The following is a 144,179-nucleotide window of genomic DNA, read 5'->3' on the forward strand; positions in this document are numbered from 1 at the left end:
TGCGAATAAAACCCTAAAATTGCAATGAAAGATCATTTTCATGCTATATTAATCTGTTTTCACCCCTGTTTGTTTGTCTGTTTGTCTGTTTGTTTGTTTGTGAACAGGCTGTAGCTCACAATTTTTCATATGTCATCATGGCATTTTTAGTCAAGGTTCATATCCTAATAGGCAAGAACTGATTCAGTTTTCAAGTCAGGAAAAATCTTGGAAAATTGGGAAAAAAAAAAAAACCCTATGTTTAACACTGAATGAATTTTCAAAACTTCATAACACTGTCAAAAAAATATCAGATTTCTTTCATATTTGACGGCATTATGTAGAATGGTATCCTTTATGGACTGACAAAGTCTGATCCAGATCTGATCCAGATTACAGATTTTGGGGCCATTTAAATTTAGCATTGAAAGCCCCATTTAATGTGTATTTTACATTATATCTTAAAGCCCTTTTGTTCTATATTTTGTATTATATTTTAGTTCATGAAAAGCCACTTCTAGCAAGATTTTGACCTTGAAAAACTTTTCCAAGGTAAATATTTGTGGAATTGGAAACTAGTGTTGGCAGGGGTTTGCGCTCTACGAGTGCAATGCTGTAGTTTAATCTGTTAATACTTTTGTCAGTAAAGTCTCAGAAATTGTATGTCCATTGGAGTTTGACAAGTGTTTTGAGAAGTTCTAAAGTCATGTCATCAAAGGTTTTATTAAACACAACACAAATATATTCAATTCATAATGATGTAAGACAGAAAAATGGGAAAAAAGGTGAATTTTTGCTTGTTTGTTTCTCTATTCATTATCGAGATAACTGATAATTATTTTACTTTCAAATGAGCAATAATTTGTATCACTGAATCAGTTCTTCAATGTAGATGAAATTGGGGTGCAAAAGTCAGATTGCTTGTTAATAACCACAGACTGTGGTGATATTAGAGATTTGGCAACATGATGTTTTTGATTGCGGTCTTTAATGAAATAAGAGGGACTGGAAGCCTTCTTGACAGAGATTTGTTGGAGAACCTGTCAACAGTTCAATAAGGATTATCATTGAGTGGTTGAGTGCTAAACACAAAGTGTTCACGCATCATTGCAATGAATGTAAATTCTTATTTCAAAATAATTCTGAAATGTGTAAGAAGATTATGGGTTTTTTATTTATGTCATTTCTTCAGATGTGTAATACTTTACATGATGTAAAATAGCTTTGGAAATTGCTGAAATTAATATTTCAAGTGAAATGCAGAAATACAGGATGCAATAGGTGTAATGTGATGATAAAAGATCCCGTTCTCCCGGGCTGACTTCAGGTTGACTTCATGGTCGGCTTGTCTTGTTCCCAATTATACCACTGGAGTCCCGAGTCTGAAGTGCAGCAAGGTCTGCGAGTGCTTTTGCATTTCTTGAACACTGCTACACTGACTACGTTTACATGCTGTTAATATTCAGCTTAAGGTCAATATTCCGGTTTCTGAATCATTAGGAATAACCCGTTTACTTGCTTAAGCAGACACAGTTACTCCTGTATACATGGTCACTGATATCATTTGGAATATCCCCATCTAAACAGCGACACATGGACAACGTCCAAACGCACAGAGAACGTCATGACGCAAATATGCATCATTTCAGTTTCTTCTTCCTCTTTCTACCGTCAATAAAATACATTATATTCATGTCTTTCACGATACTAATGAAGTATTCGGTTTCCTCCTCGCTCCAAAAGTGTGGTGCTGTGCTGCCGCGTCTGGATTTCGCCATACTTTACCTCTGCTTCTGTGGTGTCCGTTGGGTTGCACACGCCACATACAAGTCTTTGCCGTACTCAAAAGACCAAGATTCCTTGCGGATAGGACATGCACAGAACACAAAATAATGTTCCTTTCTATGGGGATATTCCGATGCGCGTTTATATGACCTGATATTCGGGTTAGAAAAGGAGTAACCCAGGGGTCATATTCGGGTTTTTAAAAACCGGAATATGAGCATATTCAGGTTTTTGCGGGTGTTTACATGGCCGAGCGCAACCGGGTTATTGCTAATGTTCCAGTTATGAAAGGGTTATTGGCTGCATGTAAACGTAGTCACTGTTGCGGCAGTGATTTTGTGCTTTGCCTTACTGCACCATTTCCAAAGACCTGCAGGACCAGCAACCCAAGGGACCAACGCACTGTAGGACTACAGACCTGTAATCGCCATAGCTTTTGTGTTGTCAGTGTGAAATTATATTTCTGTCACATAGGCATGGTTAAATTCATTCATTCATTCACAATAGCACAATAAATCATTTGCTCACAAACAAACTCAACAGACTCATTTTTGAGCCAGCTATATGTTATCTAGCCAAGCTAGCATGGAGTTACTGCGGTGACTGAGGTACGCTAGCCTGCTAGCTATTCAGTCTGTACCTAGTTCATAGTAAACAGTTATGTGAAGGTAATGTATTTGTGTATTTTACACCTGACTGCAATGCTGATCTACAGTTGGGGCAGAATCAGTAAAACCTTGATAACTTGGTATTGAACACACATTTAATTTTTGGCCTTGTTTACATTTGGTGGTCAAGACAACTTGTGACTATTTGCCAGTGGATTGGCAATCTGAACTTGATAGCAAAATATTTGCGTGGTTTACTAAAGGGGGAAAGTTTCCCTCCTGGGAGCACTCTAGGGAAATACTCAGATTGTAACTAAATTCTTTGAAATCAGTTGAATTTTGGTCTGAAATGCAAATATGACAATGCTGTGATGACCCAGAGTGAGTTTAACCTTTTTATTTATTCATCATTTTCATATAAAACCTGTTATTTCTGAGATAATTTCATGATTTTGATGCGAGAGTGTCACCAAGTGGTTGTGTTCGAGGAACAAAATGAGACAAACAAGCAGAAGATGGAGAATTGTAACAGTTTGTATTTGTGCTCTGCTCACATGCCAAGAAATATCAATGGGGGAGGCATGTGCCTGAAGACTGACATGGAGGTCACAAAGGTCAAAGGTCAAACATCCCCACCCCTCAAACACAGGGAAGTTTCTGCCAGTGCTTGTTAAAAATTACAAATGAAAATAAAAATCAAAGCAAATGAAAACAGCTTATTCATAGAAAACTATGTACAACCAAGAGCCGTAAACAAAACATCACTTTGTGTTTTTGTCACTAAAAGGTCGTCACACGACCTTTGATCCCTTCTGTACAGCGTGATTCATGACAACAGTATAAATTCATCAGTTTAGGTTTATCCTGCCAAATGAAAGGGGAATTAGACCACAGCAGCCTGGGAGTCGTTATGTGGTCACTGGAATGACGTGTCCCCCACCGCCGCACCTTCCCGTGGTACTGACAGTACCATGTTCACAAGTACTGCATCCTACAAGTTCCAAAATAAAGACAGCAAGTGTCTACACATGTACTTCAAACCATTCATGAAGAATATTCCATTCCAGAAGAAGAAAAATAGATACAAGTCAGGATTCTCAGTGTATTTTCCTGAAAAGTAGAACCAACATTCTACTGTTTCTATGACCCACCATCAAATCCAAGTTTGTTACATCTCAGTCATTTTTAAATTCATTTATTTTTTTATATTTTTTTATTTTTTCATTTCATTACACCCAAGGCAGAATCAAAGTTACTAAAACTTAAGACTTTTACAGTTACAGTGACAAAAACAGTTTCAGAGACCCACAATTTAAATTGGACTGCAAAATAAAACATTTTAAAAGAAAAAGAAACAACCTTTTTTCTAGTTTTGCAAAATGCCCAGGCATTCTCCGATATTACAAATACTGGTATACTTTTACAGTAAACAAGAAAAATGTAATATATATATTCATATATATATTTATATATATATATATACTAAAACCCCGTCACCAAAAAAAAAGGGAAAATAAAATCATTATACACATAGCCATTATGGCATTCAGAGAAACTTTAGAAGCAAACCTGGAAAAAAAATGCTTGTTTAAAACACACAAACGCACAAATATTATTTTACCCTTGTACTTGTTTAAATACTGTAAACTTATTTTAAGACAGAGTGCACTAAATTCATTTTATTTCTTATTTTTAATTTATGCTTTCCTGATTTTTATCCAGTCTCTTCCTTGACTATTGTGTCAATTTTTCTATTGAGGGACAAACTTGTGTCCTTATGAGTGAGGAATTTGATATATATCTATATATAGGTTTGTGCCTTTATATGTACATATGCATACATATATACACACGCAGACACATCAGTATTGTGCTGGGTAAACCTAAATTCAGCATTGTTTCAATTTAAAGAATTCTGTTTGAAAATCACATTACAGGTTAAAGTTAAAATAATTTTACACATTTTCTTCTTGTTCAATTTGATGCTTCATAAAAAGTGTTGTCTGAGACAATAAATAGGAAGATCATTATTCAAGGCACACTCGCGTCAAATTGAACGGCAGTCCCAAAGAACAATTTTTCAGATTTATAGTGCCAGTGTTGGGAAAGCCGAGCCTAACATCCCTGGGCACTTCACTGTGAGGGGATCCCAAGCTGGTTGAGAGCCTTTAGTTAGTATTACTGTGTCCAGCTCTGTGCGTGTCATAAAGTGCTGGTCGGTCAGTAAGTGCTGCAAAGTTTCCGTTTACCTTGACAGTATTCAAATCACATCTGATTTTATTTAAAAATAACAATAATTCAGTTTGACTGTGAATGTGGGTAGAACTGAAGAACAACTGAGGTTATGATATTCAAAAATAACAAAGAGGGCATGAAGCAAAGCAAGGCATGCTGGTCTTGCAGTTTATTTTCCCATTTCAGCGCACAGATACTGTATATTATTTCTCATCTACACTTTATTGTCCTCCAGCTAATGGCACGGTCACACTCCCTAATGTTTTTCCTAGCAGTATGTGTGGAACTGGAAGGGTGGTGATGTAGTGACTTCTTGCGGGACTAGCTGCAGCTATTGGTTTAGCAGTTTGGAGGTAACCATCATCCAGGAAATTTCACACTACAACTGTAATGTTGGATTATGTAGCAAACTCGCCAACTGGGTAGCACCATGACAGTACCTGATGAACACATGTACAAATATTTGCTTGTAAACAAACTCATTTTTGAGGGAGCTTCATGCTAACTAGCCAAACTAGAATGGCGAGTCATTGTATTCACTGGGCTAGAAGAGCTAGCTGCTTGCTACCCAGAAAATAAGTTGGCAGTTATGTGAAAAGAATGTATTTGTAGACTCACAGAAATATTTAACCCTAACTTTTTTATGTAATTTTATTACATGACAAATTCCCATTTACTTTTTTTTTATATAATTTTAATACAAACCTACCAAATAAACCTTACATGATGCATATTCATTACTGTAATAAATCCTATTCATTTGAAATGCATAATCCCCAGCTTTATATATTTAGTATTAATAAAATATAATTACTCTAAATCAATAATAATGACAGTATTTCTTTAAAATACATAAAGTATATTGTTTGAATTGCATAATAATTATGTTACCTATAAAAGATAAATGGCATCGGTAACATAACGGTAACATAACGGTAATTCAAACAATATACTTTATGTATTTTAAATAAATACTGTCATTATTATTGATTTAGAGTAATTATATTTTATTAATACTAAATACATAAAGCTGAGGATTATGCATTTCAAATAAATAGGATTTATTACAGTGATGAATATGCATCATGTAAGGTTTATTTGGTAAGTTTGTATTAAAATTATCTAAAAAAAAAAAAGTAAATGGGAATTTGTCATGTAATAAAATTACATAAATCTTAAAAGTTAGGGTTAAATATTTCTGTGAGTGTACAAACCAGTCCTGTCTTACAACTGACTGTGAGGCATTTTGGTTTTGCAATGTTTTATGTGGTTTATGACATCGACACAGCTAATATGATACTTGCTACCATTTTGGACCGCTTACTTCCGTCACTTGAAAGGTCAGTCGTAGCAGGACAAGTTCCGACTGGGCATGGATTTGAATTTTGTTTGTCAATGATCACAAAGGTTGATCTCCATGTCAGCTATTTATGCAGATTGATTAAACAGACATGGAAAAATCCCCAAGGGCATCCACACGTGGCGCAACAGTCAAGCAAAATTAACTGAATTTTGCTTTGATTTTTTTTAAGACCAAAACGGAAGTGTGACTGCAGTGTCCTATCTTAGAGGAGACTTCATGAATCAGATTAATTTCCTACATTTGTAGAAAGACTTTAATGATACGTTGAACTTATATTGTAATATGTTTTAGCACAGAATTTTTTTCTTTTTTTTTTTTTTTACAGTTAATTGATTTTTTATTTAATTTCATTTATATAGCGCCAAATCACAACTGAGTTGCCTCAAGGCGCTTCACACAAGTAAGGTCTAATCTTACCAACCCCCAGAATAACAGTGGTAAGGAAAAACTCCCTCTGAGGAAGAAACCTCAAGCAGAACAGACTCAAAGGGGTGACCCTCTGCTTGGGCCAGTTGATAAGATACATAATCTGTGAATTCAAATTTCTGGTTAAATCTGGTGTATATGCACATACATCTAACCTTCTTTAAGCTTATTAATGCAATACAACTTAGATTAGAAAGATTGACTTCTAATATTTGTGGTCATTTTAAAAGTAAACCAGGGAACCGAGGGCAGCAGAGGATGCTGGGATGAATGGAATGGTATTTGTTTCAATCCATGATGTCATGGGAATTTTTTTAAATAGTTTATATGTAACAAAATGAATGGATAAAAAGCAGTAAAGCGCACCCTGAGATGTCCCTGTGCTCATGTTCTGTTTTGTTCTTCCACATATCTATGCATGCACCTCTTACATGGCTTCATGTTCAATTTAATCTTGTTAAATAATAATGCTGAGATCATATGGCTTCATGCAAACTATAAAATATGAATGTAGGGTGTAATAAGGTTAAAGATAAAAGTGGAAAGCAGACGGATGGTCGTTGTAGCATTGTCAGGGTTTCCTACTACAGTCAGCTGCCAAATTCGGAATTGATTTTGTCTGACTGGTCACGATCTTCTCAGGAGCAGACAGCATTTATCAACCTTGGGATCTTATTTGATTTCAGATTTAGTGACAAATATGACACTCAGTGCTACATATCCAATTATATCAACATGTTTTAGAGTCAGTTCATGCTACAATGCCAAAGGATTGTTGTTCGCATATCGTCATCACACAAAATAGACTAATTCTAGCATTCTCAGGAACACCACTTTCAAATTGAAGATTGAATTCTGCTTCTCTTCAAGAAATCACACATTTAGCTTAAATATACAATTTCCTACAAGCAGCGGCCAAAGAAAAATTACTTAAAACCAATTTTTGTCTCTCAGGATACCGTGGGTTTCTAAAAAAAAAGAGAGAGAGAGAAAGATTGAAACAAATGCCTAAACAAAAATGTACCTGCACATGCCAAAATACAAAATCCAATAAATACAGAAATTATTGCACAGTTAAAGGCTCCACATATGTTATAACTCAACTGACTGATTGTTTAAAAAGGAACACCAAATGAGGCAGTTTAGACAGCTTCAAATGGAGTTAAGATCTGTTTTCACTTTTTTTTCAATTGGCAGATTCTTAGGCAAAAAACACAAAAGTACCTCAAAATTAACATTTCAGAAAAAGAGTATCCAGCTACCCCATTTTATTTATTTTTTAAAGTCAAAGAAAGTTTGGTGCAGAGTACAGAAATAAGGAACCTGGATTAGGCTCTCTCTGCTTGCTCAATTTTGACCTCATTGGTCATCAAATGTTCTCCATGCCACTTTTTCATATGTTTCTCCAGAGTGCTGTACACACTGAAGGGCATTTGGCAAATGTCACAACGGTAGACCTCCTTACCAAGCTGGCCATGTGTCTTCATGTGACGTGTGAGCTTGGAGCTCTGGGCACAGGCATAGTTACACAGTTCACACTTGTAAGGCCTCTCACCAGTGTGACTGCGCCGGTGCACCGTCAGGTTGCTACAGTTCTTGAACACCTTGCCACAAAATTCACAGGTGTCACACCTTCTGCTGTCCTTGGAGCTTGGTCGACCTGGACCGGGGCCTCCGCCAAGGTGAGGTGTGCTGCCACCACTAGCGGTGCCACTGCGGCCTGATAGGCCACCATCCAGCAAATCACCTGGAGGCGTTGAGAACCGCAGGCTGCCATTCTCTGATGAGTGCTCAGAGGAGGTGGCAAAGGGTGATTGTCTGGAGTCAGTGAAGCCTAAGAAAGGGTCTTTGATGAAATGGCGTGAGGCTGCATAGCCTACCAGCCACTGGGAATAGACGTTCTCAGAGGGGATATGGGGTGTTGGGGGAATGTCCAAGTCCTTTTCAATCTTGATCCTCTTGTTTGAGTTGGAGAGGCTAGGGCTGGTGATAGGAGTGGGCTTGCGGGGGAACAGGCCTGAGAAAGAGTCACCGGATCCACAGTTCCGGCCATTAATGGTTGTCCTCTCTTCCTGTGGGTGGTGGTCAATCTCCACTGAGTCCTCATCCCCAGCATCTCGCTGTCTATCCAAGCTCCTCTTGGAGAAGGGTATCCTTTTACGATTGTCAACTATTAAATTATTGAATTGCTGTATAGAGTTGAGTCCCCCACTTTCCACCATCTTGTCAATAGCAAGGGATGGCTTCTCCTCTGACGGAGGTTTAGAACCATTTTCTCGATTCCGGTAGAACTCAGATTCCATGCTAAAGTTGGATTCTGGTCGACTTTCATTCTCAAGCTCTTCCTCCTCTTCCTCCTCTTCTTCATCCTCATTGCCTTCACCCTGGAAGTCCCCATCACGATTCTTCATGCCTTCACCTGCCACGTCACTGGTGCCTGGCTCTGGAGAGCTTGTGGCAGAGAGTCCATCATCTGAGCGTCCTGTCAGGGATCCAGCCTTGTGCATGTGGGTCTTCATGTGCCGCTTCAGCTTGCTTGCCTGGGAACAGGCATGGTCACACAGCTGGCACTTGTATGGTTTTTCTCCAGTATGGCTGCGCCTATGCACCACCAAGTTGCTCTGAAACTTGAATGTCTTACCACAGAACTCACAGGACTTGATCTTGTTCTGTGTTTGGGGAGGAGTGGTGCTGTTTGGGGGCATTGGTGGTAATGGAGGGGTGTTCAAAAAAGGTGATTTTGGTCCTGGTTGGAAAGGATTGGCATTTAGTAGTCGATGCATAGGGTTGGCCCTGCTGGGTGACAATGGTGGTGTGGTGTTATTGGTATTCCCTGCTAATTCACGTAATCGCCTGGAGAAGTCCATGGACTGGGACTCCATAGCCATGGGTGTTAGCCGCATCACCCTCTCAAAGGCACTGGGGTGCTGGGAGATGAGGCCCATTTCCTCTGCACTGAGGCGTTCCAGCCGATGGGGATCCAGGTGGTGGCGGGGAGGTGGACTGACAAACGGAGGTGTGTTTGGGAGACGGTTCTCCACAAAACCTGGAGGAGGCTCCCGTAGCAGAGGGGCTGTCATTCTTAGGAGGTGGAAGGGATTGTTGTCCCCCAGAAAGCTGGTAAGGGAGGACTGTGGGATAGAGTCATTGCCCATGGGTGGAGGCATCGTGATACGAGGGGTGAGGGCTGTACTGGAGGGGTTGGACTCCAGGTAAATGCGAATGCCATGAGTGTTCTGGGCATGTTGCAGCAGGAACCAGGCACTGGGGAAGGGCTGCTTACATGTGGTACATATATAGCTGGAAGGCTCATCTCTGCCACCTGCAACACAGAGAAAGGAAAAAAATCTCTTTTAAGTAATACAGTGATTATGCATGACACTTCGGTCACTTTTATCCAAATTGCTCTTTTAGTTATGAAGCATAAACTTATCTGAAAGACAGTAAGATTCTATTTTTGATGATTGCCTTTTTACAATCCCACAGGACTGACCTCCCACTGGACCTATTCCTACAAAGTGACTTTCTGAATACATGCTGCTTAATTATTAGTTTGCATCTTTTTTCTGGGCATGTATGACAATATTTGTATGTATACATGTATCATCTATATGCAGGGTGATAGAATTATTTAAAAACTCCAGGTTCCAAGATAACATGACTGAGACTGGAGGACAAAGAACTTCAAAAGTTACATAAGGAAGTATAATCAGAAACATGCAAGTAAAGTCTGAAGTCTTCTGGAGAATTTATATATATATATATATATATATATATATATATATATACGAGGTCTGTCCGTAAAGTATAGGTCCTTTTTATTTTTTTCAAAAACTATATGGATTTCATTCATATGTTTTTACATCAGACATGCTTGAACCCTCGTGCGCATGCGTGAGTTTTTCCACGCCTGTCGGTGACGTCATTCGCCTGTGAGCACTCCTTGTGGGAGGAGTCGTCCAGCCCCTCGTCGGAATTCCTTTGTCTGAGAAGTTGCTGAGAGACTGGCGCGTTGTTTGATCAAAATTTTTTCTAAACCTGTGAGACACATCGAAGTGGACACGGTTCGAAAAATTAAGCTGGTTTTCAGTGAAAATTTTAACGGCTGATGAGAGATTTTGAGGTGATTCTGTCGCTTTAAGGACTTTTCACGGTGCGAGACGTCGCTCAGCGCTCTCAGCCGCCGTCGTCAGCCTGTTCAACCTGAAAACCTCCACATTTCAGGCTCTATTGATCCAGGACGTCGTGAGAGAACAGAGAAGTTTCAGAAGAAGTCGGTTTCAGCATTTTATCCGGATATTCCACTGTTAAAGGAGATTTTTTTAATGAAAGACGTGTGGACGGGTCCGCGCGTCGGCTCGCAGCCGCCGCGATGCTCCGCCACAGGAAAAACACCTCCATTGGAAGCCTTAAGGACAAGTTGGAACATGTCCTGCTGTTAAACAATTTCTCATATGCTCACTCCACTGAAAGCCATCAAAAGCCACCTGGATTTTACAAATGGTTATCAACACGGAGGTGTTTTTCCTGTGCCGCCGCACCGCGTCGGCTGCGTACCGACGCGCGGACACGTCCACACGTCTTTCATTAAAAAAATCTCCTTTAACAGTGGAATATCCTGATAAAATGCTGAAACCGACTTCTTCTGAAACTTCTCTGTTCTCTCGCGACGTCCTGGATCAATAGAGCCTGAAATGTGGAGGTTTTCAGCTTGAACAGGCTGACGACGGCGGCTGAGAGCGCTGAGCGACGTCTCGCACCGTGAAAAGTCCTTAAAGCGACAGAATCACCTCAAAATCTCTCATCAGCCGTTAAAATTTTCACTGAAAACCAGCTTAATTTTTCGAACCGTGTCCACTTCGATGTGTCTCACAGGTTTAGAAAACATTTTGATCAAACAACGCGCCAGTCTCTCAGCAACTTCTCAGACAAAGGAATTCCGACGAGGGGCTGGACGACTCCTCCCACAAGGAGTGCTCACAGGCGAATGACGTCACTGACAGGCGTGGAAAAACTCACGCATGCGCACGAGGGTTCAAGCATGTCTGACGTAAAAACATATGAATGAAATCCATATAGTTTTTGAAAAAAATAAAAAGGACCGTTACTTTATTGACAGCCCTCGTATATATATATATATATATATATATATATATATATATATATATATATATATATATATATAAGAAGAATGAGAAATGACAAAGCAAATGAGAAAGACGACAACAAATATTGAGGAGTTAGAAATGTTGATTCCAGAGGTAGTAACATTTGGCATTATGAACACTCAAAAGAACAAAGCAGGACTGAAGCTGCAATTTTTTGTGTGTGTGTCGATGTCCAGCAGCAGTACCACTGCCTGTATTTGAAGATGTTTGAAAGTAATAATAGAAATAAGGGTGGGATGCAATTCATCAATCTCATGCATGTACAAAGTGACTCAACAATCATTAATTAAGCGCAGAAATTCCACTTTCCCACCCACAGCCATTGCAGACCGCTCCACTGATTATCGCCACTGCTCCAATGTTCACCTGCTCCAAAGAAATTGCTCCAAAAAGGAAAATAAATTGCACTGTATTTTAATTTTAGCTTTAACTGTAACCTGGCATTGAAATAAGACAAATGTTGTTATGGCTCTTGTTCATTCACACAGGCAGCACAAAGCAGAGGAACGATCTGAAGATTTTGTCATTTCAGCCCTGTCTCACTTTTTTTTTTTTTTTTGTGTTCCTGTCACAAAAATTTGACTGATTTCGTAACAGCGTTTTTTTTTAACTCACTATTACTAACCCTACTCCTACCCCAACCATAACCTTAACCATAACCTAACCCTACACCTTCCCACCACCCACCTTCACTTTTAATTTCCCGCAGCCATCACGGAATGAATTAGAATGAATTCGTGCTGCCATGACGAAAATGAGGCGCTTTTCATCACAATATCACGAACCAATAGATTAATGTATATTTCGTGCTGCTGAATCACGACTTGCCGTGAAACTGGGTTGGTCATTTTGACATCATACCGGCCACAGTAAATAATTAACACCTTCTCCTGGGCTTTCCATAACTGAAGAAGAGCGCACACATGGACAATATAAATACAATTTTTCGAAAGTCATTTCGATGAATGAAAAAATATATGACTGCTGCTGGCTAACAAGAAGTCACTTTATGCTGATTACTTTTGCTAAACTTTGGCAGAGCATGGTGACCCATTACAGGATCTGCATTACAAAAATAACAAAGGAAAGGGTTATGGTGATATTCTTAAGTTTATTTATTATAAAACATTCATCCTTACAGAAGGTTTGCATTTAGACCTTATCACCTGCAAGTGTGCCAATGTGTGCATGCCACATGACCACATGTCAAAAAAACACAAATTGAATGTGTACTGTTAAAAAATAATAATAATAAATCACACCAAAAAAATGGTAAAATAAGACACAGAGTTTGAAATAAAAGATTTGTAGCCGAAATGAAGCCCCACACACCCATGACCGCCCGCCCACAGCTCCACACAATTGGTTCAGTAATTCACTTGAGGAAAATGTCGAGGACTCGAATGAGGAAGGCGTCCAATTCCATACACTAATCTCTAATGTAATACATGAACCTTAAAACTACTTTAAAAGCGCCAAAGGAGGTAAAATTACATCCAGTAATAAGAAAACATGATAAATCTCATACATACACACACACACACACACACACACACACTCTCTCCTGTGACCCTTAACTGGAATAAGTGGGTCTACAAAATGAATGAATGTCATCAGCTCAATGGATGTTGGAGTGATGATGACTTAGGAGCAGGTCTGGTGTCAGCGAGCGAGATGGATGATTTCGGTATAGACATATACTAAACTAATGCAATCCCAGTGCATAAATCCACTGTAATCTAACCAAACTGACCAAAATAAACTCTTCAAATACAGCTTGCAGTGCAGTGGGACCCAGAGGTTTGTTTTTTTGTTTGTTTGTTTATTTGTTTGTTTTAATCTCCCAAATAAAAATAGCTAAGAATTGTAGGAGGTTTCTTTAGTCACAGTATTTATGAAGTATTGATGAATATACTTTATTATTATCACAGCCAAAAAATTCTGTTATACCCTATGGAATCATTTCTCTTTCCTTCGAGCAATTATTGGGAAAATACTAGAAAAAAATATTCCAAGGACCTTCTAAATTATGTATATTTCATGCAGATGCAGTTCATAATTGGTAAATGCTGTCATTGTGTTGACAGCATTGTGTTGTGTTTATATTAAAGTTACAGTATAATAATATGTTGTATAATTGGTTTGGTACATGGTTGGCATTAAGTCAAGGCACTAACATCACACCTAGCACTCCACTTCACTGAGCTATTTCATAATTCTCTCAGGCTCAGATCTGTGTGTCATATTATATATATATATATATATATATATATATATATATGCGTGTGTGTTAATATATCAAAATATATCGACGAGTGTTTATATATTGAAATATATCAATGAGTACCCAAATGTATGTACTCAGTCTGGAAAAAAGTGGTATTGGTGCATCCCTGATTTCAACCAAGAAAAAAAAGACACGTAAATAGAAATATTTATTACAAACACAACAGGAGATAATGTAACAATGACTGCAGTGTGTCTGTTAATTAGGATTTTTCAATGTGCCATAAACCTCATGATGAAATCTTTTTTTTTTTATTTAGCCATGTCAACATTTAAGTACATCCTCATTGACAATGTGATTTGTTATGTGTCGGACGCAGCTCGGAGAACCGACCAGCGTTTGAAGGACCCAGTATGAAATAAGCAGAGCACGGTACAAAGGCTAACTGAATTTAATACATAACAGTGATCATAATAATAATAAAAGGTGCGGTCTGGCGTGGTGCGCTCCCAGCAGCGCTAACGGTCCGGAGCCAGAAGCTGTTTCGGACCCAAGGACCCCGCCGACACCCCCCAGGTGGCCGCAACAACCGAGTCTGTGAAAGAAGGAACCATTATGTGAGTCCACACTCTACACACAGAACACTTAAAGGTGTACAAACAGCAAAACACTTCCTGGCTTGATTACTGATCAGCTTCCAACCTGCAGGCATGGAACATCCCGTTCACAAATCACCACCGCAGTGGAAGCTGATACATGACTAACATACAGCTCAATACAATAAGGTGTGAGGGACACCACATTTACTGACTGTATAACTGTTAGTCACAAAATCCAACGTACCTCAGGAAGTGTGCTGACGAGCGTGAGACCTCACCCTCTCCTCTTTCACAGACCGTGCATCAAACCTGGACATTCTCAGCGTCCGCTGCTGATGAGATGGCTCCCAAGACGACGATCTCACCCGTCTGGTCACAAGGTCGAGTCTCTGGCAAATGCACACTGTGCACTTCAGTCTTAAATGCCAACATACTCCAATCCCTCCAGATGCACCTCAGCTGTGAGTCCTGACGAGTCGCAGGTGATCAGGGTGAAGTCCTAACAGCCTCAGCAACACAGCCACTCAGTCCCAAATGCATGCCACCTGGGAGGAAACACAAAAGGCAAACAAACCAGCAGCCAGGCCCCCCCAGCCATACAACAGTGATTGCTTTAATGTAATCAGGACAGAGTAATTTCTAAAATATGAATTTGACTATTCTAGTGATTGTTAATGCTTTGAAATTATGCAAAATAGGGACGGGGCTTCTACCTGTGCTAGTGTCTTATTGACTGAACTTTGACTTCATGGACATGTTTAATGATTCATTCATTAATGAAGTGTTGCTTTCTGATTGTTTCACAGCCATCATAATCTAAAAATTTAATTGCACAGCCATGTCTCCACAAAATCCAGTAGAAAGGAGTTTGTATTCATGTAAACATGTAAACATAAGAGCGAGGGAGATGGTCAAGTGAGGTATGCAGTGAATCAGGGTCTGTGAGAGACAGAAATGGACTGAATCAGAGACATGAATCATTTAATGCTGATTTTTGCTCTGAAAGTCAAGTATAGATGTTATATAAAACTGACACTTCATCCTTCTCTTTCTGTCTCACTCAATATGTATGATCTTGAAGCTACATGCAGCTTGAAATTAGTTTGTCAATTTGTTTCATTTCCAAAGTCAAGGCTTGTTGACCTTCAAGGCCAATGCTGCTTGTCTGTCTCTTGCCAGTTGTTCAAAGAAGCAAACAGAGACTGTATACAGAGTTAAACCACGCCAACAAAAAGATTATTAGTTTACTGTTGTATTTACAGTGTGGTCTAACGGTACTCGGCATCACTTTGGTTGTGTACTGCAATGTCTGTTCTCATATACATCAGAGAGTGAGGGGTATGAGATATTTCATACACATCATTACTTGGGGTGTGCCAACATGATCTTTTGATCTGTAACAACTGGATACTGCCCAGAATTATTGGAAATTAAACAACAAAACAAAATCTGATCTGATCCACATCTTATGTTTTTACATCTGAGTTATGTTGTGTGCTGTGTATGCTTTCCTTTAGGGAAGTAGAATATTTATTTCACACGCTGAGTGATGTCTTGTTGGATAGCTATGTCAGAAAAGTACATCCAGACAAATGTGTTTTATAACAGATTAGGCATTTTAAGGGGAAAAATGTATCAGATTGGTTTTGGTATTCACAGGTACTGAAGGTTGCAGTATCACAGTACTGTAATGGATATGTAAAATATATTGTGCCATCCCAAATTGGTACCCAGAAAAATAAAATCAGGTTCACCCATGGTTTAATTTAAAAACAAAACTATTACAGTTTATCAAAATTAATGACAACTATATAATTTTTACAAAGTGAAAATATCACACATAACTTTTAAAGTAACGTACTAATTCTAAATGTTTGCATGTTAACCGACACACACGCCAAAAGGCATTATGGGAAATTATATTTTCTGAGATTTCGTCTGATCACTCACCACCCCACCCCCGGCCCCCGTCAAAATGCATAGAACAACACTGTAATCTACTGGATTGGAGTGTGAATAGCAACCTATATATTTGTGAATCTCAACTGTAGTTTTTCACTCAGAATGTCTCAATATTGTGTAACTGAGCAAAGCGATGAATGTGTGTGATCAGTGATCCACAAATGCTGACTGACTTCACAAACAGAAGTGTCAGTTTTGCAAAAACCTTTTTTACAAATAAAAATAAATATATTTACAAATACACAGGATTTAGTGATTTAGCCTTATTTGTAAAAACCAACACACAAGTTACAAATTGGAAATTTCTGTTTGTGAATCGCAAAACACGTGCGCAAATCAAGGACTATTTGTAGCTCATCCTCTGTGCATTTGCAGGTATTAATGAGACAAATTTAACTCCATAATAAAAAAAGGTAAAGTCATCAATCACACAAATTAGTTTATTAAACCGAAATCACAAAAAAGATGACAACAACCCAAACATTTCCAAAGATAAGATCTTCAGTGGTGTCTTGTACATTTCTTGTGAACCTAAGAGAAAATAATGTAATGTAAATGTACTGAAAGAGATACACACACACACACACACAACAGGTTCCTGCAATTCAAAAGGGACTTATTACCACCACGGCAAAACCATGCCGGATCAAGTGGAGAACACTAAGGGAGGAACTCCTACAGGGATTATACAGACACAAACACAGATAATGGTAATTGTGCTCTTGTTCTTGCTCTTCTATTTATTAAATGAAAGCTTGTAGTGTTGACCTACTACACCAATTTCAGATACCGGGGTAGAACATATGCTCCTGTAATTGTTTTGCTTACTTGTGTGCATGCTGTATTTTTTTTCTTTCCATTTAAAATCAAAGCATCCACACATACAGATCACTTCAGTGCCTGTTTAAAATTCATTTCAACAGTCTGCAACAAATTAAATGTAGCACATTAAAAAAAAACATAAAATTGGCACTCAAACTGGATACTGATTCTAATGCTCAAAGCCCATAAAGTTTGCAATGTTGGGAAAAGTGTTTATTCAATGTCATATAAAAATGTATTCTACAGTTACTGTTTGTGTCTCATTTTGCACACCTATTCAAAGATGTAACGGCTTCTATTCCTTCTTAGGTTGAACCAATGATTGTTAATTTATTAATTAACATATCTGAAATGAATAACTACAAACCAACATACAGACATGGATGAAAACATTGCCTCCTTGGCAGACAAGCAAATACATAAAATACATTTATCATTTGTTTGTGTGTGTGTGTGTGTGTGTGTGTGTGTGTGTGTGTGTGTGTGTGTGTGTGTGTGTGTGTGTGTGTGTGTGTGTGTGTGTGTGTGTATATATATATATATATATATATATATATATATATATATATATATATATATATATATATATATATATATATATATATATATATATATATATATATAATTGTTTATTGTTTATTCTTGTTCTTTCTTTTCTGTAACTTTTGTTTTATTTTTATTTTTTTGTAGTCATTTTGTAGTCTGTAAATGAGTGTTTGTTTGTTTTTACATTGGTGCCTAATAAATTCAAAAAATTCAAATATATATATGAAGAGTTCAGATGTAAAACCCGGTACGTATTTTTTTTTCAAATGGAGAAAAATGCAGTTTAAAATGGAGATTTAAAGGAAACCATATGCAGAAATGCACAGACTTTCATCAATAAAATGAAAACAGTTTGTTCAAATTCTTTCATATTTTGCACACTGATGGTCCCCTTGACAGCCAAGTACATGTTGGCCTCAACTAAAAATTTATGGTTTGGAGATACTGGGTTTTGCATCTGAACTCTTTATATATATATATATATATATATATATATATATATATATATATATATATATATATATATATATATATATATATATATATATATATATATATATATATATATATATATATATATATATATATATAGTGCATCTGGAAAGTATTCACTTTTTCCACAGTTTGTTACCTCACAGCCTTATTCAAAAATGAATGAAATTCATTTTTCAATAATTTGTTAATATATGTTACAATACGTATAGTATTTTTTTATTTTAAAAAAATGTGTGTGTTGTGTGAAACGATGCCATTATTTTTAGAAAATGAAGCATAATTTTGAGCAAATTCATATTCAGTAAATAATAATTAAATTTCTCCTAAATGTCAAGAATATTTGATGCTTAAACTCTTTTGACAGAACCCAACCCCATGTGTTAAAAAGGAGAGGCGAATTATAGCGGACAGCATGTACACACACACACACACACATATTTTCACTGTCGAATCTGAAGAAAGACCCAGCGACCCCTCACTTTCTGCGCTTGCTCGACCCATTTCATTATGAATAAAAAAGGAGGGATGGAAGATCATCCCTCCAGTAGGCAGGTGACTGATGTTCATTCCTACTCACAGGTGTACCCAAGAAAAAGTGACAGTTTGTGCACATTTGCTTCCCCTGACGTGTCATGTAGCTTTGGAAGCCGTGCAAGAATTTGAACTTGATTTTTCTTGTGCAGAATCGCTCCGTATGTGTAAGAAAACACCAAGCCCCACCCCTCAACCAAATCTCCCCCCTGGAGATACACTTGATTTAATTTTTCTTCAACCTTTAATAATAGTTGAAAACACACACAAAGCACAATATTCATGCAGAATGAACAGGGAACCCATGAGCATGCTATAGTTGTTGAAGGCCATGGGAGTGGTGCCCCCCAGTTTGGGAACCACTAGTTTATTGGGAGTGGGAATGTGTGTGTGCATGTGCATGTGCATGTGCATGCGCATGTGCACGTCGTCCCGGGGGAAGAGAGTCCAGCGCAGATGGCAAATAAAGTATTCAGCCTGAGGCGAGAGCACATTATGCTAATGCTAATGTCAGCTGTACTTTAATATATGACTCTATTTAATCACCCCATTATTTCCTATTTCCATATGAAAAAAAGAAAAAAAAACAGAGAGAGCGAGCGCGAGAGGGAGGCTCATCACTTTGTTTGGGAGTATGCAGACACACTCGTCAGCTCACTGTCGTTTCTGTCCTCTCTCTGTTTTCATCTCTCACATGCATACAGTACGTGATCTGACCTCTGACCCCCTGCGTGTTTTTACAGTAAATGCAGATGCATTCGTGTACATACACGGAGACGTCACCACATAGCTGCACATCACACAGAATTCCAAAAGTTGCTGACGTGCATTCCTACACTTCCCAACAGTGTACTGCTCCGGCGGCACTGACTCCGACTCTGACACAATGTGCTTTTGGTACTTGTTGTTTTTCTTGGATGCATTCCGTTCGTTTCTACAGATGAACGCAACCTGTGTTTCTTTGGTACCTGAATCTCTCAGCGTGTGCAGCGGTGCACAGCTTCTGCACATACGTGTGCTGGATGAAATCCAAAGTGAATGAAAGCAACATGAGATGACAAAGACTCCACAGTGCGCATGAATTCACGTGCACTTCACGCTCACTGGAACTACATAGTTTTATTACAGTATTTTTGTTTCACTGGAGAAACAAGAGCTCAGTTTGTACACCTTCTGTGGTATTGGTGTACATTAAATTCCAACACTGCCACCCAGTGGATAAGTTAAGCGCCTGACTCGAACAACCGGGTAACTGTCTCCTAATGTGAGATGTGCACAGTCACAGTGTGCACACTAGAGGTGGGCGGATCGATCCTAATATCAATAATATCGATACCAACACTGGTATTGATATTGAACGATCCTCCTGTAAAAAGATCGATACTTGAGCTTTTTCTCTCCCTCACGCACTGACTGCTGCGCACGCTGATTCATCAAATTCTACTCTCTGTCTGTAAGAGCAGCACTGCGCTGCTCACACAACACAGAGCAGCGCACCGTTTTATTGTGGTTTGTCAGCCCTCTACCTCAGGAGATTTTGTTTTAAGTTGTGTTGAGTGATTTTTTTTTTAAACAAAAATGTTGATTGTGATAATAAAGTATTTTGTTGTCACGTACAATGTTTGGCGAAATTCTATCCTAGGTCTTTTGGATCCTTTGGATCTATGAAGTTTAAATATGAAAAAGTATCGGTATCAGTATTGATATCGGCGATACTGGGCCTGTATTTACTTGGTATCGAATCAATACCAATATTCCCGGTATCGCCCACCTCTAGTGCACACGGAGGAGCGTTTAGCTGGGGAGGGTCTGTCAGCCTTACTCAGATCTACTACAGTCAACTGTAGCAACTAACACTCTGTCTAAAACTGCATGAAAATTCAGCAAGGTATGTCTTCTATAATATATTCCAATTCTAAGGTAGAACTCTACTAGTGTATACTAACACTGAAAAAAGAGAATGTTTGAACAAACTTAAAAAGTGATACAATTTGTAAAAACCTGAATGAATTAAGTTGTTTCAACATAGGTTTGTAAGTTAGAGTTGATTTAACTTTCAAAATTAAGTTCAAACAACTTAATTCATTCAGGTTTTTACAAGTTGTAACACTTTTAAGTTGGTTCAAACATGTTGTTTTTTCAGTGAAGGTATATCTAAGTATCTAAAAAAGGAAGAGTAGAATAGAAGAGTAGAATAGAGTAGAGTAGAGCCGCTTAAGTGCCTGGTCTTGAGAACCAGGGACGGTAGGTTGAAAAGCTTTTTTGTCCCATGGGAACTCTCCCTACCCACCCAAGCGGCTCAAGAAAATGGACATATCATAATAATATATCATAAGACATATCATAAGAAAATAGACATCATGTATATAAGTAATATTTACATAATAAGGGTAATAAACATATACAAGAAATACGGTTACTATATAATATTATAGGAGTTAGTTTTCTAAAACCTATATATTAATAAAAGAGAAGATTGTAGTATACGTATACTTAGTCTGTAGACTAGTAGTAAAATGAAATTATAGCTAGTAGGCTAAGATATAAATATGGTTATTTTATTATAGAAACAGAAGTTATGATGTAATATTTTTAGGTATCTATCTAAAGTAAACCCTGCTATGAAGACAAAATACATAATCTATATGCTATCAAATGGAAACCTCAAACTAGGTACTATATGTTGATATCTATTAAAGAACCCATAAACTGAAGAATCATTAAAAATCTACACCATGTAAAATAAAAATGTAAATAACAAAAATAAGCTAACTATAGTTACAAGAGCTACTGTTAAATTAGCCGTTAATAAGCCAACCGTACCTAGCTAGCTAATAAGATGAATATGAATGAACATGAATATATGCCATCAAATACAACTGCACTCAGAGTGCATGTGCGTTAACAAAGGTCACAGACACACAGCAAGTGATTGACACATCCAGTTGCATGATGCCACATCACTGTGCACCACAGCGGTGGCTGCCCTCATGTGGAGTTGACTATTTAAATGTGATTACAATGATTGGAAACCTCATCCCGCCATCATCCCCAGTTGGAAAATGTCTAAAGGCTGCAGACCCACTCCAAACCAAGGTAAAAACCCATGTCATGCCTGAGACTGAGCAAGTGGTGGTTCACTTCCACATATAAAACTAGGGGAGCTACAACCATTACCTTTGCACCCCCCCCCCCCCCCCCCCCCCAGGACTAAGCCAAACCAACTTTTTTAGGTTCCTTAGATGACCCCAAAACACAATCTGGATGTTCCCAAAAATAAAAACTGGCCTCAAGCCAGTTATCCAAGATGGCATCCAAGATGGCCACCCATGAATGAATTTAGTTTAGGCACAAAGTTTGTACCTAAACTAAATTCATTCATGGGTTTAAGATTCAAAATGACGTCCAAAATGGCCGCCATAGACCCACTGAATTTCGGACCATTACCGCCCACAATTGTAACGTGTTACACTCCCACCTGCACCCGCGTAAACCCGTGTTCTGTTTTGTTTCGCTGGCCTGTATATGTTTTGATGCACTTGGTCAGGAATATCACTCCTATTTCATTGTTTTCATTTAAAGACAGTTTCATAATTGATTTGTCATATATAGGTGCCATATATGACAAATTCCTGTATGGATCTTCATGCTGATTTGGGGCAAAATTTACACCGATGGCCTTCCTGATTGCACATCCAGATAGCTGTACAAGGAGAATGGGCACTGTGTGCGCGATGCTGTTGAATTGCATTGATGTCTTTTGCATCTGACAGATGTTTTTTTTCCAAGCTTAAATGCCAAACAGATCAGGGGACAGAGAAGCAGATGCATGTTTGAGTTCTGCTGGACATAAGCACTAGTGGTAGACACTAAGAACATGAAAAGTCGGAACATTAAGAAAATAATGTTATAACTGACCCTATAACATTTTAGAAAAAACCCTAAAAAGATAATTATATCAACAAAGTCACAAAATTACGCATATTATGTTGAAGGCATACCGTTCCAGTTTGCCAACATTGTACATAAAATGTTCTTGTAACATTTAATTAAATTGTTTCCCCCATTACACTGAAAGAACATCTATGGAATTGTGTGGAATGTTTCCAGTGAGCTGTAAATATAACATAAGCCATTATCACAATGAGGCAGAACAGGTAAAAAGCGACAACACAAAAATGACATCAGAAATCAAAAGAACCACAACACAACATTTAGCTAATGTTAGCTATTATATAACAGCTGAGTGGATCCTTGTCATTTGATTGGTGCTTTATATGTCACATGACATGGATTATTCGTCCCATTTATGTTGCATTGCATTTAGAGTGCAGTTTGGATCCATTTAGAGTACAAATTTGGTTCCATACGTTTGGTACCATTGCACTCTGCACACACACACACACAAACACACACACGCGCGCACACACGTGTGCACACATGCACGCATGCGCACACATGCTCGCACGTGCACATTTTGCACTGAGGATGTACACAGTTTTTTGTTTTAGTAGTACACCCGCGCACAAGCGCCGACCCGGTTGTGTGTGCGCGCGCGGAGGACGGCTCTACCGAGATGGCGATTTGATTGAGCTATCTGATGCTGCTAATTATTGTAACACACACACAAAATCCACTCCACTGTAAGCCATCTGGATGCATGAAGAACTGTTCAGATGAAAAGCTGATGTGATTTTTGGCTGGACTGAGGAACTACACAAAGTCTTTTTTATGGAAGTCCGAAGTTAGTGCACAGCATCACTGGACTACACATCACAATTTGGACTTTAGCAGCAGTGGAACACCAAAATGTAAGTCCCTTTTCTGTTGTTTAGAAAGTAATAAAATCTCAAATAACAAGGATCTATTTTAGCCATTATATAAAACAAATAATGAATGTTTTTACATTCTTTCAATGGAACGAATATTTAATTCGGTGAAAGCTGGAACATACCATTCAACTTTACCATTCACCTCATGAAATAGTCATACCATTGAACTCATAAACATTCATTATTTGTATATAAGACCACTTAAAATACCACTTAAAAGACCACTGAAAATATCTTATAAATAGACAATTGTTTGAGAAAACCATGAAACACGTGAAAACAAAACAATTGTTCGAGAAAACCATGAAACAGGTGAAAAGAAATAATTGTTCGAGAAACCCATGAAACAGGTGAAAAAAGTTAGAAAAAACCATAAAACATGAAAAAAAAATTGTTCGAGAAAACCATGAAACAAAATAATTGCTCGAGAAAACCACGAAACAGGTGAAAAGAAAAAACTGTTTGAGAAACCCATGAAACAGGTGAAAAAAAATTGTTCTTAAAAAAACTGTGAAAGACGTGAAAAACCTTTTTGAGAAAACCATGAAACATGTGAAAGCAAAATAACTGAAGAAACCATGAAACTCGTGAAAAAAATTGTTCGAGAAAACCATGAAACACATGATAACAAAACAGCTCTGAGAGAAAATGAAACATGTGAAGAAAACAAAGTCCTCTTGAATGATAATAAAGTAAACCTGTCCATGCAGTTCCTGCTCCCCAGCCATAAATCATCAGAGCAAGAGAAGGAATACTCAAGACAGACAAAAGACAATGGTTGGATGAGAGAAAAAGAGCGTTTACAACCATTATTGTACAAATACACTGTCTCTCTCTCTCTCGCACTCTCTGTGGTGTTTGACTATCACTGGAAGTGTGGTCTGGCCCTTTGCCCGTGTTTTGTTTGTCTCTCTTTCACTCGCTGTCCTCCAGTAGCAGCCATATGGAGGAGAAACATCCCAACAGAGACAATATGCAGTGACAAACACACTGGCATTCTTCCGTCTGTCCTTCCCTCTGTCCTTCCCGTTGTCCCCTCCTTGCTTCCATCCAGTGTTTCTCATTCCTGGTTTGATTTCACACCGTATAAAACTCTCATTACTGTCTATTTCTGGTTTTCACTATGATTCAATTTGCTATAATTACTGGGGCTGCTGCTAATAAAAAAAGGGGAAGAGGGAATGGCTAGAAAACTGGTGCGAAGGTCAACTGGCAGTTAGAGCCGTTCATTTTCATCTCAGTGGATTCATCTGGGGCGGCTAATGGCCCAATTTTCTCCCCCTCGCTCTTCAATAAATATTGTTGAAATTACAGGTTAAATAGCTAAATTAAATCACAGCTATTACAGATGAGCAAGGGACAAAGAGAGACAGAGAGAGAGAGACAGAGAGCGAGTCAAATATGTACAATTATGGAGGAAGTGCCAATTGATGCAAAGTGCGCGATTAATGTAGCGAGTGTCAGAGGAGCTCCATCGGATTATTGCGTCAAATTACTGCACATATCATTTTTTTTTCCCATCAGTGAAGAAGACAAACACAGAGAGTGGTCTGTGAAACTAAACCATCTTTAATCTTTAACTCCACCTACATGGGTGCTTGTGCTTTGAATTCTCAAGTTCTCTCTGACTCGTGCCTCGTTACGTCAGTGTGCTTCTTTAAGTGCCATCGCTTTGTAATCACAAAAATTATTTTCTCCACTTTTATCATCAGTATACTGTAATGTAGAGACGTCATGTAAAATAACATATTAGACAGCAAAGTTTACATTTTCAGTTTTACTACATGAGGCCAATATTACACACTGTGTATTGGCATATTTAAAATCCTGTTTGAATTTCAGAAGTAGTATTGCCACTTGTTGCATGATTGAATGGTTTTCTATGGGCCAATGGTGATCAAAGTTGTAGCTGCGCAGTTGCCAGTTCAACACTCAAGAGTGGAAGGATCAATTTGTGTCTGGGTCATAAACAAATATTTGACAGCATAAATATGATATGCACCATGAGTGTCAGCAAAAACTTTCTTTTTTTTCCATTGTGGAGCGATCTTTATTCAATAAACTGTTTGAGTTCCATTGGAGTGGTTACAACCCATGAAGTATTCCTAAAGTATTTGTAATGTGCATACCTCTTAATTAAACCAGGAGATGTCAGTTAAAATATTTGACTTTTATCAAGCAAAATGACTAAAACTTCCTTTAAAAAAAAAATAAATTATTTGACATACCAAGAAACATCACTCTATTTCAAGCAACAACAAAAGAACTTTTCATTAAAGTTTAACTTTAAACAACTAGTTAGCAATACACCATTTTATTACATTTTATGAAATTCTGCAGTACTACAATGCAAAATTTGTATTTGATATACCAAAAAAATGTCACTCTATTTCAAGTAACAACAAAAGAACTTTTCATTAAAGTTTAACATTAAACATCTAGTTAGCAATACACCATTTTATTTAATTTTATGAAATTCTGCAGTACTACAATGCAAAATTTGTATTTGATATACCAAGAAACATCACTCTATTTCAAGCAACAACAAAAGAACGTTTCATTAAAGTTTAACTTTAAACAACTAGTTAGCAATACACCATTTTATTTAATTTTATGAATTTCTGCAGTACTACAATGCAAAATTTGTATTTGATATACCAAGAAACATCACACTATTTCAAGCAACAACAAAAGAACGTTTCATTAAAGTTTAACTTTAAACAACTAGTTAGCAATACACCATTTTATTTAATTTTATGAAATTCTGCAGTACTACAATGCAAAATTTGTATTTGATATACCAAGAAACATCACTCTATTTCAAGCAACAACAAAATAACTTTTCATTAAAGTTTAACTTTAAACAACTAGTTAGCAATACACCATTTAATTATATGAAATTCTGCAGTACTACAATGCAAAATTTGTACAAGCATTTTGGCATAATTGTAGTTGTAGGACAATACTGGAGTCAATCCATTTACATAATTGTGCATTTATTGTTGGGTAGAGCCAATGGTAGCTAGCTAGCTAGCCTAATACAGTCATTAAAGTGCTCCATGTCGTTGTTAGCTATGTGTAATTTCATACAGGATTCATACTGTTGTAATCATAAGGTCATCACATCGCACCAAAAATGTTTATCAATTTGTTTGTTTGTTTATTTAAAATTATTTAAATTATTATTAAATTATAAATTATTATTATTTAAATTTATTTAAAATCTAATGAATTACTTCAGCTAAATGTGACTTTGGGGTATGTGCAAGTTTTTCTAGTTGCAACCAAGCCAGACGCTCCATTGGTCTCAGAAAAAGTTGGAGTTCCTTGACTGGCCGCTTAAGGCTGGCTCCAAAACAGAGCACATTCCCATAGGGGTCAATGTTAAAATGTCCAGCTTTAGAGCAGAAATAAACATGCTTACAGCATGGTAGAAAAAATGTTTTTTTGGTGTCTATTGCTTGTTTCGTCCACCATGTTAACTGTATGAGGGGTGAATTTTTAACTTCTAACTTCTTAGTTTAAGATGTTTTAATCCGCAAAGTTCTGTATAAGTGGGGGTGTGGTCACTTTGACTGACAGTGGCTCAGTTGAGTGTCTCCACATCTCAGAACACCAGTAACCTCAGAGGCCGTTGGCACCGAGCATTCACTGTTGTGGAGGCTGTGTCTGTTTTGTTTGAAGTATTTTTTAACAAACTTCTGGAATAATATGACTTGCTTTGTGGTGAAACGTCCTAATGGATTATCTAAGATGACCCTACTGCAATATTCACACTGAGTGAAATTATACTGGTATTGAATGCTGTATGTTAACAGCGCTAGCAATTTTAACAGCTATTGCTACCCTGATCACTTAAGCCCAGTTTACGCATGATTACTGAGAAAATAAGCAGCTCATAACTTTTAACGTCCACACCAAAGTAAATCATTAGGACAACCACCACACAGTCCCCAAGAAATCTGATTTAATAAACACCTGAACTGAGGTTACCGTGCACAGTAACCTCAGTTGAGTCCCGGTTGAGTCTTTGAGTGGAAATCACCTAAGCTAATATGTTAGCTTAGGTGATTCAGACTCAAAGATAAGGGAGTGTTCAGGCTCCTTTCATCACACACTGAGCCACTATTCTCCACCCATTTAAACATTAATGAATTCATTGTCATGTAACATAACAATGCAAGCAATCTACACATACAAAGAAATTGAACCACAGATGTCCATAAATTAAGTTATGTGTAATAATGTGAAATGACACAGGGAAAAGGTATTGAACACCTGAAGAAAGGAAGGTGCAAAAAGGCATGAAAACCCAAGACACCATCTGAAATCTATCAGTAATTTGAAAGCATTCCTGCCCCATGTCAGTGCAAATCAATGTCATCTGGTTCAGTCCCAACTGATGGTGTATTAAAAGGTGTTTCGGTACCAAGGCATTATACAAGAAGCATCTCATGATGGGTAAAAGGAAAGAGCTCTCTCAAGATCTTCACAACCTTATTGTTGCAAAACATACTGATGGCATTGGTAACAGAAAGATTTCTAAACTTCTGAATGTTCCAGTGAGCACTGCTGGGGCCATAATCTGGAAGTGGAAAGTGCATCATTTCATCATAAGTGAAAAGAATTATCAGAAGAGTTGCCAAGAGCCAAGGACCACTTGTGAAGAGCTTCAGAAAGGCCTGGAATTAGCAGGTACATTTGTTTCAAAGAAAACACTAAGGAATGCACTCCATCATGGCCTGTATACACGCTCACCACACAAGACTTCATTGCTGAAGAAAAAGCACGTTGAAGCTTGTTTAAAGTTTGCTGCACAACATTTAGACAAGCCTGTGAAATACTGGGAGAATATAGTCTGGTCAGATGAGTCTGGTCAGAATTGAGCTCTTTGGATGACATAACACACACCATGTTTGGAGGTCAAATGCTGCCGCATATCACCCCAAAAACACCATAACAACAGAGAAGTGTGGAGGTGGGAACATCTTGGTGTGGGGCTGTTTTTCAGCAGATGACATTAGCAAACACCATATTTGCAGAAAGGATGAAGTAAAAAATGTACCAAGACGTTCTTGATAAAAATCTGCTGCCATCTGCCATGATGATGAAGATGAAACCAGGGTGGACTTCAGAGCAAGACAATGAACCAAACACATAGTCAAGGAAACTCTGGTTTCAGAGAATGAAAATAAAGCAGCCAATCACCTGACTTGAATCCAATAAAAAAAAAAATATATATATATATATATATATATATATGGAAAGAACTAGAGGTCAGAGCTCACAGAAGAGGTCCAGGGAACTTTCAAGATTTGAAGATTTGAAGTTTCTCCATCCAGAGGCTTCTTTAAGCTTCAGTACCAACAAAGGCTTTTGTACAAAGTATTAACAATTTTTCAGTAAACATGTTCAATAATTTTCTCTGTGTCACATTATGGTGCATCCTTTTTTTTTTTAATTTTTGGAAATTTATTTAAAAACACTTAAAAAAACTAAGAAGTCACATGTATATAAATATTCACACCCATTACACAATACTTTGTTTTGATGCTCATTTGGCAGCAATTACAGCTTCAAGTCTTTTTCAATATGATGCCACAAGCTTGGCGCACCTATCTTTGGGCAGTTTTTGCCCATTCCTCTTTGCAGTACATGTTGGCCTCAACTAAAAATTTATGGTTTGGAGATACTGGGTTTTGCATCTGAGCTCCTCATATATATATATATATATATATATATATATATATATATATATATATATATATATATAAAATCTATGGTCAAATGCACCTTTAGAAATATATTTCCTGAGGAAAGTGGTGATATGTTCAATACTTATTTTACCTACTGTATACAGTCTATAGTTGCACTCATGATTCAAGAAAATTTTATTGTTATTTCATCCATGTACAAGTACACCATGAGATAAAACATTGTCCCTCCAGGACCAAGGTGCTGTGTAACATGTAAAAAAAAACCCAACCTAATTTCCATAAAAAAAAATACACAAGTTAAAACTACGTTTAAAAACACAAGAAACATTAGGGTTATTTAGGGTGCAGATTAAGTGTCAATTATGAAGAAACTTCTAATGTCACTCTTTTTCTGAATAACGTTTGTAAAATTTTGTGAGTTAAAAAGGTAAATAGAACCCTTTAACTGGGATGCACTGCAAATAAAATACAAGCTTATGTCACTTTTACCACACGAAGAGTTATTCTTACACCACACACAGCTAAAACCGTCACATGTTCTGCTTTTTCTGATTAAATCTTACTCTATGCTAAGGGGTTTGAGCGCTCTGAACACAGCTCCCTGCAGGTACAAGCGCTGATGAAGCACTGTGGCGTGAAGGCAGGACATGATTCAGTGAGAACGGCCGTGCTCTAATCCTAATCCTTTCTCTCATTCATCCCCCTGGTTACTGTAGTACTGTAGCCATCATCCAATGTCCCTCCACCTTGATCTCTCAATCAAGACGGCTTATGAACACCGTGCCGTACCGTGGCCCCACTACGTCCATCCAATCAAAAGTGGATTACAGCCTTGAGCCCATTTGCATAGAGGAAGAGGAGCAGTACAGGGTCTTGGTGTTCGGGGGCCGATGTCAGCGCTGAGGCATTTACATACAGAACAAAGCTGACACGAGCCAAGGGTACGCCATCTCCCCTCAGCCTTTTGTTGCGCTTGTAGAAAGTTCCTGACATTTTCTGCATTACTAAAACCGGCGGTGTCATTAGTAACAACACACACACACACAAATATACAGGATTCCACGTTACATAACTAATATCCTGTTTATCACTATCATAGCAAGGTAATAATTATATGCAAATTACAGCTGTTTTTTTGTGTGCGTACTTAAGTGTGTATTTGTGTCTCTAGCAGTCAATACTGCTGTGAACACTTCTATATAACTGCAAAATTAAGAGGTACAGTGCTGTGAAAAAGTGTTTGCCCCCTTGACCCTTTACATGAAAATTCAGTAAGGTATATCTTATATATTATATTCCAGTTCTAAAGTGGAACTATGCTAGTATACTAAGGTACTCGTATATCTAAATATCTAAAAAGGAAGAGTAAAATAGGAGAGTAGAAAAGAGTCGAGTAGAGCCACTTAGGTGCCTGGTCTTGAGAAACAGGGATGGTAGGTTAAAAAGCTTTTTTATCCCATGGGAACTCTCTCTACCCACCCAAGTGGCTCAAGAAAAAAGTATATATAATAATAAATAATAAGACATAAGAAAGATAAGACATCATATATATAACTTATATTTAAATATTAAGAGTACCGTATTTTCTGCACCATAAGGCACCTAAAAGCCTTAAATTTTCACAAAAATTGGCTGTGCGCCCTATAATCCGGTGCACCTTATGTGCGCACTGAATTCCAAAATCTGTAAAAACGACCAACGTTGTCTTTGTCCGTCGGAATATCGGACCATTTCCCACTGACACAAGGACGTAATACGTAAAGTACGTACGCTAGCAGCGTAGAGTACGTACCCTGGCAGCGATAAACCAATCGGACAACATTACATAATACGTAAAATACGTATGCTGGTAGCGTAGAGTACGTACGCTGCCAGCGATAAACCAATCAAAGAAGAGTCCGTGAGTCCGTGGTACGTACACTTACCCCGAAAATAGCGCCAGCGAAGAGACATGCTTAAGAGGCAAACTGCAGGCTATCAGTTACACGGTTGTTCATGGGAATAGAGCAGCTGCGAGAGGAAACAAGAAAATGAACTGCGCCAAGTTAAAAAGACCAAACGGAGTTTCCGCAGAAACAAAGCGAGGTGACCACAGCTAGAAGACCAGCTGTTCAATTCAGACACAGAAGATGAAGACTTCGATGGATTTGTGACAGAACCATAATAAAAAATAATGTGAGTACCATATTGTTAAATACCGGTAGTTCAAAGTTGTTAAAAAGTTCAAATAAACTCACCGTTTTGCTTCCGTGACCTCTTTTTTTTGTTTGTAGACTTTTAGCATGCGCCTTTTGTAAGGGTTAAGTACCTGCTAATTGACGCCACGCCTTATAATCCGGTGCGCCTTTTGTAAGGGTTAAGTACCCGCTAATTGAGGGCACACTTTATAATCCAGTGCGCCTTATGGTGCAGAAAATATGGTAATAAACAACATATACAATAAATATGGTACTATATAATATGCAGGAGTAGGTATTAAAATCTAAATATTAATACAGGAGAAGACTGTTGTATAGGCAATTTGGTATGTAGACTAGTAGTAAAATTAAATTATAGTTAGTAGGCTAAGCTATAAATGTGGTATTTTATTATAGAAACAGAAGCTATGATGTAATATGTACTGGTATCTATCTAAAGTAACTCTGCTAGCATACTATAGGAAAATAAAAAGCATAATCTATATGCTATCAAATGGAAACCTAAGAACTAAGGTAGTATATGTTGACATTTTTAAAAAGAACACATAAACTGATGAATCATTAAAAATCTACACCATGTAAAATAAAATTGGAAATAATGAAAATAAGCTAGTTATAGTTAGAAGAGCTAAATTAGCCGTCAATAAGCCAACCATACCTAGCAAGCTAACAAGATAAACAAAAATGGTAATTAGTGTATAAAGTATAATAGCGTAGTTAAATCTACAATAACGGTATTTAACAAATACATATAAAAATAAATGTGGACAAAAGTATGAATTAATGTGGGTTATCAAACAGAAAACCAATTATTTTGTAAGCTATGATAAGATAGATAAGCTAGAAAAGCTATCGTTAGCTGTTAGGTATAACTAATTGTACCCCACTCCTCCAGTATTTCCATGAATATAATAATATTAAAAAGGGGGGGCAAGAAAAAGTAAAGCGTGTTGAAATGGAGACATGATATATGTACGTAATAATATAATAATATAAGTACATGCTAGATTTTTATTAGGACATCAAAAAACAGAACAAAAATTCAGGCCTTGTATATTAGAATTCCTAAAATCATGCTCTTTAACTCACAGTGAAAGGTAATCGCTACGTCATGAATAAAAAAAACAAAAATCTAAAAGCCAAAATGATGGTGTGAATAAGTAAGTGCCCCCTTTAGTATAGCACATGTAAACCATCACTTTTATATACGGTTTTCTTCGGACAAGTCAGGGGATGGATACGTGAACATTCCCAAGACACTGACTATGTCTTGGACATTATTTACATGAATTATGAAGAAATACAAACAGTATAGCACTCCATGGTAAATCTGTGTGGAGTAGATAGTTCTCAAAAAGTGACTGTATAAGAAGGTGAAGAGTGAGGAAAGCCACCAAGACACCAGGACAACCCTGAAGAAGTTATAGACTTCGGTGGCTGTGATTGAAGTGATTGTGCGTAGTGCAAGTTTTGCATTTTGTATCACCACTCCTGCCTTCATAGTGGAGTTGCAGGGAATAATTTTCTTTCACCAAAACATCAAATCTATCTGTGCCTTCTGGCAAATTGTAGCTGAACTTTCAAGGTTTTTTTTTTTCTTTCTTTCTTTCTTTCTTTTTTTCATAGAAACCTTCTCTATACCACTTCATCATGAAGCTGTCTAACTGGTGATGCAACACTCAAAACCTGCACTTTCTTCATAATTCATGTAAATAATGTCCAAGACATAGTCAGTGTCTTGGGAATGTTCACGTCGCCATCCCCTGACTTGTCTGAAGAAAACTGTATATAAAAGTGATGCTTTACATGTGCTATACTAAAGGGGGAACTTACTTATTCACACCATCATTTTGGCTTTTAGATTTTTGTTTCTTTTCATTCATGATGTAACAACTACGTTTCACTGTGAGTTTAAAGAGCATGATTTTAGGAATTCTAATATACAAGGCCTGAATTTTTGTTCTGTTTTTTTGATGTCCTAATAAAAATCGAACATGTACTTATATTATTATATTATTACGTACTTATATCATGTCTCCATATACATTTCAACACGCTTTACTTTTTCTTGTTCCCCCCCTTTTAATATTATTATATTCATGGAAATACTGGAGGAGTGGGGTACAATTAGTTATACCTAACAGCTAACATTAGCTTATCTAGACAGCTGTAGCACCGTTTATTGTAGCTTACAAAATAATTGGTTCTTTTGTGTTTGATAACTCACATTAATTCATACTTTTGTCCACATTTATTTTTATATGTATTTGTTAATACCGTTATTGTATGTTTAACTACGCTATTATACTTTATACACTAATTACCGTTTTTGTTTATCTTGTTAGCTTAATAGGTACGGTTGGCTTATTAATGGCTAATCTAGCTCTTCTAACTATAACTAGCTTATTTTCGTTATTTACAGTTTTATTTTACATGGTGTAGATTTTTAATGATTCATCAGTTTATGTGTTCTTTTTAAAGATACAAGGCCTGAATTTTTGTTCTGATTTTTGATATCCTAATAAAAATCTAAGGTACAGGATTTCTATGTTTTTTCCTTTTTTTTTTTTGGATGTGGAGTTTTCATTTTCATGTCTGCCTCATCCTAATGAGATAATCTGACAAAGCAAAGCTGGTTTGGCGCCGACTTGACGGTATTCTTTGAGCAGTCTGTTACTTGTGAATGAAGTGGTTTGAGTGTGGGATTTTCACGTCATCCAACAGGCTTTTTAAACGGCTTTAAAGACTAAAATCACGACTGGACCACACACTAGCTTTAATTAAGTGTACACAAATGAAAATCTAACACTTTCTGCACGCCGAGGTTTTATCTGTTGCGTCCTAATGGTTGATGGTCTACAGCATTTCACAGCTCCTGAAGCTCAGGCAGACTAAAGTCCTTCTGGGGAAACTGAGTCATCTCTGGGCTCAACTCGCCACAGACGCTGTTGGCTAAAAACCAACAGGCAAACCCCAAACTCGTGCTGCTGCAAAGGCTGTTACTGTCAGCCAACATGTATATACGCAACAAAAATATAAACGCAACACTTTTGGTTTTGCTCCTATTTTGTATGAGATGAACTCAAAGATCTAAAACTTTTTCCACATACACAGTATCACCATTTCCCTCAAATATTGTTCACAAACCAGTCTAAATCTGTGATAGTGAGCACTTCTCCTTTGCTGAGATAATCCATCCCACCTCACAGGTGTGCCATATCAAGATGCTGATTAGACACCATGATTAGTGCACAGGTGTGCCTTAGACTGCCCACAATAAAAGGCCACTCTGAAAGGTGCAGTTTTATCACACAGCACAATGCCACAGATGTCGCAAGATTTGAGGGAGCGTGCATTGGCATGCTGACAGCAGGAATGTCAACCAGAGCTGTTGCTCGTGTATTGAATGTTCATTTCTCTACCATAAGCCGTCTCCAAAGGCGTTTCAGAGAATTTGGCAGTACATCCAACCAGCCTCACAACCGCAAACCACGTGTAACCACACCAGCCCAGGACCTCCACATCCAGCATGTTCACCTCCAAGATCGTCTGAGACCAGCCACTCGGACAGCTGCTGAAACAATCGGTTTGCATAATCAAAGAATTTCTGCACAAACTGTCAGAAACCGTCTCAGGGAAGCTCATCTGCATGCTCGTCGTCCTCATCGGGGTCTCGACCTGACTCCAGTTCGTTGTCGTAACCGACTTGAGTGGGCAAATGCTCACATTCGCTGGCATTTGGCACGTTGGAGAGTTGTTCTCTTCACGGATGAATCCCGGTTCACACTGTTCAGGGCAGATGGCAGACAGCGTGTGTGGTGTCGTGTGGGTGAGCGGTTTTCTGATGTCAATGTTGTGGATCGAGTGGCCCATGGTGGCGGTGGGGTTATGGTATTGGCAGGTGTCTGTTATGGACGAAGAACACAGGTGCATTTTATTGATGGCATTTTGAATGCACAGAGATACCGTGACGAGATCCTGAGGCCCATTGTTGTGCCATACATCCAAGAACATCACCTCATGTTGCAGCAGGATAATGCACGGCCCCATGTTGCAAGGATCTGTACACAATTCTTGGAAGCTGAAAATGTCCCAGTTCTTGCATGGCCGGCATACTCACCGGACATGTCACCCATTGAGCATGTTTGGGATGCTCTGGACCGGCGTATACGACAGCGTGTACCAGTTCCTGCCAATATCCAGCAACTTCGCACAGCCATTGAAGAGGAGTGGACCAACATATCACAGGCCACAATTGACAACCTGAACAACTCTATGCGAAGGAGATGTGTTGCACTGCATGAGGCAAATGGTGGTCACACAAGATACTGACTGGTATCCCCCCCCCAATAAAACAAAACTGCACCTTTCAGAGTGGCCTTTTATTGTGGGCAGTCTAAGGCACACCTGTGCACTAATCATGGTGTCTAATCAGCATCTTGATATGGCACACCTGTGAGGTGGGATGGATTATCTCAGCAAAGGAGAAGTGCTCACTATCACAGACTTAGACTGGTTTGTGAACAATATTTGGGGGAAATGGTGATACTGTGTATGTGGAAAAAGTTTTAGATCTTTGAATTCATCTCATACCAAATGGGAGCAAAACCAAAAGTGTTGCATTTATATTTTTGTTGAGTATAGTTGTGTTCAGTTTTTTATTATTATTATTATTATTATTTTACTGACTGAAGTGTTTTTTTAAAGATATATATTTCATATTTGTGATCTATTTAAAAAGTGGCTGAAAATATTATGGAATGAATACACATGTTCAAAAATGGTTTAATTGTTCTGGATTATATCATTTTTAGTTTTCAACAACTCTTTTATACACTGCATAGAGAATAGAGGAGTGCATGTTTGCCATTGGCCAAATTCAACTTCTGACACACCTGCCTTTTCCTTTATGTAAATTTATTAATTTATAAATTTTGAGTTATTTAAGGAAAAGAAAAAAAAAAAGGAAAAAATAGCATACAAGTAAGTGCTTGATGTCTAAGACCAAGAAGCCCCATTTGGAGAAGGAAATGTTAAATGGACTGCATTTAAATAGCGCTTTTCCATCTGCATCAGACACTCAAAGCACTTTACAGTTATGCCTCACATTCACCTATTCATACAGACACACTGATGTCAGGGTGCTGCCATGCAAGGCGCTCACTACACACCGGGACCGACTTGGGGGTTAAGGACCTTGGCCATGGGCTGGGGTTTGAAGTGAGGCTCCTCTGGTCTAAGCCCAATGCTTAACCACTAGACCATCACCTCCCAGAAGTATACAAAGAAGAAGAAAAACAGCAACAACAACAACTATGTCTGGTGTTGATGGTAGCATTCAAGCAGTATATGTGTGTGTGTGTGTGTGTGTGTGTGTGTGTGTGTGTGTGTGTGTGTGTGTGTGTGTGTGTGTGTGTGTGTGTGTGTGTGTGTGTGTGTGTGTGCTATATATGTATTATACACACACATACACAAGAAGTCCCTCTTGATCCCCCCTCACCATTTTAAGCATTTTTTAAATTTACCTCTCACATGTCTAGAAGCTCCTCGCCATTTCACAATGACATTTAGGTCCTTCAGACTTTTTTCATAAAATGGTTCTGGGGAGCATTAGCATGGCTAAAAACCTTCAGCTTCTGGGGAACTTTGCCCCCCAGACCCCCCCAACCTAGGCCCTCTTGACCACCCCCCCCCCCCTGCCATTTTTCTTTATTTGCCTATCACATGCCTGGAAGCTCCTCACCATCTCATGTCATTTAGGTCCTTCAGACTTTAAGTCCTTCGGCCTCACTCGATGTTCGGTATATTGTTTGAGGAAATTAGTGACATCAATTATTTTGAGTTCCGGTAGCTTGTTTGGGTTTACAGTTCAATCCATTCTCTATTTTATAATGTTTTTTTAGATATGTCTGAAAATTTAACAGTTTGTAATCCAAGTCAGATTTGACTCTGTCATCAGGTTTTACAGCAGTGTATTTATTATCTTTTGAGTGATGCTGGTAACCAATAAACAAAACAGCAAATAGATGTGGTCAAAAAGTAGCCAAAAAAGTACAGGGAAGAGGAAATTTACACCTGGATTTGCATTTGGATAACGGGTTCTCACTCTTATGATAACAAATATTTCTACCAGGTTTTGCATAAATAGGTTCCTTACTTTTTCTATTATCCTGCCAGCAGAGCAGAGTCTAGTTCACCGGATCATGCAGGTCATCCACCAGCTGAAGGATCTGGGAATTGAACACTGTTTGCTCCTCCTTGTGTGTCAAAGCATGGTCAGATGCAGTCCTGACATCCATTGATCCATTTTCTAAAGTCCCGGTCACACAGCACTAATGAAGGACAATGAAGCCTAAACCAAACAAGAAATTTGGACTTTCATTGACTTACGGAGGCATTATTGAACCTTCGTCCAGCTTCGTTCCTGCAGCTGACACTTTGTCAGTCTTTTCAATCAATCAATCAATCAATTTATTTATATAGCGCCAAATCACAACAAACAGTTGCCCCAAGGCGCTTTATATTGTAAGGCAAGGCCATACAATAATTATGTAAAACCCCAACGGTCAAAACGACCCCCTGTGAGCAAGCACTTGGCTACAGTGGGAAGGAAAAACTCCCTTTTAACAGGAAGAAACCTCCAGCAGAACCAGGCTCAGGGAGGGGCAGTCTTCTGCTGGGACTGGTTGGGGCTGAGGGAGAGAACCAGGAAAAAGACATGCTGTGGAGGGGAGCAGAGATCGATCACTAATGATTAAATGCAGAGTGGTGCATACAGAGCAAAAAGAGAAAGAAACAGTGCATCATGGGAACCCCCCAGCAGTCTACGTCTATAGCAGCATAACTAAGGGATGGTTCAGGGTCACCTGATCCAGCCCTAACTATAAGCTTTAGCAAAAAGGAAAGTTTTAAGCCTAATCTTAAAAGTAGAGAGGGTGTCTGTCTCCCTGATCTGAATTGGGAGCTGGTTCCACAGGAGAGGAGCCTGAAGGCTGAAGGCTCTGCCTCCCATTCTACTCTTACAAACCCTAGGAACTACAAGTAAGCCTGCAGTCTGAGAGCGAAGCGCTCTATTGGGGTGATATGGTACTACGAGGTCCCTAAGATAAGATGGGACCTGATTATTCAAAACCTTATAAGTAAGAAGAAGAATTTTAAATTCTATTCTAGAATTAACAGGAAGCCAATGAAGAGAGGCCAATATGGGTGAGATATGCTCTCTCCTTCTAGTCCCCGTCAGTACTCTAGCTGCAGCATTTTGAATTAACTGAAGGCTTTTCAGGGAACTTTTAGGACAACCTGATAATAATGAATTACAGTAGTCCAGCCTAGAGGAAATAAATGCATAAATTAGTTTTTCAGCATCACTCTGAGACAAGACCTTTCTGATTTTAGAGATATTGCGTAAATGCAAAAAAGCAGTCCTACATATTTGTTTAATATGCGCTTTGAATGACATATCCTGATCAAAAATGACTCCAAGATTTCTCACAGTATTACTAGAGGTCAGGGTAATGCCATCCAGAGTAAGGATCTGGTTAGACACCATGTTTCTAAGATTTGTGGGGCCAAGTACAATAACTTCAGTTTTATCTGAGTTTAAAAGCAGGAAATTAGAGGTCATCCATGTCTTTATGTCTGTAAGACAATCCTGCAGTTTAGCTAATTGGTGTGTGTCCTCTGGCTTCATGGATAGATAAAGCTGGGTATCATCTGCGTATTTAAGCAATACCATCTAATAATACTGCCTAAGGGAAGCATGTATAAAGTGAATAAAATTGGTCCTAGCACAGAACCTTGTGGAACTCCATAATTAACTTTAGTCTGTGAAGAAGATTCCCCATTTACATGAACAAATTGTAATCTATTAGACAAATATGATTCAAACCACCGCAGCGCAGTGCCTTTAATACCTATGGCATGCTCTAATCTCTGTAATAAAATTTTATGGTCAACAGTATCAAAAGCAGCACTGAGGTCCAACAGAACAAGCACAGAGACGAGTCCACTGTCCGAGGCCATAAGAAGATCATTTGTAACCTTCACTAATGCTGTTTCTGTACTATGATGAATTCTAAAACCTGACTGAAACTCTTCAAATAGACCATTCCTCTGCAGATGATCAGTTAGCTGTTTTACAACTACCCTTTCAAGAATTTTTGAGAGAAAAGGAAGGTTGGAGATTGGCCTATAATTAGCTAAGATAGCTGGGTCAAGTGATGGCTTTTTAAGTAATGGTTTAATTACTGCCACCTTAAAAGCCTGTGGTACATAGCCAACTAACAAAGATAGATTGATCATATTTAAGATCGAAGCATTAAATAATGGTAGGACTTCCTTGAGCAGCCTGGTAGGAATGGGGTCTAATAAACATGTTGATGGTTTGGATGAAGTAACTAATGAAAATAACTCAGACAGAACAATCGGAGAGAAAGAGTCTAACCAAATACCGGCATCACTGAAAGCAGCCAAAGATAACGATACGTCTTTGGGATGGTTATGAGTAATTTTTTCTCTAATAGTTAAAATTTTGTTAGCAAAGAAAGTCATGAAGTCATTACTAGTTAAAGTTAATGGAATACTCAGCTCAATAGAGCTCTGACTCTTTGTCAGCCTGGCTACAGTGCTGAAAAGAAACCTGGGGTTGTTCTTATTTTCTTCAATTAGTGATGAGTAGAAAGATGTCCTAGCTTTACGGAGGGCTTTTTTATAGAGCAACAGACTCTTTTTCCAGGCTAAGTGAAGATCTTCTAAATTAGTGAGACACCATTTCCTCTCCAACTTACGGGTTATCTGCTTTAAGCTGCGAGTTTGTGAGTTATACCACGGAGTCAGGCACTTCTGATTTAAAGCTCTCTTTTTCAGAGGAGCTACAGCATCCAAAGTTGTCTTCAATGAGGATGTAAAACTATTGATGAGATACTCTATCTCCCTTACAGAGTTTAGGTAGCTACTCTGCACTGTGTTGGTATATGGCATTAGAGAACATAAAGAAGGAATCATATCCTTAAACCTAGTTACAGCGCTTTCTGAAAGACTTCTAGTGTAATGAAACTTATTCCCCACTGCTGGGTAGTCCATCAGAGTAAATGTAAATGTTATTAAGAAATGATCAGACAGAAGGGAGTTTTCAGGGAATACTGTTAAGTCTTCTATTTCCATACCATAAGTCAGAACAAGATCTAAGATATGATTAAAGTGGTGGGTGGACTCATTTACTTTTTGAGCAAAGCCAATAGAGTCTAATAATAGATTAAATGCAGTGTTGAGGCTGTCATTCAAACGGTTGAAAAATCTGAATGAATACCAATGACAACCTCAGTTCGTCTGTATTTCATTTTACATTTGTTCTTCAATAGTGTTAAGGAAGTTTTATCAACTACTTTAACTAGTTACACGTTTCAACTGTTTGAGGCTGGCCTGTGTGCCTATATGTGCTTGTCTTCGGAAGTAGCCTTCGTCTATGGACAGTTCCCCATCGCTGATGCAGTGGACTCATCAAAGGTACTCATCAGGAGAAGTACTAACACAGATGTGTACAAGGAACAAAGAAGTGTACAAGGTACGGACACGCCGCAAGGACTCAGAATTTGTGTTCGGTTTAATACCCATTCATTCAATCATTACGCTTTGGGTCACGTCATTGTGAATACGAGGTCTGTTAGAAAACTATCCGACCTTTTTATTTTTTGCAAAAACTATATGGATTTGAATCATGTGCGATGGCATCAGCCAAGCTTGAACCTTCGTGCGCATGCGTGAGTTTTTTCACGCCTGCCGGTTGCGTCATTCGCCTGTGAGCAGGCTTTGAGTGAGCAGTGGCCCAGCCCCCCTCGTCGGATTTTTATTGTAAGGAAGATGTCTGAACGATTTGGAGCTTTGCTGCATCAAATTTTTCCAGAAACTGTGAGAGACAGCCAGGTGGAAAACATTCGGAAGATTTGGACGGCTTTCAGGGACAATTCTATGGGGATCACACAGATTAAGGAGTGTTACAACCGGTTTAAAGACGGCGCACAATGGCGGAGGGCACGCCACGCTCCGAGCGGCGATCAACAGGCTGAAACGACCAGATCATTTCCAAACTGAACGCTGTGTTGATCCAGGACGTCGTCTGACTACTACAGAAATGGCAGAAGAGGTGGACATACCACTTTTTCGGCACATTCCACTGTTACAGGAGTTTTTGTCATGGAAAGAGGAGCGGAGGAATTCACCACAGACCCGCTAATGGCGCGGGACAAAGGCACCTTCGTGTTTGTCTCACAGGACATGTTATAACATGCCCAGCACTTGCACCATTCGGAAGATTCAGACGGCTTTCGGTGGCTTTTCAGTCGTGTGACTATCCAAGAAATTGTGGACGAGCTGGACATGCCACAACATGTCCTGTGAGGCTTCATCACGGCGTTGCTTTTGTCCCGCGCCATTAGCGGCTCCGTGGCGAATTCCTCCGCTCCTCTTTCCATGACAAAAACTCCTGTAACAGTGGAATGTGCCGAAAAAGTGGTATGTCCACCTCTTCTGCCATTTCTGTAGTAGTCAGACGACGTCCCAGATCAACACAGCATTCAGTTTGGAAATGATCTGGTCGTTTCAGACTGTCGGAGCGCGGCTCAGAGCACAGCTCGGAGCGCGGCTCGGAGCGCAGCTCAGAGCGCGGCGCGCCCTCCACCATTGTGCGCTGTCTTTAAACCGGTTGTAACACTCCTTAATCTGTGTGATCCCCATAGAATCGTCCCTGAAAGCCTTCTGAATCTTCCGAATGGTTTCCACCTGGCTGTCTCTCACAGTTTCTGGAAAAATTTGATGCAGCAAAGCTCCAAATCGTTCAGACATTTTCTTCACAATAAAAATCCGATGAGGGGGCTGGACCACTGCTCACTCAAAGCGTGCTCACAGGCGAATGACGCAACCGACAGGCGTGAAAAAACTCACGCATGCGCACGAAGGTTCAAGCTTGGCCGATGCAAGCGCACATGATTCAAATCCATATAGTTTTTGCAAAAAATAAAAAGGTCGGATAGTTTTCTAACAGACCTCGTATTTTGTTTTGATTTCATTTAAAGTGTCAAGGTCTATGTTCACTTTGTTTTTCTTTTTGTTTTAAGTTCTGTTTGAGTTTGCATGATTCACAGGCTTTTTGGTGATGGTAAAAGTGCAAGATCTTTCAGCCACCTTTTCTTGATTTTTGACTTTTTGACTTTTTATCCTTTATCCTGTCCAGCTTTCGCCATGTACCATGTGACCTCGTGACTGTGGCATAATCAGCTTTTTCCAGTTAAGGGTTATGGGAAGGGGGCGCCGAGCCTATCACAGCAGCCACTGAGTGGGAGGCAGGATACATCCCGGATAAGCCCCCAATCAATTACAGGGCCTCTGACTAATTTAAAGTCAAACTCCACTGTGTAGCCTCAGTCGTTCTTAGCTCAAAAAATCTGTTGTTTCTACAGTAAATAACTGAGAGCTGTGGTTGCCAGAATATTTCTGTGAAAAATAAAGTTAAACCACAGAGATACTGTTACAGAACAACCTGTAATTTTTATGGCTAACAGCTGTTGTAATTTTCTAAATATTGACATTTTAAACCCACAAATCCAAGCGCTTTTTTATATTAAATTTACAATATACAGTTTAAGTGCAGTTGTTATTTCTTGTACACTGAATTACATTCAGTGAGATTTTATTGTGGTGCTCCCAATTTGCTCTGAGCTGCCACAGAAGGTTTGTCCATGGGATCCACATGTTGACGTGGAGAATATGGCTCAGACAGGCTTGAACCTGGGACATTTTACTTAGACTTTTACTGTTTGCACCACTATGCTGTTACACACTGAGAACTATTCTAAAAAAATATGTTAATATGGCTATATGACATGCAAATCAGTATAATTTTACTGTATTTGTACAATGTATTTATGAGCGGTTCTAAAAAAAAATCATGTCTGGGTAGAACTGAGTAGGCCATATATCAATAGGACGAGACAGATTCTGCAGGTCATTACATTTTCAGATTAATTACCACCATGTGATAGAATTGCGGTGCAAACAGTTACTGTGCTTGTTTCCCCAACAGTGCATCCCTGGCTCAACCCTGCCTGTATCCCATTTTCCTTTTAAGTGTTTTACAAGTTACAACGATTTCATAATGTAAAATTTACAGTATTTTCTGTGAAGATATTTACATGTGTTGTGCTATTTGTTACAGACTTATTCTGGCAATAACAATGGCATTTTCTTGTTTTTTTTCTACAGTGTAAGTAGAGGGGAGGTGATGGTCTAGTGGTTAAGGTGTTGGGCTTGAGACCAGGAGATCCTTGGTTCAAATCCCAGCCTGAGTGCAAAATCTCTCAGTGTCTTGGGCAAGGTATTTAATCCTCTATTGCTCCCGGTGTGTAGTGAGCGCCCTGTATGGCAGCACCTTCACATCGGAGTGAATGTGAGGCATTATTTGTAAAGCGCTTTGAGCGTCTGATGCAGATGGGAAATCGCTTTATAAATGCAGTCCATTTTAGAGGGTGAATTTTTATTGTTTTTGGCCATCACCATAGCAACACCAGGTTTTGACAAAGTGTCCCATTACAGCCTCGAGAAACTTGTAGCATGCAAATATCAGTTTGATTTCAGACTCATAAAGGCAGGTTTTTGCTCCCCTAGCCCTCATAAATTCTTTGACAAAGCACCAATATTTCTCGTGGGCTGATGTCGAATGTGGCCATTTTCAAAAATTTCAATGAAAATCTGCTGACACCTTCTTTTAGCAGCTTCTTTCCCTGCAGCATGTGTTGAACTTAAGCGTTACCCCGTCATCTCTACATGTTATCCAGACAACAACGGATTAGCGATGCGCAAGGTGTGTACATTGTGTTTGTGTGCACGTAACCCCACAGGGGAGGGGCTTTGGCGTTCTTATGACTTAGGTGATCGCAGACATGTTAGGATGCACGAAGATGCTAAAGGACAAGCAAAAACTGGACAAGGAGGAGGAGGTAAGAGGAGTAGAAGAGGTATTGTAAGTACATAGGTCAGAGACAAGGAGATCTGGTGCTCAGCAAACTCTCAGTGTGTGTGTCCCTGTCTTTGTGTCCTGTTAACAAATTAGAGGGATTACCAGAAGAGAGTGCCAGAGCACGCTGGCTAATCCCACACCCTGGCCCGCACCACTGCACCTGTGGAGAGTGAAAGCAGCAGGACGGGACCTTGTAGGGGTATCGATCCCTCGGAACACCAAAACACACACCCCAGTGGCAGTGTTCCCTTAATCTTGGAACACACCTGGTGGGCAGACTTGTGTTTGCTGACAATGGCACAGTGCAGACCGCGTTACATCACACAGACAAACGAGAACGTGATCAAGGCTGCAGCACACAATGAAGTCGGGCTGCTGTGATTATTTGCATTGATTTCTTTAATTCTGAATATAGTTTTTTGATTTCCAATACACTTCAAAGAGCAAATGTTATTCCACAGTGTGACAGTGTGACTTCTGTGTGCCTGCATGTGTGAAGTGATGTGAGATGTTTTTGGCTCCAATCATTGGTTGGCTCAACTTCCGTTTTTTTTAAATCACAGCCAAAAAGGTTGGTAAAAGTTGCCAAAGATTAACGGCTTGAAAAAGTGTGGTATTAAAAGTGTGCACAGAAATGCAGATATGGCTGATGGGCCATCAGAAAAAGCAAAACGACGACATGTACGGTTTAATCATGTTAATTATTTCAGTGGCTTCACCATAATCAGGTACATAATCAGACTACTTTTCAGAATGCAACAGCAACTTTGTTCCTGTTTGGTCCCGGCGCAACTCTGCAGGAACACCCACAAAACGAGCCAACATCAGAATCTATTCATCTATTTATCAACGAGAATAAATGATCCAAAACCTGTAGGTTAAAAATGTTCAGTCAGACTGAGAATTCTTCATTCGCTTCATTCAAACATTAAGAAGATGAACTCTGTTCAGTTTTTTTTTTTCCGTATTTATGAGTATTTCAAACGGTTTACACAATTCCTATAGTTTTCTTTTCAAATGCAAACCACTGAACAGGTTTCAGGTTTACTTTACTGACAATGTGTGACGAAGGCGTATAGCAGGTATAAAACCTCGCTCCCCAATGCCAAAAGACTTGGGCTTTAGCCTGCTGGTTAGAGTGCCTGCCTTCAATGATGGAGATTGTGAGTTCGTGTCTTGAACGGAGAGAAACACATACACACTGCAGAGGTTAAGAACACACACACAGAACTGTGTTCCACCAGCAGAACACAGAATAATTATCCACCAGTTTGCTTAAATACCATGGATGAAATAATAATTAAATGTCTGAAATAAGAGATTGTGATGTCCAACACAGAAGCTGATATATGCGTGGGGTATGCATGAAGGAATTTATTGCTAAAGAAAGTACAAAATAAACTAACTGCTTCAGTATGTCCGATGTATGCAATTAATGACTTTTCTTTAATTCTGTGTACAAGGAGGCGGCGTGCCTCTGTGCTACAGTCAACAAAAATATAAACGCAACACTTTTGGTTTTGCTCCCATTTTGTATGAGATGAACTCAAAGATCTAAAACTTTTTCCACATACACAATATCACCATTTCCCTCAAATATTGTTCACAAACCAGTCTAAATCTGTGATAGTGAGCACTTTGCTGAGATAATCCATCAAACCTCACAGGTGTGCCATATCAAGATGCTGATTAGACACCATGATTAGTGCACAGGTGTGCCTTAGACTGTCCACAATAAAAGGCCACTCTGAAAGGTGCAGTTTTGTTTTATTGGGGGGGGATACCAGTCAGTATCTGGTGTGACCACCATTTGCCTCATGCAGTGCAACACATCTCCTTCGCATAGAGTTGATCAGGTTGTCAATTGTGGCCTGTGGAATGTTGGTCCACTCCTCTTCAATGGCTGTGCGAAGTTGCTGGATATTGGCAGGAACTGGTACACGCTGTCGTATACGCCGGTCCAGAGCATCCCAAACATGCTCAATGGGTGACATGTCCGGTGAGTATGCCGGCCATGCAAGAACTGGGACATTTTCAGCTTCCAAGAATTGTGTACAGATCCTTGCAACATGGGGCCGTGCATTATCCTGCTGCAACATGAGGTGATGTTCTTGGATGTATGGCACAACAATGGGCCTCAGGATCTCGTCACGGTATCTCTGTGCATTCAAAATGCCATCAATAAAATGCACTTGTGTTCTTCGTCCATAACAGACGCCTGCCCATACCATAACCCCACCGCCACCATGGGCCACTCGATCCACAACACTGACATCAGAAAACCGCTCACCCACACGACGCCACACACGCTGTCTGCCATCTGCCCTGAACAGTGTGAACCGGGATTCATCCGTGAAGAGAACACCTCTCCAACGTGCCAAATGCCAGCGAATGTGAGCATTTGCCCACTCAAGTCGGTTACGACGACGGACTGGAGTCAGGTCGAGACCCCGATGAGGACGACGAGCATGCAGATGAGCTTCCCTGAGACGGTTTCTGACAGTTTGTGCAGAAATTCTTTGGTTATGCAAACCGATTGTTTCAGCAGCTGTCCGAGTGGCTGGTCTCAGACGATCTTGGAGGTGAACATGCTGGATGTGGAGGTCCTGGGCTGGTGTGGTTACACGTGGTCTGCGGTTGTAAGGCTGGTTGAATGTACTGCCAAATTCTCTGAAACGCCTTTGGAGACGGCTTATGGTAGAGAAATGAACATTCAATACACGAGCAACAGCTCTGGTTGACATTCCTGCTGTCAGCATGCCAATTGCACGCTCCCTCAAATCTTGTGACATCTGTGGCATTGTGCTGTGTGATAAAACTGCACCTTTCAGAGTGGCCTTTTATTGTGGGCAGTCTAAGGCACACCTGTGCACTAATCATGGTGTCTAATCAGCATCTTGATATGGCACACCTGTGAGGTGGGATGGATTATCTCAGCAAAGGAGAAGTGCTCACTATCACAGATTTAGACTGGTTTGTGAACAATATTTGAGGGAAATGGTGATATTGTGTATGTGGAAAAGTTTTAGATCTTTGAGTTCATCTCATACAAAATGGGAGCAAAACCAAAAGTGTTGCGTTTATATTTTTGTTGAGTGTACTTTGGTGTGTGATATGATGTTTACGCACATTTCAACATAGGAGAACCTTTAGTAAATCAAGCCCTTAAAGCTCTTCTCACTATGGATCAAGTCCAGGGTGAGATTTTTAAAGGCGGATGAAGAAGAAACCATAGCTGAAGCAGAATCAGCTGTTCAGTTCAGTTATTAAAACCGTCGGCAGTAATATGTTTGATAAATTGTGTATTTTTAATACAGGTTCTACTTTTGCATTTGCACTTAAACCTGTAGAAAAGGGGACAAAAACAATTTTAAAAAGAAAGAGGAGTGATTACAAGCTGTAAATTCATGGCCTTTGTGATTTGAGTTCTGAAGGAGGAGCTGAGTGAATCTTTCCAGCCCGTCGTCTTATTTCGCTGGCAGCAGAAGGCGATCGCAGCCTCGTTGGACTGAGATGCAGCAGATCCTCGGCATCCCGCATCCGGCACAGCTCTTCCGTGTTTTTGTCTTTTGACGTTCAGTCATTGACATCTTGTCAGGTGAAGCCTTGGCTTGGTCTTTGTAGCCACAATAGAAGACACTCTGCCATAAGCCTGATTTGACTGGTGCGCCGGTCCAACACATTTTTGGATCTCTGTCCCACTCGTTTGTCTGTGTCTCTCTGTTGCCTGTCCCCTCCAATTCCTCTCCCCCTTATGGAAAGCTCATCCAAACTGGAGAATGCCAAATGGGAGTCTCCTGGAACCCGTCGCACGCACACGCGCCAAAGTCCGATCCCACACCGTGATGCAGCGTCGCCCCTACTGTCTGAATAAGACATATTACAGCACGGGCTGACACCAGCATCATGAAGACATCTCTTTCTCTCTGTCTATCTATTCCTGCAGGCCTCTCTCGCTCCACCAGTGAACCAGATATATTTGAATGTATTCCCGGGTTTATGAATTCAACATCATGCCCTGTGATCAGCTTCACCTTTTCAACTTAGAGAGAAGCAGAGGTCTTTTCTTGTAAATGTCACCTTTAGCAGCAACTTGAATATCTTCTTCTGTAGAACGACAGCATGAAAGAAGTTCTATTTGAGTTAACTAGCTTCACCTGTGGGTGGCTGAGACAGCAGCAGAAAGAAGGAAGGATCTCTGCCGAGAGAAGGGACGTGCAAGACGAAAACGAAGGCGTGTCGCCTGGGGTCTGAGTGTTATGGTCAGACTCCACTTGTTTATACAGAAATGGCAGCGAGAAGAAGAAGCGAGGAAGGAGTCGAAGGGGGAGCAGGTCGAGGATGAGAGCAGATCCAGACCAGATGGAGGTTAGAGGAGGGCATGGATGGAGGGAGGGAAGCGAGGACAGGTCCGCACTGGAGGTCCTTATAAGGCCTGGATGAGTGCAGAGCCTCGGAAAGGCAGCAGCCACTGTGAAAATACAAACCTGAAAGCAGGGACACAGTGCACACTGACCCCACCTCCACTCACCTTATCACACACACACGCAAAGCCTGAAGGGAAAAAGTCTACATTTGATTTTATTCATAGTTCTGACTACGGCGATGAGCGTCAGAGATGACGAGTTTACATTCTTTAATGATGCAGGCTGCCGCGGCTCACACATATTAAAGCTACATGCACGTTCAACACCTCAAACTGCTGGCCCAAGGCCCAAATCTGGAGCGCAGGACAAATTATTAAAGGCCCCATGTGTTCAAAATTGACTGGTAAATCTGCCAGTATATACATTTATTTCTTCAACTATGCTCCGAGTTTAATGTTGGAGGGGCAACAAAATAAAATCAGGTGCAAATAACCTGACATTTTATTTTGTATGAAAAACTGAGCCCACTGTGCTCAAATATGCATGAACACATTTACGAACACACAAAGGACTGTGGCACGTGACAATACGGCAGCTGCAGCAGCCTTAGGAATGCAAAGGTTTGAGGAAATTTCAAGTTATTTTAACATAACTCACCTGATCTGGTTTATGTCAAATATATGTCAAAGATGGAATATACAATATTTATTCTAATAAACGCTCCGGGGCATGAAATTTCCATGAATGGGGGTGTTTACTGGCAATCATTTGCATACACGTGCATGTTTGCTGTACACAGTACGGCCGTGCAGGATTTCAACATTGTTGCATCTAACTTCATTGTTGAGGTCTAAGGTTCTAAAAACATTCTGGACTCACATGCCATTCCAACTCATTATAGAAACTTTGCACAATTTATTACCACCCTTGAAAAATGTCAGCTACCTATTTTATAAACACTACCCGATCTAGAGCCTGTGGATCCCCAAGGCGCTAGTAGTATTTTTGGATTTACAGTTTTTTGTTCCATCCCAACAGCTGAGGGTAGCAATCAAGAACCTATGACCACTCTGATGCAGTTAAAGGATTCTGTAACTGTGACTGGAAAAACTGCATTTTGTGCAAGTTTTGTCTGTTGCATCGCTAGTCACAACTATGTAGTGGAGTGGAACAAAGAAAGATTTTCGTACAAGAAAACAGTCCCCCATGTGCCTTCTGACAAACTGTTCCCGAAATGTAACTTCTTTTCTTTTTTTCTTTTTTTTTTCTTTTTTTAGAAGAGCATGCTCTGTGCCACTCCACCGTGAAGTTGTGGAACTGAAAAGAGGGTCTGCTGAACATCAGACTGTTGAAGCGTACCTAATAAAGTGGCCATGTGAGCGGACGGTGTTGCAGCGGTTAGTTAAGCTGTCCTCAGTTACAACCTGATCTATAGCTTGTTGAAACACGGTCAAGGATCCGACATCTCTGATGTGTTTTTCTGGTTGGGGTTTGGAAGAAATATTAACCTGCACATACTTTCATGCCTTCACAAGTCTCACCTCACCCCTACCACCCCCACTGTGTATGTACTCAATCTGTACAACTAGAGGTATTACTCTGTAGCTAAAAGAGATTGAAGAGGACGAGAAGAGAGGAGCGCCTACTGTCTCCTCACTAACTGCATGCAGGCCTGCTCCCTAACCACTCCAATCTGTTTTCATTTTCCAAACCTCATAACGACACACGCACAGCCTCCTAACCGAGAAATACTGCACTTAAGTTTCATTCGATTGTAACACCAGCTGGATCAATACAGTCAGAGTCAAAGTAATAATGCAAGTTTTTTTTTTTTACATCTTCTGCAGATGAGACTATGGTTCCATGTGGCAAAACCTGATGAAGAGAAGAATGTAACAAGATTATTGTGCACACAGTATCATGCTGCATCGTGCATGCACGTCCTGCGACAAGATGCAATCACATCCTGTAACAGTCTGCGTCCTGCAGCCACACGCTCTAACACGCTCACGTCACATGTTGCAACATAAACCGATCATGTCACATGTTAAATGCACGGCAACAAGTATGCACGTCCTGCAGCATGCTATGAAGATCTGCAGCCACTGTAGCTGCATGCTCTGCTAATCTCACATCAAGTTACATTCATCCATCTTTTACACCCGCTTACTCCAATTAAGGGTTACGGGGGGCTGGAGCCTATCCCAGCAGTCACAGGGCGTGAGGCGGGGTGCACCCTGGACAGGACACCAGTCTGTCACAGGGCCACATATAGACAGACGAATACATCCCGCATTGATCGCATCCCACTCCCCAGGTGGGATGCGATCCCACGACCTTCTTGCTGTGAGGTAACAGTGCTAACCACTAAGCCACCGTGCTGCCATCACGCTACAGCATAAACCAGTTATGTGGCATGTTAAACATGCTGCAACATGCATGCACATCCAGCAGCATCCTGGGACACACTGCGCCCTGCAGCCACACGCTCACGCTCATTTCACATGCTGCACAATAAACCAGTGGTGTCAAATCAGGATGTTTAAACTACAATATAGCTACGGTTACAGCCAGACTTAGCGATTCAACCAAACTACTCTCCTTGTCTCAGTATACATGCAGAGGGAATCGATTTACTGACCGACTCCGCTATGACAGGTGGCGCTGTACCTCTTTCAGCTATCTTGTGATGAACTATGGGTCAAATTGCCCTCTGGACTTTTTATTATTGGGATGTTTATTTCCAAGATCTCTATTTTGCATATATGACAATTCAAGATTCAAGATTCTTTTATTTGTCCCCAAGGGGAAATTAGTCTTGGACACACAGGCAGCCACATAAAATACACTAATCAAGTACAGACATGACAAGACAGACCAAGACAATATAATACAATCACAATGACACATTAGCGACCTGCTCTTTGGTTTGAATTCTTTAGTAAGTCCCTTCGGCTGCTCCCTTGTTTGCACTCGGGGTCACTACAGCAAATCCAAGGTGGATCTGCATGTTGTTTTACAGCGGATGCCCTTCCTGACGCAACTCCACATTACATGGAGAAATGTGGCAGGGGTTGGATTTGAACCCGAAACCTTCTGCACTGAAACCAAGCGCATTAACCACTTGGCCACCACCCCTGCTTGGTTTGAATTCTTTGTTGTACTTTATTTATTTGATTTTTGTTATTGTTAATATGCCCAAAGCAGATGGTCACCCCTCTGAAGCGGGTCTGCTTGTGGTTTCTTCCTCAAAAAAAAAAAAAAAAAAAAAAAAAGTGTCCAACTGAGTTTTTTTTCTTCCCACTGTTGCCTTGCCTATGTGCTTGCTTAGAGGAGTGGGTGAGGTCAGACCTTCCCCTTGTGAAGTGGCTTGAACGTATCACGACAATTTGGCACTATTTAAATAAACTGAACTGGATGGGATTGAGACAGTTCCAGTTAAACTATTAGATCACAGACAAACTCGCTGATGGCAAATTGTCAACAAACGCAAGATGGACAACACTGTTATACAAAAAAAAAACATTCATTATTTGTTTTATATAATGGTGAAACTAGATCCTATGATGCACTACAACATCCTCCAGCAAACTGAGACAACACCAATCTACAGCCCAGAAGATTAAGGAGGAGGAGAGCGTGCTGGACTGACAGATGAACGAGCAAAACAGGAAAGACCTCTCAGTTAAACCAGGACACAGTTATCTTCAAGGAAGAAAAAAAATGCTTTAGACCTCATAGTCAAATGTAAAAAGGAATATGAACAGAAAGTGGGCACAATGCACATGAGGAAAGAAAGCTTTTAATGCAACACTAGCTGGTTCTTCACCTGTACTTTATTTGCTCCAATTTGTGGTTCCTGCTCCACAAAACATCTCTGATCAAACTGAAAAAAACGTAATGGATTGTTTCTACTTTGGAAACATCTCTCACATGCTTTATTTTATTAAGAAGGCAACTTTTACTCCATTATTTATCTAATTTTTAAAACATTTGTGGATTTTTTTTGTTACATTGGGAAGACAAGCAGGGATTAAGTAGAGACAGGTCCATTAGTATTTGGACAGTGAGACAATATTTGTGATGTTGCCTCTGTACAACACTACAGTGAAGTTGAAATGAAACAATCAAGATGTGTTTGGAATGTTGACATTCAGCTTTAATTCAAGGAATTTCAAAAAATATAATATTAATCCAGATATAAGCACTGGCGCCAACAAGCCTCAGGGCCTACAGAGGACTTACTTCTACTCTCTTGTATTTAGTTTGCCCAGTTACTGCATCACAAGCACACTGTAATTAGGAAAGTCAGGTCAGAGGTTAGCAGTAAGCTTCAGTGGTTCCAAATGAGGCATACCCGGAAGAAGGCCAAGTTGCAGTTCCTTGACTGGCCACTTGAGGCTAGCTCTAAAAGTTTACAGGTTCCCAGGTTTAGAGCAGAAATAAACATGTAGACAGCCTGGTACAAAAAAACACTTTTGGTCTCTAAAGCTAATTTCCCTCTCCGTGATAGCGGTATGGGGCTGATTTTTTTTTCTAACACCTTAGTTTAAGACATTTTAAGGCACAAAATTATTGATAATTAGGGGTGTGACTGCTTTGAGTGACAGCTCATGTGTTGCCGCAGAGTTCCAGTATCTGTATCTGTTGTTCCTAGCTGCTGTGGAGGATGATGGTTTGAGCATTTTGGTTTGGTTTGGTTAATTATCCTGACAGATCATCTAAGATGTCTGTGCTGCAGTATTTGCATCAAGTGAAATTATTCTGTGATTTAATGTTGTATGCTAACAGTATTAGGACATCTTGCAGCTGCCCACACCAAAGCAAACCATTAGGAGAACCAGCACACAGTCCTCAAAAATATGATTTAATAAACACAAGAACAGAGGGTAGGGTTAGGGTTAGGGTTAGGGTTAGCCTGTTAGCTTAGCTTTCGGGTAACCCAAAGATGGGGGGGGGTCATATTCAGGCTTCATTCATCTCACCCATATCATACACTGTGTCACCCATCCTCTACGTCTTTATCCAACTACGGGTTTGTCAATAAGTAAGCAGCGTAAGTGCTATCAACATAGCAGCACTCAGAGCAACAAAACCCGTGGGTGTCGTCACACAGGGTTTGTCCCGTCAATAGTCAGAGACTTCTGACATGAAGCAGAAGGTTTGACCATATGACACCGGTTCTGGCATCCCTTCATTGGCCTGTGGTCTATTTGTGATCAGACTTTAAGGTGTTGTTGCTGGCCTACAATATTGTTCATGGACTGACACCTCCCTACCTGGCCGACCTGGTTGAGCCCTATGTACTGGCTCGGGTACTGCATTCACAGGGTGCTGGTCTACTATGTGTTCCTAGGGTGAATAAAAAGTCGGCGGTTTGCAGAGCATTTTCATACCATGCCCCAGCTCTGTCAAACGATCTGGCCACCCAGATCCGGCAATCAGACTCTGCATAGACTTTTAAAGCTAGTCTGAAGACACATTTCTTTTCTCTGTTTTATCACTAATATTTTATGTTACTGCATGTCTTCTTTTATTCTTTTAACTTATTTATGTTTTTATTCTATTATTGTGTTTTTAATCTTTTAATTCATTTTGTTCTGCTTTTTAAATGACGTTTTGTGAAGCGCCTTGAGGCAACCTTGTCGCGATTTGGCGCTATATAAATTGATAAATTTGATTTTGATTTGAGGTCATGATCGGCTGTTAGATGTTCTCTGCTCGTGTGAGGGATTCCACGTGTGTGATGATCGCCGCATCTCACTGCTGTAGTGAGGTGCAAAACAAACCACTACGGATGCACTGATCTGATTTCCCCTCGTTCGCAAGACTCCTCGTCGGCTTCAGGCTGCGCTGCGCTGGCTGCATGAGCTGGTTATACTTGCACTTTATCGCTGACCAATCGCAGCTGGGCAAAAGAGGAAAATGCTTTGGATGGCATGGCTTTTGTGAGTGTCTGCACGGGTGGTCGTAGTGTACCTGAGCTGGTGATGACATAATAATCTGCTGCAGGGCAGAGGGAGCGAAAACAATGGAACAACCCCCTGGTGATTAAGGAGCTTTTAGGACAGGAGAGAGAAAACACAGCGCCCGCCAAGCTGTAATTTCCTCCCAGGTATGCCTTTTATCTCAAAGCCTTCAAGTGGTGCCAAAGGCTTGGTTTGCCATCCTGCACTAAAATGGACCCAAAATTTAGTTGCGTGTAATGAATCCACAAAAAAAATGCGAGCATGCCAAAGTGAGTGTGCATGACATTTTTGGACTAAATGAAGCAAAAAGCACTGCAACCTAATATGCCTTTATGTAAGGACGGCGTGTTCTCTGTTTTAAATCAGACGCTTTTATTTTGAAACCCTCTCTCCGGCTGCCTCCATGCATGAAAGGGAGGAAGAAAGAAGAGCGAGGATTTGCCTGTTTCCAATCAGAGGGGCTGTTGTGCCAGTTTTTGGCTCTCCGCCAGCATTGTTTACTTGGACATCCCCCAACGTCGTTCTGAACAGCAAATTACCCCAGCGACAGGCAATTTTAGCCCATCCAACAGGTAGAAAAGATGTTTCCCACATGGGAAGACCCCTGAATCCATAGATGCATGCTGTAACAGCCTAAATAATGAAGCAGTTATAATTTAAATGCATTATTTGTTTTGGTGGGAAACGGGACACAGACTGCTTTCTCAGGAGAAAAACTACGCATGTTATTGATTTATTCACACATGGAAAAAAGAAACGGCAGCAGCCCAGTGCCTCTCCTCTGGCCCTCTTTTTGTTATCTGTGATGTTTGCCCAGAGAAATCAATAGAACAACTGTAGCTAGCAAGCTTTGTTTATCTTTTCCTCTAAGTGAATAATTCAGGGGTGTCAGTGGGGGTGAAGCGAAGCTTTGATACAAACGAAAGGGTTTGGTGTTAAAGGGGATCGCTATCCTCCTCTTATCCCTCGCTTCGTTCCAAAAACTCTTGAGGAGATGCGAAAAGCAGCCAAACATCTGCTTCTAGATGGAAGATTGTGGCTGTTTCACCACACAGCCACCAACAACGTCCCTCACACCGAACCCCGTCGCTGAACACGAGCTCTGAAGACAGCGCCATCTGCTAAGTGTTGTTTTCGGAGGAAAGCCAGTAAAAGCTGGTCAGGCCGCAGTGGAAGAAATGCTGCATGGTTCTAAGAGGTGGCAAAGCTGTCATTTGGGACTTCGTGGAGCCGCAAATGCTTTTTGAGTGGTAATATGAACATATAAATAGCAAATTTCAACTGAAAATCATCTATTGTTATTGGCAGAAGAGTACATGTGGAGCACAAAAACACTTTTTTGGTGTGCTTTAATTGACACAAGATCGTCCTGCAGTCAGAAACCTGTCAAAAGTACAACCCGAAGTAAGACCCTGACCGATATGGATTTTATTGGGAGCTGATACCGATAGAGAGTTAAAAAATTTATGATACTAATATACACAAAGCAATGTAACTGACGCTTGATGTTTTGCCATTTAAACTTTATTATGTAGTTGTCCATCTGGCTGTTCCCATTCGTTCAGGGTCGCCACAGCGGATACAGCCAGATCTGCACTGATATTTGGCATAACTTTTACACCAGATGCCCTTCCTGATACAACTCCAGTTTCACCTGGAGAAGCACACACAACCCCTGGTGTTCCAAAGAGGTCTCCCATCCAAGTACTAACCAGACACCACACTGCTTAGCTTCTGAGAGCTAAGGGGATCAGGCTGACACAGAGCAGACTGGCTACATAGCTTTATTATGAATAACTATAAATATAACCAACAAGTAATCTATTTTTGCCTTGCCTAGTTGGTGGCATATTTACTGCTTGTCTCTTGTCACTGTAAAACACCCACAGTGACTGAAAAGGAATGGCAGCTGATTGCTTTGCCTCTGTCTCTTGTAGCTAATGTGGCCAAAGGGTGAAAGGGTCCCAGCCATGCTTGACAGCATAGTAAACAATGTTGTGGGATCACTTCCCACCCTTTCTGTGTGGAGTTTGCATGTTCTCGTCGTATCTGCATAAGCCTCCTACCAGAATCAAAAAACATGTTGTGGAACATCTACCAGGGACAAAAGATAGGTGGCTATAATCTGGCTTGTTTACTTCACTGTATGGTGATGTACATGAATTTGCACTGTCCCTTCACAAAAAACATCTAACATCCATTCCTGCATTTCAGGCTTAGAACACATTTTCTAAAAAAAAGTTGTAATGGGGGAAATGTATTCTAAGTATAACGGTTAAATCATCACTTTTCCAGACAGATTTCTTGAGACAATAAGGGGATGAATACACAAACTTTTCCAAGTCAAAGAATATGTGTTGAACTTCATTTACATCTATCATTAAGAAATGCAAATACTAAGGTACTGTAGTGGAAATCTGTGTTAAGTCAGCAGTTATCAAAAACTGAGTGACCATGCTGGAAGGAGACTAGTGAGGGAACCAAGATCCATCTCACTTTACACCCAAAAAAACCAACATGGGTGCTGTTGGTTTTTATGTTACATGAACCTAAGTTTAACATGTAGCTTCTACCATATAAAATTAAGTTTTATGCGTGAACACATTCAAATCATGTAGTTTTAACATAACATGCAACAACTTAAAATCTAACTTGCTCAGTGAACATAATAAAATTATAGAACATATTTCCACCCAAGTAAAATGCATTAAGATAACCAGAAACAATTTTGCTGAGTGACCTAAATATTCATTTGTTGGGTCAACATGATGAATTTGCGTTACTGTTACTTCATTACCATGGTTCAGGTCAACTACATTTGTAAGGGTAAATGTAACAAAAAAAACAGTGTCACTTTGGCTGCTCGCTTGTTTACGCTTGGGGTCGCCACAGCAAATCCAAGGTGGATCTGCATAAATTGTGCTGATCCAACACAGCAGTTGACATGTAACTGTACCATTTTAAAAGTAGTTGTAGCTACCCTAATAAATTAAGTAACTCATAATTATATCAAACAGGTTTGAATGGCTCAAGGAAATAGTGCACTTGGTTTCAGTATGGAAGGTTCTTGGTTCAAACCCCACCTCTGCCACATTTCTCCAAGTAATGTGGAGTTGCATCAGGAAGGGCATCTGGTGTAAAACCTGTGCTAATTCAACATGCAGATCCTCCTCAGGTTTGCTGTGGTGACCCCGAGCACAAACAAGGGAGCAGCCAAAGAGACCCATTTTTTTTTTTTTTTTTGCCGTTACATTTACATTTAGCCTTTCAAGTAGTTGGCCTGAATCATGGTAATTGAGTAACAGTAACACAAATTCATCATGTTGACCCAAAAAAATTTACATTTACGTCTACATTTACCTTTACAAATCAAGTTGGCCTGAACCATGGTAATTAGGTAACAGTAACACAAATTCATCATATTGGCCCAACAAATTTAAAAAAGTTAACACATTTTATTTGGGTGGAAATACCTTACATAATTTTATTATGTTCACTGAGCAAGTTATTTTTTGAGTGTAGATTTCAACAATGTACATGCCATCTTAACAGGCATGACAGACAATGCTTTGATTGTTTTTAATTGTTATGCCCAAGACACACCCATGAATAATTTAGATGATAAATTCAACCCCTTTGGCCCTGCCACAGACTGGCTCCCTGTCTCATGCCCTATGGCTGCACCATTACCCCCACCCCACCCCGTGACCCTTAATTGGAGTAAGCAGGTATAGAAAATGGATAGATGGGTTCAACCCCTTTGTGTCCAGCATCCAATTTAGCACTGAGATTATAGCACAAATGCACTGGACTCACCCCAACTGGATTGCCAACATAAAGCCCAAAGTCTCCTATACTATCTTTTGCTTTGTTGGCTTAAAACAAATTTCAGTCATAATTTGTCTTTGTAGCATTGAAAATGGGAGATGTACTATTAATTTACTATATTTATATATATTTACTATGCAAGGGTGGTGGCCAAGTGGTTAATGCACTTGGTTTCAGTGCGTAAGGTTCCTGGTTCACGTCCCACTCCTGCCACATTTCTCCATGGAATGCGGAGTTGTGTCAGGAAGGGCATACGGCGTAAAACGTGCCAATTTAACATGCAGATCCACCTAGGATTTGCTGTGGCGACCCCGAGTGCAAACAAGGGGAGCAGCCGAAGGGACTTACTTTTTACTACTGTAGTAAGTCCCTTCGGCTGCTCCCTTGTTTGCACTCGGGGTCGCCACAGCAAATCCAAGGTGGATCTTTTACTACTAATTTATTATATTTCTTATTCACTGGACTGGAGCTTTAACATGAAGAAGTGTAATAAATGATTCTATGTTCCAAATGTTGACAAAAGGTACTAAAGTGTGAGGTTAAAAGAAGAAAAAAACATGGTACCGAATGCTGCAAGAAACTGTGATATTAAAACATTCACCGTTTCACTGACGTGGCACAAAACAGGAAGCCTTTAAATTGCTTTTGTATCTGAAGCTTTGATTGGACGTCAGCCATCCTTGTTGATTCTGTATGAGTGAAACCTGACCAGTGTGACTATGTTAAACTGGGGAGACTAAAACCCTCCTAAACAAGGGGATCAACATGTATTTGTCAGGCTAGGCCACCCTCGGCTGCATGCACGTATGCACAACAGCAGACCCACATACGTGCACCGCGCGGCAGCAAACACTTCCAGTGGATTCACTGCGGGTAAACCTCGGTGTCCCACCTTCACCACGGACACACAAAAGCCCTCAGTCCCTTGTAATTGAGGTTTAAATCCTTTCCTAACATCTTTCCATCCCTCACTCTTCACCAAACAAGGATTGCGCCGACACAGGGCCCCTAATCCTTCCCAGTTTAACCAAGTGAGAAATTAGCTTTTGTTAAGTGGTGATTTGGCCGGCGCTATACACCAACAACCCATTGTACAGGAGAGGGGCAGTCATGAGTCCCCCAACGCAGCAAAATACAGTGATAATCCCGTCCTGTCCACACGGCCAGGCAGGAGCTGCTGCAGGGGCAATATTGTCACGATATTTTTAGCAGAGTTTCTTTCTGTTGAAGTCACTTTCTCTGTCCAAAAAAGTTTGGAAGCATCAACATCAGCTCATCTAGGAAGCCGTACTGCACGTATTACCAATTTCTGAAGTGCTATTCGTACGTGTGTGTTTTACAGCATCTACAAGACTCCCACCCGTATCACCCATCCCTCACTTACAAAATCACATCTTGTTTGCAGAGTTGTAGCAAAAGCCGCCACTGTCAGGTTGATAGACGACACAAGGAACGGCTGCGGATTCAGATCCTCAAAGCCAGTGAGAAAAACCAGGATGTTCTGGTAGGAGGAGACAAGACAAAGCACAGCGTCGTTTCTGAGACTCAGCGGGGAGAAATCTGCCCCAAAAAATCCATGCTACTTGGTTTCAGTCCAAGTGAATTCAGAGAAGTCTGCAATTGTGGGGCGTTACGGTATAGCTGGAAGGCGAGAGATATTTTCAGTTTTATAAAAGGCAGGAGAGCAAAGAGCCGCTGGAGAGAGTTGGCGATGACCAGCGTGCCAAACATTTTTTTATGGTCATTCGCTGGCCAACTGACTGTCAAGTTTATTTCCCCACTGCGGAAGGAAGATACCACAGTTCTACTGAGCATGAAGCTACTTGCAGGGTGTCTGATATCTTTATGCAGCGCGCTGCAGCTCTTTGTCTTCTAATTCATACATGACAGATTGAAGCCAAAATCACATCACACAATGAAATTTAGTCAAAAGCATCTTAAGTGGCGTTGCTGTGGATTCTGCGTCTGTCTTTATAAAGGTTAGATTTAGTAATTGGTCACATTTCTGTCTGGTCTCTGGGTTATTCTGTCTGAGTTAATTGAGTTTTTCTTTTTGTCTCTTTCTTTAACCTTGTGAGGTAGTCTGTTTTTAATGAGAATTCACAATGTGCAATTCCAAAAGGTTTAGATAATTACAAAAGTCTGTAATTTGGTAATTACAGACTATTGAGTGGATCCACTTACACAGAAGAAGCAGTAGTAACTCCTGTCTAGGCCATTAGGTCCATCGGACCAGTGCTTTAAGTAAAGTTACTAATAGACACACACACACACACAAATCCCACCACTGAGGTGTAAACATCATGCCTCATGGGAAAATGTATACTTCAACTACAGATCTCCTGGACCACCTACTGTCACCACCTGAAATCCTTGAGCGATTCCACCAATGCTGCCTGAGGAGTGTCCTCCACATCAGGTGGTAAGACTACCGTACCATCATCAGCATCCTGGCTGAAGCCAAGTTCCAAAGCATAGAGTGTCTCATCGTCAAAAACCAGCTTCAAAGGGTGGGTTACATCGTTAAGAGGGATGACAGCTGACTCGCCAAGCAGATCTTCTACGACAATCTGATCTCAGGAAAATAGTCCGGGGAAGGTAGCAGAAGAACCTCCTGAACCACAACCTCAACAACTACTCCTTTGACTATAAGACCTGGGAAGAACAAACAAGTGACCAAGCCAGCTGGCGAGCAACTTGCTGACTCTGCATTGTGTTGTTTTGGTGTATCCTTTGGTTTACTTCTTGACTCTGCATTGTGTTGTTTTGGTGTATCCTTTGGTTTACTTCTTGACTCTGCATTGTGTTGTTTTGGTGTATCCTTTGGTTTACCTCTTGACTCTGCATTGTGTTGTTTTGGTGTATCCTTTGGTTTACTTCTTGACTCTGCATTGTGTTGTTATGACTCCACCCATTCACTCCCCTTGGGATGTGAACTCACGATCTCCGGCATGGGAGTTGGACTCTCTAACCAGAAGGCTAAAACCCAGGACTCTGCCTTGTGACCAGAGAAATCCTTTGAGCTGTTGGGAGTGAGGTTTACTAACTACATATACACAGCGACACCTGCTGGCCTCCATTACATAAACTCAGTTAAAATGAGTGAATGGAATACACTGGAAATACATCACCAACAATTAAATGCCCCAGAACTTTAAATGCACTCCAAGGAACTGAGTTGTTTTGACAACAATTCATTTTTGAGTTAGTTTAATTTATGGACATGAGTGATACACACACACACACACACACACACACATATATATATATTATTATTATTATTATTATTATTATTGTTATTATTATTATTGTTATTGTTGTTGTTGTTGTTGGCTGTAGTGGTGGTGGCCAAGCGGTGAAGTGCACGGATCTGCTGTGGTGACCCCGAGAGAAAACAAGGGAGAATCCAAAGGATGTATTATTATTATTATTATTATTATTATTATTATTATTATTATTATTATTATTATTATTATTATTATTATGTCCTATGCTCAGTCAGATTCTCACCTCAAGCATATCAGTCGAGTCTGGACCACAGTATCTTTCTACGCTTCTTCTGTCTATGGGTGCTTTGTTCTGCACCCATGTGCGATTGCAGTTTCCACACCTGCCCAGTACACGTGCACCACAGAGGGACCCGCACCACACATCCAAACAAATCAAAGTGTATACGCAGCGCAGAAAGAGATATTTATCCGTGTATTCTTGCCTGTAGATGTGATGTGCAGATATGAAAGATTGGACTCCTACCTTCCTTATGTTACTAAACCTCCCAGTGTCAGTGTGCAACAAGAACAACCCGCACTGTGCTCAGACTCACTCTGCAACACACACTGAAAACTTGCACTGAGAAAAGGAAACACAAACACTGATTACACTAGTACACAAGTTTTCATTGAGTAAAACTGCAGCATAAACACATGTGCACGTGGTTCAAATTTCCGCACACAAACAGATGCACCTTGAGCAGGAATCAGTGCATGCACACACACACACAGGGTGCAGCCTACATAATGTACAATGGCATTCAGAAGGAGCGCGGGGTGCAGCCTTTCCTGGTGGGGCCGCGTCCTAAATATCAGCAGCGGCGGGTCGGGATGAATGCACAGGGAAGTATAGCGTTGCCCCGCTTTGCATCCACCATTGTCACCCGAACAAAGCTTCCCAATCGTCCTCCTTCAGCCTTTCTCCTCTCTCTATTCATTTTCACGTTCTGCCTACCTGACAACAGCTCTTCGCTCACGGACACAATTGAAAACAAACTATATCTCGCACTTTGTCACCTGATCTGATTGTTGGCGGTCACAAAACCCAACAGGCTATAAGAAAGTCTCTCCCACTGGCAGAGGGATTATTCACAGAGGAACCTGCAGCATGTTTTAGTCACAGATTACATTTCTGAGCAGGCACGATGATACTAAATGCTGATGGCAGACCGGCTGCTTTAGAATTAAAGATTACTGATATTAAACCTTGAGTTCAATGTTTCATCGTCTTTGCCATAAATGTGTGCCTGCTTTAAGTAAGTGAGCGCTGCTTTAGATTGTTAGCTGTGAAGCCACATACAATTATCCAGCTCCTCCCAATGAGACACTTTGACATTTCGTCGCTCCGTGGATGCGAAGATTAGCTCGCAGCTCCAAAAACTACACGTTCCACATCAGCAGAAATGCATGTGCAAGTGTCGTGAATGTAAATAAAATTTCCTCGAGCCATAGCCACCATGATGGGAGAAAAACATTAAAAGGAAATTTTTACATCAGGCTGTTCGGAAAGCTGTTTACCCACACGTCGCTATGGAGACATCAAGGGGTACTTTTTACTTTGATGTATCAGCTGCACAGTACTCTCACACTTATGCATCATCTCCACAAGCTAATGAAACTTAATTATTGTTATTTCATCATATTTCCTTTCTATTTAAATCACACGTTATGTGAAATGTAGGAATTCCAGCCAGTTAAAGAGAAAGCGGTGAAGGACACCATCTACCATCTAGTGCTAAGCCCACATGGCATAGCATGTGTTATTTTAATTTTCACGCTCAGAGCCCATGTCCTGTACAGTAAATAAGGCATAGAATTGTGATATCTGTGCATTTGTCTTTAAGCAAGCTGTGTTTAGGCCCAATGCTGGACCATTGTTATTGCATAGAAAGCAATTGCACCATAGACCACCAAAAACCTGGACTAATATTAGGGGAGCTACAACTACTACCTTTGCACCCCCCCCACACCCACACCCACCCCCGCCGCCAGGACTAAACCGCCAGGAGATTCAATTGGAAGACCATTGCAGGTCACAGCAAACTCATTTGTGCCTAAACTAAATTCATTCATGGGTTTAAGATTCAAAATGGCCACCAATAGACCCTCATCATTGAATCTCTGTGATATTTAAGTTGTTTATATGTTGTTTAAAGGTGTTTTAGTGAAAAACCCAATTTTGGCAGCCATCTTGGATGCCATCTTGAATAACTGTCTTGAGGCCAGTTTAGGTAGTGGTCGTAGCTCCCCTAGTATAAAGTCGAGCACTGACCTGTTCTGGAATTTTTGTGGTGCAGAATTTAGATCCACCTTTATTTTTATTATACATTGTTTTAATTCATAGTTGGTCACTGTTTTGTGACCTGAAGAGTTTGGTAAACCCATTTCTAACACCAAAACATTTTGTCCTTATGAATAAAAATGTATATTCACTTAAGATTTGAAGAAATTATTAAAACATAATTCCTATTTTCACATTTATGGCCAAGTTATATATTATACACAGTGTTCTAGACAAATATATGTCTCAAACTCAGAAGGCTGAGTCTGTTCTGAACATTCTGATGTGCAACATATGGACATTATACAAAATTAAGTACCTTAAATCAAGAAAATGCCATTGGACCCTAGAGGGTTCAAAAAGATCCTGTTATCTTTAGCATTTCAAGGAATTTTCCATTTATTTATTTCTGTAACAGTCTCACCTTATCATGTCAGAAAAACTGAAAGGAAAACTAATTGTGACTGCTTTCGTCTCCGTGTGGTAATGATGTTTGTCAATTTTGTTGTCATGGCAACTTCTGAGTTTCTCTTCATTTTTTTTTTTTTTGCCTTTTTTTTTTCCATTGTTCCTGCCAAATTCTCCATAAAGCACCTGCAGTGCTATTGTCCCTGTGGTTGTGGCGTTGCAAATTTTTGTTTCATTGTGCTAATTTTATGAAAAATGAATAATTGGAATGAAGACAGGATACCATGTCATGTGCCCTTTCACCTTTAGGTACTTAGAGCAAGAAATGATTGACAGGTGATGTCGGAGAGATAGGAATCAGACAGAAATGCCTCATGATGTCTTTGCACTAAAAATGAGGAGAAAAGAAACTAAAGAATCCTGAAAATCTCCATCTACGGCTGCCTGTGACTGATGTCCATCCTGTTGAAAATGTCTTTGCCTTGGCCGAAGCACCGGTCTCTCCACGCTGTTAATCGCTTTAAGCGTTATTTCTGTCGGTGCATTTGAAAAATCAGACACCACCAAGAAAAACACATTTTTTCCCCCCCTATCCCTTTCACCGGGGCACTCCGTTTCACTACATTTGGTTCATCTCAGTAAAACAGCCATGACACATTTGTACATACATGCACAACTGTGTGCCAAAACCACAAGCAAAAGGCCAAAAAAAAAAACCATGAATAAATGCCTGAACTCTGGAGGGACCATGAAGAAACTCTCACTAAGTGGGTTTAGCAGGAGGTTTGTTAAACCTGATCGCCCCTGTGGGGAATTTAAATGAGCTCGTCCTTGAGGGAAAAGCTTTAAATAAATGGAAAGCTTCTAAAATCAACCTTTGCTCACTTAGATGCCATTTTCATCAAAGAAAAGCTGATTTTCCAAAGCTATTAAAAGCCAAACAGCAAAGTAGACGTCATGTCTCAGTAGCTGCTAAACCAAGTGGTTGTCAAAGTAGGGTCCAGGGACTTCCAAAGGCCCCTTATAGGAACCATTGGTATTGTGTTAATCATACAGCAGTAACTATGATCAAATGTGGAAAAAGAAGGCAAATAAATTTGTTCATATGAATAATGTTTCACAAATCCCAATGGAGTTAACAAAAAAGAAATAATGTTCTTAATATCGGCAAATTCTCATTTTTAGAAGACGAAACCAGCAGTGTTGATAATTTAGCCCAACCTATACAATAAGTGTGCAGACAAAAGCATTTTACTTTTTGACTTTCCTGGTTGCCATTAGATTTAATGCATTTTGAGATTATTAAAATGAAATTCCTGAAAATGGAAACAGTCTTGACGTTATTAACCCAGTACAGCTCATGTGATATCTACTTGTATAAGCGGGTTTTTGTAAGTGACACACGTTTATAGTTTTTGTGCAATTAAAACTGGAGCATGAGCTGTTTGGTTAGTGATGCCACTGCTGTGATCATTAGCCCGGTGTTTGCCAACAGACAGCGAAAAGTTGATTAAAGTCAACCAGTGCCAAGATCCGCCAGACTCGGCAGGAGCTAAGTTGACGTCAGACAGCCAACGCTGATGCTAATCGCCGATGTCCATCGTAGTCCCAGAAAAATTTCAACATGCTCAAAATCTTCGACGTTCATGCTAAAACCACTACAACCACTACATGACCTCTGCTAAAATACCTCCTTTCGGCTGTTCCCTTGTTTTTCCACTCAGGGTCACCAGAACACATCCAAAGTGGATCAGGATGTTGGTTTGGCACGTTTTACACCGGATGCCCTTCCTGATGCAACTCCATGTTACATGGAAGAATGTGGCAGTGGTGGGGTTTGAACCATGAACCTTCCACACTAACCACTTGGCCACCACCCCTGCCTGCTACAGTGCCGCTGCCAGTACGCTGTTATTGCTCTGGTTGCCTCCGCTGATCACGACAAACATGAGCGTTGCCCGACTGACATTGACGTAGTTCCTGTGCAGTCTGCCAGACCTCGGCACTGGTCAATGTTCATCAACTTTTCACTCTCCGTCAGCAAACGCCGGGCTAATCGTCAGCGTTTGAATGGAGTGAGCCTCCTCTGGCGTCAGCCTTCATGTCATAGTGTGAAAGCTCCCTTGAGAATGCTGAATCTAATTATGATTAAATGTGGTAGGTATGTTGGGCCTATGAATGTCACAAAGTGGTTTTATTGTGGTTGGGATCGGCCAAAGAACAAGGTCAGAGGTCAAAGTCATACTTGTGGTCCATTGCTAATGTTTTGTAAAATGGCTCATTTTATGGAAATGAGTTCAGATATTTAATTGTAAGTGGACTTGACTCTTTAAAAGCCCATGTAACATTTTCTCTACATAGCTGACACTGTGAAATGTGGGTTTGGCTTCACGGCTTTCTCATTATATTTGGTGGCATATTCACATGTTGCAAAAAAAATTTAAAATAAAAAGAATCAAGAAAAAAAAAGTGCTATTTTAAGCTTCAATGTAATGATGGTGGGAACTTGATTTCCAAAAAGAAATTATATACTATGATTGACTAGTAAGTCCCTTTGGCTGCTCCCTTGTTTGCAAATCCAAGGATGTATCTGCATGGTGAAATGGCAAAGGTTTTACACCAGATGACCTTCCTGACACAACTCCACGTCATATGGAGAAATGTGGCAGGGGTGGGAGATATATATATATATATATATATATATATATATATATATATATATATATATATATATATATATATATATATATATATATATATATATATATATATATATACACTATGATTGACTGATTGACTTCAGAAAGTTGATTCCGAAAGATGTCTTTTACTGAACGTTCCATTTGCGTGTTTTGAAAAAAGGTTGCCTGCGACGTAACGCATATAAAACTACTTATCGAGCTGAAACACAAAAACAGCCAGAACTGTGAGAAGCCAAAATAAAATACACATCTGCTGTTTGAAATGAAGAACTGAGCGTAAATAGTCTCACAAATGGCTGCAGGCCAGCGCTGTGTGGACGAGTGAGTGAGTGAGTGAGTGAGTGAGTGAGTGAGTGAGTGAGTGAGTGAGTGAGTGAGTGAGTGAGTGAGTGAGTGAGTGAGTGAGTGAGTGAGTGAGGTACAGAAGTAGGATGAGATTTTATCAAACATCCTCTCATCTCACTCTTGACAATTACAGGATAATTCATAAAACTTAAATACAGACACTGAAAAACAAACCACACCAATCTATTTATTCTGCACCCTCCTCACCTTCATCCTCTCTCTCTCTCTCTCTCTCTCTCTCTCTCACTCACACACACACATACACACACACACACCCTTGCCCACCAATCTCATCCCTGATGCCAGGACATCAATTTTCTCAAGTCGCCGAAAATTACCATGCATGAATGCAAAAAAGGCTGATCAGGAGTAATTAACACGGCTTCATATGCAAATTTTATTAATGCAGAACTACAAAGTCATTATGCAAATGAAAGTTTCGCAGAGCCTCTTGACAAATAGTCTCAGCTCCATGCAGCAGCCGGGCGGGTGACGAGCTCACTTTACACTGGAGGCGGGCCTTTTAGTCGAGTTAGCGGATTAGCACTGGTTAGCGCTGGTGGCTAGCTGCGCGTGCACGCATGCGTGCATGCACGCGCATCTGTAAACAGGCATGTGTGTGTGTGATTAGGGAAGTGGTTAATGGCTGCACGGCAGAGTAATGAACCTGAGATCCAGGGAATGGAGGCAATGGTATGAATATGCATGATGCTCACTGGCTTTGATGATTAAAGAAAATTTTAATATTTAAATGAGTGCATGCAAAGTGATTAACGTGTGAGAGAGAGAGAGAGAGAGAGAGAGAGAGAGAGGCAGAATGGGAGTCAGTACAGAGCGAGGCTACAAGGTGAAAATCACAAAAAGGACTTCTGAAATGTTAAGAAGAAGCTGCTTTTCATCTTTATGCGCCATTAATGGTGAAAGTCTCTCTTTCTTTCTCTCTCTCTCTCTCTCTCTCTCTCTCTCTCTCTCTCTCTATCATTGGCCCCCCAGTGCCATTTTGGTTGTTTTGCTCTCGCCGTCTGGTTTGTGTCCAGGACACTGAATTTACAGGAGAGCGAGGACGAGGGGGGGGCGCCACGCACAAGCGCACGCACACACACCAAACCAAAACTAGCCAGAAGCACACATGATCCAGATCGAGCAAGGTACAGAGACATGGAGAGAGAGAGAGAGAGAGAGAGAGAGAGAGAGAGAGAGAGAGAGAGTAATTACCACTTCAAAAAGGCCGGCGCACCATCTCAGGCCTCGGAGCTTTATTGAAATAACGGGTGAAAAAAACACAAGAACAAGCGTCGTAAACTGTTAAATCACAACACTTTTGTTTGTACTGTGGCATCTGGAAGATAAATAAGTGTATGCAAAATATTTTAGACATTCTACCCATTCACACAGATGGGTGAGAAATTAAAGGAAAAAGCAACAGAACGTGTGGAAAGGGCCACAAGGTGACTGTCTGACACATCGGTCCAAAATTTTCCCAAAGGTCAAGTTAAGATCTGGTGACTTCGAAAGCTGTAACATCTGATTCTCGTCATTTTCATTCTCGTTAAATGATTCTGCCACGTGACAAATGGGCGTTTGTGTTTCTTGTTTTTGCCCTTCATTTTTCTATATCTCTGTAAAAAAATGACTGAGTGACCAACGTGCTATTAAAACTTCAGCTGAATGATCTTGTTTATTGATTATCTTTATGATCTTGATTGTTAGTGATCTCTCTGAAGGAGGTCATGATTTTTCCTACTTTCTTTACATTTGCTGGAGCCACAAGTCAATAAAGAAACTATTAAATCTTGGGACAGATGTTGGATTTTTATGTCAACATTGTGAGAACTGTGAATCCCCAAAACGTGAATCAGCTGCAAATCGTGAATTATCCGCAAATCATTGCAAACTGTGAATACCGAATAAATATCGACCAAATCGTGAATATATATATATATATATATAGTACATACATACATACACATACATACATACATATATACATATACATTATAACATAGTTTTTGCGGCAAACCTTATCTCCGCAAAAATTATGTTGTATTTATGTATTTGTTTTTTTATTTTATACTACAGCCAATGAGGTGGTGGGGTGATCCGAGCAGCTCTCACTTCTGGTGTCAAGCGCCTGGCACTGCTGGGTGTGTCCCGCTCCAGGGACAGTATCAGGTGAGGAATGTGACTGGGACAGTCCACCTGTCAAATGTGAACGAAGCTGTCAAACTCACAGAGGACAGAAACGTCCCCCTCCAGTCAATGGTTCAATAATCTAGTTTCACTAGATTAACACTAGTTTCTGAGCTGGAAAAATAATATTGACCTGAACGAGCAGACGGCTGAGAAACGTAGGGACCGTATACAAAGTGCAAAAAAAAAAGACACCAGAAAAATATTCAATAAATTCAGGTGTGGTGTCACCAAATTTGCTGAACACATCAGTGGAGTCCTGCTAGATATACTACAGCACTCCGTTTGGAAAAATGTCTTTGTGAAAACTTTGGAGAATTTTTTATTGTTTAAATTTTCAATAGTGTCAATGTTATACGGTGTAGTGACACAAAAATTTCTGTATACATCAGTGAGGTCCTGCTGGTTATATTACAGCACTCAATTTGGAAAAATGTGCAAAAATTTAATTTTAGTGAATTAGTGAATTGTATTGCTCATTTTATGACTTATTTTAATGATAAAGAAAATCACTATATACGAGGTCTGTCCATAAAGTATCGTACCTTTTTTTTTTTTTAACTATATGGATTTGATTCATATGTTTTCACGTCAGACAAGCTTGAACCCTTGTGCGCATGCGTGAGTTTTTCCACGGCTGTCGGTGACGTCATTCGCCTGTGAGCACGCCTTGTGGAAGGAGTGGTCCCGCCCCGTCATCGGATTTTCATTGTCTGGAAATGGCAGAATGATTTGGGGTTTTTTTCCATCAGAATTTTTTCAGAAGCTGTTAGAGACTGGCGCCTGGAAACCATTCAAAAAATTTATCTGGCTTTCGGTGAAAATTTTACGGGCTTCACAGAGAATAAGGTCTGTTAGTACAGCTTTAAGGACCCCTTTAAGGACGCTCAGCGTGCCGCGCTCCAAGCTGCGACGACGCGGCACAAGCCACCGGACCATTTCTAAACGGATGGCTCTGTGGATACGAGACCGTCGTGTGCTCTTTCTCTGGTTATCACAAGAGCTGGACATCAGCCATTTTCCGGCAGATTTCACTTTTAACAAGAGATTTTGTCATGGAAAGCCGTGCGGAGGCTTCACGCGGCTTTGGAAGCGAGACAAAGGAACACCTCCGTTTCGGCGTGTCAGAGGACAAATTTGGACATGTCCAGCTCTCCACAATTTCACTGATACTTACTGGACTGGTAAGCATTGAAAGCCGAGACAGACATGTCCAAACTTGTCCTCTGACACGCAGAAACGCAGGTGTTCCTTTGTCTCGCTTCCAAAGCGAATCGGTCGTGACGCGCGAAGCCTCCGCACGGCTTACCATGACAAAATCTCTTGTTAAAAGTGAAATCTGCCGGAAAATGGCTGATGTCCAGCTCTTGTGATAACCAGAGAAAGAGCACACGACGGTCTCGTATCCACAGAGCCATCAGCTCAGAAATGGTCCGGTGGCTTGTGCCGCGTCGTCACAGCTCGGAGTGCAGTGCGCCGAGCATTCTTAAAGGGGTCCTTAAAGCTATACTAACAGACCTTATTCTCTGTGAAGCCCGTAAAATTTTCACCGAAAGCCAGATAAATTTTTCGAATGGTTTCCAGGTGCCAGTCTCTAACAGCTTCTGAAAAAATTCTGATGGAAAAAAACCCCAAATCATTCCGCCATTTCCAGACAATGAAAATCCAACGACGGGGCGGGACCACTCCTTCCACAAGGTGTGCTCACAGGCGAATGACGTCACCGACAGGTGTGGAAAAACTCACGCATGTGCACGAGGGTTCAAGCTTGTCTGACGTGAAAACATATGAATCAAATCCATATAGTTAAAAAAAATAAATAAAAAGGTACGATACTTTATGGACAGACCTCATATCTATACATTCATTCACTCGTATTTTACATAGTACCGTCCTGGGCTTTGACATAATATTAAGCATATGCCTCCACCAATAGGAGCACATCCTTCCGGTCTCCTTCAATAATGACTGTATTGTAAATCCTTCAGTCACACACATATTCTACAAGATGCACACACACACACACACAAATACGTACCGTGCATCCGGAAAGTATTCACTTTGTCCACATTTTGTTATGTTACAGCCCTATTCCAAAATGGAGAAAATTCATTTTTTCCTCAAAATTCTACACACAGTACCCAATAATGGCAATGTGTTTTTGTTGTTTTAGATTTTTGCAAATTTATTAAAAATAAAAAAACAACTAAGGAATCACGCGTACAAAAGTATTCACGGCCTTTGCCATACAGATCAATATTGAGGTTAGGTGCATCCTGTTTCCACTGATCATCCTTGAGATGTTTCTATGGCTTCATAGGAGTCCACGTGGGGAAAATTCCATTGATTGGACATGATTTAGTCCCACAGCTGATGGTGTATGTCAGAGCACAAACCAATCATGAAGTTAAGGAATTGTCTGTAGACCTCCGAGACAGGATTGTTTCAAGGAAGAAATCTGGAGAAGGGTCCAGAAACATTTCTGCTGCTTTGAAGGTCCCTATGAGCACAGTGGCCACCCATCTAAACTGAGCAATAAGGGGAGAAGGGCCTTAGTCAGGGAGGTGACCAAGAACCTGATGGTCACTCCGTCAGAGTTCCAGCATTCCTCTGTGGAGAGAGGAGAACCTTCCAGAAAGACAACCATCTCTGCAGCAATCCACCACACAGGCCTGTATGGTAGAGTGACCAGACGGAAGCCACTCCTTAGTAAAGGCACATGGCAGCCCACCTGGACTTCTGCCAAAGTACACCTGAAGGACTCTCAGACCATGAGAAACAAAATTCTCTGGTCTGATGAGACAGCTCTTTGGCATGAATGCCACGTGTCATATTTGGAGGAAACCAGGCACCATCCCTACAGTGAAGCATGGTGGTGGCAGCATCATGCTGTGGGGATGTTTTTCAGCACAAGGAAATGGGAGACTAGTCAGGAGTGAGGAAAAGATTCATGCAGCAACGTGCAGAGACATCCTGGATGAAAACCTGCTCCAGAGTGCTCTTGACCTCAGACTAGGGCGACAGTTCATCTTTCAGCAGGATAATGACCCTAAAGCCCTGGTCCCACCAAATAATGAAGGATGAATAATGAGCCACATCGTTTTTTTTTGTTGTTTTTTTTTTCTGTTTTGGTTTTTTTGGGGGGTTTTTTTGTTTTTTTTTGTTTTTTTTTTGCTACGAGAGGATTTATTCAACTATCGTGGAAGAATAGTGGCTCAGAGTGGCTCTTAGAGGCAGAATATTCGGTTAACGAAGTTCATCTCTGAGCATGGCGCTAATTTCAAGATTTTCAAAATTTAGCAACAACAGCATGGGGCAATTTGTGTACGGGTTACTATGAGGACTAACGAATATTATAGAGGCATGTTTGTGGTGCGGATGAGGCTGCTAAAAGCCCATTATCCGAGCGCCTGGCAGCTATGCAGGACCTGAGAGTCTATTTTTGGAGCGGCTGCCTTCTTGCAGACACAATTCCACCTGCTCTGTGCGCTGGATGCTGTATATAAAATAATTATTTTGTAGCAGATTAATCATTTTCTGTCAAACCTTGGACACTGAAAACACCTCTAATCGCTTCTGGAATCACAGAAGACCGTTTCTTCTGGATGCTTTTTCCACTCTTTCCCGCTCCATGCTTTTATAGCTTGGCAAAACAGTTGCATGTTCATTCCTAGCTGTAAAAGTATGCTTATGATAGATTTAATATCTTCTTCATGGATCAGATTGAGCTCCGCTGTGTGTGCGCACTGACGCAATGACTCGTGCTCAAAACAAGCATTTAGGCACAACGCCAGCTCACAAAAGAGTGTTTTTGCAGTCAGTAATGAATGATCACAAAGTTAAAAGTTGGATCACAGTGTCAAAGTGGCTGTGTGTTTAAAGCCGCGGAAGAAATAACACCAGTGATGCACGAGAAGGTGCGCAGAGCTGTCCAGGAACACAGAACGATAGCGTGCAAAAGAGCGAAGAAAGAAGAAATTTTTTTTTTTTTTTTTTTTGGAAGTGATCCACAGTTGCACACACTCAGTCAGTGCACTGCCTTTTTTGGACTGCGTTTAAAAAATGTGACATCTTGAATGGATGCTGTGAATTGAAAACCCACACTTTAAAGGAACCAAGTGTGGGAGGGCTGGAGGTTTGCACCAAACTCATGCCAAAATGTGCACCAACGTCACGTTTATCATGATGCTACATGGATTATACAGTAGTGTTCAGAATAATAGTAGTGCTATGTGACTAAAAAGATTAATCCAGGTTTTGAGTATATTTCTTATTGTTACATGGGAAACAAGGTACCAGTAGATTCAGTAGATTCTCACAAATCCAACAAGACCAAGCATTCATGATATGCACATTCTTAAGGCTATGAAATTGGGCTATTAGTAAAAAAAAAAGTAGAAAAGGGGGTGTTCATAATAATAGTAGTGTGGCATTCAGTCAGTGAGTTCGTCAATTTTGTGGAACAAACAGGTGTGAATCAGGTGTCCCCTATTTAAGGATGAAGCCAGCACCTGTTGAACATGCTTTTCTCTTTGAAAGCCTGAGGAAAATGGGACGTTCAAGAACATTGTTCGGAAGAACAGCGTAGTTTGATTAAAAAGTTGATTGGAGAGCAGAAAACTTATACGCAGGTGCAAAAAATTATAGGCTGTTCATCTACAATGATCTCCAATGCTTTAAAATGGACAAAAAATGCGCATGGAAGAAAACAGAAAACAACCATCAAAATGGATAGAAGAATAACCAGAATGGCAAAGGCTCACCCATTGATCAGCTCCAGGATGATCAAAGACAGTCTGGAGTTACCTGTAAGTGCTGTGACAGCTAGAAGACGCCTGTGTGAAGCTAATTTATTTGCAAGAATCCCCCCGAAAAGTCCCTCTGTTAAATAAAAGACATGTGCAGAAGAAGTTACAATTTGCCAAAGAACACATCAACTGGCCTAAAGAGAAATGGAGGAATATTTTGTGGACTGATGAGAGTAAAATTGTTCTTTTTGGGTCCAAGGGCCGCAGACAGTTTGTGAGACGACTCCCAAACTCTGAATTCAAGCCACACTTCACAGTGAAGACAGTGAAGCATGGTGGTGCAAGCATCATGATATGGGCATGTTTCTCCAACTATGGTGCTCGGCCTATATATCGCATACCAGGTATCATGGATCAGTCTGGATATGTCAAAATACTTGAAGAGGTCATGTTGCCTTATGCTGAAGAGGACATGCCCTTGAAATGGGTGTTTCAACAAGACAATGACGCCAAGCACACTAGTAAACCAGCAAAATCTTGGTTCCAAACCAACAAAATTAATGCCTCGCAGATGTGAAGAAATCATGAAAAAGAGTGGTTATACAATTAAATACTAGTTTAGTGATTCACAAGATTGCTAAAAAAGCAGTTTGAACATAATAGTTTTGAGTTTATAGTGTCAACAGCAGATGCTACTATTATTGTGAACACCCCCTTTTCTACTTTTTTTACTAATAGCCCAATTTCCTAGCCTTAAGAGTGTGCATATCATGAATGCTTGGTCTTGTTGGATTTGTGAGAATCTACTGAATCTACTGGTACCTTGTTTCCCATGTAACAATAAGAAATATACTCAAAACCTGGATTAATCTTTTTAGTCACATAGCACTACTATTATTCTGAACACTACTGTATGTAGCTTGACGTGGATCATATGCGGTGACATGAGCCACTCGAGGCTGGACGGGGCTCAGATGACAGGTCGGTCGTGGCTCACTTGAGGCTGATATCTGGCACATGCGAGGTACCGAGAGAAATAAAACCAGATTTTCTCTAATTAATTCACATTCAAATATTTCCAATAACCACACCAGATATTCATAGACACATGGTGTGAATTATTTGTAAAAACATTCACTGGTTTGATTTCTTCTTAACTAATCAATTAACAGATTAGTGTAGCTGCTATATTTAATTCTGCCAATTAATATTGATTGATCTGAAACATTTTGAAATAATCTAAACCATTTTATTTCAAAAGACAAAGAGCCTGATTTACAGAGATCCCAGATAGCTACAGTATGTAGACAGCAGTATGCTAATGAGGATTTTGCACATATTAATGGCTGTAAGTGCAAAATTAAATTAAATGAACCACTTGCAGGTGCATGTGCTTCCTCATGCACAAACATTGCCACATAACTGAACATGCTCACCCACTGGCAACTAAAAAAAATAAACAATCTACAATTTCAGATATTTATTATTGTTCCACCTATAGTATTTAAGCAAACTGGGGAATAATTGTGCTGCATTCTACCAGTGGAACACACACACACACACACACAGAGAGAGAGAGAGACAATGGTGCAAACAGAGCTGTGCTCTGTACATTCCAACGGCAGATCGCAGCATAATTATTCACCAGTTTGCTTAAATGTAGATGTAAGAATAATTAAATGTCTTCATTAGAGAGTGTTTGCTTTGTTTGTTTGTTGTGTGTTTTTTATTGATTAAGAATACATGTCTCCATCCACAAAGAGACAAGCACAAAGAAAACCACAAACTCTTTAAATATGTCCCAAGTTCACAATGAATTCCTTTTTATCATTATTATTATTCTGTGGACAAGGAGGCTGCGTCCTCTCTGCCACTGGAACGGCAGTCTGTCAAGCGCAATAAGTTAATGCCAAGATTTGAAACACGCAAAATACAGATGCTGTCAGCACCTGTTCAACACTAAATAGACAATACACACTATTTTGCACATCTGCAAGATGTAAACCTTAGTGCGCTCTGTTAGTAATTCACCATGCTGGGTTTTTGCAAGTGCTATGGTGTTTGTGCACGTTTTAACACGTGCAAACATTTACTAAACAAGTTAATCAGAGATAGCAGACTTCACCCAATTCACACAAGTAGTGTAATATAACAATTAACAAACCATTTTTATCAAATAATTTGTGAAACTATTTTTTTCTTTCATATATATACAACCCCTGGCAATAATTATGGAATCACCGGCCTCGGAGGATGTTCATTCAGTTTAATTTCGTAGAAAAAAAAGCAGATCACAGACATGACACAAAACTAAAGTCATTTCAAATGGCAACATTGTGGCTTTAAGAAACACTAGAAGAAATCAGGAAAAATAATTGTGGCAGTCAGTAACGATTACTTTTTTAGACCAAGCAGAGGGAAAAAAATATGGACTCACTCAATTCTGAGGAATAAATTATGGAATCACCCTGTAAATTTTCATCCCCAAAACTAACACCTGCATCAAATCAGATCTGCTCGTTAGTCTGCATCTAAAAAGGAGTGATCACACCTTGGAGAGCTGTTGCACCAAGTAGACTGACATGAATCATGGCTCCAACACAAGAGATGTCAATTGAAACAAAGGAGAGGATTATCAAACTCTTAAAAGAGGGTAAATCATCACGCAATGTTGCAAAAGATGTTGGTTGTTCACAGTCAGCTGTGTCTAAACTCTGGACCAAATACAAACAACATGGGAAGGTTGTTAAAGGCAAACATACTGTGTGATGTGTTGGAGCGTTCTTTTGTTTTTCATGATTCCATAATATATATATATATATATATATATATATATATATATATAATCAAAATATCAGTTGGGTTAGTGTCCTGGTCTTGAAGATCTGTTGGTCAGCTCATCAGTTACATTCCATTGCAAGTATTGTCAAGTGTGGAAGCACAAACACACACACACACACACACAGTAAGAGACACTAAAAATATTACTTCACTCCCACCTCTAGGATGGGGGTGGGGGGTGAAGTAATGAGGCCCAAAATGTCCAAATCGTCACATTTCTTAAAATGGATTAACTCAAACATGATCCTTTATTTATTTATTTTATTTATGTTTTTTGGACATTTCTATTTGTGATGATATATGACCCTCAGAGATTTGTCTGAAATTATTATTATTATTATTATTATTATTATTATTATTATTATTATTATTATTATTATTATTATTATTATTATAGGCCTGTGGCTTGATAGAAAAAAAAAACTAAATTTCTAGATCCTGAAACCAAAGGGGTTTTGTTTTGTTTTCGATCCTCTTGAAGGGACAAAGTCCACTGCCAATAATACCCCGTGAAGCTGCTGTGGGATGAGAAAGGTGTGAATCAGTGGTGCTTGGGTCAGTCCAAATTTTAAATTTTGTTTTGTGGGGGTGATGTATACCTCAATGCGCCCTCATTAGATACACTAAAATCTTTTTTAGCCCCCGTCAAAATCTTTTTTTATCCACCAGCGTTTGCACTTTCTTCGTCGACTCCGACTGTTTGGTGTATGTAGGAATATTATGCTGATTTTCTACAGAGCAACGATTGAGTCCGTGTTACGGTATGGTATTACTAGCTGGTTTTGTAATTTAACGGTTAAATCAAAAACTCAAATATTAAATCTGATTAAGACAGCTGGCAAAATCATGGGTATGGTGGTACCTGTAACTCCCCAAGAGTTGTTTGAACAGGCAGTTCTCAGATGTGCTGATAATATTTTAACAGATGAGTCTCATGTTCTGCACTCTGAATATACTTTACTTAACTCAGGAAGGAGGTACAGGGTTCCTCTTTGTAAATATAATCAATATAAATATTCATTTATTCCATTATCAGTGAAGCTCATAAATCAGCAGATAGTTCAGGGAAGATAGCTTAAGGGTATGTATTTCGGAATTTGCACAAAGAGTTAATAATGTTGTTATTTATATTTTATCCTTTGACTTACTGTGTTGTTTTTAGTGTATGGGTGCTATGTACTGGATGTGTTGTTGTGTAGCAGACTCTGTCCAAGGCAAATTTCTCCTTAGGGAGACAAATAAAGACACTTTGACTTTGACTTTGACTTAACTGTCAAGTAAAGATAATTAGTAGCTTTCAGCTGTGTTATCCCTTTTCCGACCGTTATTCCTTAAGTTTGTGATCCCGTGCACAGTGTTCTTCTTGATGAGTTTCATCGTTCACGTTGCTGTCTGTTTTGTACATCAGCCACTGTCTGTTCACTGATCTACGGATTTCAAGAAAATAATCCCCAATTATCTTTGTCATCTCAGCTAATTCTACACATAATGTGTTCATTGCAGTAAAAGCTAAAGTTGGTCTAAATGTGCACTCCATATGGTATTCACTGACTGCCAAAGATCTCAGATTGTGTTGATGTTGACTGCTTTCACATTACCAGGATGGAAATCACTGCCAGTCGAACAGTGTGGGCTATAAAACAATCCTGAAACATGTGCGTGCGCGTGTGTGTGTGTGTGTGTGTGTGTGTGTGTGTGTGTGTGTGTGTTATACACTGTAGGAATCAAGTATTCCTGTTCAAATTCACAATTATAAATTTAACATGAAGTTCCCATTAAAATCCATCGCAATGAAACTGGCCACTTATTGGCACAAAGAGATATTTCAAAAGAAACAACTAATTTTTTTAATAAGTCTGTTGTTGGACCCTGAAGAAAGTGGCCTTTCCAGATGCTGCAGAAAAGCCCCTTTCATTTAAGGACCTATAATTGTGTACTTTCCTTCCCACCCACAGACCTTCCACCAAAAAACAAATTCACATATCACATCCCCCCCAACCTGAATCTTTAAAAAAAAAGTCTATTTCAATAATTAATTATCAAAATAATTTACCTTTATATTTCTGACAATTGACTTATCGATTAATCAACTAATCAGCAGGAGCTCCAGTCTGACAGTCAGGTTACAACTGCGTGTGTGTGTGTGTGGGGGGGGGGGGGGGGTAATGTGTGTGTAAAATGAAAGTGATCTGGAAGAAAAAGTGAGGCAAACAGTGGGTGTGAATGAAGGAGATGAGACAGGTCGCACACACACACACACACACACACACACACACACTGTATTGTGCAGTTGTGTCATATTTGTCCAAAGTGTGTATTTTTGTCTACAAGCGGATAGAGTTTAATGTCTGAATTGTCAATGAGTTGGCACGTCACACTGCATCGTCACACTCTGACAAACACAAAACACAGTCCAGACTCCGCCCACAGGCAGTGACTGACAGGTACCTTTGGGTTTGTGACCAGAAAAGAACATTGTCCAAATCACTGCACTCTTTTTATAAAATGTAATTAACACTATTATTTTCAATATACTTGCAACTGTTAATTTTAGGGATTTAAGTAATAATGTTTCATTTGATTTAATTAATTTTAACTACAACATTGTTCTGCACTTAATTGACAATGTTATGTGGAAAATGTTGCCTTAACTTTATCATTTAAATTCAACATTTTATTTCTTAGAGTGTGGACTGCAACTGGGGAAGAGAAACTGAGTGGTTTTGTTTCTTTCTTTCTTTACTGGTTTATTTTGATGTGACGTGCACTGGTCAGGGTGGGAATGTTGCATTACTTGAACCAAAACACTAAATTGATTAATTGTCCTAAAAAAATAAACATCTGGACAACTAAGTCACCATAATAAATCATTTATCAAAAAAAGTTGATTGACTTATACAGCTTATCAAATGCAAGGATTTGTTTTGTTTCTGCTTTTTAAATTAATATTATAATTACTAACGAAATAAATAGTTTGGGGTTTTGAACTGCATACAAAAAAACATCACTTTGACTTGTTGTAAATCAGAAATGGCAATTTTTTTTACCCATTATGTTTAGAACAACATAAAACAACAGACAAATTAATCAAGAAGTAACACTGTTAGTTGCTGTGATTTAACCCCTTAACGCCTGAATTTATATAGCTGTATATAAAAAAAATGTTTTTGCCTTTAAGTAGATGGTAAATAATGTTGAGACTATTAATTACACTTTTGCACAAAAAATAAATATTAATTTTGGTATTTTGGTAATAATTTATGTTATAATGTTATAATAATAATAATAATGGTATGTTGCAAATTTGCAACAACAGGCATACTGGTCAATTTGGCATGTTGCATATTTGAGTCAAATATTGTAGTATATATGCGACAATAGGCATTAAGGGGTTAACTGCAAAATATGAGACATGAGACAGAAAAAGAGCAAAAACTGTTTATAAAACACTTTATATTTTTGAAGCATTACTGTGGAAGTGAATCTCGAATCAGACACAGACACAGATTACACTTCAACACGTCTGAACACTTTTCATTATAGATCCTGTTTCCGCTTCCAGGATTTGTTTGTTTTTTTTAATGGGTTTTTTAAAAATTTTTAAGTAAACATTTTTTTTTCAATTATGCGCTTAGTTTGTTTTGACTGTTTACATCATTTCAGTCCTCCACTAATTTAAATACTAAAAATTAAGTTTGAAATTTATGGAAGAAATTATATTTCTATAAATGTGTTTCACTTTAAAAAAAAAAAAACAGTGGCTGCCACAAAAATGATACATTTTTAAAACACTAAAATTTCTTATTTTTTTATTAAAAAGTTTAAAACAAAAACATGCCCATGCATTGACTCCAGTCCCTCCACACACTCCAATTCTGTCTGAAAACATCAAAATTTCACACAATTTACAATTTACAATTTCGCACGTGCACGCACGCACGCACACACGTGTATGAGCTCACATATTATGGATCCACAAATAGATCCACCCCAATACTTTTGTGAAAATTTATTTTACTTAAATCAAAATTTTAAAAAAGTTTTGGAAGATTTGTGCATTTCACAAATCACTCCCAACCTGAGTGTTTTAATTTATTTATTTAATTTTATTTGGAGGTGGGCGGGTGGAGACCTAACACTGTCTTAGGGTTTATTTCTTCCACATTTCTGGGTATCTAAAGTGATGAACTTTCAGTCATTCTGAAGAGAACATCCTGTGGTTCACTTTGCTTTAATTCTTCCGCTGAGCCCAATTTTATAAAGCGTCCACCAAAAAACTGTTCTCACAACTTCCTGCTAGTGGATCTGTCAGTCAAACCGGCTGATGAAAAGGGCGGCAATAAAAACAGCCACAAACATTTACACTTTTAGACGTGCGAGCATGAAAAGACTTTCTGCATGAGTACAAGTGTAAAATGCAGAGCTGAATCCACACAAACTGAAACAAAGCTCACTAATAAATAAATAAATAAATAAATAAATAAGCAAACCCAACTTTTAATTTAGTGGCAAAACAACAGGGCGTGATGCACTTATTTGTGTGAGTTCCACTTCACATGGCGAACAAACGGATGAGAAAACGCTCCAGAATGAAATGATACCTCATCCCGCTGGGACCAAATTACAACGCAGCACCGTCAGCGGTGTTCCGACATTCAGACTCCAGCATCACTTTTCCCTCACTCGCGCGCTCTCGCTCTCTTTTACACTTTTTTTCAGCAGGTAATGAAAAGTGTAAAATCTACAGATTTACAAAGAGAAAATTCTGCCTGTCATATTTCAGTCCCCCGGTGATAATGAGAGGGGTCGAGCACATTCTCTGCAAATTAAACTCGATTAATAAACCCCTCTGTCCTCTCCCTCCTGTTAATAAGGTGTAGTTGGACATATTTCATGTGGAAATTGTGAACTAGCGAGGGTAATTTTCAAACATAAAATGTTATTGCAGCAATATAGTTTACAGTCGCCGCAGTGCACGTCCAATTGAGCCGCTAATATGTTTTTGCTTTTAATATGAAAATTATTGCACATTCTGTTATGAAGAAATATTGTGCAATTACAATTTCCGAGCGTTCCGATGCTGCACATGTGGAGTTGATTTCGCAGGAGAGCTGCAGTCAGATATATTGTGAGCATTTAAATGCAGTCAAGGAAAATGCACATAAATATGAATAACGCTGCAGTAATAATATGGCCATTGCCAATCAATTAGCGCGCACGCCGGAGCGCACTGTTACTGTGGCTGCATTAGAGCCTCCTACAGTGTGCTAAATGTGAGCGCACAGACCGCAGCGGTGGGCGTCGGAGCTTCAGCAGGCTCCGCGCTGGAACAGCCTGGTAAAATATTGATGAAGTTGGGGCTCAAACACAGTGTTTTGCAGCTCCGGCCAAGCCGCAGACTGACACATTCAGAGGAGCAGTGTCCCGCTGAAACAGCGACACACAGTCGGGAGGAACGCTACCTGGGAGAGCGCTTCCTCACGTGGCAGCGGTCCAACCTCTCCATGTGAGCCTATAAGAGCCGGCAGTGGACTCAGCGGCTTCCATCCAATACGCTGTCTATAAATAACATTAAAGCAGGGAACACAGACTCCACAACGACCACAAATCAGCCATCTAAGAGCGTAATTTACAACAACAATTAGTAAACTGTTGATGAGTATGAGTCAGATTGTTAGAAGTTTTAATCTGAAGCACAGTGTGCTGATATGAGTGGGTGCATTCAACAATTATGACATTTTTCAAACTGGGACTGACAGGTAAAGGACATACAAACCGGATTTTGGTTTGCCACACAGTGAAATTCAAAACCAACACACTGACCCCACTGACGAGGAGGAACGTGGGTCTTTTTTTGTGCGTCACATCCGTACTGGTCCGACTGCTCATGTTGAAAATAATTTCTGTCTGTTCCTAAATTGACACTGATTTATTTATGATGGCGGGTACCAACAGCGACCACCATATGTGATTATATTTTTTACCTATTTATAATGAATGTAGTTATATTTCAGTCAAAAGCTGTGTGTGGTGCACTCAGCAGTTCCTCCATCTCTCTTCATCTGTCTTGCAAACACACTGGCAAAAGGACGGTCTGTAAACAGCCCCTCTTTTTCCATGCACAGTCTGAATCAAAATCATGAGCAGGAAAAATAAATCTGGAGTTTAGTGTCATGAAAACCTCTTCACAAATTTGTCCAAAACTGATGTGTTCAAGTTAATTCTGATAAGTTAATAAATACCCCCAGTGATTTATTTTATTTTTTAAACACGGTGATGTGAGGAAAAGCAATGTGTATTGCCTCACAATGAATAATAAAACTGTGTGTGTTATAACATCACAGTGTGTACGTTATAACATCACTGTGAGCATGTTATAACATCACACTCAGTTATAATATCACAGTGTGCACGTTATAACATCAGTGTGTCAGTTATAATATTAAAGTTTGTAAGTTACAATATTACAGTGTATACATTATAACATCACAGTGTGTACATTATAACATCAAAGTGTGTAAGTTACAATATCACAGTGTGTATGTTATAACATCACAGTGTGTATGTTATAACATCACAGTGTGTATGTTACAATATCACAGTGTGTACGTTATAACATCACAGTGTGTATGTTATAACATCACAGTGTGTATGTTATAACATCACAGTGTGTACATTATAACATCACAGTGTGTATGTTACAATATCACAGTGTGTACATTATAACATCACAGTGTGTACATTACAACATCAAAGTGTGTATATTATAACATCACAGTGTGTACATTATAACATCACTGTGTGTACATTATAAGAACACTATGCCCACATTACAACATCACAGTGTGCTTGTTATAACATCACAGTGTATTAGTTATAACATCAAACTGTATAAGTTACAAAATGACAGTGTGTACATATAACAACACTGTGTGAATGTTATAACATCACAGTGTGCACATTATAACATCAATGTGCATGTTATAACATCACAGTGTGCACGTTATAATATCATAGTGTGCACATTATAACATCACAGTGTGCATTTTATAACATCACCATATGTAAGTTATAATTTCACAGTGTGTAAGTTATAACATCACAGTGTGTTAGTTAGAACACCAAAGTGTGTACATTATAACGTCACAGTGTGTCAGTTATAACATCAAAGTGTGTAAGTTATAACATCACTGTGTACACATTATAACATCACAGTGTGCACATTATAACTTCAATGTGCATGTTATAACATCACAGTGTGCACATTATAATATCATAGTGTGCACATTATAACATCACAGTGTGCACATTATCACACCACAGTGCACATGATATAACATCACAGTGTGTCAGTTATAACATCACTATATGTAACTTATAATATCACAGTGTGCACATTATAACATCAGTGTGCATGTTATAACATCACAGTGTCCACGTTATAACATCACTGTGCACTTTATAACATCACAGTGTGCCCATTATAACATCAGAATGTAAAAGATATAATATCACAGTGTCTATGTATACATTGTGTGTAGTATGTGTGTGGACATACATATGTAGATACAGTAAAATTTGCATATAATGGATTCAGGTGGACCAGCAAATTTTGTCTGTTCTAATCAGAATGTGCTAAATGTATAAAAAGGACAAAATCCACTATATGTGTAAAATGCAGAAAATCCATAAAAAAAAAATTACATCTGGTCGAGTCACTCTTTTTTCTAAGTCCCCTGCGGTGTGGTACCCTACAATCTTAATACCTGATTTATGCTTCTACACCTCCGTAACTCTGTGGCCATGCAATGACGTTGACGTGCGCGTGACCCTTTCAAAGTTCTCAGTTGTTGTGCTGGTGGGTGTCTTAATGCAATTTAGTGCAAGAATAGTGGCTTATTCTGGATTAATTTGTGCCTCAACGAGTTCAACTTCTTTATACAATCATCAAGCTCCAAACCAACGGTACGTTACGTGCAATTTCCCATCATGCATTGCAGGTCATTTGAGCATGTTTTTCGACTCCATGTTTTGAAGTTGTTCATATTTGCATATATATATATATATATATATATATATATATATATATATATATATATATATATATATATATATATATATATATATATATATATATATGATGATATTATAACATGCGCACTGTGATGTTGGACACTAATCTACATAAGGCTGGGTGGTTTGTGCATTTGCTTATTATATTATAAATTATTTATTGATTATACAACTATTTACTGTGTATACTTACTACTACTTTGTAGATTCAACTGATGAGGACTTAACAGTATCATTCTTCATAGTTTATTAATAAATGTTCAATTATACTCTTCTTTCCAAACGTGTCATCAATTTCTTTTAGTGAAAGCTATTTTTCTGACTTTGTTGGCCATGTAGGATGCTGAGAATCATTGTGACAGTGTTCTAACAGCACCAGTACAGCATCATAATCAAATATCCCCATATGTCAACAAGTGATTATTATTTCTGAACTGCTTTTGGGGGGAATTTGATTTTGTCTCAGTCATTTCCTGTTGAATTTTTAATCCCTCGAGTGCTCACGTGGCTCCTCCAGGAGAGAACAACTGATCCATCCAGTGGCCCCACGGCAGGAGGAGTCGTTCCTTTTTTGTGTCCACTGTCTTTATGGATAACCAAAAGCCATTCTGCATTCTGTAAAGAATCATCATGAAGTCTTGTGCTTCTCTTTTATTGACATAATATTTTTTTTCTCATAACCTTTAGATTAAAAAAAATTATTTACAACTGTGCTCTTGAAAAATATATTTCCTTGTAATTATACAATTGCAACCACACTTATATTGTGAGCTGGTGTCAAGCATTCTTTGTTCATGTCCTGTGAAACTATTGCAAGACAGACATGAGTTGCAATTCCTGCATCCACCACAGGGGCAGTATAACCATGGGAGCACTTAAAAGAAGCACACATTAACAAGAAAACTGAAGCAAATGTTGCGGGTATTCCCATAAAATTCAGAATTGTGGTCCTCTGATGTAAAGTTGCGTATCCCTGTGTGCACATCTTGGACACGTCACATGAGGCTCTCTAACAGACCGCTGAACTTTAGAGCAGGCGTTTGCTGGTCTAAGGCATAAACACTTTGTGGTGATGGATGATATGAAGGAGGTATCTCTGCACATGTCCACATCTCCTTTTTAGACCAACACATCCACGTGAGACCAAGTGTACATGCTATTTAAAGAACGTGGGTGCTGGGTGTAAAAATGACAACTGCGTCAAGTGGAGACTGGGAATGACATGAGCATTTCACTGTCGAGGTAGGTGGTATTAAAAGTCTATAAAATAAGTTTGCTGTGATATGGAATTTGATTATGCTAACCAATAGCGCAAATGTTGACGTCATCAGTCTGAATGCGCAAACTGTCTGCAAAATGTCAGCAGTGTGATGAGCACCTTTAGGCCCACCTCCAGTCTGTGAGACATCCACCATGGGAGAAAATTTCATTGATTTCTTTTTGTCTCTCCTTTTTTTTTTTTTTCCTTTTTTTTCTTTTTGTTTCCACAATCACCACATCCATGTGTTTATAAGGAACAACAGAAAGGGAACAAAAACAAACACACTTCATCCCAAGCTTCTTCAACTGTGTTTTGTGGCCATGCAGATCTGTTGAAGTAGTGCTATTCAACATGAGGACTGTGGGCCACATCTGGCCAACCATGGTAACTGACATTTTCTGGAAATGAATACATTTCCCTTTAATAGATCACAGAATGTTTTCTTTAAAAAAAAATTATTTTGAAACTTTCTTTTAGATTTAGAATGTGAATTTCTGATAAAATATGATACATTTAATTTTAATGTAATTGTACGCATGTATAGCTATAATTTAATTTTACTACAAGTCTACAAACTGGGTATACGTATACTACAATCTTCTCCTGTATGAATATTTCGGTTTTAGAAGCTTACTCCTAGAATATTATGTAGTTACTATATTTCTTGTATATGTTGTTTATTACCCTGATTGTGTAACTATCACTTATATACATTCTGTCCATTTGCTTGAGCCGCAAAGCTGGGTAGGGCGATTTTCCATGGGATAAAAAGCTTTTGAACCTACCATCCCTGGTTCTCAAGACCAGACACCTAAGTGGTTCTTACCTACTGTATTCTACTCTTCTATTCTACTCTTCTTATTATTATTTTTTTTTTTTTTTTTTTTTTTAGATATTTAGATATACCTAGTAGAGTTCTACCTTAGAATTGGAATGTATTATAGAAGACATACCTTACTGAATTTTCATGTAATTCCCAGAAGATCAACAGGTATTTTTGGCCCATGGCTCGACATCCATATTAATTTATAGCCCTTCAAAGTAAGAATTTTAGGTACCTCTATGTTTAAACCAGGAAAAAAAAAGAAAATTAAAAAGAACAGCTCCATAAGATCCAGCTTTCCATCAAATAAACTTTTGTTTGCACAATTTGCAGGCCCATTCCTGCAACAGTGTAGCTGTTGAACATCTCTTTATTTTATGAATATGTGTTATGGGAAAAGATTTTGTATTTTCCCTATTTATTGCAGTTACACTGTTTGTTTGTTTGTTTGTTTTGTTTTTTATCAGGAGTTGGATCATGAAGGGCATCTGGCATAAAACTTGTGCCAAATCAATATGTGGATTCATGCAGAATCAACTGTGGTGACCCTGAGCAGAATGAGAGCAGCCAAAGAAGTTAAATGTTCCAAAATGTTCTAAAATACCTTTATAATGTGTAAAATATATCTCTAGTAAGAGTAGCTGTTGTGCAGTTGTAATAGCAGCACTTTACTCTTTCAAAAGCATTTATGTTGAAAATTTTAAACATATGAATATGCTGTGATATCAGGATATTCTCATTTCATATATCATACTAACAGCTAAGTGTGATATTTTGCATATATTCTTCCAAATTTCTGTGCACATGTGTAGGCTTAGAGTTACAATAACAATAATAATCAATATAAAACAAAATTCCCCATCTTATTGATAAGCCACCATCTTACTGTCAGTGATGTCATCACAGTCTCCTATTGGAGGGCACGTACGAACAAATTTGGTTGGAAGAATATGTATGAATTTTTGTGCATTACTATTTCTGAAGTTTTACTATGAATTTTTAGGCTAGTGATATAAAGCAATACACTCAGTACTTCAAAATTACACCATGATATAAAGTTTCGGCCACACTAACCCTACTGTGCTGTGTGCAGCTTTAAAAGCAAAAACCCTGAGAATTTATAGACAATGATCTACATACAGTGAGCTTAAAAACAAGACTTAGACGATATTCTGTCACCAGAGGTGAGTTTGTGCTAATCTGTTGGATAAATATATTTTAGTCATTCATCTTCAATCTTCAAATTATTGTTAGTCTTATTTTAGTGTCTTTTGGAGTTGCGTTTCCACAATGCTTTTATTTTGAAGGACAGAAAAAAGGAAGTATAGTCCAACGGAGCGATAAAAACGTTTCATAAAGTTACAGGTAAAAGGCATATTTTATGTTAGAAAAGTGCTCGGTTGATAGAGGCACAAGGTGTTTATTTATATCAGCTTTATGCAGATCACCCAGGAGCAGCTTTGTAGCCAATTTTGTACTTTGATTTTCTTTTTATGTCATGGTTTTTGGTGTAGCGGTTTAATGTGTTATTCTTGTTAACCCTCTGGGGCTGACACTGTCGTATACGATGGCTAAGACCAAGCTTTACTAAATTATAAATAACTTTTTAATGATATGAGATAGAAACTTATTCTTTATTTTTTGCTGAAAAGTTAACTGCGGACTTTCGAGCCAGCCATCGGCCATCTTTGTACTCCTCATAGAAGCTGTGTGATGACGTGCGCAATGTGAGTGTCCAATCGGAATTCGTTCACCGTCACATGGTTTTCCAAAATCCAATCGTAGGGCAGATTTACCTCACGTGAAAAGCCAAAGATCATTTTCAGGAGTGATATGTTACTAGTTGGACTAGTTGGACTACTGTTGGACTACCATTTGAATAGCCCCTTGGGTGCTCCAATGACTACATACTATTCCAATGTGCCCTGCACCATTACGCACAGCGATCAGTGAAAGCAAGAGCAGACGGAGAGCCTCTGATGAAAATCTCATATGCTCAAACAAAGAGTGTGTAACTATCAGGATTGCTCCACTAGTTTGCATGTGAATGTTACTGGATAACTCTGTTGCTTTCTCTGTGTAAAGCACAAACAAAAGGCAGAGACAAACAAAACACATAGACCATTTTGTATATATTGTTCAAAATGTGCATTTGTGTTTATTGTTTGAACCTTTTTGTTGTACAGTCTTTCACACAAGAACTTAAATTACCTTTATAAAGTGTCAAAACAGTTGTTTATTATAATTTGCTGTGTGTTTTGAATAAATGTGTGTGGAAAATAATTTTTTGCTTTATTTTTTCCTTTCTTATTTTTGATTGTAAACCTTTATTACACATAAAACACAACAAAAACATATATATTCTGAAAGCACAGATTTTCCTGAAAAAAAGAGACTGTCCAAAAAATGCCCTCGGACCCCAGAGGGTTAATTGACGTTAGTTAAACCTTTGAATTCTTTGTTTGTTCATTTCTTTTAGCTCTTCAATTAAACACTGTGAACCATCAGTTTGAGAGTCAAGTCATCAGTCAACCGGAGGCGCTACAGGAGTTCGAACAAGGACCTCAGTGCTGCTTTTAAAGACTTTAAAGCCTTCACCTTATTTGCATTAAACTCTACCCAGTCTTGTGTTAAATATGAAGCGGAAACCTGGCTAAACGACAGCACCGACTCAAACCGCTACAATAACGGCGCATTTCAACGTGCAGCACTTTTGGATTTGACTTGTAGCTATCAGATTAGCAGCCGCTGGTTTTTGGCGAGAACGCGCCGTAGCGCACTGAGCTGCACTTTTTCAAACAGTGACCTGTAGGATGAAGGGATGCTCTGAAAACATTCTGAAAAAGATTCTCCTGCTCAGGCGTCTTTGTGAACATCTTGAGTGGTTTGAGAGATGCCCAACTGTTCACTTCTTCCCCCTGCAGCTGATCTCCCGCTAAACTGTCTCTTTACCCCACTGAACGGAGGAGAAAGGCTCTTTTTAATCCCGCTTTCTCTTTCCCTCCTTCCCCTTCTCCTCTCTCTGTGTGTGTGTTTTTATTAGCGCTTATTTGAATTTTAATGAGCTTTTTCACCTTTTTAAGCAGATGGCTTAGGCTGGATTTCACCATGAAAGTCGGGGCGAGTCTCTCTTTCACATTTTGCACAATTTGTTTCAACTAGCCGAGTCCTTGAGGGGGTTTAGGGCTTTGAGCGGATACTGTGTCTTCCTCTCTTTCTCTCTCTTTTTCTTTCAGCTGAACGCTCAGTCTCAACAGGAAGCTGTCTGACATGTATCCATGTGATGTGAAATCCATTTAGAGAAACAACCCAACTCCTGGTATCACGCCTACCTGTTGGTGTGTTCTCCTGTTTGGGACAGATTCCTTTGGTGGGTGTCCTCTCTCCCATCTCACCACCTTTTCCTCCTCGTGCCACCTCATCCTCCTCCTCCGGCGTCACCTGGATTCCGATCTCCACCGGTTCCATCACTTTCCTCAGCTCTGCCTTCGAGGCGTGACGGTGGAGGCTCTGCAGACTGGGACTCCCGCCACCACCTCCGCCTCGGTCGGTCATCTTGTCATAGCAGCCATTGGCCAGTAGGGGAGTCTGGCACTGCTTCTTCTTGTGCTCAATGAAGAGGAGGATGTCGCCCAGCGGGAAGGTCATCTGACACTGGCCGCATGTCAGCAGGTCGTGTTCGGCGTGGAGGCCTGGCAGCAGGGCGTGAGCCAGGCTGGAGTCCAGCGCGTGGGGAGGCAGGCAGAGCGGGTGGGTGGGCAGGTTGAGCGGATGGGCGGGTAAGGACTCAGAGAGCAAGCTGCCATCTGGATGCACAGCCTCCGCTGGACAGTCAAAGCAAAAGAAAAGAGATTCCGTCAGATGTTTAAACAACTGGACATTTTGGAACAAAAAAAATGATGATCAGAGAGAAACATGTCAGAATTTAAATTAGCTTCAAGAGCACAGTGGAAAACAGTTTGTGACTCCAGTTTTTTTTTTTTTTCTTTCAACCAGGATCACGTCAGGTAGTGGTGACAGCTGCTAATGTGTTAGCATGACCCGCCACACTTTGACCGCTGTCAGTGCCTACGTCACATTTTCAGGCTGAGGTTGTGAACTGGTGCCTTTGGTTTTGTCTTGTGAAATGCGCTGGATGGACTTCTTATGGGCCCTGACACAACTTTCATGTTGTCAATCAGGAGGTAATTATCACATATCTAACTTCAAAAATGGCAGATTAAATCACTCATAAAAATCAGGAAATAGGTCACAACCCGATGTTATTCTGTGAACGCATCTTTAACACAACATATTTTTGTACCAGGTTAATTTTCAAGTCACCTACATACGACTATAGTGAACCGAGTTGGTGAGCCTTGTAATGGCTGCATTAGGCTAATTAGCTAGCGCACTCAGTTCAAAGATGATACCTGAAAAATGATGGGGAGGAAAGGTATTCCTACTAGAGGTGGGCGGACCGATCCTAATATCGATAATATCGATACTAACACTGGTATTGATATTGAACGATCCTCGTGTAAAAAGATCGATACTCAAGCTTTTTTCTCAAATTTGGCATAAGATTTTATGGAGATGATTTGACGATGTGCCAGCTAACAGTAGAGGATTTCACACATGGACAAAAGCCCACACAGACACACACTCCGTCAGTGATGACATCGTAGGTGCTCTTGAGTAAATCAATACTCAAGCTTTTTTTCTCTCCCGCACGCACTAACTGCTGCGCACGCAGATTCATCAAAGTCTACTCTCTGTCTGTAAGAGCGCTGCGCTGTGTCACACAACACGGAGAAGTGCACTGTGGTTTGTCAGCCCTCTACCTCAGGAGATTTTGTTTTAAGTTGTGTTGAGTGATATTTTTTAAAACAAAAATGTTGATTGTGATAATTTTGTTGTCACGTACAATGTTTGGCAAAATTCTATCCTAGGTCTTTTGGATCCCTTGGATCTATGAAGCTTAAATATGAAAAAGTATCGGTATTGGTATCGATATCGATATCGTCGATACTGGGCCTGTATTTACTTGGTATCGGATCAATATAAAAATTTCTGGTATCGCCCACCTCTACTCTTGAGCAATGCACTGATGACTCTGAGCCTGTTTTGTTCACGTTGAAGTCAGAGTGACAGATATGCTGCATTTACATATGAAGAGTTCAGATGCAAAACCCAGTATCTCCAAAACCATAAATTTTTAGTTGAGGCCAACATGTACTTGGCTGTCAAGGGGACCATCAGTGTGCAAAATATGACAGAATTTCAACAAACTGTTTTCATGTTATTGATGAAAGTCTATGCATTTCCGCATAGGGTTTCCTTTAAATCTTCATTTTCAACTGCATTTTTCTCCATTTGAAAAAAAGGACATACTGGGTCTTGCATCTGAACTCTTCATATCCACTTTGTTGCAGGGTTATTGACATTTGCACGAATCTGATCCCCGCAATGCTGCGTAATTCATTGTGCCAGTGCATCCAGCTTTGACCCCCTCGACGCCACGCTATATAAAATAATAATTTCATAGCTGATGATGCATTTGCTCTCAGAACGTGGCTGATGAAACCTTCTCTCATCGCTCCCAGAATCACAGAGAAATTATTTACAGCTGCAGGCTGTCTCGTGCGCATTGTGCGGGGAGAACGCATTTGAAATCTTGTCTCAAAGGTAATTATTTCTGATATATATATTGTAATGGATTGGTAAAACAGTTGCATTTTCATTCTTTCTTATGAGTTAGATAATGTATCTGTAAAATTATGTTTATTATAGATGTAACATCTCATCATAATAATTCAAATGTGCTGCACACATTGACACTCAGGGACACACAGTGTTTTCAAATAGGCTGCGCAATGTTTATGACTACTTCACGAAATTAATGCTTACAAGAAGTTTTGAAAATTTCAAAACTGTCTTTGCGCACTGGCACGCAGCCGTGCACAGTTCATGCACAGTTTACAACAGCATACAGTGAGCTTAATCACTGGCATGCAAGATTGCGCACCAATGCGGGGAACAAATTTGTAAAATGAGCACTGATAGAGCGCAGAGGCTGCAGGAGAACAATGGCACTGACTAATGAACATTTACTAAAGGCGCCTTGACTCGCACGCATTTAAGCCCCGCACCTCCGCGCAATTCGTCATGCCAATCCCACAAACTGTGTTCTGCTGGACGCCGTGCTTTGTGCCGCTGGAAGCTGCATATAAAATAATTATTTCTTAGCGGATTAATCATTTGTTCTCAGAGTTTGACTGATGAATCCACCTTTAATCGCTTCCGGAATCACAGAGGAATTGCGCTTCATGACGTGGAGAGCATACTTGTTATGGTCTAAAAGGTAATTATTAGATTTATTATTATTATTATTATTATTATTATTAGATACCGAGTCACAATCCAATACTTTAAAAAACTGAATGAACAATGAACAAATGCTAAATATATAATATTTTCATTTTAATCACCTTATTTTATTATTTATCACTTAAACAGTGCACTTCTCCTTGAGGTAGCTTGAACAATCAAGTAATAATCTACCAGACTTAAAAAATGAAATGTACAAATTTCCATGTTATTTTATTTGTCTAAAAATGGTTTCTAAAGAACCATTTATTGATTTAGCTATTTTAATTACAAGTGTGAGGTAAGAAACAACAGCAAAAAACATTTCCAAGGATTTTTCTTCAGAAAACTGCTCTATAAATGAGCAGTCCTGTGACACGTTTCTGTTTTGTACAGATCAGTGGTTTCTGCACTGATCTGTTTTGTACGGATCAGTGGTTTCTGCCACTAGTCTTCCGTGTTTTGGCCCGACGCATCATTCCTATTGGTCTGCACAAAGCTATGTCAGAGCACAGAGCGTAGAAAGTTGGATTGGGTTGAACTTATGTTTTTTTCTTTTGTTCAATAAAAAAAAAGACTGGGTTGAACTTTGACCACGTCAGCCTGCTGACAAGCGGCAATGCGTGCTCCCGTCAGAAGCGTCGCTTTAGCTCAGCTTTTGACGCAATGCTACACTTTTAAAATGCAACATGTCTCATTGAAAATAATGCTTTTTAGACCAATTCTTGACGCCTCTGACACTTCAGACGCATGAAAGGCCCATTAATCTGCAATAATGAGCTTGAAATAGCACTGATCAAAATAATGAGGATAAAATCTATATCGGATTCCTGATCGGGATGCAACGTCCGATTTCGATCAAGCTGAAACCACGTGATCGGGCCCGATTTCCGATCACGTGATCGGATCAGGACGTCCCTAATATTTATATTGTAATGGCTTTTTAAAACTTGCATTTTCATTCCTTCTTATGAGTATCTGTAAAATTATGTTTCTCATAGATTTAACAACTCATCATAATCACTCAGACGGCCTGCGCTGTGGTGCACTGTGTCGACGCAATCACTCACACTGACAGTCCGTTTTTGAATTGTTTTGAACATTTCAAAATTTTCTTTGCACACTTGCACGAAGCCGCGCACAGTTTACAACAGTTTCCAATGAGGTTACCCTCTGGCAAGGCAGATTGCGTACCAGTGCGCGGATCAGATTTGTGCAAGTGTCAAGGCACCTTTAAAAGTTACCAGGTTATTTGTGCTGATGCTGGAATGTTCTCACTGGTCCTCAGCTTCAGGTCATTGATGGATTTGAATAGATTTTGAACGACAGACCTGCAGCCTGACTGCTTGCGTTTGTTTTTGAAGGAGCGCTGATCATCATCAATGGAATTAATTTTACAAACTGCTCTTCTGGCTGATCAAAGGTAAATATTTATCTTTGGAGGAGTGGACTTAATATTTTAAACGTATGCAATTATTTGTGAGTTGTGTTGATGCATCAATAATTGTCTCCCTGAGAGCACCTTTCCTGCATATATTCTGTTTCTCTCTGCACTTCGTTCGGCTAATTAACTCAAACTGAGATGCGAAGATGAAAAATGTGCGGGTCGTGCGCTCTACAGGAGCAGGGCGGAGACTCCTGCTCACATCTTAAAGTGGGATCCAGATCACCATTTCGTTTTCACTGTAGCGAAAACACGTGCGATTAAGAACATCCATTGCAGTTTTTTCCACGTGCACAAACTCACGGCAAGTTAGACAATCAAAACACAGCCGCGCATGCAGATTGCTTTGTGCGTATTGTGGATGTGTCTTGTGACAGAAATGTGCAATTACAAGTGTAAATGCGTTCAAGATCAGACTGCACGTCAAGCTTTGCTCTGTTTTATTGCTTCGGGGAAACAAAGTTAAAAGAAGTGATGCACAGAGGTAAACAGGAAAAGAAGTCATCATCAGCTCTCTCTGTCTGGCTCTAATATGAGATGATGGATTAGCAGCAGTTGGCCATTTGTCTCAGACTCCACTTTAGAAATCCAAACAGATTTGAGATGTCAAATCGAGACGAAGGCTCCAGATGGAGCCACTCACCGTCTACCTGCTTCAGGTTTTCTTTTAAATACACCACTAACCTGCTTCTGTCACTGCACCTACGATAGGTTGAGAATAAATTAAGAATATTATACTTAAAATCCAGATTAATAGCTAGTACTTGTAATCAGGGTACACAACAGATCTACAGTTTGATTGTTCCGCTGACAGCAGCACTATGTGTGTGTGTGTGTTTCAGTTCGGTCGCCGACTTGTCAGCCGCACCGGCCTGTGTGCGCATTTTTGCTGCATGCATTATGTGTGCTAACATGTATGTATGCATGTGCACGTGCATCTCATGCTCACACACAGTGCGCGTGCATGTGTGGCCTGCAGGCTGCAACCATCTGTCCTCCGCTATAGAAATGAACATCCCTGGATTTGTTAGTGATAAACACGAGCGTGAGCGGAGTCAGCGTGGCGACCTGGAACAAACGCACACCACAGCTACACGCTGACCCCCCCATCACCACCACCACAATAACACACCACAATCACAAGAAAACAGGAACAACAAAAACATATAAAACACATCAAACAAGCTCTGAGTTCTTGTGAGAATAAAGTGACACGATGGTTATTAATGTCCACTAATACAACCCCTGGCAAAAATTATGGAATCACCGGCCTCGGAGGATGTTCATTCAGTTGTTTAATTTTGTGGAAAAAAAGCAGATCACAGACATGACACAAAACTAAAGTCATTTCAAATGGCAACTTTCTGGCTTTAAGAAACACTATAAGAAATCAAGAAAAAAAGATTGTGACAGTCAGTAACGGTTACTTTTTTAGACCAAGCAGAGGAAAAAAATATGGAATCACTCAATTCTGAGGAATAAATTATGGAATCACCCTGTAAATTTTCATCCCCCAAACTAAAACCTGCATCAAATCAGATCTGCTCGTTGACATTGACGCTATGCCATGAGATTGATCCTATGTGTCTTTTTGCAAGGAACGTTTTCACAGTTTTTGCTCTATGGCAAGATGCATTATCATCTTGAAAAATGATTTCATCATACCCAAATATCCTTTCAATTGTCCAAAATATCAACGTAAACTTGTGCATTTATTGATAATGTAATGACAGCCATCTCCCCAGTGCCTTTACCTGACATGCAGCCCCATATCATCAATGACTGTGGAAATTTAGATGTTCTCTTCAGGCAGTCATCTTTATAAATCTCATTGGAACAGCACCAAACAAAAGTTCCAGCATCATCACCTTGCCCAATGCAGATTTGAGATTCATCACTGAATATCACTTGCATCCAGTCATCCACAGTCCACAATTGCTTTTCCTTAGCCCATTGTAACCTTGTTTTTTTCTGTCTAGGTGTTAATGATGGCTTTCATTTAGCTTTTCTGTACGTAAATCCCATTTCCTTTAGGCGGTTTCTTACAGTTCGGTCACAGACGTTGACTCCAGTTTCCTCCCATTCGTTCCTCATTTGTTTTGTTGTGCATTTTCGATTTTTGAGACATATTGCTTTAAGTTTTCTGTCTTGACGCTTTGATGCCTTCCTTGGTCTACCAGTATGTTTGCCTTTAACAACCTTCCCATGTTTTTTGTATTTGGTCCTGAGTTTAGACACAGCTGACTGTGAACAACCAACATCTTTTGTAACATTGCATGATGATTTACTCTCTTTTAAGAGTTTGATAATCCTCTCCTTTGTTTCAACTGACATCTCTCGTGTTGGAGCCATGATTCATGTCAGTCCACTTGGTGCAACAGCTCTCCAAGGTGTGATCACTCCTTTTTAGATGCAGACTAATGAGCAGATCTGATATGATGCAGGTGTTAGTTTTGGGAATGAAAATTTACAGGGTGATTCCATAATTTTTTCCTCAGAATTGAGTGATTCCATATTTTTTTCCTCTGCTTGGTCTAAAAAAGTAACCGTTACTGACTGCCACAATCTTTTTTTCTTGATTTCTTATAGTGTTTCTTAAAGCCAGAAAGTTGCCATTTGAAATGACTTTAGTTTTGTGTCATGTGTGTGATCTGCTTTTTTTCTACAAAATTAAACAACTGAATGAACATCCTCCGAGGCCGGTGATTCCATAATTTTTGCCAGGGGTTGTAAGATTTAATGGCAGTGACGACGGGCAGTGTTTTTCCGAAGAACATACGTGAGTTAGAAGCATCACTTTGACCTCGTTTGCTGAAGTGTGGTGTGAATCAGAAAGGATTCACTAATAGGATTTGTGTAATTTTTTTTTTAAACGGTAACATCTGCACATCTAAAAACGAACTGTCAAAAATTTAAACCATCCAAAAACCTGATGTATGATGCTGATGATGCTGAAGCCAGGCAGTGCTGCAGCTGAAACTTTACTCCCATCGTCACTCACATCACCAGCTGAAGTGACCTAAGTCCACTTTTATGTAATTATTTTAAGATCTACTTGATTTCATGCGATTGGTTCACATAGGGCCTCAGCGCTGTCCGAGCAGTCACATGAGCATGCATCACCAAATGAGCACATATCCAATTAAAAACTGACCTGAGGGGAGGTGATGGTCTAGTGGTTAAGGTGTTGGGCTTGAGTCCAGAAGATCATGGGTTCAAATCCCCACCTGACTGGAAAATCACTAAGGGCCCAGCATGGCTTTACTGATTTCCATGATTTACTGGGTGCTTACTTCAACAGTTTGGCTGCAATTTAGAAAAAAAAAAATTTTTTTTTTTTTTTGGATTTTCTTCTTTCTTCTTTTTTTAAACTCATGTTATAACTTTTCCATTTTTGCAGGAAGAAAGCAAAATGTGACCAGAAAGGAAAGTATAAAGCTCAGCCAGGTGTGTGTGTGTGTGTGTGTGTGTGTGTGTGTGTGTGTGTGTGTGTGTGTGTGTGTGTGTGTGTGTGTGTGTGAACACTTAGATTTTTTTTAAGTAGATTTAACTGCTTCCTCCACCACGTGCAAAGTGCAAATAGCGACACCTGCACCATCTCCTGTCTCACACATTCATTTTTACTTTTACAGTCTCTACTTGTACGTGATGTTTCAGACTGTGCCTGTCAATCAGCCGCTGCGTTGATGTGAGAGCTGATTGCGGCAAAACAAAAACTGCAAAGTGTGAAAAATGACTGCACGTACGGCGGCGCGATGTGGCAATGTGATATGTATCAGTCAATAAACAGCACGAGAAGCCAACTGACCGACAACCACACATATAATCGTGCAACCCGACCTCAGCGGCCCCTCTGCACGTACACTGACAGGCCTTTTTTTTAAACCTAGTGATTTCTGTTTTAACTAAATCAAAGGTACTTTAGAATTTGAGCATCAGTCTACTTTCTTTACGTTCTTCTGCAGATGCAGCGCCTGAGCGTAAAGAGGAGCTCTGTCAAAATAAATGCTGTCTTCTGATATAAAGTGAAAGTCCTGATGACCCCACAGGTCATCACAAAGTAACTGGATCACCTGAGGTCACTCTGCAAACCCCGTCACATGACACTCTGCACTAAAATAAAAGTGCCACAGTGAGATATAAAGTGGATTACAACTAAATGCATGCTGCAGGAACAGAGTGCCGACACATGCGCTAAACCAGGAGCTGCAGCAGGCGGTGCAGCAGGTGGGGCTGCAACAGGAGGAGCTGCGCTAAAAGAGTGTTTGTGTGATGTTAAAAGCGTGGCTGTTGATAAATCATCGGATAACTTAACAATAAATCATCTTTATTTTAATAGATGAGCTCACATCAGGTTAATCTGATTTTATTTTGCAACACAGGTTTGCAAAACGTCCTCAAACAGAAAGCCACTGCTTCAGATCACCTGGGACTGATTTATTCTGGCATTTCTCTCATCCTGTTCGCATGGTATTATCAAGTGTTTTATATCCCAATCATCACACAATATCAGCGGTATATAACTGTAAAATAAATTAAATAAGAAAAGAAATGCTGAGAAATACAAAATTCTGACATGAGCGTGTTTTGTTATATTTTGGAATCCCTTGTAAAATTTCAAGCAGAGTGAACTTTTCAGTGCAGAGAAAATGCTCAGGAATTGATGTCTGCTTTGGTCTCTTCTTATTTATTTATTTATTTATTTATTTATTTATTTATTTACTTGAGAACCAAAGGCAGCAAATTGCATTATTTCTGTATTTCTTGGACTAAACAGTGTCATAAAGCTCCTGATTAACACTTTCAAGTTTTTGGGGTTTTTTTTTTTTTTTTTTTTTTGAGCAAACAATTCCATAGTTATATGTAAAGTAAAACATGCATATAGGCTCAAAAAAGTGAAATAAAAACATAACTAAAATAAAGTGTAATGATGATTTGATTTATAACAAATAAACTGTACAATTGCACGGGTTTAGAAAATCACACAGAATACTGAAACACTAAACGTCCCATGAACTGTGCGCTGGAAGTGAAGGTGTTGATGTCAGACTGTCGCCGAGTTACAGTGCATGTCAAAGAAAAAGAGAGCGAGAGAGAGAGAGGGAGAGAGAGAGAGAGAGAAGAGCAGACAGTTTGCAGGTGTTGGCAGTTTAAAGGTGAATGTGGTCTTTCAGCACTGATGTCATCTCATTAACACACACACACACACACACACACACACACTTCAGCACTCTGACAGACTGAGAGCTCCCCCTAGCAGAGAGAGAGAGAGAAAGAGAGAAACAGCTCACACTCAGCAAAGAAAAGAAAAGCAGCACTGTGGTGTGTGTGTGTGTGTGTGTGTGTGTGTGTGTGTGTGTGTGTGTGTGTGTGTGTGTGTGTGTGTGTGTGTGTGTGTGTGTGTGTGTGTGTGGCCATCAACAAAAACGAGCTTCACAAATGGATAACATGGTTATCACGTAAACAGGAAAGAAACGTCTGCACGGCCAATCGAGCGGAACTTTTCTCGAAAATGATCCATTTGAAACGTCTTCATCGCGTGATCGCTGCTCTCAGCAAGCACGTCCGCGACAGCGCCCCCACGCCTTTGTTTGCAGCAGCGTTTCTGTTTTCGTTGTGAACCTGAACGTGGATGGGAGCTGTTTCTAAAGTGTTCCGCGGGGCCGCAGCTGTGTTTTTGCACTTGCAGCATCTCTTTAAAAAGATAACTACACTTCACATACGTGCTCCATCTCATTTTGGAACGGGACGCTTGTCAGTTCGCTTGATTCAGCTCGACAAAAACAATCAACCCTGTGATTCATGAATTCTCCTTGTAAGTGGAAATAAAACTGAAGAAGTTGTTTGTTGGCTCCCCCCACCCCCGTTTTTTTAAATCACGTTATCGCAAGATTTTTTGCAATAAAAGCGACTTGCAAATATATTTACTGGTGGCGTGTTTACTGCTGTAGTAAAAAATTGAAAAAAAGACTTTCATGTTCAACTGTTGGAAACTTTTAATGCAGAATAAAAAGAAAAAAAAATCCCACATGGATTAACAAAAAAGTGAGATAAAAGAAAATCAAGCAGTAAATATAAAACAATGCATTTTTACCGAATCCTTTTAATCCTCAGAGAAAACTTGCTTTGCACTTTTAACACGATCACATTAAAATGATCAGTAACTTAATTTTAGTCATATGTCACGATGAAATGCTTGATATGTGTAAACACAAAACAGCAAACATGACTTAAATATTTCGATTGATTACACATGATCACAATGTGTCCAGACAACTTCATTTTTTTGTTGTTTTGTTTTATGTTTCTTACGTACAAACATAAGTAAATTACATTACTTGGACACAATCTAATCATCTGCAACCAATCTAAATATTTAAGTCATGTAAATCCAATCAATTTTGTGTGTGTGTATGTGTGTATGCAATAAACAAGTGGATATATTTGGCCAATGTGTATTTTAATATGTTTGTGTTGTTGTTATTGTTGGTTTGTTTGTTTTTATGTTTGTAGAAGTGCAGCAAAATTATTTTTGTGTGTTCATTATTATATATGATTCCCTGTTTAATCTCTAAAAAAAAGTATAAATTTGTCATCACCGTTTATCACATTTTTTGAGAGATATTCCATCAAATTTACCTTTATGCATTCCTGAAAACAAACTACAGGTATCCTGTGACTTTTTTGGATAAATCGCTAATCAGAATTATTCCTGAGTGATTTCTTTTCATCACCTCATCTACTAATCGCCTTTCCATTTCAGATGTGGGTTTTTACGACACCTAATCTGCTACAGTCTGCTTCGCTGCATATAAAACGGTTGTCTCTCGCCCCCTCTCTCTCTAACAAAGACTTAGACCCAGCAGGGTGCACGGCTATTTGACAAGCCAAAGGGAAACATGCATCTCAAGTGGGTGACTGCAATTTACACACGGCCCGCGTGCGTGCGCGTGTGTGAGCGTGCACGCACGCTCGCTCGTGCTCTCGTCCTGTTTGCGTCTCTTCACACTAAATCAGCCTCTCGGTGCAGATCCGGCTTATTTGCAGTGAATGAGAAGCAGAAGGCTCGTCTGCACCTTCGGCTGCAAACTGCCTCGGCGCGGCAACACCGACACTAACACCAAAACGAGACAAAAACATTCAGCACGTCTTCCACATTGAAACTGTAGCAGATTTTTGTCAAGACGTCTCCACTCAGGATGGTTTGTTTTGTCACTGTTTGGTATGAATGTGCCAAAAAGAAAGAAAAAAAAGGACAACAAGCACACACGTGTGAGCTCGGCAAGATGTAAAGGGTCCTTCCAACCATATTTACTGCAAAAGGGGAGAATAAACAAGCAAAATATTATGGACAGATCTCTATTTAAAGCTTAAATTAAAGATGAATTCAGTTATGAAATAGATTTTGTTTAAAGCTTTGGGAAATGATTCGATGTGTGTTGTGCATCGGTGCAACGCAAACGTTGCTGCAGGAATTAGGCCTCAGCAAGTGAGCCGCGAAGATTTAATATCTAGGAAATTTGGAATCTTATTGGCTCATAAATATTTGGACACATTCTCTTAACTGTCTGCAAAGCATGAGGAATATGAGCGAGTGTCAGCTTTAACGGGAGGCTGCTCGCATCTACAGCGGCTAAACGGTGGAGGAACCACAACACTTTTGCATGTAACACCATCACACACACACACACACACATATACACTTGCAGGCACAAAACTTATCGGATGAATAAACTTTTAATACATGGCTGTAAATCATTTCCAGTAATCCCACAGACATTTTGGTGAATAAAATAAACTCTGCAAGGAGTGTACACAATCAATTTTGCAGAGTAAAATGTACTCTGTTGGGATAACATTTGGTCCCAGTCCAAATAGAGTTAAATATACTCTATTACTGTGCTAAATCAAGTGTAAAATCAAGTCTTATTTGAGTAGAAACACTTGATTTGACAAGACGGTAGAGCTGATTTCACTCTATAATAGAGTGTACTTTACTCTGTTTAGACTGGGACCAAATGTCATCCCAGCGGAGAATATTTTACTCTGCAAAAATTACTGTGTGCATGGTTCTAATTAAAATAGTGTGAATCAACTCAGCGTTACATCAAATCCATCACAGTGCGCATTAATTTGATAGGTGCTTGACTGAACACACTATCAGAGTTGATTCAACACTGGTTTGAATGGGACCACATGTATTTGCTGCAGAGTTAATTTAACTCTGCAGAATACCCTGTGCACATATGATGGGACGCTGCTTGCTGTCCAGCTCCTGCTTTTTTCGCCTTTAGCAAGTGAAAGTGCGCAATGCACATGCAACCAACTTTATCACAGACCAAACAAAGCTTTATTGGCTCGAGTGCACAGTTCATGCAAGTTCATGTTTAAACACACAAAAGACACATCACATCCCCCAAACTCCAAAATGCAAAATATCTACTTTACCCCCTCTAAGATTAAAACGCGAGGCAGCTCTGAAGGATTTTATGACCTGACAGCTCTGGAAGAGTTATTTAAAGGTCGGTGACGGTCGTTCACATGCGTGCATTTGCATGTGTGTCCTTGTGAGTTCACATCCGTAGGTTTGTGCGCACACGAGTGTACTCAGGCATACTAAATCGCCGAGCATTTCTGACACATAAATTATGGAATGTTCAGTGCCGTGCTGCAGCCTGAGCAGTGATAAATCAGACACGCAGACAGACAGACGGGTCAGACCTGCTCTGACACATGCACGGCACAGTGTGCATGCAGCTCTGCTGTGCACATGGCAAGGTGCTGAGTTCATTCGCTCACCTCCATCTTCTCGCTCTCGTCTTTCTGCAGCTTGTTGTCTGTCTTGTCTCTAAACGCTGATCTCAGAGCAGCAGCAGGCACAGTATGACCCACATTACACGGAAGTGCACGCTTGCAGGCTTGAGCTACCAAACTCACACATGCACAAGTTGTAACTTAAGTTGGGTTGCAGGAGGGCGTGTACGGGGAGTCGGTAGTGCAACTCTGGAAAGTCAGGCCCCAAAGTAGGGGAGGGAAAAGCCAGTGTGGCATAAAAAGGTGGGCACATAAACCCAACAGTGCATCTTGAGTAGTGAGTGTTTACGAATACTGAGTTCTGACACACTGCCAGAAATCTGACCTGAAGTCAGTCTTCTTAAACATTAAACAAAGAAAATTTAATGTGGAACAGAAGCATCAATTAATAAATCTCTCATCCTGCCTCAAAAATTAACTCAAGTAAAACCAGAGGGGATCTGCAGGTTTCCCCTCAAACTCCTAATCTGCTTTAGCTGCTAAACTGATCTGAAGCCAGAAAACAACAAACAAACAAACAAAAAAAAACCTTCTGCAAAGTTCATGAACACTGTCTTAAATAAGAAATGATCACAAATTTTTGACCGTGTGTAAGGTTTGATCCTGCAAAAAAGAAAAGTTTTTCAACTTTATGGAAAAAAATTCCTAAATCTTTCTATTTTATTTTTCAAATAATTCCAACCATTCTGCACGCACTGATCGTGCGCTCTAAACAGGCTCTAAATTTTACTAACTGTCCAAAGCCATCCTTAATATTCTTTTAAAAATCATGAACTGATATTTGACTGAACGCAGTATTTCCTCTATTAATAAAATATTATATTTGAGAATATAAAATAAAAGCCGAAGAGTAAAGAAGAACATGTTTGATTTTCTTCATATTTTTATGTTCCCAGTAAAATAATTGTAGTATCATATTTTTTTTTCTGTTGTGTAAAAAAAAATTATTTGTTCGAGTTCAAATAAAACGGTGCGCAGGCGACTTTCTGCGCTGAGCTGCTTCAGTGTCCCTCAGTGAAGTGAAGAAAACCACGAAGCTGCTGAGAAAAAAATAAAACACATTTTTGTCTTAATATAAATGTTGATTATAATGTAAAGAGAAGAAAGAACAGATAAAGAGGTTTAGGTAAACTGTGAATTTGTCTTTATAATCCAGGACGGATTTGGTTTTTTGTTTGTTTTTTTACCTCAGCTTTCTGTCTGCACTAAATGTATAAATACGCAAAAAACAGCGGAAATAATCGGTTGAGTTAATGTTCTTTATCTAATTTTGTGCGTAAATAAAAAAGGCCTTCACGTGGCATTTCTGTAAACTCTGAAAATCTGCGCCAAAACGCAGTTTTACGCACCAGGATTTTTTTTTTTAATGCGCTGAACTTGCCAGCGATTTTAAAGTAGAATCCGTCCTGCGCTCGTGTCAGCATTATGGCTCTACTTACGCGTGATCTCTCTCCGGGACAGGTGCTGCGGGTTCCCCTGCTTGCGTCGGGACATCGCCCTGGCATTTACACTGGCATCGCCCGGAGAGCGGCGCTGGAAGGGTCGGCTCTCCTCCGGCTCCCAAACACCGGCCGCAAACTGGCCACTAACTGGCCCCAAAGTGACCGCTCACTGGCCCCAAACTCGCCCTCAAACCGATCCCGGGGTCGGATCTCCTTCCAGCGGGCGGCGGGTCCTGCGCTCTGCAACGAGCGGCCGTGGCCGTGGCGCGGCGCGGCGCGAAGGCGTCCGGCGCTCGGTCGGAGCTCGGTGCCAAAGTGGTTGCGCGCCTCTCCTTCGGGTCTTCGTGTGCCGGGTGGCGGGAGGAGGATAGTCCGGCTGCGCGCTTTCACACCATCTGCGAGCGGAGCGGAGGAGGCGCGGAAAGGAGCTGTCCGAGCGGCGGTCACCTCCTGATGGTCAGTCTGTGGGCGTCCACTCTCCGGACACTCTGGACACCTCCGGGGCAGTCTCCAGGAGCGGCGCAGACTGAGACACAAATGAATGCGTAAGTGTGTCAAACACGCGTCCACTTCTCTGCACTTCTCAAGGTGTCGCCAAGTGGTGGGCACTTCTTCTGCTGCACCGCGAGTGCCAGGCGGGCGGGTTACACTTTAACTCTTCAAGTCAGAGCCGCTGCTGGAGGAGGACACACTGCCACCTCTTTTCTCTTTGTGGGAGCAGCGGAGTCCCGCGTCCCCCGGGCTGTGCGCGGCTGTGTGCACGGCTCTGTGCGGCTCTCTGGCTTGTACAATGGGAGAAAACTCAAGTTCAAGTGCGGACGTGACGTTCAGTGCGCGGTGAGAAGGGAGAGTGGAGACTGAAGAGCACTGGGGGCGACTAGTGGTGGCTTTCACACGCGCGCACACACACAACACGCACACGCGCACACACACCGACGCGTGTGCGAGCGGTCAAAGTCGCTCGAGTCATTTCTCGCCGCGTCCCATCGGGGACAAAAATCCGATTTACTTCTTCTAATGTGACACCTGACGGCTGCGCGCGGCGCACAGAGGCTGTCGGACACTTTGGCGCGAATACGCGTCCACTTTTTTTTTTTTTTTTTTGGAAAGGGTTCACGTGCGTAATTACGCGTCCGTTCCCTTCTTTTTAACATTTAGTTCATCTGATGAGGAAACAGGCCTCTCACACCGAATCCATCCAGCCCGATCTCTGGGATTTTAATGAATTAATGGATAAAATCTTTCGTTTGATTTGATCCACTTTTGATTTCTAATCAGTTTGGTATCATATCTGAGGCCTTTAAGAGCTTTAGGATTTTAAACAACACTGGTTCATGGCCTAAATGTTTTTTTTAGTTTTGCTTTTCCTGATATTCTTTCACAAAATATTTCTAACCTCAGTTTTATTAATTTGATTGCTTTTAATTATTTTCAATTTAATGTTTCCATTAGCTCTTAAACTGGGCTGACTGGTGACCTTATGATGACCTTTCACTCAATTAAACTGCAAAATGAAACCAAAAAACTGTGGTGGATTTTTTTAAAAACAACAGTACATTTCAGTAATTATTAGGCAAATAGAGTTTGAAATGGTGACGAGGAGCAAAGTTGTGACACAAAGGTGACGGCTGATGCGGTTGTTGGCAGGCGGGAGCGTCTGATTTCCATTTCCTCGCGTCCTCATAGCTTTTTAACTGAGCGTGGAGCAGAAAGTGGGTCTGAGTCGAGTTTACTCTGTGACGAAACCCCCTCTGAGCTCAGATTTAGATTAGAAGAACATCAGCAGAGGGTTCGAACACGACCAGCCGCTCAGGTAGGCGAAGCTGCTGCCAACTTCTTCATCCCCACAGCGCCGAGCTGGATTATCTGCTGTCACGTTCCAAAAACACTTCTTCTTTCTGCAACTCTCGACTTAGTCCTGCCTTGTTCCGTTTTGTGGCCTTGCAGAAGGAGGAGATGGGGAGGAGGATCCAGGCCTCCGGGTTCCTTTTTAATCCCTCCCTATACCTTACGTCTTCTGGTTTGTTCCTCATTCAGGTGTTGTCATCCAGTGAGAATGCCTTCCCTGTTTCTCTTTATGCTTGGACTTCTCGCTACTTTTCCAGATTGCCTGCAGTGCTGTGGTGCTGCGCCTTTTCTCCTCCGTCCCCTCCTGTATCTTCACGGGCCTGTCTTGGCATCTCGCTGTCACCAATCAGCCAAAATCCTCTCCTTACTTCACCAGTAGGAGGACATAAATAGATTTCCCATGCTCATTTACACCAAAAAAGGCGAGGATGGCAAGTTGGTCCAATGTCTTTGTTGGGCACATAACAGAACACCCATTTTCACTGGGGAGAGACGCGCGCAGCGCTTTGTCACAATCACAGCCGACAGATAGCATTATGTTGAAATGTAAATCATTGTCATTTTTAAAGCACGACTCGGCGCCGGCGGTTCTTTTTTACACCAACACGTGGGATTAAAGCTGCTGTGAGCGGCTGTTCGGCGTGGACAGCAGGAAAGCCAAGGCTGTCTTCATTGGGCTTCTTAAATCTGTTCAGGTTTGCGCTTTGTTGGATTGGCGAGGACCATCAGCGCGATTTTGTCAGGAATATGGCACTTCAGGCCGCTGCACTTCCCGCGTGTGCTCGGTGTCCTTGCGATCTGATTGGCTCATTAGTCAGATGGGCGACAGGTGCATCATTTCCCCTTCCTTATTGGACATTTTCGCAGATAGTTTCTCACTAAAGGCCATCAGTGTGAGTTATGGCGGATGGCTCCCAGCATTCTGCTTTTGCCCTTCCTTCATTTGCATATATATATGCGGCTGTTTGTTTTTATGTTAATGCTAAATAAGCCTCTTCCCTTCCGCCTATCGCCTCGGCTGGGCGGTTAAGTTTTAATTAGAGGGACGTGGAGGTGTCCTTTAGAGTTTTAAGATCAATTTCTGAACAACTGTTCAGCACTAAAGTGCTAATATTGATGTTTGTGTGCCTGAAGGATAAAAACACAACATGCACGAAAAACACATTTACTCACTGATTTCACCGCTCTGAACACACACTATGATGCAAATGCAAACGAAGAAAAAAAAAAAATAAAGTCAAGCTGATTATAATAGGTTTTCTTTGTTTGCAGAATTTTAATTATAACATAAAAAACTTTATTTCTCCAGCAAAAAAAGTGATGTTGTCTGTAAATAAATAATCTGATTTTAACTGCAACACAAAAGAAAGCACATTTTTGACACTCATTCTATACTATGAATACACTGAATTAAAAAAAAAAATTTAAATCAGTGTTGAGTTGATTTAAGTTGACGGTGGCTCAGCTCCGTGTCACTGTTTATCACTGAGAAAGTGCCAGTGCGCCTTTAACAGCAACCATCAAGTCTTAATGTCAGCATCATCCATTAAAGAGGTGATTTTCTCTCCTTTTTTTATCCAGTCATCTGTAATGAAAAGGAGATTAGAAAGGCAGGAGTGGATGCAAAGAGTTCCATAGCAACTTGCAATGCAACACTGCCATCTATTGGTCACACAGTGCCACATGTCACTGTGAGTGGATTTAAAAAGTCAGAATTTTGTCTCTTTTATTTTTAAAAAAGTAATATGTTAATTAAAGAAAGTAGCACACCTCGTCAAAATAGTAAAAAATGTGATTTTGTTATAAGTTCACAGTCCCATGAATGATTCCAGAAAGACAATGAATGATATCAAAATCTATGAACAAAGAATTGATTAATATGACGCTGTAATGTAATCCACATACAAAATCAGTTACTTGTAAAGGTAAAGCTATCTTTATGTCAATTTAGTCTTCAATGCACATAATTCTTTATTGTAAATATTTTCATTATTTTGGAGGGGTTTTTTTGCCTTTTATTGTTTTTTCACAGTATGTCAATGTGGTGGCGGTCAGCGGCTGATGTGCAGTGAACTAAACCTCACTATCTGACACTAAAACAAAGTTTTAGCGACAGATGCTGCAGGTCCTGGCTTTTAGAGTCCTTGTTCCAGCACTGACCTGTCACACCCAAGGTTGCAAGTTCAAGTCAAGTGCAGCACTTTGAGTGTCAACTACAATGCAGGTTCATCAGTGCTGTGACCCGGATGGGAGTGAGGTTTAATTAGCTGCTGCTGGTAAATTCCTCACCATCCTTCAAAGCTGTGCATTAGAGGTGGGCAGATAGATCCTAATATCGATAATATTGATACCAACGCTGGTATTGATATTAAACGATCCTTGTGTAAAAAGATCAATAATCAAGCTTTTTTTCTCTCCCGCACGCACTGACGACTGCGCGTGCAGATTCATCAAAGTCTACTATCTGTCTGTAAGAGCAGCACTGCGCTGTGCCACACAACACGGAGCAGTGCACCCTCCCCCCTCCGGTCTTTTACTGTTGCGCCGTCATGTGGCCCAGCCAACAGCTTTGCAGGTAGGCTCAGCCTGGCCCGCCCACTCAGTGCTCTCCTCTACCTCAGGAGATTTTGTTTTAAGTTGTGTAGAGTGATATTTTTTAAACAAAAATGTTGATTGTGATAATAAAGTATTTTGATGTCACGTACAATGTTTGGCAAAATTCTATCCCAGGTCTTTTGGATCCTTTGGATCTATGAAGCTTAAATATGAAAAAGTATCGGTATCGGTATCGATATCGGTGATACTGGGTATTTACTTGGTATCGGATCAATACCAAAATTCCCAGTACCGCCCGCCTCTACTGTACATCACATTCAGAGGAAAACATGATGTGAACTCAGAGCCAAGTTACTACAAACAAAAAATATTTCATTTTGCAATGACGTGACCAAAAACACATCTGCACATAAAAATAGGAAAATGGAATCGAAATAGAAAAATAAATGTGCGAACTGGAACCAAAAAGGGTTCCTCAGAGTGATGCCACAAAGAACCTTTCAGCAAGTGATTCATTACAGAGCCATTTCTCAAATGGTTCTGTAAAAAATCTCCAAAGGTGCTTCAACGAGCTGTTAAAAATGGTTCCTTTGGGCACCATCGATGGTGCTCCAAAGAACATCATTAAGGGTCTTTGTGGACCTAACTGGTTCAGTAAAGAACCGCTCAAAGGTGAACAGCCTCTGGGTTTTTAAGATTTAAATGGTAAATAAAATTTAAGTCATAAAAAGATTTTTCGTTGGCACCACTATAATTTTATTTGTTGGTTTTTAAATAAGGGGTTTATAATATGACATTGCCAATTTCATCAAAATTTACACTGTCTGGAAAAAAAACATAATTATTACCCCTGAAGGGAAAAACTTCAAGTGAACAGATGGCCTTGAACTACTTTCGACAGCAACCCATGCAGTCTATGATAGTGACCATAGCGACATCATAGATCACGTTGGGAAGCACACGGCGACAGCCAATCAGAGTAGACAAAGGCACAGCAATATCGGTTGGTTGCTCACACCAACAAAATAAACCAACATGGTGGAAAATGCTCTGAAAATGCTTATTTCTGTGTATAATAAATTCACATATCACCTTAAATCAAGAAGTAAATCATCAAGGAAACAGACATAACACAATATGTAAAACATGACATGGTCAGACATTTTGAGGTATCCAAAATAGCAATGCTGGACCCAAAGTTGCTAGACGAAGACAGTCACTGCTCCCTAGCCTCTAGTAAGTGTTCTATGGATCAATTGCAAATGGTCCAGAATGCGGCTGCAAGGCTCCTTACAAGGTCCACTAAGAGGTCTCACATGACACTCATTCTGTCGTGTTTAGGGTAGCATCTCTCTGGGCATGACTGTTGGAGAGCATTTGGAGAGATGAATTAATGACCAAACACACAAACAAGCGACAATTTCACAGTTGGTATCTCACTGAAGTAGCAATTTGCAGCTGAATCAATGACATGTTTTTGCACTGAGTGTTCAGCATTTATTATCCTGCATAATCCATGTGAATAGACTGTGGAAAATCTGTGAAAACTCCACAAAATGGTCATGAGTATTGGTTGGAACCCTTACTACAAAAATACCAAGAAGTCCATGGAGACCCATGTCATTCACAACTATAAGGAAGACTTTTATGGGGAGGTTCTTAGTGTTGTCATGGTGGGTTACATCCGTGAAGAAAAGAGCTTCAGCTCCCTTGAAGCCCTCAGAGCAGCCATCAACAGTGACATTGAGGAGGCCAAAGTGAAGTTGGAGCTTCCAGAGCATCTCAAACTCAGAGAAGATAACTTCTTCACCAGTGTCCACAGTTCATCCTCAACCCAATCCGCCACAAACACATCCACACCTCACAGCATCATGAATGGTCACTAACAGCTGACTGTGCCTGCAGAACTTTCTGCATACATTCAGTGTACACAGGTGCAGCTCCATCCTGAGATGGGAGTTGTGTTTGTGTAGGCGATCCTCCTGTCCTGTGCACCAACAGCAATTCTTGTATATTCGTCCGTGAATTGTTCTGTGAATTATTTCTGTAATTTAGCTTTGTAGCATGGCCCAAGCAGAGGCTCACGCCTTTGAGTCTGGTCTGCTTGAGGTTTCTTCCTCAGAGGGAGTTTTTCCTTACCACTGTTGCTCTGGGGGTTGGTAAGGTTAGACCATACCTGTGTGAAGCACCTTGAGGCAACTCTGTTGTGATTTGGCACTATATAAAGGAATAAATTGAAAATAAATTGAATTGAAATTGGAAATTCCCCCAACTGAACCCAGTAACAACAAAATAAAATAAATAATAAAAGAATAATAAATTAAAAATCATAATAATAAAGCGCATCCAGCATTCTCATCGACTTGCAGAATGATGTCCCTGCTAAATATATAATCTTCTGCTTTTATGATCCTTTTGTTCTTGGTTCTGAGATTTTTTTCAGTGTTTCGCAGTTGTGAATCTCGTGCCATCTGGTGGTCCGTGACTCATGCGAAAGGTAGATTTCAGCAGAATTCTGGTATCAGGAGCTCAGCAATCACAGCATCGGGGCACAGCAGAAGTCCATCACAGGTGCTACACTTCTGTAGATAAACCTCAACTTGGAAGAGCGTATAATCATCATAATCGCCCATGAACTCGCTAAATTAACGACATCCACACGTCATCATATTTCCACAGCATGGCATTTAGCAGAAAGGTTTTCCCAGTTTAAAGGCATACCTATGCACTGTGGAAGCTGGATTTGATGAGTGTGCTGTCATATTTCCTCACTGATGTGTGCCGTCCTCACAAAGAGCACATTAAAGAACTCCCCGAGAGAGAGGGAGAGAGAGAGAGAGAGACAGAAAGAGAGAGATAATGCGCCAGATAAAGAAAGATTAAAAACAACACAGTGCTGTGTGCTCTGGTCCTGCAGAATTGTGCTCCATAAAAAAAAAAAAAAAAAAAAGTTGAATAAGTCCAGAACGCTCAAACGTGAGTCCTGATGTTCACTGCAGGTGAAGAGCGCCTCTCACTGAATGTCACACAAAATCAAGCAATTTCCCCTGCAACTGCCATTCACAGGCTGTCGCCACCCAGTGAGATAGGACCCTTACACTGACTCCACAAACAGTTTAAAATCTTGGTGATGACTTTTAGAACTCTGCATGGTCAAATGCTTGTTTACGTGAGTGAACTTCTGCACCTTTTCAGAACAAGCAGGCCTCTGAGGAGACTGTGTGCTTGAGGTTGTAACCCCCAAATTGTGGAATGCACTGGCACTGCATCTACAATCTGTGGACTCTGTTGAAACATTTAAAGAGAAGCTCAATACCCACTTGTACAGGCTTGTTTTTAATTAGTTTTATGTTACTGCTGTTTAAATTTTTCAATTTCTTTTATTATCGCTGTAAAGCACTTTGTAATTTTATCTTTAAAGGTGTAAACAAATAAACTTTACTTTCTTACCAAGAACCTGCTTTCAGTATCTCTTAGTGATTACACACCACAATCTCCATTTGAAACAACATACTATGGGATTAAGTGCATTTGCCATCCTCTGCTCAGCTAGGATAGACAGCATTATAAATGTTGCCCATCCATCTGGACATTTAGTGCAGTGCCGTCACTCAGTGGCATTCCTTCACAGCTGTTCCGGGTGTTTGCGCATGTTGGGCTCAGTTGATCCTAAAATAACACATTTAAAAATTACAACTGTACTCTATGAGATGAAGCTGTTGAAACAGCTTTCTTTCATTCAGCTGTTGTTAAAGCTTTATGCATTTTAGCACACCACCGTTCACAGTGATGGCATTATCAAGCCAATTGAGCCTACTGTGATTGGGCTAACTTACGAAACCTCAAGAAAACAGATGGTTATTCAATACTTGTGGACCTGTGCTTCTCCAAATGCCATAAGAGGTGTTAATAACTGGAAGGCCATGAAGGTCAGTCAGAATGTCTTCAATGCTACTAATGCCAATAGCTACCCCATAACATTAGTTAGTTGTTAGCTGCATCCCTGCTCCAGAAACACAGGTGATACAGCTTCAGAAAGATGCCAGTCTGCGCTAAGGGTACTATCTCACTGGTTGGTGACTGTTGGAGAGTAGTTGGAGATGCAAATCTGCAATCAAACTCACTGAATTGGTACTAATGACACATTGGTGCATATTCCCAGAATAACAACCAAATGGCAGCTAAATATCACATGGACCCATGGTGATGATATCTGTATCTGTGTGGCACTCTCGCAGATGTAGAGCACAGACTCGCACGTGAATGCTGTACGGCACTCTCACCAATGTCTAACACCATTCGAAGTTGAAATGATGATATGTTAGCACACAAAGTGCTCAGCTGGCTAATATGGGAAAAGACGCTGTGGAAATTTTCCTGACTGAACTCAGTAAGGAACAGTGCTGTAAATAACAATAAAATTATTCATAAATGATAGTAACAAAGTCTAGTGTGGCTCAAGGAGAAGAAAAATACAGGAGGAAGAAAACTGTGATTAGGGCCCTCACCCACTTGTAGAATGATTTCCTGCAGGATGAAATATGTAATGTCCAGAGCTCCATGCAATCAAAGAGGTCCTGGTTGGCACTATCGCACATGGATCGTGCAAGATTGCCAGCCATAGGGTGAAATATATAATGTTCAGACAGAAGAAGTCCTGGCTGGCACATCATGCACAGATCATGCATGAAATCCTCCTTAGGGAAAAAGTCCTCCTTGGTTCTCGGGAATGGCCAGTTTTCATCCACTGCTGCACTGAAGCCCACCTCCGTGCACGTGGGTTCCTACTGTGAGCCTCTATAAAAAAATACCTTAGAAAGTCAACGAAAGTCCAAATTTCTTGTTTTGTTTGGGCTTTGTTGTCATTCATTAGTGCCGTATGACCGGGGCAATAAGTAAAGTTTGAGTTGTTGATGGGTTTCTGTTGAATCAGTGGGCTTCTTAAAGAACTGTTGAAACAGCAAACTTTTTGAAGAACGATTTAAGAAACATTATTTTTCTGAGAGTAGACAACTAATCAGTCAAACACTCTGTTGTCCCATCAGCTTGGAAAGATGGAAGATCATTCCAATGTTTAAATCTGGGAATAACATAAATATAAGCAACTGTCAGCCAGTCAACATCCTACCAGTCATCTAAAAAATATAATATGTAAGTGAGTAAGCACTGAATTGAACATCTCAACAAACGCCACACCTCCTTGCATCATATGCAGTTTACACTCCATGCCCACCACTCAACTGAATCAGTCATCAATGTGTTTTTAGAAAGAAAAAAAATCAATCTGGAGTGGTGGTGCTGGTGCAGTGTTTTAGGATTTAAAAAGGGTATTTGATACTGTTGACCAACAAATTCTTTCAGCTAAATTAACTTGCTTCAACATTTCTGGAGAGGGAACTGAGTGGATGAGGTCTTATGTACCAAGTAGGAAACAATTTGTTATTATATTTTTATATATTTGTTGTTTCTTATGTGTTTGTCAGAGTTGTCAAATCTCCTTTCCTGGAGTGTCCAGTAGGTGTCCCTCAAGGCTCCACACTTGGACCAATTTTGTTTTCCTTCCATATCAGTACAGAACACATGCAAATACATTAACATACACATTTGTTTTGATGACACAGTAATTTTTACACGAGCAAAAAACCCTAGAAGCTGCCCACACACTTACATCAGTGATGACCCACATCCAAGACTGGCTCACCAAATCATGCTCCTTATTAAATGTCAAAAAATAAATAAATAAATAACAGTGTGCATGATGTTTTTTAAGCACCCAGGAAAGATAACCCACTCAAGTGTTTTCGTGAGAGAGCAGGAGCTTCTGAGGGTAAATGAGTTTAAAGGACATGTCTCACAGAATTCATAACAACTTAGATGTTGGTTATTAGAGGCCATGTAATGATAAACAGTAGCACTGCACTTTTCCATATTTTTTATGTTACAACCTTATTCCAAAATTGATGAAATTCATTTCCTCAAAATTCTACACACAATACCCCATAATGAAAATATGAAAAAGGTTAGGTTTTTTTGTTTGTTTTTTTAATTTGTATGAATTTATTAAAAAAAAAAACTAAGAAATCACATGTATACAAACAAGCATTTACAGCCTTCGTAATGAAGTTCAAAATTGAGCTCAAGATCATCCTTGAGATGTTTTTACAGCTTAATTGGAGTCCACCTGGTGTAAATTCAGTTGATTGTGTTATGTGTCGACGCGGGTTGAGGAGCGAACCTGCGTCTGATGGAACCCAGCGCCAAAACAACCAGAAAGCGGTTCCAATAACAAAAACAATTTATTTTTCACCCTCTGGTGCATAATAAAGTGTAGAAACTAAAACAGCGTCATTCTGGTGGAGTGAAGGCTGGCACGTTCTCCAGCGCCCAAAAGGATCGAAGCCCGGCGCTTCTGGACTCACTATTACCGCCAAACACCCCCCAGGTGGACACGACAAACCGACTATCTGCGAAGGATAGAAGAGGTGAGGTAAGTCAGCAGTTACAACTAATATCCTTCAAAAGACACACACTATCAGCAACACATTCAGGTCTGTATTTTAAGCTTTATGCAAATGAGCAGCTTCTCACAACAGGTGGAGGATCACTTGTCCGCACGCCACAGCAGTGAGAAGCAAGCTGCACAATTCTCATCACAATTCAAATATACTGCGTAACAAAATACCAAGTTACTATCAACAAGTAGTCAAACAAGTAATCACCTCTGATGTGTGCTGACAGCATGTGTCCCTCACCCTTCCTGCTTCACAGGCTCGATGTGTCAAACCCAGGCGCGGTCCTCAGCGTCTCACAAATGAACATCACAAGGTCGAGTTCCTGGCAATTCTGCCTGAATCACACATGGCTTAAATGCAGAACGCCATCTAATTATCTGCTTCAGCTGAAAGTCTTTAAGGTTGCACGTGAGCACCATTCACAGGTGCTGCATATGATGTTGATGAGAGTGAAGGACACTTCAGCCAGCACCTTCTCCACAGACAAATCAGTTTTCATGCCACCTGGAGAGCAAAGAAAAGAAAAGAACACCAAAATGTCCAGCCACACCCCCCCAACAAACAACAGATTGGACATGATTTGAAAAGACACACCTGTTTAAATATAAGCTCCCATAGTTGACAGCGCATGTCAGAGCACAAACCAAGCATGAAGTCAAAGGAATGTCTGTTGACCTCTGACAGGGCTGACGGTTCACCTTTCAGCAGGATAATTACCCTAAACACACAGCCAAGATATCAAATGAGTGGCTTCAGGACAACTCTGTGAATGTCCTTGATTGGCCCAACCAGAGCCCAAACCTGAATCCAACTGAACATCTCTGGAGAGATCTGAAAATGGCTGTGCACCGACACTCTCCATCCAAACTGATGCAGCTTGAGAGGTGCTACAAAGAGGAATGGGCAAAACTGCCCAAAGATAGGTGCACCAAGCTTGTGGAATCATATTCAATGTTTGATGCTGTGATTGATGCCAAAGGTGCATCATTAAAGTATTGATCAAAGGGTGTGAATACTTATGTACATGTAATTTCTTATTTTTTATTTTTAATAAATTAGCAAAAATAAAAAAAAAATTCCATGTTTTCATTATGGGGTGTTGTGAGTAGAATTGTGAAGTGCTGTGAATACTTTCCAGGTGCACTGTATATAGAGAGAATGATGCTGAGGATGGAGCCACCAGGTAGGAGGAAAAGAAGGAGGTTTATGGGTGTGCTGAGGGGGAACATGCAGGTTGTTGATATAACAGAGAAGGACATGGTGAGATGGAAAAGGCTGATCTACTGTGGTGATCCCTAACAGGAGCCGCAACAAGAGGAGGAAGATGATATATTAAATTTAATATTTCATAAGAACTAAATCATACACCAACCACTTTAAAAGAAAAAAAAATGTAGAATTTCTTTTTTTTTTTTTTCCTACAGATGATCTGTTTCAAATTTCACACAAATAAGTCAAATGGTGAATACACATAATTCTTTGTTGTCTTCATAGTTAATCACACAATGGTCTCTGTCACAATGGGAAAAAAAAATCTTCTCTTCACCTCCCTCTCAAGTCGCTCAAGTGACATCTTGTTGCCTGTTTACCTAATTTAGCACAATACATCTTACATCATGTCTTTACATGTCTATTAATCATGTGTGATTTCTGTAAGATATATATATATATATATATATATACGAGGTCTATTAGAAAAGTATCCGACATTATTTTTTTCAAAAACCATATGGATTTGAATCACGTGTGATTACATCAGACATGCTTGAACCCTCGTGGGCATGCGAGAGTTTTTTCACGCCTGTCGGTTACGTCATTTGCCTGTGGGCAGTCTTTGAGTGAGGAGTCGTCCACCCGCTCGTCGATTTTTTTCATTGTTTAGGAATGGCTCAGAGACTGTTGCTTTGTTTGATAAAAAATTTTTCAAAACTGTAAGGCACAACTGAGTGGACACCATTCAATAAATTCAGCTGGTTTTCGGTAAAAATTTTAACGGCTGATGAGAGATTTTGGTCTGGTAGTGTCACTTTAAGGACGGTCCACGGCGCCTGACGGCGATCTGCGCTTCGAGGCAGCAGCGTCTCGCCGTTTCAAGTTGAAAACTTCCACATTTCAGGCTCTGTTGACGCAGTAAGTCGTCAGAGAACAGAGAACTTTCAGAAGAAGTCGGCATGAGGAGTTTATTCGGACATTCCATTGTTAACGGTCATTTTGTAATGAAAGAACGTGCGGGCAGAGTCGCATGTCGGGCTGGACCCGACCGCGGGGGGTCGCGGCAGGAAAAACACCTCCGTTGGAAATCTTAACGGGCAAGTTGGAACATGCCCAAGCTGTTAAACAATTTCTCAGTTACTCACTTGTTGAAAGCCATTAAAAGCCGCCTGAATTCTACAAATGGTTTTCAACACGGAGGTGTTTTTCCTGTCGCGGCGCACACAGATTTGCCGAGTCGTCACGGAAACGACTCGGCGAATTTGCGCGTACGTCTTTCATTAACAAAATGTCCTTAAACAGTGGAATGTCCGCATAAATTCCTCATGCCGGCCTCTTCTGAATCTTCTCTGTTCTTTCACGATGTCCTGGGTGAATTAAGCCTTAAATTAGGATGTTTTCAGCTCGAAACAGGCCGACGATAGCGCCTGGAAGCGCTGCAGGACGTCCCGCTCCGTGGGAAGTCCTTACACCGACAGAAACACCCCATAATCTCTCATCAGCCGTTAAACTTTTCACAGAAAACCAGCTTAATTTCTCGAATAGTGTCCACTCGGATATTCCTCACAGGTCCAGAAAATTTTTTGATAAAGCAACGCGCGCCGTCTCGAGCAGCGTGTGAAACAAAGGAATTCAGCCGAGAGGGCGGGACCACATCTCACTCAAGGCCTGCCCACAGCGAAATGACGTCACCGACACGCGTGAAAAAACTCACGCATGCGCACGAGGGTTCAAGCATGATTGGTGTAATCACATGTCATTCAAATCCATATAGTTAAAAAAAAAATAAAAGGGTCGGTTTATTATCTAAGAGACCTCGTATATCAATACTCATGGAAATTTATTCTGTTATTTCCATTAATGCCATAGTTGTTGATATATTATGTCTGAATCCATACTATCCAGTGAAAATTCACCATTGTTAGTACAACTGTCTAACCAGTTCACAAAAAGTGGTAACTGGCCTGCATTTCTATAGCATCTGAATCAGAAGATCAAAGCACCTTACAGTGATGCCTTGCATACACTCATTCACACACACACAGTGATGTCAGTGTGCTGCCATGCAAGGCACTCATCTGGTTGGAAGGCCACCACTTTTCTACAAATAATGAATGTTTATGAGTTCAAAGGGCACGCATTGTGTGTGTGTGTGTGTGTGTGTGTGTGTGTGTGTGTGTGTGTGTGTGTGTGTGTGTGTGTGTGTGTGTGTGTGTGTGTGTGTGTGTGTGTGTGTGTGTGTGTGTGTGTGTGTGTGCCCGCATGAGCTTGTGTGGGTGCGCGTGCATGTGCATGCACGAGCACGTGTGGGCGCACGTACATGCGCGTGCGTGTGTGTGCATGTGCAGACTGCAATGGTACCAAACGGATGGAACCAAATTTGCACTCTAAATAGAACCAAGTTGCACTCTAAATGCAATGCAACACAAATGGGATGAATTAATCCATGTCATGTGACATACAAAGCACCAATCAAATGACAATGATCCACTCAGCCATTATATAAAGCCTAATGCCATCAACTCCCCAAATAAAATTATTATCATTATTATGAATGCATTATTATATGAATCTGTATTATAATAGCCAAATGGCCTCTGTGTGTGCATGCGTGTGTGTGTGTGTGTGTGTGTGTGTGTGTGTGTGTGTGTGTGTGTGTGTGTGTGTGTGTGTGTGTGTGTGTGTGTGTGTGTGTGTGTGTGTGTGTGTGTGTGTGTGTGTGTGTGTGTGTGTGTGCGCGCAGGCGTATGGCTTTGATCACACAGAAACTGGGGAGAGCTGACATTTGCCGTTTGGTATGCTTATTGATTAATTGTGTTTTTGTAGTTCAATCGGTTTAGTCAGTTTAGTTAAGGGTCATGTTGTCATTACTATGAGTGAAAAGATTATTGCTTTTGATGTCTTCTGCCACCATCTCTGTGCGTGTGTAAAAATTAAAAGCACCTGCTTGCAGCAGAATGCAGAAAAAACAAAAAGATCTGCATGCATGCGACTGAGGACAGCTGACATTTGCAGTTTGGTATGCTTATGTATTTTGGGTCAAGGATGAATGCTGCGAACATGGAAAGCTGATCGGACTAATATTTTTGAAGAAATTAGCAATTTTAGCTAACCAGTAAACAACAGACATTGTGCTGCAATGCACCATCGGAATTCATGGATTTGTGGTTTTAAATGTTGTTATTGTGATTCACATTAGTTTAACAGTGTTGTTAGTGTTATTAATTTATTGTGTTTTTGTAGTTCAATTGGTTTAGTCAGTTTAGTTAAGGGTCATGTTGTCATTACTATGAGTGAAAAGATTATTGCTTTTGATGTCTTCCGCCACCATCTGTGTGCGTGTGTAAAAATTAAAATCACCTGCTTGCAGCAGAATGTAGAAAAAACAAAAAGATCTGCATGCATGCGACTGAGGACAGCTGACATTTGCTGTTTGGTATGCTTATAACTTTTGGATCAAGGATGACCGACGCCAAAACGGAACGTTGATAGGACTGATATTTTTTGGAGAAACTACGGATATTAGCTAATATTGCTAATTACATTCTGGATATTAAAAGTGTGAGTGTGTGAGTGCATGCGCAATGTTATTTAGTAACATCAATGTAAGTACATAACATAATTGTAAATATGTTAAAAATACATGGATGACACAGGAAAGTGAAAACACTTATTTCTATTGAGGTCTATTTAAAAATCAAATGACAAAATAGAAGTAATAATCAAATACAGTAATAATACTGATAATAATAATAGTATGTATATGATAACAAGAACCTATATTTTATAATATATTACACTATATTATAATTTATGAATACAATAAGACAGTAAATTAACATTAAAAAATTACATAATGAACAGGAAATAACAGGGTTGAGCTCCTCTTCTAAAAATTGTCGAGGTCTAAGGTTATAAAAACATTCTGGACTCACATGTCATTCCAACTCATTATACAAGTATAAGCTTTGTGCAATTTATTACCACCCTTGAAAAATGTCAGCTACCTATTTTATATACACTATCCACTCTAGAGCCCAAGGATCCACACGGGCAACATGCTAGTAATACTATAAATAAGACAAATTTTGAAAACGTCCATCCATCCATTTCCTAAAACTGCTTATTCCAGGTACATATTGAACAGAACGCCAGTCTGTTGCAGCGCCAACACATATAGACAGACAAACACATTCACACACTCACTCACAGCTACGGTAAATTTAGAGTCGCCAGTTCACCTAACCTGCATGTCTTTGGAGGTGGGATGAAAGACTTTCTTACTGTGTGGCTACAGTGCTAAGAGTTAATCCACCATGCTGTTCATTTTGAACATATTACAAATACAATCAAATTAAAATATTAAAGCCTTTGGAAAGCTGTGGTATTTATCATTATTTATTCAACTGTGGTGCTGACCGAGCTATATTAGGTCCTGTTGTTAATGAGAAGGCTCAATCCCCCAAGGCCAAGTCCTAAAGGTTCAAGGCCAAAGCTTGAATTTTAAAAAAAGAAAGAAAATGGATTATTAAATATGGAGGTCACAGAAAAGACAGACAAAGAACATGGAATTTCATTCATTCATTCACAAGAGCAATCAGAGATTTCTGCCATCCGCCAATCCGGATCCGGATCACCTCCAAAATTCAGTGGAGCCTTCCATGCCCTAATACCTATCGGTGGTGCAAATTTGGTAAAAATCTGTAACGTAGTGTTGAAGTAATCCTTCAAAGCCTATATAAAGGGAAATCTTGATACAAAATCCTGATCCGGATCACCTCCAAAATTCAGTTTTGACATAATCCTGCTAACAGACAGACAGACAAATAAGTGTTGATGATTTTATTACATCCTTGGTGGACATAATAGTTGGAAAGGAACACAAAACGTACCACCAGGAACAGAACAACAGAGGAGGGTGATGAGGGACAGGTGTGATGAGTGATCATGCACGGGTATGCCTAATGACTGTGAACTGGAGTAACCATGTGACCTTTTGACTCAACACAAAACAGTGTAACAGAAAGCATAAAGATAAAATAGACAGACCCTTCACCATAAAGTGACAGAATAAAAGCAAAGAGAGGCACTAACTAAAGCTGAGGACACACTATAAGATTTTTCCTGATTTTACCCATGATTCGGTCGGGCAGAGTCAGCGCCAGTCAGCATTAGACAGAGGGGCTAGTTGGCACAGAAATCTGACAGCAGGTTGGGGTCAATACCCAAATTATCAAGTGTATAAGGTGAACAAATCTGACCCGACTTCAGTCGCAGTCACACAAAACGTTTGCATTTTTGAGCCGACTCTGGACATCACCTACCTGATTGCAAACATATGTTGCCAACGGGCAATGAAAAAGAGCAGGCGGGACAAAACAAATAGCATCACAAGACGAAGACAACAGGAAGTAACCAGCGGGAATATCAAAACACGCACTTCTGTATCAAAATGTCCATTTTCTTTCTTCTGAATGGATTTCTCAGAGAAGATAGCTGCACAAAGAAATGCAGCAGCGAGCCCTTTGTCATCCATGTTTGTCCACCCTAGAGACTGACGCTCTCATGGCAGTTTCCATCAAACTCTCGTGCAAATGTTAACTCTGGCGCAAACTCTCACCAGAGTTTGATATGTTCATTTGGCTTGACAAATCATGTAGTCTGTGATCACTTCATCAGGCACAGTGGTTAAATGCATGATCACCAGTGTTTGGGCTGTCATTAAATAAAATGTACTAAAACCAGTTCGTTAGTGTATACTCCAAGTTTTTCCAAATTCTGTAACAACTGTGAAAGTTGTGTAGTGTATCCTCAGCTTGAAAAGTCAACAGAGCGCAATCAAAACAAACAAAAGCACAACAGCAACACACGGGAGGAGAAACCAGTGGTTGATCCCAGAAAAACACTGTGCTACAATGGGGAGAGAGACCAAAGGATGTTCTCACCAAACTAAAAAGATACCAGAGTGTGCGAGCACCATGACATGTTACTCTACTGTTACTTCACAAGCACCTCACAATGTGATACCCACCACCTAATCCACAAAAAATGACCCCAAGGGATGATAGCTTGTTAGCTATTTTAGCTTCTTCCTGCTTTATTTAGTTCTGCCCAGCCTAAAAAAACTAAACTGGCCAAAATGGATTATCAGTTTTTGCACGATACTGGATCAGGAATAAAAATGAACTGAGGACTAATAGGAGACAAGAATCTTTCTCTCATGCTGAAATGAACTGAAAAATACTTTTGCTGAGGCAGAGTGATGAAACTGCCTTACCAAAGGTAAAAACACTTTATGGTTCATTTGGCTTTATAAAGCATACCTGTGTTTTTTATATGTGGGACCATAGCTTGGTTTACTGCCAATGTATTTTTTTTTTTTTTTTTTTTTTTTTTTTTTTGGTGGGGGGGGGGTGTCAGTTGTTAATATTAGATGTGGCATAAATACTTTTCTTATTTGTGATGCAGAACATGTGAGCTCACACAGCCAGTGCAGACCGTTCTGTCACCCCTCATTAGACCTGTTCAAAATGTCAAATGTTACAAAATCTTTTGGGCCACATGTTGTTCTTGTTCCAGTAATAATATAAAAGATCTGTGCCAAATTTTATTATAATCAGACATTGTTTAGGGGTCCCCCACAAAGCAACAACTTTCTCCAAACAAGCGAAAAGGGGAGATGACCTCCAGTAATGGCATCAGAGCCTTCTCCCGTTAGGGTGACGTTGCCTTGCCAGTGGAGGGGGAGGAAAATGTGTCACTCTGGGGGACCTCTAAATCTTATCTGATTGAGTTCAAATTTGGTCTACATCTATAAAACCCCAAGTGGAACAAAAACAACATGTGGCCTGAAGTCTCTCACAACTTTTATTTTTTCACTATACAACATGAGCAACCCTACCTCTCATTCCAGTCATTTCTCATCCTGCTTCAAAAAATAAAACTATCCACATTGTATTTTAATTTTAGCTTAAAGTCTACCTGGGCATTAAAATAACCAAGCAGCCAAATCCACATTCAAGTTGAAATGATTTACTATTTCAAGATGCTTTCTGGGTCAGTCATGCTTCAGATACATGGTGTGATCAGGTCTGACACCGCTTCACTCCAGTATACTGAAGTAGAGCGAGCTGGAGCAAGAGATGACGCTTCAGAGAGTTTGTTGTTGTTGTTGTTTTTCAAATTTGCTACGCCACCTTCTGTCCAAAATGCTTCCACTCCACTCACATATACCCACAGATGCTGTGACCCCACTCAGTCACAAAAATAAGGAGCTCATTGCAATAATAACTTATTAACCTTTACATGCATACACAGCATACTCAGTAAAAAGTGCCCACCTATGGAAAAGACTTGTGCCTCCTTATTGATAGCTGTCTGGCACCTGTCAGGATCTGCCCCAGCCCAGGGTTCATGTCTGGGTTTTCCCCGTAGTTGGGTCTAGGCTTCCGCTGAGGATTTTATGGTTTTACTTTTCATATTTCTATACATTGCCATTTAAGTCTTGGTTTAGTTCTGTTTGTTTCTTTACTTTGTGTAATGCTTTTGTTACCGGTTTAATTCTCTGTTTATCATTTATTTCTGGTTTAGTCATTCATTGCATTACCTGTATTCTGTAGGCCCTGGTTTTGTTTTGTTCATCATTTATTTCCTATTCTGTCAATAGTTTGTTTTGTCATATTTATTGTATTCACTTTCCTGTATCAGGTCCTCTCTAGTTTTAGTTATTACCATTAGTTTTCTAGTTTTCCACTCTTTGACTCGGCACCTTAGTTCTTAGTTTTGCCCCTTTGTTTTGTTCACATTTATTATGGTTTGTCAAGCACATCACGTTTTGCGCCATTGGGTTTTCTGTCACTTAATTATCTTGCCCCAGTTCACTTTGATTTTGTTTTACTGCACTCTCTTGCACTTACCTTTGTCTTCCCCGCTGATGCCCACTTCCAGCACCTTCTGCACACCTGTTCCTCATTTCACACCCTGATTCTTCCACTAGTATTTAAGCCCTCACAGTCTCACAGTCCAGTCCCTTGCCAGATTGTTGTATTTTTGCACTTTCCAGCCTCACGCCATAGTCTTGTTTTGCCTTGTTGCATTTCTGACCTTGCCTGTGTAATCTCTGCCTCGTCTTACCCCTTAACTCTGCTTGTTTTTTGACTTTGCATCTGATTCAGCCCTTTGAACTCCTTGACGCCATTTGGAACTTTGTCTTTTTGGACTCTGCCTTAGCTTGCTACCTGCCTGTACCTCCACGACACTGACTGATACCCTGTGTAACAAACCTGTTGCCTGCTTACCAGATAAAGCCCCTTTTCTTAATCGTACACCTGTGTCTGTGAGTCTGCATATGCCTCCTACAAACTTCAGGGCCAAGCCACCACGAATCATGACAGCACCGGCTCTGACTGTGGGTCACAGAGACAACCCACACGGCAGCCACCCGTCACGGTGGCCACGACCTAGCCATCCATGCATGGGATGAAGAGCGAGCATTTGAGAGCAAGCAAGCAGAGGAGCTCCTCTGCACAATTATAGATATCAAAGCTAAAATGACTCCTTTTCAAGGAAAAATGGAAACTGTATTTATTTCGAGGACATTCACACGTCATGTGACAGTAGCACAAAGGCCTCATTAAGAGCATAAACTCCAACACATTCATATAAATGTGCGCTTTCACGTCAAGACTTTTTATGCTCTCACACACTTTATTTTTTTCCTTTCAAAGAGGTTTATTTTCAGAATAATGAATTAATTGCAGCACAATTATAGCAGCAGTTAATGTATATGTTGGTCATTATTCAGAGTGTGGTATAATGAGGCAGAGAGGGGAAACGAGAAAAGAGAAAAGTGATGTGTTCTCCACTCAAAGTGTGGCATCCTAATTAGCTTTGCCTTCAATTAGAGACTATAGATGAGCAGAGCGGCTCCAAAACGTCTTTATGGGAGTTTATCTATACCCAGAGGACCCTGGAGGCTCATTCACCAAATAGAGTTATTTTAAAACAGTCCTGTGATTTGGAAAGTTTTTAGCAGAAAGTCCATAAAAGAGATGCCAGCAAATAATGCATGTTTATTTCTTTAAATCAGAAAAAAGTTATGTTATTATCTATTTTCTCACATCCGTGAGCAAAGCTTCAAAATTAACTTCAAAACATTTTATTCCCCTTTAATCTGTTTCATTAGCACCAATAATTGACAGAGAAGGTTGGAGATGACTGCGTTTGAATGCCCTGTCTGTATGTTTTCTACTTGTTAGTTTGCTGTGGTGGCTAAAATTATGAATTATGATTATGAAATTATGGAATTTTGTGAAGAGGTCTTCTCTAGATTTAAGGAGTAGTTCAGAAAATACTGGTCAGGCCTCATAACTGAGCCTTTTGGCTCTTTCTTCCGTTTCTTGAACATTGTGAAGTAGGTTTCCTTGTTAAAATTCTTACTTTATGTTGTCATAAAGATGTGATGGCAATAAAAGTCATTGCTCCTGGCTATTCTCTGTTAAATTAATAGAAGTAATAATCTTCAAATACAGTGCAGTGGGAGCTCAAACACCAACTTCAGCAGACCTGCACCACCCCTGGGAGCCCTGATGTGTTATAGAATTATTCAATGGAGCAACGTTCCTTCCTGTTTTGAAGCATCACAGTAACTTCTTGATCCATCTTTGTCAATCTTGAACAAACGTGCAGGTACGTAGTAGTTATCGCCATCATCTGCACCAGTTTTGAAAACACAGTGAAATTTTTGAGCTGTTCAAAAATGTCATCCCAATTCGCCAAACTGGCATCATTATGTGGCCACTTCCAGGTATTTGTAGTTTTAACAGCTTCAATGTTTGATTTGGAGTAAAAATTTGAAACAGAAGCAGAGTTTTTTGCAATTCTGGCCCAAAACGCAGTCAGGCATGGCTCTACTTTTGTTTTCGGTTGGATTTAGGTATGTACTTTCTAAGCCAGCCAGTTGCCAGGTCTGCACTTTATAAGCCAGCTTGATAGGAGACAAGCCAGAGTAAGTCGTTTGATCATTTTTACACTTTTTCTGAATTGTGGGGGATCATAATAGAACAGTGCACTCTGGAAGAGGGGTGTTACAAGGGTGCAGTCACACAGGACCACCCCCCACCCCCCCACTAAAGCCCTAATCACACCGAGATATGACTGTTGGTGAGTGGAGAGTCACCGACAGTCTCCGTTGTAGCCCCTCAGTAATTTGGGAACCAATTTTTTTATTACTTTTATTTTATTTATTGATTTATTTTGCAAAATAATAATAGTAATAATAATGTGATATATTATATAAAACTTTTACGATTGTCAGGCAATCATTAAGGCAACATATTCACAAGGGCGGCACTAATGTTGTGGGACAGTTGTGTGGATGTAGCACAGATTTATGACTGTCTTGCTTGTTTCAGAACATTGCATGACTGTGGCAGGACTGCTGTGCACATGAATTGCAACTATCTTCTCTACCAGCTGCTTTGGATTATGCTGCTGTTTTTGGCATTGTGTATAATCAATGTGTTGTGTTTGACGACTGATGGAAAAGTGATTGTGTGGCTTCTGACTGCAACTCTCCAGCACAAACCCACTTATCTGTCGTACCTCAGAATCTTCTTCTTCTTTGTCTTTCGGCTGTTCCCGTTAGGGGTTGCCACAGCAGATCAATCGTTTCCATCTCACCCTGTCCTCTGTATCTTCCTCTGTCACACCAACCACCTGCATGTCCTCTCTCAGCACATCCATGAACCTCCTCTTTGGTCTCCCTCCTCTCCTCCTGCCTGGTGGCTCCATCATCAGCATCCTTCTCCCTATATACCCTGGGTCCCTCCTCTGCACATGTCCAAACCATCTCAATCTCGCCTCTCTGAATTTGTCTCCAAACCGTCCCACCTGAGCTGTCCCTCTGATATGTTCATTCCTAATCTTGTCCATTCTTGTCACTCCCAAAGAGAATCTCAACATCTTCAGCTCTGCCACCTCCAGCTCTGCCTTCTGTCTTTTTGTTAGTGCCACTGTCTCTAAACCATACAACATAGCTGGTCTCACTACTGTTTTGTAAACTTTCCCCTTCACTCTTGCTGATATTCTTTGGTCACAAATCACTCCTGCCACCTTTCTCCACCCACTCCTCCCTGCCTGCACTCTCTTCTTCACCTCTCTACCACACTCTCCATTACTTTGAACAGTTGACCCCAAATATTTAAACTCATCTACTTTCACCACTTCTACTCCTTGTAACTGCACTATTCCACTGGGCTCCCTCTCATTCACACACATGTACTCAGTCTTGCTTCTACTGACTTTCATTCCCCTTCTCTCCAAAGCATATCTCCACTTCTCCAGACTAGACTCAACTTGCTCACTACTGTCACTACAGATCACAATGTCATCTGCAAACATCATAGTCCATGGGGACTCCTGTCTGATCTCATCTGTCAAGCTGTCCATCACCACTGCAAACAAGAAAGGACTCAGAGTTGATCCTTGGTGTAATCCCACCTCCACCTTGAATGAGTCTGTCATTCCGACTGCGCATCTCACCACTGTCACACTATTCTTGTACATGTCCTGCACTACCTAACATACTTCTCTGCCACTCCAGACTTCCTCATACAATGCCACAACTCTTCTCTTGGCACCCTATCATAAGCTTTTTCTAAGTCCACAAACACACAATGTAACTCTTTCTGTCCTTCTCTGTACTTTTCCAACAGTATTCTCAGAGCAAACATTGCATCTGTAGTGCTCTTTCTCGGCATGAAACCATATTGCTGCTCACAGATCTTCACCTGTTTTCTAAGCCTAGCTTCTACTACTCTTTCCCATAACTTCATGCTGTGGCTGATCAGCTGTATGCCTCTGTAGTTACTGCAGCTCTGCACATCACCCTTGTTCTTTAAAATAGGAACCAGCACACTTCATCTCCACTCCTCAGGCATCCTCTCACTTTCCAAGATTTTATTAAACAATCTGGTTAGAAACTCTACTGCCATCTCTCCTAGACATTTCCATGCCTCCATTGGAATGTCATCTGGACCAACTGCCTTTCCACTCTTCATCCTCTTCATAGCAGCCCTCACTTCTTCCTTGCTAATTTCTTTTACTTCCTGATTTACTCTCACCACATCATCCAGTCTTTTCTCTCGCTCATTTTCTTTATTCATCAACTCTTCAAAATATTCCCTCCACCTTCTCAGCACACACTCCTCACTTGTCAGCACATTACCATGTGCATCTTTTACCACCCTAACCTGCTGCACATCCTTTCCAGCTCTGTCCCTCTGTCTGGCCAATCGGTACAAGTCCTTTTCTCCTTCCTTACTATTCAACTTCTTGTACAGCTCGCAATATGCCTTTTCCTTTGCTTTTGCCACTTCTCTTCTCACCTTACGCCGCATCTCCTTGTACTCCTGTCTACTTTCTTCATCTCTCCGACTATCCCAAAACTTTTTCGCCAACCTCTTTCTCCTTATGCTTTCCTGGACCTCTTCATTCCACCACCAAGTCTCCTTGTCTTCCTTCCACTGTCCAGATGTCATACCCAGTACTGCCCTAGCTGTCTCCCTCACCACATCTGCAGTACTTTTCCAGTTGTCCAAAATTGCTTCCCCTCCAACTAGTGCTTCTCTCACCTGCTCGCTTAATTTCACACAACAGTCTTCTTCCTTCAGCTTCCACCATCTGATCCTTTGTTGAGCTCTCACTCTCTTCTTCTTCTTTACCTCTAAAGTCATCCTACAAACAACCATCCTATGCTGTCTAGTGACACTCTCTCCTGCTACCACCTTACAGTCTGTGATTTCTTTTAGCTTGCATCTCCTATAAAGAATGTAGTCCACCTGTGTGCACCTTCCTCCACTCTTATATGTTACCCTGTGCCCCTCCCTTTTCTTAAAGTAGGTATTCACCACAGCCATTTCCATCCTTTTTGCAAAATCAACTACCATCTGTCCTTCCCCATTCCTATCCTTGATACCATATCTACTCATTACTTCCTCATCACCTCTGTTCCCTTCACCAACATGCCCATTGAAGTCTGCTCCTATCACCACTCTTTCATGCTTGGGCACACTCTCCACCACCTCATCTAACACACTCCAGAAATCTTCTTTCTCCTTCATCTCACAACCTACCTGTGGGGCATATGCACTGATGATATTCATCATCACCCCTTCAATTTCCAACTTCACACTCATCACCCTGTCAGACACTCACTTAACCTCCAACACACTTTTAACATACTCTTCCTTTAAAATGACCCCAACACCATTTCTCTTCCTGTCCTCACCATGGTACAACAACTTGTACCCACCGCCGATGCTCCTGCTCTTACTTCCCTTCCACTTGGTCTCTTGCACACACAATATGTCTACCTTTCTCCTGTCCATCATATCAGCCAGCTCTCTCCCTTTACCAGTCATGCTACCAACATTCAAAGTCCCCACTCTCATTTCCACCCTTCTAGTTTTCTTCTTCTCCCGCTGTTCGTGGCAACGTTTTCCTCCTCTTCTTCGTCGTCTTCGCCCAGTAGTAGCCCAATTTCCACCAGCACCCTGTTGGGCAATAGCACCGGTGGCGGACGTTGTTAACCCGGGCCGCGACCGATCCGGTATGGGAATTCGATTCTGAGTCTGCATAGTTGGGTTGGCTTGTTTTACGCCGGATGCCCTTCCTGACACAACCCTCCTCCTTTATCTGGGCTTGGGACCGGCACTCAGAATGTACTGGCTGCACACCCCATGTGGCTGAGTCATATCTCAGAATACTGTGCCAAATACCTGCCACTCAACTTTTGACCAGGTTTTTGCTGGTTTGTGGTGCAATTACATATATTCTGCTTCCGCATGATACCAGTGCATCACTGCACCTGACTACACTTCATCTTTAGACCAACACATGACCTTGGCTCACATACTGTATAAGCACAATAACTGAGAGTCTAATCATTATACTCTGTATTTACGCAATGCTTGGGTTTGAAAAATGCATCTGCTTTGGGTGGACACTACCAATGACACTCACCACAAAGAAATGTAAATTGAGGCATGATGTTTTGCATTTTAAACATGAACTTTATTATAAATAAATACAAATATAACCAACAACCAACCAACATACATCATAATGCTTTGTTCAGATTGGCAATCACTGTGTCACAGCACTCAGTATTTCCATAAAATAGATTCTCATCTTTTTTTAACCCCACCTAGCTTGCAGCATAGTAATTACTTGTCTCTTGAAACTGTAAAATGTACACACTGACTGAAAAAAATAATGCCAGCTGTATCTTGTGGCTCATGTGTGCAACCGAGCGATGGGGGTCCCAGCCTTGCTAGACAGGATTTTAAGCAATACTGTAAGATCACCTTCTGCTGGATAAACTATATGGTGACCTCACTTCCAACAGCAAAAGTGTGTGTGTGTGTGTGTGTGTGTGTGTGTGTGTGTGTGTGTGTGTGTGTGTGTGTGTGTGTGTGTGTGTGTGTGTGTGTGTGTGTGTGTGTGTGTGTGTGTGTGTGTGTGTGTGTGTGTGTGTGTGTGTGTGTGTGTGCATTGCTTATTTAGTAAAATAAAAATTTTCAAATTGGCAAAAATAATGCTGATATTGATATATTTATAGAAGGGACATATCGGCTGATGTTTTCAGCCAGCCACAACAACCCCAGTTCCAATGAAGTTGGAATGTTGTGTAAAATGTAAATAAAAACAGAATACAATGATTTGCATATCATCTTCAACCTATATTGAATTGAATACACCACAAAGACAAGATATTTAATGTTCAAACTGATAGACTTTTTTGTTTTTGTGCAAATATTTGCTCATTTTGAAATGGATGCCTGCAACAAATTTCAAAAAAGTTGGGACGGGGCAGCAAAAGACTGGGAAAGTTTATGAATGCTCAAAGAACACCTAATTGGAAACAGGTGAGTGTCGTGACTGGAAAGGAGCATCCCCAAAAGGCTCAGTCATTCACAAGCAAAGATGGGGCAAGGACCACCACTTTGTGAACAACTGCGTGAAAAAAATAGTCCAACAGTTTAAGAACAATATTTCTCAACGTTCAATTGCAAGGACTTTAGGGATTCCATCATCTACAGTCCATAATATAAAAAGAAGATTCAGAGAATCTGGAGAACTTTCTACGTGTAAGCGGCAAGGCTGAAAACCAACAATGAATGCCCGTGACCTTTCATCTCTCAGGTGGCACTGCATTAAAAACCAACATCATTGTGTAAAGGATCTTACTGCGTGGGCTCAGGAACACTTCAGAAAACCATTGTCAGTTAACACAGTTCTTCGCTACATCTACAAGTGCAAGTTAAAACTCTACCATGAAAAGCGAAAGCCATACATTAACAACATCCAGAAATGCAGCCACCTTCTCTGGACCTGAGCTCATTTGAAATGGACAGACGCAAAGTGGAAAAGTGTGCTGTGGTCTGATGAATCCACATTTCAAATTGTTTTTGGAAATCATGGACGTTGTGTCCTCCGGACAAAAGAGGAAAGTGATCATCCAGGTTGTTACCAGCGCAAAGTTCAAAAGCCAGCATCTGTGATTGTATGGGGTGTGTTAGTGCCCATGGCTTGGGCAACTTACACATCTGTGATGGCACCATCAATGCTGAAAGGTACATCTAGGTTTTGGAGCAACACATGCAATGTTAGTGTTGGGAAGGTGTCGTAACACGGACCCACAACAGGGGGCGCAAATGAACGGACAATGAGTAAGCCAAAAGGTAACAATTTAATGTTGTGATATTACACAACGAAACGTGTCTTAATTTTCACAGTCAATAAACACCAGGTGACGTGTGGGCAGGCTCGAAGATAGAAGACGCCCGACGAGAGAGAAGCCGCGTCCCACGCGGCCTCCACCACCAACGGCCTGAAGAACACCGGAGCCGCCAAGTCCCGAGTCCCCAGGTGGCCTCTGTCTTCGGCTGTCGACCCTGGTACTGCTGGCAGAAAACAGAAAGATGATGTGTGAGTGTGAGTCCGCACACTCAGTAATTAACAGTCCAAACACAGTTGGGAGGAAGCACCTCCACCTCCAACCTAGGAACACACTAGCAGCTCCTGTAACCACTTATCTGGATGGAGTGAGAGGCGAAGACGTCGCTTCTCTCACTGACCGCCAACCCAGTTGAAAGGGCACCACAGGACAACGGCTGCAAACAGATCAGACGTAAGTCACAGTTTAAATTCAGCAGAGAAATTACCTTAGTACTGGTAGTCGATTTCTCGGCGGGGAGGTGGAGTTGCAGTCCGGCTTATATGGTGGTGTAGATGAGTGACAGCTGGAGTAATGAGTGACAGCTGTCACTTCCTCTGGGTCTGGCGCCCTCTCGTGCTTGGAGCCCGCACTCCAAGCAGGGCGCCCTCTGGTGGTAGTGGGCCAGCAGTACCTCCTCTTCAGCGGCCCACACAACAGTTGGGTTAATTGGAAACTTTATAATTGTCCAGGTCTTCCTTGCAAAAGAGGTCTCGATCTCAATGAGACTAACCTGGTTAAATAAAGATTAAATTAAATTACATAATTGTTGGGCTACAATTAGGACTCAGAAACACGGGTCCCACAACACCCACACTGTGCAATGGGAATGTGTCCCAGAATCTTACGTGTAAATTACACCCCTGTTTTTGTTATTTTATGGACAAAATTTGAGAAAAGTGGTCCTTTATTCTGTTTCCACAGACCTGCCAAATCCTGACAAGCACTTAGTACAAGCAATTCTTGCATCAGGCTCATTGATTCTATGTTATAACTTGCATGAGGTGAACAGTGCGACCATTTGCCAAATGAGATTGAAAGCAGTGTTTCCTGCTGAACTGATTTACTGCAGAGGCGACGGCCACCGACCACCGAGTCAAACCCAATTGTTCTAATGTCAAAAAATGGCAGCAAAGTGGGATTAAATCAGGTTTGTTTGGCAGCCAGGCTGCAGCCTTCTTCCACTTGGGTCCCTGAAGGGAGGTGAGCAAACAAACAAATAAAGGAGGGAGTGCACATGCACACACACATAAACACACACGCTTGGCACTTGACCAAGGCCCTGGACCCTGCCAGCACTCTACACTCACTATAATTAGCCGTGTCCTCAGGAGCTTCTCCAAAACCTGGCAGCGCTCAAACAGGACTTTTATTTTGAACAGACATTCATGTAATATACAGAACCCAGAATATCTATCCCAAAGATCATGATCCTATGACATAAATTTCCACAAATATTACACAGGTTTAGTTCTAGAAGATTAGACAATTCAACAAAGACTCATTTGATCTACTGAAATTTCCTTTTTAAATTCATAGACCATTCATCCACCACAAAACTTCTTACATGTCCATTCGTGACTTTTTGAGATAAGCTGCTTGGACACAAATGGTGATGAAAATGTAAGACTCAAACACAGCAGTGAGTCTTCCTCGGGATGAATCAAGGTGAAACATGTGACAGTGTCATGAATTAAGGCTGAAATGATCAATATTGGAAGTTGTTGTCAAATTGTTGTCCTGCACACACACACAGTCCTCGCTGTTCGCACATGTAAATGAAGGTGCGGCTGAGCTCCTATCAGGCTGAACCGCCGCCGCTGACAAGAGACGGAGCTGAGCAGATCCATCACTGTGATGTATTAGAGAGAGACACCCAGAGAGTGGGGGGGTGGGGGTGGGGGGTGAGACCGCACCGGGTCACCAGAGGTCTTCATCACACCTCGCCATGGCTTAACGTGGAAGCTTCATTTGCATCACAGTGCCTTTAAAAGGGGTCATATTATTAATGCTTTCAACAAGCTCATACCAGTCAGAAATAATGTGTACAAAAAATGCCTTTTTCCACACAGAAACTGGTATTTATGAAGAACAAATGAGAAGTGCCAGAACCTATCTTCAGCCTAAATAAAAGTTTTGTTCTCTGCACCTAGTTTCCCTGTTAACGACACAGTTTTGAATAATTAAGGCCATGGTCACTTTGAGTGATGCGTAATGTTCCAGTGGGTCCACGGCATGGTGATTGACCTTTCTGAGCATTGCTAAACAAATATCTGAGATAATATGGCTTGATGTGCAATTAAATGGTAAATGGACTGCATTTATATAGCGCTTTTCCATCTGCATCAGATGCTCAAAGCGCTTTACAATTATGCCTCTCATTCACCCCGATGTCAGGGTGCTGCCATACAAGGTGCTCACTACACACCGGGAGCAATATGGGATTAAAGGCCTTGCCTAAGGGCCCTTAGTGATTTTCCAGTCAGGCGGGGATTTGAACCCATGATCTTCTGGACTCAAGCCCAAGCACTTAACCACTAGACCATCACCTCCCCCAAGTTAGCAGTTATTTGCATTAATGAAACATCTAAGAAGTCTGTGGTCCGGTATTTCTGTTCAGTGATTTTTTTTTTTTTTTAATTTGTTTGGGGTTTTTTTTTAATATTATTTCAGTAGATTATTAGCACTGTTAGCACTTATTAACGGGTATCAATAGTTTGCCGGCATTAGCTCGAGTGATAATGCAATGATTATAGTAGAAGAGACAGACCCCATATCAATTTTTTATAATTTTTAATACCTGCACCCCAAGCCACTAGTAATAAAGACCACCACCCAATCCAAAAATATATGCGCTAATCAAACACTTGTGTTGGGGAAAGTGTGTGACATGGACCCACAACAGGGGGCGCAAATTAACGGTCAATAGATGAGCCAAAAGGTAACAATTTAATGTTGTGAATTTGCGCAACGAATATACAGACAATCTCAGAATCTGATAGCAGTCAATACACAAAGGTGACGTGTGGGCAGGCTCGAGGATAGAAGACGTCTGTCCTGAGAAGAGCCGGAACCACACGATTTCCGCCGCCACCGAACCTGGTGAATACTGGAGCCGCCAAGTCCAGAATTCCCAGGTGATCACCGTCCCCGACTGTCGGATCTGGTACTGCTGGCGAGGAGCACAAACAGTGAGATGTGGGTGTGTGCACACCCAGTAACCAAAACAGTCAGAAGGTGGAAAGTCACCTCCACCCCTAATCACACACTCGTGCAGCTCCTGTTAACCACTTATCTGGTTGGGGTATGAAGCGAAGCCGTCGCTGTTCACACCAAATGCCAATCCAGCAGATAAGGCTCACAACAGGAAAGCGGCTGCAAAAAGAGTTCAGACTATGACACAGTTTTCAGTACAGCAGAGAATTACCTTCACAGGTAGATGATATCTCGGCAGCGAGGTGGAGATGACATCTGGCTTTTATGGAGTGATGAAATGATGGGTGACAGCTGTCATGAGTTGATGTGTGACAGCTGTCACTCCCGGTTGTGTCCGTGGCGGCAGCGCCCTCTCGTGCCTGAAGCCCGCACTTCAGGCAGGGCGCCCTCTGGTGGTGGGCCAGCAGTACCTCCTCTTCTGGCGGCCCACACAACAGGACCCCCCCCTCAACGGGCACCTCCTGGCTTGTCCGGGTGACGTCGGTAGAAGTCGGCCAGGAGGTCCGGGTCTAGGATGAAGTCCTCTTCACCCAGGAGCGTTCTTCAGGTCCATACCCCTCCAAGTCCACCAGATACTGAAACCCCCGGCCCTTCCGACGGACGTCCAGGAGCCTGCAAACCGTCCATGCAGGCTCCCCATCGATGATCCGGGCAGGAGGCGGCGCCGGTCCGGGAGCACAGAGGGGTGAGGTGTGGTGTGGCTTGATCCGGGAAACATGAAAAACCGGGTGGACCCGCAGTGAAGCTGGGAGCTGGAGCTTCACTGCGGCCAGACTGAGGACTTTGAGGACTTTGAATGGACCAATATACCTGTCCTTGAGTTTGGGTGAGTCCACTTGGAGGGGGATGTCCTTCGTTGAAAGCCACACCTCCTGCCCGGGCTGGTAAGCAGGGGCCGGGGAACGCCGGCGGTCTGCATGGGCCTTCGCTCTCGTCCGGGCCTTCAACAAGGCAGAACGGGCGGTGCGCCACACCTGACGGCATCTTCGCAGGTGTGCCTGGACCGAGGGCACACCGACCTCTCCCTCCACCACGGGGAACAATGGGGGCTGGTACCCCAGACACACCTCAAATGGGGAGAGGCCAGTGGCAGAGGACACCTGGCTGTTATGGGCGTACTCAATCCAGGCCAGATGGTGACTCCAGGCCGACAGGTGCGCGGATGTAACACAGTGGAGGGCCTGTTCAAGTTCTTGGTTGGCCCGCTCTGCCTGTCCATTCGTCTGAGGGTGATACCCGGACGAGAGGCTCACGTTGGCCCCCAGTTCTCTGCAGAAACTCCTCCAAACCTGTGAGGAGAACTGAGGACCACGATCCGAGACAATGTTAGTTGGTATCCCATGCAGACGTACGACGTGGTGGACCAGGAGGTCTGCTGTCTCCTGGGCTGTAGGGAGCTTCGGGAGGGCCACGAAGTGGGCCGCCTTGGAGAAATGGTCCACTATCGTGAAGATGGTCGTCATGCCCTGGGACGGCGGGAGGCCCGTGACAAAGTCCAGGCCAATGTGAGACCAGGGGCGACGAGGCACCGGAAGCGGTTGCAGAAGTCCTTGTGTCTTGGAGTGGTCTGCCTTGCCCCTGGCACAGGTGGTGCAGGCCTGGACATACTCCCAGACGTCGGCTTCCATGGACGCCCACCAGAAGCGCTGCCGGACAACTGCCATGGTCCTACACACCCCTGGATGACAGGAGAGCTTGGACCCGTGACAGAAGTCCAAGACTGCAGCTCTGGCCTCTGGTGGGATGTATAAACGGTTCTTTGGTCCAGTTCTGGGGTCCGGGCTCCGTGCCAGGGCCTCCCGGACAGTCTTCTCCATGTCCCAGGTGAGGGTGGCCATGATAGTGGACTCCGGAATGATGGGCTCCGGTGGATCCGACAGCTCAGTCTTGACCTCATCTTCATGCACCCAGGACAAGGCATCCGATCTCTGGTTCTTGGTCCCAGTGTGGTAGGTGATTCGGAAGTCAAAACGCCCGAAGAACAGTGACCAGCGGGCTTGCCTGGGGTTCAGCCGCTTGGCGGTCCTGATATACTCCAGGTTCCGATGGTCAGTGAAAACCGTGAACGGCACAGACGCTCCCTCCAACAGGTGTCTCCACTCCTCAAGAGCCTCTTTCACCGCAAGGAGTTCTCGATTGCCGACGTCATAGTTCCGTTCAGCTGGGGTCAACCTGCGAGAAAAGTAGGCACACGGGTGAAGAACCTTATCGGTCTCTCCGCTCTGGGATAGCACGGCTCCTATCCCTGAGTCAGAGGCGTCCACTTCAACCACGAACTGGCGGCTAGGGTCGGGCTGCACCAGAACTGGTGCAGACGAGAACCGGCGTTTCAACTCCTTGAACGCGGGTTTCGCACCGATCCGACCAAGTGAAGGGGACTTTTGGAGAGGTCAGGGCTGTCAGGGGGCTAACTACCTGACTGTAGCCCTTAATGAACCTCCTGTAGAAATTTGCGAAGCCGAGGAACTGTTGCAGCTTCCTACGGCTTGTTGGTTGGGGCCAATCTCTCACCGCCGCAACCTTGGCCGGATCAGGGGCGACGGAGTTGGAGGAGATGATGAACCCCAGGAAGGACAAAGAGGTGCAGTGAAACTCACACTTCTCACCCTTCACAAACAGCCGGTTCTCCAACAACCACTGCAGAACCTGACGTACATGCTGGACATGAGTCTCAGGGTCCGGGGAAAAGATGAGTATGTCATCCAGATATACGAAGACGAATCGGTGCAGGAAGTCCCGCAAGACGTCATTAACCAAAGCTTGGAACATCGCGGGGGCATTAGTGAGGCCGAACGGCATGACCAGGTACTCAAAATGACCTAATGGGGTGTTAAATGCCATCTTCCATTCGTCTCCCTTCCGGATCCGAACCAGGTGATACGCATTCCTAAGGTCCAGTTTGGTGAAAATTTGGGCTCCATGCAGGGGCGTGAACACTGAATCCAACAGGGGCAAAGGGTATCGATTACGAACCGTTATGTCGTTCAGCCCCCTATAATCAATGCATGGACGGAGTCCGCCATCTTTCTTGCCCACAAAAAAGAAACCTGCACCCATCAGGGAGGTGGAATTCCGGATCAGCCCGGCAGCTAATGAGTCCCGGATGTAGGTCTCCATTGATTCGCGCTCAGGACGTGAGAGGTTGTACAGCCTGCTGGACGGGTACTCAGCGCCCGGGACCAAATCAATGGCACAATCGTACGGACAGTGCGGGGGAAGGGTGAGCGCCAGATCCTTGCTGAAGACGTCAGCAAGGTCGTGGTACTCAACCGGCACCGCCGTCAGATTGGGAGGGACTTTAACCTCCTCATTAGCATTTACACCGGGAGGAACCGAGGATCCTAAACACTTCCGGTGGCAGGTTTCGCTCCACTGAGTCACAACCCCAGACGGCTAATCATTCCTGGGATTGTGTTTAATCATCCATGGGAAGCCCAAAATCACGCGGGAGGTAGAAGGAGTTACAAAAAACTCAATCTCCGCCCGGTGATTCCCAGACACTACCAGGGTTACAGGTAGTGTCTTGTGTGTGATAAAAGGGAGAAGAGTGCCATCTAGTGCTCGCACCCTCACTGGTGAAGAAAGCGCCACCAGAGGGAGCCCTACCTCCCTTGCCCATCTGCTATCCAGCAGATTCCCTTCTGACCCCGTGTCCACCAGTGCTGGGGCTTGAAGGGTTAAATCCCCGCTCAGGATTTTAACTGGGAGTCGTGTTGACAGATGTGTATGACCCAAGTGAATGTTTTGACCCCCCCCTCAGCCCAGTCTCTAAGGGCGGGCGTTTGTGTTTTGACCGTTTGAGGCAGTCTCTCTGCTGATGCTCACTCGAGCCGCAGACAAAACACTCCCCGCGGACCAGCCTCCTCTGTCTGAATGTGGCCCTGCTCGTGTCCCTAGCACCGTCAGCAGGGGGAGCTGTAGCCACACGGAGCGCTGTGGCTGTGGAGTGTGGGGAAGACGGCTCTCTTTCGGACCCGGGAGGAAGAGGGACGGCTTGTGCCTGACCACGCCCTTCGCCTCGCTCCCGTCGGCGTTCTTCTAACCGATTGTCCAATCGTATAACCAAATCGATAAGCTCAGCCAAATCCCGCGGTTCCTCCTTAGCCACCAGGTGCTCCTTCAGGACCAACGACAGTCCGTTTATGAAGGCGGCGCGGAGTGCAGTCATATTCCAGCCGGATCTCGCAGCCGTGATGCGGAAGTCGACTGCATATTCGGCTGCGCTCCAGCGCCCCTGTCTCATTGACAGCAGCACAGTAGACGCGGTTTCGCCTCTGTTAGGGTGATCAAAAACAGTTCTGAGCTCCCTCACAAACCCAGTATAAGAGGCGAGGAGCCATGAACTCTGTTCCCAAAGCGCTGTAGCCCAAGCGCGTGCCTTGCCTCGAAGCAAATTAATCACGTAAGCCACCTTGATGGCGTCAGACGCGTACATCACGGGACGTTGTGCAAAGACGAGCGAACACTGCATAAGAAAGTCCGCGCACGTCTCCACACAACCTCCGTACGGCTCTGGGGGGCTTATGTATGCTTCAGGGGATGGTGGGGGGGGTCGTTGAATGACCAGTGGAATGTCTGTATTCGGCACCGGGTCGGCAGGAGGAGGAGCTGCAGCAGCGCCCTGAGCGCGCGCTTCCACCTGTGCGGTGAGAGCCTCCATCCTGCGATTAAGGATGATGTGTTGCTCGGTCATCAGGTCCAGCCGAGCGGTAAAGGCGATGAGGATGTGCTGCAACTCACCAATCACGCCTCCAGCCGACGCCTGCGCACCCTGCTCTTCCATTGGCTGTCCAACAGATGGTTGACGCCCCTCGGGATCCGTCACGGTGGCCGAGATATCCTGTTGGGGAAAGTGTAGTGACACGGACCCACAACAGGGGGCGCAAATGAACGGTCAATAGATGAGCCAAAAGGTAACAATTTAATGTTGTGAATGTGCACAACGAATATACAGACAATCTCAGAATCTGATAGCAGTCAATACACAAAGGTGACGTGTGGGCAGGCTCGAGGATTGAAGACGTCTGTCCTGAGAAGAGCCGGAACCACACGATTTCCGCCGCCACCGAACCTGGTGAATACTGGAGCCGCCAAGTCCCGAATTTCCAGGTGATCACCGTCCCCGACTGTCGGATCTGGTACTGCTGGCGAGGAGCACAAACAGTGAGATGTGGGTGTGTGCACACCCAGTAACCAAAACAGTCAGAAGGTGGAAAGTCACCTCCACCCCTAATCACACACTCGTGCAGCTCCTGTTAACCACTTATCTGGTTGGGGTATGAAGCAAAGCCGTCGCTGTTCACACCAAACGCCAATCCAGCAGATAAGGCTCACAACAGGAAAGCGGCTGCAAAAAGAGTTCAGACTATGACACAGTTTTCAGCAGAGAATTACCTTCACAGGTAGATGATATCTCGGCGGCGAGGTGGAGATGACATCCGGCTTTTATGGAGTGATGAAATGATGGGTGACAGCTGTCATGAGTTGATGTGTGACAGCTGTCACTCCCGGTTGTGTCTGTGGCGGCAGCGCCCTCTTGTGCCTGAAGGCCGCACTTCAGGCAGGGCGCCCTCTGGTGGTGGGCCAGCAGTACCTCCTCTTCTGGCGGCCCACACAACAACTTGAACCTAAACGAACCTGTTAGCCTTAGTTTGTTTGGTAACTATGAGATAGACAGACATGTTTGAGCTTCATTCATTTGTCAGTCTTGCTCACACTCCACACTTTTTTTTTTTTTACCTATTTATGGGTTGGCCAAGAGTTACGTGGAGTCAGGCACTGCCAAGATGGTGACATTTAGACCTGCCCCAATTTTTCTTCATACCTTTTTCAGAAAATCAATGAGTAACATCATGGAGGGTTTGTCTAGTAAAGTTGTGTGTAACTAGCACAGTGGTTTCCAACTTTTGAGGAGAATTAAGTGAGTTATTGCATTTGGTTTGTTTGTTTGTTGGTTTGGGGGTGATATGATAGGTTTCCCCCCTCTTCTTTTTGGTTCATCCAAAGGAATATATATATATATATATATATATATATATATATATATATATATATATATATACACTCAACAAAAATATAAACGCAACACTTTTGGTTTTGCTCCCATTTTGTATGAGATGAACTCAAAGATCTAAAACTTTTTCCACATACACAATATCACCATTTCCCTCAAATATTGTTCACAAACCAGTCTAAATCTGTGATAGTGAGCACTTCTCCTTTGCTGAGATAATCCATCCCACCTCACAGGTGTGCCATATCAAGATGCTGATTAGACACCATGATTAGTGCACAGGTGTGCCTTAGACTGTCCACAATAAAAGGCCACTCTGAAAGGTGCAGTTTTATCACACAGCACAATGCCACAGATGTCGCAAGATTTGAGGGAGCGTGCAATTGGCATGCTGACAGCAGGAATGTCAACCAGAGCTGTTGCTCATGTATTGAATGTTCATTTCTCTACCATAAGCCGTCTCCAAAGGCGTTTCAGAGAATTTGGCAGTACATCCAACCAGCCTCACAACCGCAGACCATGTGTAACCACACCAGCCCAGGACCTCCACATCCAGCATGTTCACCTCCAAGATCGTCTGAGACCAGCCACTCGGACAGCTGCTGAAACAATCGGTTTGCATAACCAAAGAATTTCTGCACAAACTGTCAGAAACCGTCTCAGGGAAGCTCATCTGCATGCTCGTCGTCCTCATCGGGGTCTCGACCTGACTCCAGTTCGTCGTCGTAACCAACTTGAGTGGGCAAATGCTCACATTCGCTGGCGTTTGGCACGTTGGAGAGGTGTCCTCTTCACGGATGAATCCCGGTTCACACTGTCCAGGGCAGATGGCAGACAGCGTGTGTGGCGTCGTGTGGGTGAGCGGTTTTCTGATGTCAATGTTGTGGATCAAGTGGCCCATGGTGGCGGTGGGGTTGTGGTATGGGCAGGCGTCTGTTATGGACGAAGAACACAGGTGCATTTTATTGATGGCATTTTGAATGCACAGAGATACCGTGACGAGATCCTGAGGCCCACTGTTGTGCCATACATCCAAGAACATCACCTCATGTTGCAGCAGGATAATGCACGGCCCCATGTTGCAAGGATCTGTACACAATTCTTGGAAGCTGAAAATGTCCCAGTTCTTGCATGGCCGGCATACTCAGCGGACATGTCACCCATTGAGCATGTTTGGGATGCTCTGGACCGGCGTATATGACAGCGTGTACCAGTTCCTGCCAATATCCAGCAACTTCGCACAGCCATTGAAGAGGAGTGGACCAACATTCCACAGGCCACAATTGACAACCTGATCAACTCTATGTGAAGGAGATGTGTTGCACTGCATGAGGCAAATGGTGGTCACACCAGATACTGAATGGTATCCCCCCCCCCCAATAAAACAAA

At 41.0% G+C, this 144,179-nt stretch overlaps 2 protein-coding genes and 1 long non-coding RNA gene across 6 annotated transcripts; 1 reads left to right on the forward strand and 2 right to left on the reverse strand.

The window, feature by feature from the left end:
• Positions 1-6,656: 6,656 nt before the first annotated feature.
• On the reverse strand, positions 6,657-105,782 carry bcl11ba (BAF chromatin remodeling complex subunit BCL11B a). 4 transcript variants are annotated; one of them, XM_034159913.1, is made up of 4 exons: positions 104,121-104,205; positions 90,940-91,431; positions 7,862-9,718; positions 6,657-7,364 (listed from the first exon to the last, which is right to left on the reverse strand). In XM_034159913.1, exons 1-4 carry the CDS (start codon positions 104,188-104,190, stop codon positions 7,327-7,329), a joined length of 2,457 nt encoding a protein of 818 aa, XP_034015804.1. In that variant the 5' UTR covers positions 104,191-104,205; the 3' UTR covers positions 6,657-7,326. The 4 variants fall into 4 exon arrangements, with proteins under 4 accessions (XP_034015804.1, XP_034015802.1, XP_034015803.1 ...); XM_034159911.1 differs by lacking the exon at positions 104,121-104,205 and adding an exon at positions 105,653-105,782 and having other exon boundaries at positions 6,657-9,718; XM_034159912.1 differs by lacking the exon at positions 104,121-104,205 and adding an exon at positions 105,653-105,781 and having other exon boundaries at positions 6,657-9,718; positions 90,940-91,428.
• LOC117501101 lies at positions 54,712-76,559 on the reverse strand. Its single transcript, XR_004557929.1, has 3 exons — positions 76,490-76,559; positions 71,029-71,033; positions 54,712-54,722 (listed from the first exon to the last, which is right to left on the reverse strand). It is a non-coding gene; the product is annotated as an uncharacterized LOC117501101 (long non-coding RNA).
• Positions 105,783-110,640: 4,858 nt separating the features above from the next.
• LOC117531870 (riboflavin kinase-like) lies at positions 110,641-111,993 on the forward strand. The gene is made up of 2 exons (XM_034195063.1): positions 110,641-110,731; positions 111,602-111,993. Exons 1-2 carry the CDS (start codon positions 110,641-110,643, stop codon positions 111,943-111,945), a joined length of 435 nt encoding a protein of 144 aa, XP_034050954.1. The 3' UTR covers positions 111,946-111,993.
• The last annotated feature ends 32,186 nt before the right edge of the window (positions 111,994-144,179 follow it).

The sequence above is a fragment of the Thalassophryne amazonica genome, chromosome 19 (assembly GCF_902500255.1).
Source record: "Thalassophryne amazonica chromosome 19, fThaAma1.1, whole genome shotgun sequence".
NCBI lineage: Eukaryota > Metazoa > Chordata > Actinopteri > Batrachoidiformes > Batrachoididae > Thalassophryne > Thalassophryne amazonica.

What these genes read in the sequence shown, in the direction of transcription:
- bcl11ba (XM_034159910.1), bottom strand. Translation starts at nt 104,190, where the DNA reads ATGAACTCAGCACCTTGCCATGTGCACAGCAGAGCTGCATGCACACTG. An exon ending in CCGTGCATGTGTCAGAGCAG is followed by an intron (nt 91,432 to 104,120) that starts GTCTGACCCGTC and finishes TTGACTGTCCAG; the next exon opens with CGGAGGCTGTGCATCCAGAT. An exon ending in ACAGGAGAACACACCAACAG is followed by an intron (nt 9,719 to 90,939) that starts GTAGGCGTGATA and finishes TCTGTGTTGCAG; the next exon opens with GTGGCAGAGATGAGCCTTCC.
- LOC117531870 (XM_034195063.1), top strand. Translation starts at nt 110,641, where the DNA reads ATGGTTCCTTTGGGCACCATCGATGGTGCTCCAAAGAACATCATTAAG. An exon ending in CAGTAAAGAACCGCTCAAAG is followed by an intron (nt 110,732 to 111,601) that starts GTGAACAGCCTC and finishes TGGAAAATCTGT; the next exon opens with GAAAACTCCACAAAATGGTC.